General features: G+C 46.2%; 2 protein-coding genes and 1 long non-coding RNA gene across 5 annotated transcripts; 2 read left to right on the top strand and 1 right to left on the bottom strand.

Annotated features, from left to right (window-relative positions):
* Window positions 1–47,529: 47,529 nt before the first annotated feature.
* On the bottom strand, window positions 47,530–62,055 carry ZIC4 (Zic family member 4). Of its 2 annotated transcripts, XM_075031714.1 has the most exons (4): window positions 61,915–62,055; window positions 58,885–58,969; window positions 52,567–53,187; window positions 47,530–48,095 (listed from the first exon to the last, which is right to left on the bottom strand). In XM_075031714.1, exons 1-4 carry the CDS (start codon window positions 61,948–61,950, stop codon window positions 47,656–47,658), a joined length of 1,182 nt encoding a protein of 393 aa, XP_074887815.1. In that variant the 5' UTR covers window positions 61,951–62,055; the 3' UTR covers window positions 47,530–47,655. The 2 variants fall into 2 exon arrangements, with proteins under 2 accessions (XP_074887815.1, XP_074887813.1); XM_075031712.1 differs by lacking the exons at window positions 58,885–58,969; window positions 61,915–62,055 and having other exon boundaries at window positions 52,567–54,225.
* A 2,293-nt stretch (window positions 62,056–64,348) lies between these two features.
* On the top strand, window positions 64,349–70,493 carry ZIC1 (Zic family member 1). 2 transcript variants are annotated; one of them, XM_075031715.1, is made up of 3 exons: window positions 64,350–66,279; window positions 67,475–67,638; window positions 68,184–70,493. In XM_075031715.1, the coding sequence occupies exons 1-3, from the start codon at window positions 65,304–65,306 to the stop codon at window positions 68,379–68,381; spliced, it is 1,338 nt and encodes a 445-aa protein (XP_074887816.1). In that variant the 5' UTR covers window positions 64,350–65,303; the 3' UTR covers window positions 68,382–70,493. The 2 variants fall into 2 exon arrangements, with proteins under 2 accessions (XP_074887817.1, XP_074887816.1); XM_075031716.1 differs by lacking the exon at window positions 67,475–67,638 and having other exon boundaries at window positions 64,349–66,279.
* A 6,195-nt stretch (window positions 70,494–76,688) lies between these two features.
* Window positions 76,689–124,584, top strand: LOC142032730 (uncharacterized). The gene is made up of 3 exons (XR_012650968.1): window positions 76,689–76,965; window positions 111,177–111,250; window positions 123,631–124,584. It is a non-coding gene; the product is annotated as an uncharacterized LOC142032730 (long non-coding RNA).
* The last annotated feature ends 18,957 nt before the right edge of the window (window positions 124,585–143,541 follow it).

Here is a 143,541-nt window from a genome sequence, read left to right as displayed (position 1 = left end):
GTCTTAATATTTCAATGGCTTGAAGTTGTTCCACCAGGTCATGTTGAACTACTCTAATGCCACAATGGCAAAACTATTAGGTGCATAGATGTAAATAGGCAAATAGTTGTTATAACTATAAAAGCAAAAAGAAAATTACATCCTTCCTCTGCCAAGCAGATATGAAAAACAGTCTCAGCTACTACACTACTAGCCTTTTATGACAAAAACCTATTACCTAACAAGTGCCTCCTGCTGAGAGACAAAAACAGCAGTGTTCATATTTTAAAGATTTTAAAAAAAAAAAAAAGTTTTTTTTCAGCAATTCTTATGATTTGTATTCTTTTATATTTCTGTTACAGACTAGTCTTGGTTGAGAGGTGATATAAGTTGAAGTCGCTACAAGATTCAGTAGCAACCTTTGCTACCACCAAGCATAAGGTTTGGGGAACACAATGGGACCCACAGCACTGACTAATGGGGTCATCCGAGATTTCATCTCCCAAGTCGTCTCATTTGCCCTAACCTAGGCATATCATTTCAGTCTTGTTCAGGTATGTTGGTGCCAAGCCAAATGAACTAAAACTCATCAGTGCCAGCAACAAATAAAAGAGCGCTATATGCTATCTGTATACTAAAACTATAATGACATCTGCTTCCGTGCTAATCCTTCTAATACCTTCATACATTCATTAAGCAAAAGGGCACTATGAAGGAAACAGAACTGTCTACAGAAGTCAAGATTAGTCTCACTGAAGCTTCTTGAAGACAATGCTTGAACATGTTTTCACACAAACAATAAACAGTGATGATTTACAATTTCTTGGAAGAATTGAACAAATCCCTTCACAGGCAATGGAAGTGCTTTCCCTGGCCAGTCAGAGGAAATATTCAGAATAGGTTCTTCGTCCCAAAAGAAGGAGTATATTAAAGTCTAAAAAATTAAAATACTAATTGTCTTTCCCCATGCCTTTCCACAGCAAAAAAGTTATTCCAAACAAACATTAAGAACAATGATGTTTCTCACAGAACCCTTTTATAAGCAGGCATAGATCATCTCCTTGCTTTTGAATTTAATATTCAAGCAGAAAGAGGTCATCATTTGCATGAAATAATGCAATTGTCTGAAAATTAAAAAGTAGGCATTAAGTTAATATGTTCCATCTTAGAATATATTTGCATATGACTATGTCAGGTATTTTTATCAAAATAAAATCAGTCCCAAGACCACAAATGAAGATGTTGGTCATGACTGTCACAAAAAAGCCTCATCTTTAGGACTCAGCTCAGTGGGGGAACGAATGTGCTGATAGCTTAGAGAATGGTAGATTGCTGAGCTCTGTATTTGTGGTATGAGCTCATTCAACTGTACGTACAAAAGGTAAAAGTTTATGGTAGTTCCTGGGTGATTTTTATTTACTTGGAGGGGAGGAGACATTTCATCCACTAACTAAAGAGGTCTACAAAGTATTGTTATTATTCTCAGAAGCATGTACTTGAATGGATATTTTTATCTTTTCATTATTATTATTATAAATTAAGACCTTAGAGGAGAACTTTAATGGGCTATTTCTGTCTGCTTTACAGGAGGTGACAGTAAACCAAAGGTACGTAAAATAAAGATTGCAGAATGCAGTAATTTTGATTAAAGCTTTGATGAGTTGCTCAGCCGATGTGGGAAACCCAGACCATGAAGATCTGCCAGGCTTTATTAAAAATCCATACAAAACAGTTTGTATTAAGCTCTCGGTGTCTTAGACTCAAAACAAAAATGAGTTTAACAGTTTTCTTGTCCATTGTGAAACCAGTGTTAAAATAGAGAAAAATCTCCAATCCACAAAGGCAGCATGACAGAACTGAGCATATCTGGGTGTGCTGCATTCCTAGAGCACCTGGAGTACTTCAGAACTCTATTATGCAGAATTTATGGAAAAAGACTCCTTTTTAGAAAAATAAATATTTTTCTATTGACAAAGAACACCACAAATGCTTCTTTAAAGCAAAGGAAGTAATTTTATTGGGCATAAACTGGCTTTCCTGCAACCATAGTCTTAATTACTTTCCTGAATAACTGCGACTCCCTTCTGGGACTTCGTTTTAGTTTTCCCCTATACATTTTGAATGCTTTTCCAGCTCTGTACCACAAAAGCCACCCACACACTGACACCAAAACCATTTGCAAAAGAAAACAAAAGCCCCTGATCTCCATACAGGGAAGTCTTAAATAAAGACTTCTCTTTTCTTGGTCTGTCTTGTCCTCCTTTAAAATCTGTTCTCCATCTCCTTGAAAAGAAAGGGATCCCATACGTGCCTGCCTACAGAATGGGTACAGATCCATATTTATCCTTCTTCCCATACATACAGTTCACAAAGCTCTGCTCATGCAGTACTTCACACCTGAGAGGATAAACCAGTCATTGTCTACTAGCTCACTATTCAAGTTGACCTCAAACAGTATATTCTACCACCTGCATTATAAATGGGGTTGAAGTACCTGATCAAGATGAGGGGTTTTCATCAGGCAATGACTAAAACTATTTAAACTTGAAGCTACGGCAAAACGGTCTCAGAATTTAGCAGAGCCACAAGAATTAACACTATGTGAAGTCATAGAAAGCAATAACCCAGAGACTTTCTGTCATCAGTACTGCCAGCAGCAACCACAACAAAATGAGAAAGGATGTCCTTCAAAACTTAGGTCGGTGAAGTAGTAGGAGTAGTGGTACTTTTGGAGATATCACTTACAACTAATAGTATGGTGAGACTCTTAAGAGGATGCTTTCTTAGAGACAGAAATACATATTAAAGTATAATTTTAAACTACAGCTTTCATACCCCTATCACTTACTTCCCTTCCTGGATCCTAAACTAGGAAATCAATAAATGCTATTTATTCACCACGCCTCTTTCCTCATTCCCAAGCTGTCTCCTATATACAGTCCAACACCAACACAAAAGATATGGTTTTAGCTATAGCTGGGAAAGGAGGATTGACTGGCTCACCTCTTGAATTCTTCTCCAGTCCTATAGCTTTATGATCCGGTTCCTTAAGGGAAGAGAACACCTAGTTTTCTATCAAAGATAATGTTCCAGTAGAAAGCTAAGTCTCCAGACAGTAGCAGGTCAAAATCTTACTGCAGAGAATACTTCTGAAAAATGATAAGCTTGTTGTTGATACCCAGGGCCCAGATCCAAACAGGACATAAATCACCTAAAATGAGTCTTAAACAGAATGTAAACATCCACAAGTCAAGAGCTGTAAAAACCTCTGCAGATCTGCTATCAAGTGTTCCGGCTTGTACTTTTTTTCCATACCTTTAAGAAAAGTAATAAATTACTTGGAAAACCTCTGTCTGAACATGCACAGAACTTCCTTGTGTTTTCATCTAATGACAGGCAATTTGGCATCACTCCCATTCTTAAGTCCAGTGGAGATACTGAAACCAGTCATTCCTTCCCCAGCAAGGAGGGATGGCATTTGCAGAGCAGAAGTTAACAAGGCTTGAACTCTCCACAATGTTGGTGTGACTGCAACAGCTTGATTTCAACACACAGCTAGAGAAAGAGTCGATTTGTGGCTCCTAGGAGGTAACATCCTAGAAGACACTCAGACTGAAAGCCAGAAAGACCAGGTTCAAATCCTACCTGCCAAGGGGTGATGAGTTGGAAGCCTGGTTAAGATGCAAACAGTCTACCCACAAACCCCTCTGAACTGTGATATTCTCCATCCTTTTTGCTGAAGGTGTGCCACCAGTCAGAAAACAACATGAACAAATATAAGAAACTAAAAAAGAACCCAAAAGGGAGCCCCAGTCTAGCAGCAGTTAGGACACCCCCTAGGGAAGTGAATGTCCTTCAACATTAACACTTACTGGAGAAAATAAAGGAACACTCCTATTTGCAAGAAAGACAGAGCAGAGCTGGCCACCCCCAAGATGTGGCTAGTTGGCTTCTATTGACTAGTAAAGGACTATCCTGCACTGGAATCAGTTGGATTTTCATCACTGAAATATGAATGCTATTAAGTTTGTGACTGATGATAGGCTAATATTATTAAAGGCTGATTTTCTCTTCTTCATCATGTTCCCTTTACAGTGTAAGTGCACATATCCTATCTCATTTTAATGCAATAAAGAAGGTTTTGAAAAAGAAATGCATCAAAGGTGCCTGAAGTTAGGTTTCTAACTGAAATTTAGAAGCTTCAGAAGAAGCTTAGGGCTAAAGGGCATTTTGTACATGAAAATATCTTCCTCCTTTGGCCAGATAGTCAAAGTGGTGAGTTTGTCTGATGAACTGTCAGTGCACTCTCCTTGGAATACAGACAGCATGTGGTTGAAGAGTCCCTGTCTCTCTGTCTTCCACTGCCAAAGAGCAAGCAGATATCCAGAATCTACTGCTGAGACATGATATTTTCCTTTTAGAATGATTCACCAGGAATTGAGGGGGATCTTTAATCTTCACCAACACAGGCTTTATAACAAGTCCTTATCTTCCACAATGTTCTTGAAGTCACCAATACACAACAGCAAAGTCATAACGTGTTTCATAAGGAAATACTATTTCTGTAGGGGAAATTTCCTTTCTTTTTAATAGCCGCCTCTTGCACTTCCAGGCAAACGTACACAAGAAAGTTCTCTGTGAACCTGCAGGTATATCAGAATACTGATTTTAATACCCATAGGAAAGTTTCTACCTTTTATAACTTTTTTTTTTAATTACTGTGTATTTCAGCTGAAAACCAAAATAATGAGACTAAGAAGAGCCAATGTTTTATTCTCTTGGAGCTTTATTTCCCATTCCCATCTTCTTTCTGGTTTCCACTTTTCCCACCATGCCCTCTATCAGAAGACAGAAGAGGGAGTTCCTGGCTGCAGAGATCTGCGAGGGATGCAGGCTGATCGTGCAAAAGGGTAGTGGTGTGAGACAGTAAATTACAGACACTATGAGGCACCACAGTGACATTTTAGACTACAACATTTAGGGGTGAGGAAGGCTGTGCCAAAGCCATGCTAGCTTTTTGGTTTGTTTATGTTAAGAAAAGTAAGAAAAATAAAGCACTGTAAATTTATAATAAAAAATTCTGTTAAAAGCAGCTTCAGTAGAAGATGTATCAACACTGTAGAGTAGGGGAGACAGACATCATTCTCAGTCCAAGTCTTAACTCCCACCAGAAACGTGTATTGCATACTGAGGATCGGATACGGTCCCCCTATTTTACAGAAAAGTCTCTCTGCTGCATTGCATATATGTTTGCCCAACCTTGCTGTAGGACAGAGCCACAGGAACAGGGAGCTGAGGAGCAGTGCAAGAGACCAGGCCAGGCCCCAAGCAGGAGCTGGATGATTCCTCTCCAAACAGCCTCCAAACAGCAGAGGTCTGACTTGGTTTTTCAGATTTCCATCACGGAGGTTTCTACACATACCCTGGCAGGCTGTTCCCTGTTTCACCATCCCAGCAGCTAGAAATTGTTCCTAAATATCCAGCCTAATCTTTCCTTCCTGTAAATATCAGACAATTTTGAGCAATGGCTACACAGAAGTAAAGATTGGATGCCCTTTTTTTTGTTATAACCTCTCTGTCCCAAAACACTAATAAGGCCTCTCATTCTTCTCCTTTCAATATTAAAGAAAGAAAATTATTACAACCTTTCATTGTAGGTGACGCTTGCTAAATCCCTGGTTTTGCTTGCTGTCCTCCTCTGGATTCCCACCAGTTTGCTTCCCTCTCTCTTAGCATGGCCAACCAGGGCTGGATGCCACGCAGCAGTGACCTCCCCTTGCTTCCAAACACAGTGCCTGCGAGAAACATCAAACCCCACTGGGATGGCAGCTTCAGTTTTTGCAGCACAATTGCATTGGTTTTAGGTTTTCACCAAGACACCCTGAAATTTGCAGACCCTTTTCTGCAGTCCTGGTAACCAGGCAGACATTTCTATTGGGTGTATGCCTTGACTTCTTCTGAAGGGCAGCACTCTACACCTGTCCTCAAATTTAGATGTATTTATCTACAAATATAAATTGTGGATGGCTAGTGTCTCATTGTCTTCTAAGAGTTTCTGCTTGTTTCTCTGTCATGTCAGAAATAAAAAGAGTGGTTATAAAATTGCACATGTTCAACAATGCTCGATAACAAGGCACTGAGCATTGTAGAAATGAGCATATTTGATTTAATCAAAATAAGTGTTGTAGGAAAATCACGTAGGTTTAATTTTTGAAAAGCTATTAAGTTTCAAATTAAATGGAAGATTAAAATAAAAATGAGCTTTAGCTGTAAGTGGAGGCTAAATTTGGTCAATTTTTGTTGTTTATCTGTGCATAAAGTCCTTGCATTTACCATTTGACAAATCCTCTAATAAAATACTTGCTGCAATCAGGTGAAGTAGGTTATTAATGGTTCTAAAAAAGATATACAGGATTGCCTCATCCTGAGGCAATTAAGTCTGTGAAGTAAGTGTGTTTAATATCTCTGGGGGCCTGACTGGAATGAAACAGGTGATTTTTCTACAATTGCCATTGTTTCATTTGGAATTTCTTTAATTTTGTTTGTTTTTAACTGAAGAATGACTCCTCGCTTTATACTCCTTTTGTTAAGACTCCAGTTTGGGGACTTTCAAAGGCTGTGTGTGCCACACCAAAAGCAGAGCGGAAAATTTTAACCACCACTGAAAAGCAACGTGATGTTTCATGTCAAGCCCTACCATCCCACACGGGAGAGGACCGTCCGTATTTACTCTCAGTCTCCTGACTTGGGCTTTGCAGTGGTGCTGCCAGCTCCCACGTTAGATGGGGGCAGTCCAGACCTCCTTGCCTTGAGTCAGCTCCTCAACAAAGTGATTTGCTCACACCACCTGCTAGCTACCTCTGTGGCTCTTCATCTTCCACGCTCCCCCGAGGGGCTCAGGGGCTGACAGATGAAGGGACAGGGAGTCGAGTCACCACACAGCCTTCCTACTCAGCTCTCCAACACATCTTCATTTCAAAGAAATGCTGACTTAAATGCAGACCTCAGCCCTTGCTTACGGATCCCCAGCTTCAGGCACTTCAGTTCGGAAAACAAATGCTTTACCGCTGTATGTTTTCCGAGGGATCCATTGTGTATACATCAGGGTGCTGTTTCTCCCTTTGCTATAAAATCTTGTATTTTTCATTTCTCCTTTTTTCCTCTGCTGTGTTCTTTTTTCCCTGGATTTATTAGTGGGGATGGTTTGTGGAGGTATGGTTAATTACTAGAGCTTATGGCCTGCTGTGATTGAAAGCTGATCTCACCAGTTTGGGGTCTGCGTTATATTTATTCTGTATGTAATTAAATCTGAATACCATAACTATGCATAATGTTGGAAAATAATGAGAAACTTTTTTTTTCTAGTGAAAACACATCTGAAAGGTATTTTCTTCCTGCAGTACTGAATTTCTACAAAACACTCTGCACTTTACACACACACAAACAAGCAAACAGCCAAAAGGCCAAAAGAGGCGTTCCAGTCTATGATTTAGATGAAGAAGAAAATGTTTGTTTATCAGATCTATGTGATCCATTAAAAATAAAGAAGGAATTCAAGCAAACTGCGATAAAGGCTATCCATATATCTTGGGATATTCGTAACATCACAGACATACTAAAGGCATGCAGAGAAGTGCCAGCACAGCAGGGTGAACATGAACAGCACATCCTGGAAGCAGCAGCATCCAATTGAACACAGGAGATTTGGCTGGGGAGTCCCTCAAATAAAACAAGTTGTGGGAGGCCAGGCCACTGCTCTGACTATAGGGATCAAAAATTCTCCTGATTTCCCTACCTAAGGAGGGGGGACCAGACCAATATGGGAGAGGAGATCAGACACTGTTTACACTGAGGTAAATCAAGCAGAACACTGCACAGCTCACTGGACCATACCAGAATTAGGCCAGACATATCATATCTAGAGGGTCAATTTTTTTTCTCTGCTACATATAAATCTGAAGTTTGCCGAGGCCCTTGTTCACCAGTGTGACAATGATCTAAAGTAAAGGCCTCTAGAATATCCCTAGAACATCAGAAATCTTTGGTCTGGAAATTTATCTCATTGCCTCTATATAGCTGATGTTCAGAAAAAAAGAGTTTGGTATCTGATCTAATGTGTTGAATGATACAGTCAATAACACTCCAAAAAAAGTGTGTGCAAGCCAAAGCAAAAATAACTAGATCAAATCCACAGTCTTTCACTGCAGCAAAGCAAGCCATTCTTGGGGTACACCAAGCAAGACAAGGGTGAAACAGTAACCAGGAGATTACCTTTAAGGTTTAAGAAAAGTAACAATGTGGGGGAAAAAAAAAAAAAAAAAAAAAGACATCTTTTCCTAAAGAACACGGGCATGGCCCCTCTCCCTAAAAGTATTGAATGTAGGGCAAGTATAAGTCAAGTAAAAATTCACTGAACAGCCAATGTACATGGAATAAGGGAATTCCCAGTGAAATCCTTTTAGGAGGACCTTGGTGTCTAGAAAACACCTTTTGCTTTGTCCTCCACCCCAAACAGTAAGGAACAGACCTGCCAGTATGAGCTATGGAGAGCACCACAAATCATTCAAATGCCCAGGTATTACATTACTAACACCTTTGCTTTTTTTGGAAATTAAGCCACTGTACCCAGTGCCATGGCCACTAAAGAAATGCTCTTCAAGGAAGTGATCAGCAAACTCATGTTTCTGAGATAGCAGCAGACAGCCATTTTCCCTCCTTGCCTGGCAGCAGATGTGTAACCAAGTGTAAATACTTGAACAGTCAGTCTCAATCTGTAGATCAGAAAGCAAAGTGAACCAGCCCTTGCGGGACAAGATTAACTGTGCAGGTGTCAACAAGGCTGTTTGCACCAGCCATCACCAGCACTTTAATGGAACCAGATGTACCAGCTACTACTTTTTTCAACAGCCTCAGCTTCGCGTGGCACAGAAGCCAATGGCAGCTCAGGAAACAGAAGCATCCATACAAATGCACCTAGCCACAAGATTCTGCAAGAATCTCATTACAAGATTGGGATTTGCAATAGTTACTTTTAGCTACATCTGTGGTGTGTATGGACCCAAGACAATAATTATCAAAATGTTCTTTGCTGAACTCCTACAACTCATGACTATTTCCACTTCACAAATTGTCTAGAAGTGGATGACCCAGGAATTCTGCTCTTTCTTTTTGCCAGTGCTCTCCAGAGCTGTCGGTCCTTGACCACTAACTTCTGAATTATACTGATTTATGGTGCTTTATTAAAAGAGATTACCTGCTCTTTACCAAACTGGGTATCAGCCATGGAGTCAGGAGAAAAGCCTGGAAAGGACAAGCTGCTACTTGCAGCCTGTGGAACGCAGGAGCATGACCAAGCTCCAGCTTGCAGCCTATGCCATGATCCTCATCGTGACCGTATTATGGCAAGGTGGAAGCATGAGACCTTTCCCATCTCCTCTCCACTGGTTTCATCATGGCATGCATCAGCCATGTTTGCTCTCTGCAAATATAAATATATATCCATACACACACACACACACACACACACACATATATATATATAATCAGAGACCAGGACCCCAGGGAACGTCAAGTAGAGTATTTGCCCTATAGGTTGGACATATGCTACTGCTCCCTCACGAACTCCTGACTCAAAAGATATGAGAAGCACTAGGCATGATTACTGCTTCTGCTACAGTAGGTCTGAAGAGCTCTGTTTCAGGCCACCATCAGCCATCCCATCTATGTACCCAAGGCTTTTGCCCCAGCTACTTGCAGCACCTCAGGGTGACATTGCACTGCCCCAGAAGAGGGCTTTTGCTGCACAGTCTTTCTTTCTAATCAGCATTCTCTACAATTTGTAGATTGAACACAGAGAGGAAGTTTCCCCTTTATATATCTTCAGATTCCCGCAATTTATTTTTCAGTTATGAACATGTTCATATAATTGCATTAAATAGCTTATGATACGTGGTAGCAGAGAGGTTGAGGAATCCTATTCCCAGCTACACAAAGTACCATCCTGTATCATGTTTTAATCTGCCATTTTTTGCACAAGTAACAGCACACCAAATTTTCCTCTTTGTTGTCACATAAGAGTACTTATCCACCAAAAAAAAGGAACCCTTTCCTGTGGGTGTCTGTACAGGCAAAATCCAAATCGCAAGACTATTTCCTACACAGAAAGCTATAAGATTTCATAAAATCAACAAGAGAACAAATAAGTTCTTGGTATATGAAAGCAAAAATGTCAGTATCCATCCTCCATAATAATAGTAATTTCATAAATTGTAGGGTTTATATACAAGTTATACAGACAATTAACACATTTCTGAAAAATTTTAGCCAGAGAAAGAAAAAAAATTAAGAGAAAATCACAAATATGCTGAAAGTCCCTCAACACCACTGCTACCTTGCATGCAATAATTATGTTGTCATTTGTGCTCAGGAAGAACAAACAAGAAAAAGACACACATCTCTGACTCCTCCAAAGAAAATGTTTGTTCAAGAAACACCAAGTAGAAAACATTTCCACAAATCTTATTGTGCCCAAGAGAAGCTGTAAGCGGCACGGCAGACATTTACACTTGCCAGAACTCCATTCTGAACGACCTATTCAATACAAATTACTGTCTGGCATCGTAATTGCTGCACTGCTCATGTGCTTGTGTTTATCTTCTTAAAACATGTGCATGGCAAACTTTTCCAAATGAAATAATCACAGGTAAAGTTTGTTCTTTCTGTCACGTAGCTAGTGTCCTGGATACTTTCATGGAGCAAATCCCTAAATTCTATTGCATTTTGTTAAAAAAGCTGGGTGTAAGGTAAATGACAGATCTTGAAGCCTTGATATAATTAAACCTGAAAAGAAACAACATGCTGATGAGTCATGTTTGTGGTATTTATTTTATACAGCATTCCTCCCAGTCTAATTTTTGCTTCTGAATTAGGTATCCGTTAAAATACATGGGGTTGTTCATACCCATAGCTTATTTCAGCTTCCCTCAAACCCAAAAGGGCAATAATGCATTGATTTAGGAGATAGTAAGGTCTGTGACTGAGGCTGCTGCAACTTTTTATTATTTCTTTAAATGAAAAGTGAAAAGTTAATGCACAATTGTGCAACAAGCAGGAGGGGAAATGCTGTAGCAAAATCCATACCCACCAACCCGTGAAATACATGAAGCTTTCTTCACGTCCACTGTTTAAGCGGAACCCCCACAATGACTTCACTTAAGAGTCTGCATAAGAACAAATGGCACAGTATCTCAAACTTTAAAAGATACAATATGCTTGCAAATTATTTCCATAAGTATGTTAGTAAATGAAAAAAAAAAAAGCTTAAATCAAAGCAGAGGAAAGAGTGGGAGTTCTTCACCAAACAGCTTGTCTCCCAGTAGAAAGAATGTCTTCAGGTTCATATAAGCAAAAAATCATTTTAAACTCTAAAGCTGTACCCAGTGCTACCAGGTGGATATATCTGGAATGTTATCACTCATGGGAAACACTCGGATGACAACTAAATTCCAGGGAAGAGCACTGTAGAGCTGTGTTCTGCTTTCCATTAGAAATAGCTCACTCCATATTTCTCACCACTCCTTGCACACTTCCTCCAATACATTGAGAAATCAAGCTCCAAGATAACATACTTTTTTTCCTCAGCCCCCAGTTAAGAAAAAGCTGTTTGTTTTATTTCAGAGACATACAGGTGTAAAATCAGCTTAATTTTCAGCATTTGGACACGTGCTGAATCTTGTTCCTAGTGGTCTCTTGGGTAGAAGAATTAAAATTACAAGGCCTGGGCATTTCAAATTAAAATACACCGATAATCAGAGCTGTTAGCACCCACGCCAATTTCAAAAGTTAGATCCTTACTTGTTTTGGGAAAGCAGTCATTTCCACCATAAAAGGGTTTCTTAAGTTAGGAATGTCCCTGCACCTCAGGACATGGTCCAAAACAACCTCAGTGAATGCACACATTAGTTGGGGACCTCACATCTCCAACTCCTATTCCTCCTACCTTGCAAATTTCACCCTTTCCCTTGGCTTGTCCTTTATTGCTTAAAAGGATAAGGACATAATTAAACACTTAAAATACTCCCTCTGCTGCCAAAGCCTGCCTTAGTATCCTCAAAGCTGGTCCCACTTGCTGGGAGCAGTGTCAGAGGAACTGTACACAGTCTGAACCTCTTCCCCTTGAGCGTACTGATGCTACAAGATTGAGTTCTTTGACTTTATTTTTCTTTAGTGCCAAACCTGACATTTCTCTTACCTAAAATACATGGTATATAGCTAGAGATATTGAAGAATGACTCTTCTGCCTCAAGGCAGGATCCCCACACTCTCGTCATCCCTAGCAGAGGCTTGACTGGCTTCTCCGCCATGGAGACCCCAAAAGCTCCCTAGGTCAGTTGCAGCACACAGCGCTCCTTGCAGCTGGAGGCCTTGATCCACCTCTACCCCAACCCCCCTTTACTGCAATTTAAGCCCCCTCTCTCTTCTGCTGTCTATTATGGAGAAAGAAAGCATTCAGTCCTTTCCCTCACCAATAACTTTTTCTATATTCAGAGGTTCTTCTAAGCTTTGTCCTCCCCACACTAATCTTTTTTGTGCTATCTTTCCTCACAAATCATGCCCTAGAGCTGTGATTAAACTTGCTGATTTCTTGTACAATTTCCTAATGTTATTTATAGCCCAGGTCTGAACTACCTACCAGTAACCTTCTGGATCTCCTCTCACCCTGAACAAGAGCACTCAAAAGGAAAAAAATAGTGCTCTCTCATATATATAGCCATGGGCCAGACCTGCAGGTGATATAAATTGGCACAGGTCTGTACCTAATTAAAGGGGGGCGTAAAGTCAGGGGAGGTGGGGGGGGTTTGCTTTGTTGTTGCTTTAGGAACGATGTGGTAAAGAGAAAGACTAGGTCTTCCCTTTTATTTGCTTCTGTATGAGAAATTTAGGGGTCTGGGTTTGTTGGGGTGGGGTGGGGGGGCTATTTAGGAGATTTTTGTATTGTTGAATTAAAGAATCCCTGAGCGGCGCTCCTGGGTGTGTAGAGGGCAATTTAGTATTGTCTTCCTGCTCTGATGAGTTTCTTAAAATAAAACGACCGGCACCGTGTTACATCCCCCCTAGAAAAGGGGTTGCTTTCCCCCGCGGAGAAGGGCTTCTTTACCGAAAGTCCGAGGGTTGACGGGGGGCTGCCCCCGACCGGTCACTGCCGTGTAACGTTTAGGAGGCCGAGGGACGCTCCTGGGGGAAAAAAAAAAAAAAGTCGTTGCAATCGGTGCTGCGCTAGCACGCTCCAAAAAGCATCCGAACTAAAAAGTCAGATACCGCGGAGCTTGCCTAGCTGATGCTGCCTGGCCCCAAAAGCGGGGGGGCTGGGACCGGCGAGCGGTTTCGCCGCCCCTCCGGGGCCGCCCGGAGCGTCGCTGCGCGGCGGCGGAGGATCCGCGGCGGCGGAGGGTCCGCGGCGGCGGAGCCGGGGGCACCCCGCGGGCGGCGCGGGGAAAGACGGCGATGGGCGAGGATGAAATCCGAGGAACGGTGCGTCTCTCTCCTCGCTTCCAAAAAGTTGACATCAACTCAGTTGAAAAGTAGGTTAATTAGTAGCGTCTGACAGAGCTCCCCAGCAGCGACTTACTTCAGGTGCCGCACATTACTGCTACTCTGCGGAAAACGGCTTTGTTTTCACCTAGCTTTGTAGCCTCGAGTGTCTGAATATTGATTAACTCTGGGTATTTGATTTCTTTGAAATACACTCGCGTTACTCCAATAAACTGCCTCCTTTAATCGAGTTATTTTTTTAATGTAATTAAAATATTAACAGCACTTTGCTACTAGAAACGTGACCCTCGGCAATGAAGTCATTTCTCCCTTTCCCATCAGAGCTCGCCATGTCCTTTACCGAGGGGATGTGGTTGCGGGGGAGGACTGGACGCGGTCAGCAAACTCCCGCGCAGGGACTTACCCCGGGCAGGGTTTTTTTCTCATAGGAAAGAGTGAAATTTTTACATTCCTGAGAGGGTCTTGGCGAGCTCGGCCGCGCCGCAGCCCCAGATCTGGCCGTGCGAAGCCAGAAAACCTTCCCCCTTCCGAAGATGTCGGGGGAATCGCCCTGGACCGGCGCAGTCTCCGGCCTCCCCCCTTGGTCCCGCAGGCGGGTGTCGCGCTGGCGGGGCCCGACTCCTGTCGCGATAGACATAGAGTCAGGGTGGAGATGAGAGGTGCTGCCAGGGCGGCCGCCGCGCGGGGCGCTCCGCACTGCCCTTCCGCGGGCGCGCACGGCGGCCGGGCTGGGCAGGCCCCGCTCCCGGTCCCGATCCCGATCCCGGCCCGGCAGCCGGGCGAGCAACGCGACGCGAAGCGTCGTACCCAACGCCAACCCCGGGATGGGCTCAACTTTTCAAAGGCCTCTGGTACAGTTATCTTTTTTTTTTTCTTTATTAATTGAGTGAGGACACGCAGGGGAAGGCATGCAGGGGTAATGGTAATCGTGGGATTAAGCACGGCAGAAATAAAGACTCAATTGCTGCGGGTTCATTCCCGCAGCTCAGGCATCGCTGCGCGCAGCTACCCAGTAGCAAAGAGTCCTACGCAGCAAGTTTCTCTCCCTTCCTGTGGTTTCTCTGAAAGTCTGCCGAAAAGGCAGCCCTCTCCCCGCGAACCCCAGCAGCCAGAGAAAGCCTGCCTCTGCCCCTCGCCTGTACTTTAACCTGCCTTTTCCTCCCCCGAAGGGCTCTGCCAAAGTTTGCTGGTTTGCTCTCCCCTTGCGAGGACACCGCGCGGGGCGCAGCTCCTCTCGGCGGAGGAGGAAACCTGGCGGCGAGACCCCCCTGCACCAGCTGGGATTGCTATTTCGGGGCGAGCAGGCAGGGGCCAGGGCCGGCGGAAAGCCCCGCAGGAGGACAACCTTTGAAGCTCCGCGGGAGGGGGCGGAAGAGGGGTCGGGCCGCAGGGTCCACTGGTGGCCCAGGGGAGCCGGGGCGGGGGGGGAGCGCCTCTTTCAGCAAAGAGATGCGCAGCCCGTTCAGAGACCTCCTCCTCCTCCTCCTCCTCCGGGACTGGCATGTGGCGCAAAAGCCAGGAGCAGGCTCAGCTGTACCTGCCGCCTCTGCTTAGCTTAAGGCACCGCTCTGGTGTGGAGAGAAGGGCTCATCAGCTGCTCACTTCTGAAGCCCTGGGCCCCACCTTGATGCGGTTTTCTCTTCCCAGTGTTCCCTGTAAAGCCAAGGAAAATCAAACCCAGTTGTCTTGATCTGATCCAAAAGATGTACCAGACCAACTCCGATCTCAGCAGAAATGTCCTTGTTTCAATTTCCTCTTAAGTCTATTGCTTTTTCTTCTCAGGCAGGCAGCCGTGCAGCCACTGTTTTAATGTGCGGGGTGAATTGTAAGGTCATCAGGGCTTTCCTGTGCTCTAGGAAACTTTTTATTTCTTGTTTGCAAGGGGGTGAACGGGAGAGCCAATCCCTCTCCCATTAAAACATTTATAATTTAGACCCTGCCTGTTGACTTTACCTAGCTGTGACGGGGCGGGGTTACGGGAAAGTGCCTCTCCAAAAAAAAAAAAAAAAAAAAAAAAAGAAAGAGAAAAAAACCCTCAGAAAAACAAAAGTTAAAAAAAGCTCCAAGCCCTCCCCCCCCCCCAAAAAAAAAAAAAAAGTCCAAATACGCCTTCAAATGGCCAGGTTGGGAGGGCTGGGATCTGCTCTGCTGCGATTACAGGCTTCTCCGCGCTATTTATACCGTACTCTCCAAAGCTTGCGGGCTTCATGGATAAGAAGCAGAGCGTTCCTGGAATCGGTTCAGAACGTGTTCTGATGTACAGATAAACTTCTGGAAAGTATCTGATGACTGTGCCCGAGTGCGCTGACCCGCCTCCCTTCGATGGGAATAAAGCGATAGCGTTCGACTTAAAGAAAGCCGCAGAACTTAATTAATTCGATGCTTTAATGGTTATAGAATCTGCAAAACACTAGTATTAATTTAGACACTGGCATCTGGTTTCACTGAAATTCATGTCGAATGTGCAAACTACCCCAGCGGTCCCGGCTGCTCCCCGGGCGGGACGGGGGGAGCGGGCGAAGCGCCGGGGAAGGTGCCTCGCCCCGGGGCCGCCGCGCTCGGAAGTGCGAGGCGAGTCCACGGCGGGCTGAGCGCGGGTGGGAGCTGACCCCGGCGCACGGGCACACGCGGGGACACACGCACCCACACACACACACACCCCCCCCCGGCAGTCCCACGGTGGCCGGCCGGGCAGAGCCCGCCGGAGCAGTCGCGCCCGCCGCTCGACCCGGGGCAGAGCGGGGGGTCCCGCACGCCCACCCGCACCCGGGCCGGCGGGACCGGGGCCCGCGTGTCCCGTCGACGGGCTTTTAGCGGGGTGGACGCACACACGCCCGCGGGACCGTTTGTCCACGCTTCCGAAATCACGCAGCAGTGTGACTCGAGTCGGCTTTTTCCGATTGTGAAATCGTTGCTTTAAGACAAAGAGTCTCCTTAAATCACGAGAATGACAGACTTGAAAGAGAAAATTGATAATGTTAATAAATGGGGTTTACTGGGAAGATGACATTTAGAAAAGGGTGAGATGTCCCAAATTTAATTTTCGCTGGTGAAACAAGACAATTCTAAAAGGCCACAGATGAGACGATTTTTATTAAACATTTGTACTATTTTGGAAGCTAAGCCATAACTCATCTGCTCTAAAATTTAACGACTTCGATTCATCAGGAAAGTTCGCGCTTGGACTCTGCTTCAAAGACAGAACAACAACTCCAATGACAGGCTCTGATGATTTTCCCCCTCTGATTTGCAGTGGGTTGGTGTGTTCTTGTGCCCAGACCCAAGATTCATATTCAAATCCCGAAGTCATAAAATTTAGGCTTTCGCATTTGCCTTTTCCAAACCGAAACTTGACTAAACCAAAGTCCAGGATCAAAAGCGCGCAAGAGCTATCAATTTCCCAGGGGACTGCAAAAGCCACTTGCCGCATAGTTGCTCTGACAGTATTGCGGACAATTTGGGCAACATTGGGCAACACGTGTTGTCCCTGGGAACCGAGTTGTGTTGTTTCTCCTGAGGTTTCCCTGTCAGCTCCGGTTTAACAGAAGTTGTGCTCCAAGGAGGTTTCTCGGGAAAGGCGAGCAAGGCTCAATATCGGACACAGAGGATAAGCAGAGTTAGGGAGGAGGTGTGTTTGCCCGACTTGGGGCTTTGCTGCTGCTCCCTGCTTGACTTTGTTTCCCCCCCTTTTTTAACTCTATATTTTTCTCCAGTGAAATTAAACCAAGACAGACAAGTGCAGGACTAAAAGCGAGTTCAGGGTGGCGGTGCCGGGGCTTTCGCTGAGTAAGAAGTGCGGCATCGCTCCCTAAACGTGCCTCCTTTCCTCGGGAAGAGGTGGCAGGAGAAAGTGACGGGCTTTCACACGACAGTACCTGATTGCCCCAAGGGAGGAAAATACCTCGGTGACAGCCCCGAGCCCCCAGCCTGGCTGACACGGCCGGGGCAGCTCAGCCCTGGCACCTCACCCCGCCTGCTAGAAAAAGGGAATTTTCTTTCACTGGACGGGGTGTTCGCGGCCCCATCCCGAAGCACTCGCACCCACTGCCTGTGCGCGCAGGGGGGACCGAGCCGGAAGAAAACAGCCCGGCCTGTGTTTATTCTCCAGCCTTGAAATGAAAAGAAACCGGCTCGTTGCTTCTTGATCTTTTCATTTCCTTTCCCTGGCCTGGGAGGAATCCCCCTGCCCACCCCGCACGTTTTAAGCCATGTCTGCGGGACTCCGACTAACCCTAGGTCTGTTTTTTAAAACGTATTTAAGCTGCAGAATTTGCTGACACATAAATAAGCCATCAAGGCTCTCGGAAGCTCATGAATCTTTGACTGAAATATGTGTGGAGACTTACACACTTGTTCCACGTCGTGATACTTTAAAAACTTTCACAAAGACGACTCTGGACAAAAAGCACCTCTGTTTAACAAGATAATTCTTGCTTTCAGTTTTATTTCTATTTTCAACTTCCTATTCTTTTGTCCCGTGACATGGCGCTTTTTTCCCCCTCGGGGACTCCTTTCTCTTCTTTCTCCCCTCCTATTCTGAACTGTTTTACAGCCCCGCTTTGTTACTGTCAGGAAAAAATGTCTGGAGAGCCCTGTCTCCTAAAGAAGGAGCAGAAAAGGGAGGACTGGAGCTGCAATGTTGCCTATGCATGCAGAACATCCCAATCTGTTTTTGTGCATTGAGTTGGGGAGAGGGCAGCAGGGAGCGTGCACCCAGCCTCAGCCCGGACAAAGGGAGGCCGGACAGCTGCGCACCCGCCACAAAAGATTCACTCTTCTGTCAACTCTGTTTACTTAGTGTTGTTTCTGACCTCTGTGCTACACTTGTTGCTAATACATATGCTTATCAAACCATTTTAATTGGCTTTCTTCATAGCAGTAGTCCCAGCTCTTTTTTTTTTTTCCTACATGTGTTTCCAAACAACTTAATTGACTTCTCTAATATTCGTCTTCTCGGGCTCTAAACACCGGCTTTCTCCCCGCACGCCCCCCAGTCCCCGGCAAAAGGCCCCAGGGGCGGCTGCCCGGGCAGAGCTTCACCTTTCGGAAGGGGTGGCTGTGCCGGGAGCTGGGGGCGCGGGGGGAACCCGCACCCCGAGGGGACAACGGGTCGGCCCCGCGGATGGGGGCCGTGCGCGATGAAGCGGCTGCCGGTCGCCAGGCGAGCCGGCTCCCCCCGTCGTGTTTTCGGTGTGCTTTTGCTTCGCTTTGTGGCACTGGGCGGACGGGTGCCGGCCCGAGAAGACCCGACGCCACCCCCGGAGCTGCCCGTCCAGCAGGAGCGCAGCGCCCCGCCCGGGAGCGCCGGGCCGAGCGGCTGCGCGCGCCCCTCGGACGCCCTCCGCGGCCGCGGCTCCTGCGTGGGCACGGCCGGCCCGCCCGCCGTGCGGACAGCCGCGGGGGTCGGGGCCGCCCCGCTCCTCCGCCCCGCACCGAAAGCCCGCGTCCAGGGCAGCCCGGCCCCCCCCCCCCCGCGCCGGCGGGCAGGCGCTGAGAGCCGGGGGGCCGCCGGGCCGGGATGCGGGGGGTGGCAGAGAGCACCCAGCCTGCCCCCCGAAATCACCCAGCACCGCTCCCCGCAGCCTTTGCCATCTATACGAACCGCTTCGCTTGAGCCTCTCCCCCACCACCCCGCCCCGCGCCCCGTCTGGGTTTGGGGGTTTTTTTGGTTTGGGTTTGGTTTGGTTTTTTTTTTTTACAATTTCGTAATTAATTGTTGCACTCGTGTTCGTAATGGAAACAATCCTGCGAGGCCGGATGGTTGTTATGATTTGCTTTCTTTAGAGTTTCTCCCCCCTTCACGAGCATTGTTCGCGGTGACTGTCTGGGCTCAGATATGATGTTGGGACAGCGCCTCCCTTGAAATGGAAACAGAGGCCTGAATAAAGAAGGGTGGAAAAAAAGTACTTTGTAGTCTGCATCGTCCATCTTTAATTCAGAGACGCATCTATACTCCTGGGAGCGCCGCCTTTGATCTCTTTGATTTTTACACCAGATCTGTTATGGACTAAAATTCCTAGGTTTTCCATAGAAACATCTCCATTCCTTCGGGATATTGATGTTTTCTTCTTCCTAGGGGTTATGATATGGTAAATCAGATTCAGAAAAGCATGGACAATGCCAGCATTCATGGGTCGGGGGGCGGGGGTGGGGGGGCGGGAGCCTCTCTCTCTTCTCCCAATGAATCAAAATATTGTTTATTCTGTTGCTCTTTAAGCCCAGTCACTTCAGCTGCCTTTCAGTGCCTTCAACTCTGGAAGAGGGGCAGCAGCAGCAGCAGCAGCAGGTTGCGTTGCCATGGGGACCCTACTGTATGGCAGCAGCGCCAGCCCCAAAGACAATGCCTCGCAAAGGGGCTTGAAAAGTGAGGTTTCTCCCTTTGCCACGCAGCCACTTCCGATGGAGCAAGCATTCTCCTTTCGGGACCCTCGTCTTGTCACTAGAACAATGTCTATCTTCGCCTGCCAATTTTTTTTTTTTCCTCTATCCTGCCTTTGATCTATAAAAAATCAAAAGAACAAAGTCAGGGGAGAATAGGGGGCGCTTTTTTTTTGTTGTTGATGCACAGAACAGGCTTTTATAATTTGGGTCTACTTTTGTGCCTGAGGATTGCAGGGGCAGGGAAGGAGGGTAGTTTATTCGTGTGTTGGGCTCTCTCCAGCCCCGCTGACCCCGGGCACGGCGTGTGCCAAAGGCCCCCCTCCCTTGCCTCTCCTCCTCCTCCTCCCCAAAGCAGCCAGGAATAAGGATGGGTGCTGCCCAGCCCGGGTGTCCCCCGCTTCCCAGCCCCAGCCCTGAGACCTCTCCTGCAGGCTGGGGCCTTCCCACCTGCTGGGCCCAGGCCACCGCCAGGGTGGCATCGACCCTTGCCCAGGGCCGAGAGAGGATCACCCAAGCCTACTAACTAATGCCGATGTTAATAAGAGAGATGCGTGCAACAACAGTGCGCCCATCGCAGTATATTTTAATGCGTGATGCAAAATGATGCTGTTTTCCAAGTCACGGTTTCAGGTAAACGTTAGAGGAATGAACGCGAGACCAACACCCTTTTCTTAGAAATCAGACAAATCCCGACAGTGTGAGGCCCTGAGATGCTGAAATCTTGGCTTTACATGCCAGCAAAGAAAAGAAACTGGAGAGTCCATGCAAATATGCAAGTGCGCGTTTGACTTCTTTGTTTGTAAGTGGCAACAGGCATTGTCACGCATGTGTAGGACAGGCTATAAATAATCCTAGATGGAAAACCGGGTCTAGTTCTGGTTCTTTCCATGAGGACAAGTGGCTGGTTGGGTTCACATGTGACTCCATGCACATAACCCTCCTGGAATTAACCCTAATCACTCGAGCTCAGCTCAGTTCCTTGCTTCGCTTCGAACAGCGGGAAGTGTTGATTTCTCCAAAAGGATTGCATTACAGCTACTTCCTTTTCATTAAAATGCCAGCAAAGGAAACAACAGAAATGACTGGTCTGTGCTGTATCGGTTACACTGGCTTTGGTGCCCTGGCTAAAATGTATTCCCGCACGATTCAGTGATTAACTCCATCACAGGCTGGTTTCCTACTTTGAAGGAGTCAATTTTGGGGCAAGACAATACAGTAGGCTGGGGAGAGAGTGGAAATTAGAGGAAGGTTTATTAAAGAAACCCAGACATTCTCAGTGAGAGCTCGTTCTGTCTCTGGCTGTCTTTTCTTAGTTATTTTTGAAAGAAAATCACCAGTTTCAAAATGCCTAGTTAAAGTCAATTAATTTAGACAAGGGCATCTGACCTCCTGTCTGGGTTTGCACTGCTGGGGAATATTTGCCGTGGGCTGCAAATGGAGGCAGAGGCACCCCTCACTGGAGGGCTGTGAGCAGGGGCTGGGACTGGCGTCATGGGACTCAGGGCCCTCACTACTGCCTTTATGTCAGACAGACATGAAACAGGGGTGACACTCAGCCTTTTCCCAGCATGGGAGACTCGTGGGTGGGCACGAGGGAGTATTAGGGCATTGCATGTCCCAGCAGCATGCCATGGCAGTTTCAGGTCTAGCTGTAGATCACAGCTGGGATGCTCTGGGTACACCATCCAGTACCTGGAGACAGCCAAGTCTCCGTTGCTGCATCCGCCTTGCATCACCTCACCCTTACGAGTGTCTCCTAGCAATTGCCTATGACCTGCATGGGATTTCTGGGCCTTGGACCCATGCCAAGCCCACAAAAGCCCTCAGGTCAGTGCCCAGGAGCTGACACTTTACCATCTGGGATATCCCCATGCCTCAGGTTCTGTGCCCAGGGACAGCAGAGGTAAGTCTGTCATTAAAATTGTTACTGAGGCAGAGGGTTTGCATGGCACTGGGAGGACCTGGGGACCACAGCATCCACTTGCAGGCACTATCTGGCCATTGGAGAGAAGGGGAAGGGATGGGGGAGGGGTGTATTTCACCTGTCTGAAAGATAACCACTGGGAGAAGATGTAGCAGGCCTGGGGCCCAAGATCAATCCCCCTTCTCTCCTCCTCCTCCTGTTCCCCCTCCCCCCCCCGCCCTCGATTCCCCGGGGAACCGGCTTCCCACCCTATCTGGTCACATTCTCTTCCCAAGATTAATTGTTGGGTCAGGGCGGATTCACCATTGTGTCAGCCTGCAAGTGCCTTTCTCTTCTTTCTTGTTTTTTTGAGAGCCTTAGTCAAACTTCAGGCCCCCCTCTCTTCCCTCCTCCCCCATCTTTTAGGGCGGGGGGCTGCTACCCCGATCCGACCTTCTGGGCTGAGAGGCATCAGCCATGCCTTTTAACTGTACAATTATGCACACTCCCTAAATGTTGTTTTAATAACAGCGATTGAAAAAAAGCCGCAGCGGGTTGGTGTTTAGAAAAGCAGTGAGATGCCTGGAGCAGCTCGCTCTCCCCCTCACACACACCCCCACCCCACACCCCCCAGAAACACTCCGGACACCTTTGCGGGGGGGCACGGTGCAAACGCACCCAGCCCCTAGATGGGGTGACCCCCACCTCCAGAGGAACCCCCGGGTCCCCTCCGGGCAGCGGCGCCCCTGGGAGGCGCAGGCGGGAGGAGGGCGCGGGGCGGGCGGGGGGGGCAGGGACGTGGCTCGGTGCCCCGCGGGCAGCCCCGGCCGGGGAGCAGCGGCCCGGCCGCGGGGGCAGGAGCCGGCGCGGGGGGCCACGCACAGCCCCGTATCTCCGGGAGGCGGTATCTCCGCCCGCCCTTTAGCGCGGGGGACATCGGCCGGGGCCGGTCGGGCCGGAGGCATCGCCCGGCTCTCGGGTCGCCCCCCTCGCCCGTAGCCGGCAGAGCCGGGTGAGAAGCGGGCGCGGGGATGCCGGGCGGTTCATCCAGCCTCCCGCCGCCGCCCCTCAGCTACCGGCAAAGGCGCGGAGCGCGGAGGCGGCGGGGGCAGCGGCCGGCCCCCACGCGGGGCAGAGCCCGGCCCCCACGCGGGGCAGGAGCGGCCCCCTCGGGCGGCACGGTCCCGAGGGTCCCGCCGCCAGCTGGGGCGGGGGGAGCCCCTCGGTGCGCCCCGACGCCGGCGGCTCTGCCCGGGCTATCAGCAGCCACGCCGCTCTCGGGGCTCTGCCCCGCGGGAAACTCCCACCCGGTTCCGGCTCCCGTGTGAAACCACAGAGCCTGGCACTCATTTTCCTTCCAAAGCCGCCGTGTAAGAGGCGCTGCGAAGGAGACCCAGACACCTTCATATCTCAATTTTTCTTCTTTGGACAGGAAATGTGCGTGGAGGGGGGGGTCGAGATCGTAAATTTCATTGATTACTTGCAGATTGTACAGAGTATATTCAAGCTTTCGTGACAGCTTCTGGAGACATAACGACTGGACAATATTGCCCGAACAGTACAAACTCTCTTTAACTACTACAAAGAAATCAGCAGGTAATTATAGGCTCGATTGTACACATAATAGGCATCGGAAATCGGAGAATAACTGTAGGCAGCGATTCTGAACCAGAAGAGGAACTGTCGTGCTTCAAACTCTCATACAATAGCTGCTCATTGTGCCGGGTGTCTTATTCTAATTAGAGATACCTGCATAGCATAGCAAATATAGAAGCGAGACACATCCTTGATCTTCCTGCCAGTAAAACTCATACTTTAAAAATTAAAGATATAAAGGCAAAGCAAGCCACGTGGGTATTCCTGAAACAGGCGGTGATGCTGAGCTGTGCCTTCTGCCTCTGGAAAAGCGCTTTACTGGGCAGAATGAGCAGAATTTCTGACCGGGATGGGACTGCTGGCAAAAAAAAAACTTTTCGCAACGTGCCCAGAGAATTACCTTTTCCACAGAGAAAGCTAATAAATGAAAAAGAGCGCCCGGCCAAAATTAAGCTAAAACAACAATCACTTGGGGAACATACCATGCCCTTATTTCATATTGAGTTTATAATATTTAAAATTGTTTTTTCTTGACTGTAGAGGAAAAAAAGACAAGCTTGCTTTTCTATACGTAAAGGAATATAACTATGTATTTCTGACGCAGAGGTTGTTCCTTCTATAACAAATGGGTTTGTTTTGAAATCGTTACTGACACTCCCCGCGCAGAATCATCTGCCTCTCCTTTAACCGGTGATTCCTCCTTCCAACAGACTCTACGTCCCAGCAAAACCGCGGGAAAACCCTCCTAAAAACTCCCCTGGCGTCCCTGCCCATTTCCCTCGAGGGCTTCCTCCACTCCCGTGTCTTTCAGGTGAAGTTTTCCAACGAGTTCCTGCGCCACGAGCCGAGGCGGTGCCTGGCGTGTGCAGCTGTGCGCGGCTGCAGCCACGCACTGCGCGTCCCCGCGGTCTGACCCCTCTTCTCCAGGGCTGAAGCGAGCCCCAGCGGTTTCCACACAACTTCGCTTTGAATATCATCTGGCCTTCAAGTTCACTTCGGTTGTTTTGCCTCTAGGGGTACGTGCCATGTTATTCTAGGTCACTCGTGACCTATAAGCCTAAGCGAACATGTGTCCGCATCAAAAGGCAGCCACGCAGAAGCAAATGATCCAAGGTATCACTGCAGCCTATAGGGAAGGTTGTTTCCGCCGGGTCAGGTTTGGCTCTGTCAAAAAGCAGAGCAGAGCGGAGCCGAGGCGTGCCAAAGCCCGGGCTCCTCACCCTCGACAGCAAGGGAGAGCGGTGCCCGGGGACAGGCGCTCCTCCGGGCTCTGACCTTTGCAGGGAATTTGGCTTTAGCATCAAGCCCTGGTGAGCGCGGAGCCGCGGGGTATGCAGACCCGGGCACGCACCTCACGCGTGTCTGCGTGATTGGGAATAAACTCATCGGGGAGCAACCGGGCTCCAAATAAATTAGCTTTGGATTCCCTTCATTTACAAACATCTTATTTGGGAAGTCCGGTTGCTGTTTTTCCAGGCAGCATTTCCTACGTCGTTGTAAACGAGATAATATAACTGTTGGTTAAAAAATGGAAATGATTGGTAGAAATCAATTCTCTGCGCAACTGGCAACGAGTAACAGCTAAATATTTCACTGGGTGCGTTGCAGTCCCGCTCCTGTGACAACCGTTTTGTCTAAGCTACGTTGCTGGCTTCTGCCTATCTATTTGATTTTAATGCCAAGTTAGCGTTAGATCTAAAGCAGGATGTTCGTATAAATATGAATCAACTTTTTCAAAATGCTCCTGACTAAATCGTGCCGTGAAAATAAAACGCAGAGGGAGAGAAGGAGGGGAAGTTGTGTTTCCCAAAATTGAAAGACAGTAAAAGATTGGTCATCAAAAAAAAAAAGTTTCCAGATGAAGACAGTAAAGGTAAATCAAAGCAGAGCAACTGTTTGCAATATCACTTGTACTTTTCCTGTTGGGCTGCGCAGCATTTTACCGCGTGGAAGTACTAGCAAGATGTGCAGGTATCCGCTTACATTATAAACTGCAGTTGGTATAAATATTCTGCTCCAGAGAACAGCTTTATCACATGCCTCCAAATAATAAAGTAGCCCTTCAAACAAAAGCCACACATCAGGTGTCATTCTATTAATGAATGACGCTCTGCCTGATAACTAGGAAGGGTGACTCTTTCCTGCTCCGTCCCGTCCCGTCCCGTCCCGCCCCGTCCCGTCCCGTCCCGACCTGCCGCCGCCGCCGCGGAGCGGGGAGCCCCGGCCGCCGCCCTGCCCGCCCGGCAGCCCCCACCGAGTGCCGCCCTGCCTGCGGCTGGCTCCAGCCCGGCTCCAGGTCTCTTCCGAGCAGGCTTTGGGGGGATGCCTGGCACTCCGGACTTCAGCGATCAATTTCACATACAAAACGCTCCCGCCAAATGGCAACTTTTTTTTTTTTTTTTTTTTCCTCTTCCCCCTAAAGTTTCGCGGTGTTTGCCCAATTTCGGCAAGAGAGGTTTCTGGGACGAAGGATAGGTCAGATCAGGGTAATCTGCCCACCTCCACCCTTTCGCCTGTGTCACCTCTGAATTTCTCAGGTGTACGGTTTCACCTCACCCCGCACATGTCTCTGCCATCAGCAGCGGCCGGACGGTGCCTGAACTCAGGCTGTTCCACAGCCCGTCCCAGACCCAATCTGTTAGTGCAGCTCGACAAGCCACGCTGTGAACGGGGCAGAATAAGAATCTGTTGATCGCCCTGGCCACAAGTTCGCTTTTCTGACCTTATCTCCTAGTCCGGCCGGTTGTTGGATTTGGTCTGGTTTGGGCTTTTTTAAGCCGACTCTTATTCTACGTGTTAAATGGTCGGCTCTTTAACCAGCAACTAGCAATCATCAGACATTAATTTATACGGCTTTTACAAATACCTAAGCTATTTAAAATGCTGAACTGGGTTGTGTGTGGCAGGGAACATCTATCTATTGAATAGGCAGTGTCACACGGTAGCATGCTCTCTTGTCAAGGGTGATTGTGTTTTAGGCAAACATTTGAGCAAACATAAAGGCAAAGGTCAAGTACTGTTCAGTTGCAGTGTGTGCTAATTCACCTAGCTAACCAATGGGGCAAAAGTTGCATTTTCTGCGAGCACCGCAGACCAAACCTCTGCGAAGGGCATTATTAGCTGTGAGCCGGCTGTGATCGCTTCCAGACAGCTCCCGGGTGGAAGGGCTGGAGGCTCTGAGGGTGCCCGGGGTGCAGCTCCCGCACCATCACCTCCCTTTGCTAACAAGCGCCTTCCGATGAGCTGGTGGGGTTTGCACTGTTCTGCTCTTCCCACACACGCACACACCTTTTTTTTCTTTTTTTTTTCCCCCTTCTCCTCTCCTTGTTATTTCTTTCTTTCCCTGCATTTTCTGCCTCTCCCTCCCCATTCCCCGAACAAACGAAGCCGGGCTGCCCATCGCCGGCCGGCTTAGGGCGCTCAGCGCCCGGAGCACCAGCGCGGGGAGAAGGGCGGCATCAGCGGCTCCGGAGAAATTGGGCGAGCGGAGACCAGTGGCAGGAAAGTGCAGTTTGACTCCTCATTGAAAGTGCGTGGGGAGGAGGGGGGAGGAGGAACCGAGTTACTTTATTATCCTCATTCCTCCCCACGTCGTCGCAATAAACTAAAGCCATGTTTTGAATAGGAAAGGCTGGAATTTATCTCTGAGGGTGATCTGCCTGCAGAATTTTCCAAGCAAACCTTATTATTTCTCATAGGGAAATTCCTCCTGCCATCCAAAAAACTAGAGAAGAATCAAAGGACTGGGTGGTGGTTGTCACACTCGCAGCTTAGAAGTCTCTCTCTCTCTTTCAAGGGGAAAAGAAAAAAAAAAAAAAGGAAAAAAACCCCGGCGACCCATTCCTTCCTTCTCGGTTCAGCCTGGAGGGCTCGCACTTTGAATCAATAGTCATTTTGTTTGAACCAATGGCTGTGCTTCCATCCAGGCTGTACGTACAGTAGTTTTCATAATAAACCCGGGTTTCACAGTTGTGGTCTTAAAGGACTCAGGTTTGCGGGTTGCACGTGCGAAATGAATAAATAAATAAATAAATAAATACATGGCAGTGGGATTAAAAAAAAAAATCAACCGAAAAAAACTAACAAACCGCCAAATAGAAACTATTATTCTGAACCCAGGCGAAAGCTCGTGAAATTCTTACTTGTTGCCTTGTGCTGTAGAGGCAGTCGCCTCCCAGTCCCGCACCGTGGGGTCTGGCTGCTGCCTGCCTCTGCTGCTGGGAGAAGCGGGATGATTTTTTTTTTTTTTTTTTTTTTGACAAAATTCCAGGAAGAACATCAACAATGTTAGAGACGTGATTCTAAGCACAAAATTGGTTTATGGCTAAAATGACATTAAAATCACGGGGGCATATTTTCTATGCAGCGCAGACTTTAAACACAAGCATACACGCATAAGAAAACACGTTTTTTTAAAAAAAAAAAATAAACTTACCCCCGCCTGCCAAACCATCACAATTTGTGGGACTCTTCTTTAATGCTGCAGACAACTTGGTCCTTCAAGCCCTGCGTTAAACACGGTGGATACAGTGAAACAGGAATAAAATTAAAAAAAAAAAAAATGTTTTGTCATATATTTCTAAATAGTATAATCTCCTTCAAATGTCTCGGATTTCTTTACAACCCACTGGCTACGGTCCTATAAACACCACCTGGGCAGTTTCACAAGCTTTAAAGTTTTGTGTGAGTGTGTGTGTGTGTGCGCGTGTGTGTGTGTGCGTGTGTATGTGCGTGTGTGCAGTAAGTTGTTTAAAAGGCATCGTTACCATTCAGAGGTATAAAAGTATTGCCCTGATCTTTGGCGTGATGGGGTTTGTTTTTTGGATTTGGGAGGGTTTTTTTTACATGCACCTCTCATTTTACTTAACTTTTTAAAGATGGGAAAAGCTGGAAGCTTTAGTTTTCGAGAGACTTTTCTCGTTATTCATCTGTTTGGTCGCCTTAGCTGCACAAAAGCGTATCAGCTGCGTTATGAAAAATGGCCTAAGCCCAGAGAATGTCACAGTGGTCGACTTATTATTTTAGCCCTTCTTAAAAAAAAAAAAAAAAAAAGAAAACTCGGGGAAAGTTTGCTTTTGATGAATTCAATAAAAGCGGCACTGCAACGGAAGAGATTTTAAGCTAAAATCATACAGCATGGGGGCAAAAGCTTAAACCAGCCAGATGGCCAATGGTAGCCAGTCTGCCCGCTTCAAACCCATCCACTGAAGTTACAGTCCTCCAGGCTTTTAGCTTTTTTCATGTTTATCGTGCTTTGCTTCCGCCCCTTAAAAATATCTCAACAAACAAATAAACAAAAGTGAACTTTTACAATTCATGTGTCACGAACCGTTTTTCTTTCCGCCTCTGAACAGGGACAAGGCAGGATTTTTTGGTTTTGGTTTTAAAAAAGACACAGCATCTCAAAACCCCTGGGCAAGGTGTTACTTTTTAATTTACCAGCACCTCATCTCTTGTCCCCAGGGAGGGCTTCCCGGCCGTAACCAGAAAGGACAAGTCGAAAGGACTGCAGGGATTGCAACTGAAGGCTGTGCTGTGAATCAGGTCCTGTCCTTCCCCTGAGCAATAAACATATGTAAATAATAACAGCGATTAATAATAATAATAACAGCCATCATAAATACCCCAGACTAGGGACTCTGTGGGGCAGGGCGTTGAATTCTGTGTGGGTTTTGTTTGTTGTTAGAAAACATCCATAAACAGCCCCCAAACCACTAGTAAACTCTCTTCTCTCCTGGAGTAAAAACCTTTGCAATTCTTGTGATTTCAGTGGCACTCGGAGGCAGCCATTGGCTTCCAGAAAGTTGCCCTGGCTGTAAGCGGGGGCAGAGATCCGGCGCCTGAGCCTATACCCGAGCCTGTGTCCACCTGCTCCGATAGCAGGACGGAGCTTTGGATGCCGCTGGTCCGGGGGAAACGTCAATGCTGGCTCTGCAGAGAGGACACTAATTTGCAGGAGAAGAAGGGGCTAAACAAGCGCCCTGCCCACCCTGCCGGGGCTCCACTCGCCTCTTGCCCCTTATTTCACAGTTATTCCCACCCTGCAGAACAAGTGTCCGCGCCGCCCCGCGGGAGGGGGGCTAGAGCCAGCCCGCAAGTGCCTAACGCCGAGACAAATATCCCCCCCCCCCCCTTCATCTCTGCCCCCCGCGCCGCGGGACCGAGACCCGGCGGGCCGGATCCAGCCCCTCCTGCCCCGGGCCGGGCCGGGCCGCGCAGGTCGAGCACGGAGGGGCTGGGGCGGGCGCACCGCCACCCGCGCACCGCGGCTCCGGCGCGGCCAGAGCCGCCCCGATGCCCGAAGGCACCTGTGCCCCGGCAGCCGGGGAGCCCTCCCCGCCGCCGGTAGCCCCCCCCCCGCGCCTCCGCCGCAGGTAGCGCGGCGGCCGGTGCGCGGGTGCCCGCGGGAAGGCTGCACGTCCACCAGCAGGGAGGGAGCCGCCGTGCCCACTCGTGGGGGCTGCAGGTGCTGCCCGCGCACCGGGGGGGGGGGTGGAAGGTCCTGCCCGTGGTCCAGTCTCGGGGCGGGGGATGCTCCTGGGAGCCGAGGAGAGAAGGGGAGCCCCGTGAGGCGGCGGTTTCCCGAGGGCGGTGGGGATTTAAAATACAAAATCGGGCTCGATTTGTAACCGATTAAACGAAATGGAAGGACAATAACGCGCAACCCTGCTGAAAGCCGGCTACAGAGCAAGGGAAGGAGCGTGCGTTTGCGTGTCTTTACGAGTGCGCGAGTCGCGCACTGGGCGCAGTCACCTTCCAAAAGAGCGAATTTACTGTGCAGTCTCCGAACGCCCAGTGACCTCCGTGCCCGGGGCTAGTCGCCCGAGAGGCGCTGCCGGGATGACCACGGCACCAGCCACGCCAGTGGTCAGGAGCAGAAACCACTTCACAGTCGTTTCCCCCGCTGGTGCAGCAGCTTGCGCGAGGCGCTGAAATAAGAGTAAAAAGAAGCTGGCGGGGAAAACTACAGAAAAACCAGCTCCAGAGAAACCCCCACTCGTGTGTGTACGGGGCTGAGCAGCGCCGGCCACCGGGGTGGAAGCGGACACGAGTGTCCCGCTTGGTACCCCCTACCCTGCTGCAGACCTCGCTGCTGCCCAGCGCACGGGTCTAACCCGGGTTCCTGCCTGCACCCGGGGCTGCCCTTAAAGGGTCACCTCGACGTGGGCAGGAGGGACGTCTGGGGGAATCCTGGTTACCTTCTGGATGCCTTTTTCCCAAAACGCTTGAGAAATCCGTTAAATCAAAGGACCTCGCGAGGCTGGAAATCGCCCTTTGCATCCCCAAAGAGCACAGGCTGGGGAAACTTGAAGAGACTCCATCTCGATGGGAATGACAGCGCACCATCGAGGGGCGTTTAGAAAATTTGGAGGAGGCAGTTAAACGGGTCAAACAAAGAGGGTTTGGTTTTGATTTGGGGATATTTGGTCCCCAGAAAATAATATCGATTCTGAGCGGTTTTGCAGAAAGGGGGGTAAATCAGGCGGTGAAGGAGCGCGTCCCAGCCGTGTGCTCCCAGAAGCGGACCTGCGCCTGCTTACACGACTGACCCGGGCAAGAGCCCGGCAGGGCAGAGCCCCTCTGCGCCCTCGGAGCTGCCCCCTCGGCGCTGCCCCCCCTGCGTGGGGCAGGTCCCCCCGCCTCTCCCAGCGCCGGCTCCCCCCCGGCTCTGTAGCCTGTGCACAGTGCTTGAAGATCCCCCGGGGGGACGGGGTGCTGTGATCACTGCTGCCGTTAGCTTCACCCTCGGGGAACCCTCGAAGGGGCGACGCCGGGGAGGGGGGGTGTCACTGGGTGTCACCGCAGTTTGGGGTGGCGAGGGGGGTCCGGGCTGGTCCCGGGCAGGTGGCTGAGCGCTGCCGGCCGGGCTGGGAGTCCCCCTCACCCTGGCCACCGGCTGGGCGCTGCCGACATTTGGTTCGTTGTGCCCCGGCTCCGCCGGGATCCGGGCGCAGCGGGTCGGCTCTGCCACGGTCCGGGCACGGAGGGCCCGGAGCCATCCCGGGGTCGCGCCCCGAGACGCAGCCTCGACGCTGCCCTGTGCGAAATACCGGCATGTGGTCATGTTCGCGAGTGTGCAAGGTACTAGACGGACTGGTGTGTCCTCCCAGCTCCAGGCTGTGTTCGACCCGCCCCGGTATGTCACCCTTCCTCAGCCCTGCGGGGAAACTCGCTCTGGCTCTGAGCCCCCTCGCTCTGGACTTCACACCCTCCGAGGACCGATCCCGGAGCTCCCATCCAGCCCAAACTTCCCCGGAGTCAAGAGGAGCGAGCGGGTTTGGCTCTCGGAGTGCTTTCGCAAGTCAGGGCACAGCTGAGGAGCGGAGAATTGCGGAGATCTTTCCCTCCGCCTGGCCAAAGAGCCTGCTAAGGACGGGCTCGGGGGAAGAAGGCGTCCTCGGAAGTCCTCGCCGTTCTCGGAAGGTTGTGTCTTGCTTCAGTGTTTACTCCCCGTACCGCAAATGTCACCAGAAAGCAACTTTAGTGCTTTGCGGTTAATATTTTTTGCCCGAGGTCTATCACTAGCATTAATTGTCCCAATAAATTGAGATATAGTGTGCATAATGCAATGTAACAATATGGTTATATTCCACGTGTATGACTTAATTAAGCTATTTGCAGCCTGATGCTGCAAGTCAACGGGTGTGCAAGTGGATTAACAATGTACTGTTCTCGTATCCTCAGGATGGTGCATAATTACTTTACTGGCGGTACATATCAATTTTTGATGATTGCAGAACACATGCTCACTTTACCAACAAGCGCTTTAATAACTCTCCATTGTGTTTTAAAAAAGCGTTGTTTGGAAATATTTGGAAGCCTCTGCAAACAACGCTCGAGGTTCGTCGGGCGAGGTTCAGACCTGATCTATATTTGATGAAGTGCAAAGGCTGCGAGGCAGCGCCCATCCCCGCCTGCCCGCTCCCCGCTCCCGGGGCCGGCGCAGGGGAGCGGGGCCGGCCGGGCCGGGCGCGCCGGGCGTCGAGGCACACCGGCGGGCCTCCGGGCGGTCCCCGGGGAGGGAGGCGTGCGGAAGGCGGGGGCGGGCGGGGGGCACCGCGCCCCAACACATGCTCCTGACATTTGCGAGAGCGGAGTAATGCAATTAGGAAACTCGATTACAGGGCGGCGGCGAGGCTGGGGGAGCCCCGGGGCTTTGTTCCCGAGAAGATGGCGCCCGGGTCTGGCCGGCGGGATTTGGCGTGCGCCTCTCCAGGCAAAGGTGGAGGGGGACGAGCGCCGACCTTTCCGGGGGCAACTTAATTTCTGCAGCCTAATCGCGTTGGGGAGGAGGGTACCATCCATCAGAGCGCGCTCACCGCACGGCGCCGCGCGGGGACGGGCTGCCTGCCCGGCCGGGCATCGCCGCACCCGGCCCGGCGCTCTGGAGCGCCAAAGCCGCCCGGACAGAGAGAGCGAGGGGGAAAAACCAGTGTCATAAGGGTGCCGCTCCCCCTTGGCCCGCTCGGGAGCGGGTCGGGAGTCCGACCGGGAGGGCCTCGGCGCTCCGGGGCCCGCCGGGGTGCGTGGGTGCGCCGGGCCGGGGCTCCGGCGTAATCAAAGGCCCGTGGCTTGCTTGACCTGGGAGGGCACTGAGCAGCTCCCGACCGCAGGGGATGGCCGGGGAGCGGGCCTCCGGCCCCGGCCGGGCGGGCAGCAGCCTGCGGGCGCCGGGCGCGGCCTGTTCCGCGCGGCCTGCGCGGCCCCCGGCTCCCCGCTCCGCGCCCCGCTCCGCGCCCCGCTCCGCGCCCAGGCGTGGTGGCGCTGGTGCTTCGGAGCCTTCCTGGAAGAAGTCGATTTGTTCTTGCACCTGAAGCAGGTGATGTTTATGCAGAGACATCTGAATGACAGCAGGAGTGAAGGACAAATCTAATAAAGCCTAATAAACCGTGAGAGTCTAAATGTCATTAAACTTACAAAGATGAGACTCCAAATCACCAAAAAGGTAAATGTCTTCATTAGTCTGATCTCTGAAGACTGTCGAACATTTCATTAATTTATAATTTATGATTGTTTGACAAATATTGAAAAGTATGTAAATATGAGGGGGATAATGTCTTTTCTGCGGGAGATAAGGAAATGACCCAAACTGTACGTGCCTGCTAGATTACACACGAGGTTCCATCTATCTGTTATCAAACTGTGCTTTCCCTTTATACAACATATTGTGCAACTGACAAGTGAAATAGTGCAGATAAACCAATGGTTTAAAACGTAATAAAGACAACAGCCATTTGCATTTTTTACATTTTATTACAAAGGTAATTTACTATGACACATTTCTGAATGTAATTTATGAAAACATTTTAAAGCAATTATATAATGTATACAGCACTCGGAGACACAGAAAGTCAGATAAATAATAATCTTATGGATCTTCAGAGACTTTCTATAACGCTGAAAATATAGACTTTCTCAGGAACAGCAGTAAAACATAAAATCATAGAAATAAAATGCAGAATGATGTAATAAAGAGGAAATGGGTATACTTCGAACTGGAATTGCAACATTAGATATTCAGGGAAACAATCTCATCTATTCCAAAGAACTAGATCATCCCAGATTTTTTTTTTTTCCCTTCCTCTGCGTTGTGAAATAGGCTTCTTACAGGAAAGAGGATTTCTGAGGAAAACGCCTTGCGCCCCAGCCCTCTTTGGCGGACCAAGAAGCGGACCTTCCAGTGGGGATCCCGGGGGAGGCAAGGGGCAGCGTCAGTCTCTCCTCGCCTCCCCTCTGACAAAGGGGAATTACGAGTTTATTATCGCTCTTCATCTCGGGGGGAGAGGGGCAAGGAGGCGCTGCTTTGCGCGGAACTCGCTGCTCGGGGCCGGGGCCCGGGGGTGCGGGCAGGCCCGGGCAGCTGCCAGCCCTCCCGCCTGCCCTCTCCGCACCCCTCTCGGCAGGACCCGCTGAAGGTTTCCACGGTCTCCCCGCTTCTCAGCACGGCGCACACTGGCTCACGCCCCAGTGGAGCCCGCGGCGAGGTTGCCACCGTTTCGGTGGGCGAGGGGCAGGAGGCGGCCGGGTGCCCGGCGTGGGGTCCTGCGCCCCCTCCGCCCGCCGCTCCGCGGCTCTGCGCGCCTGGCGCAGGAGCGCTTCGCTGCCTGACGAGGAGGGCGGGGAGGCGCCCAGAAACCGAGAGGGGACAGCATCGCCTGGGAAATAAATGTTTCCAGGTGCCTCCGTAAGGTATTTGCACCAAGAGGGTCAGCAAACCCATGGCGTGCAACTGCCTGGCTTTTTTTTTTTTTTTTCCTTCCCCCTACCCCCCCCCCCCCCAAAGCCACCCAGTAGACAATAAGCCACGGAGCAGGGTTTTGTAAAAGCCCCGCATTCCCCAGAACGGGCTCTGTGTCTTTGTCTTTACATAAAACAGTGCCCTTTGGCCAAATGTGCCTGTAACGAGCTTGTAAAACAAACCAGAAATCTCAGCTCTTCCTCGAGTCTACAAGCAAGTCGCTTTATTCCCAAATCTTGCAAATATGTTAGGAGTGTTAGAAGTGGGACTAAAACCCCCCTAGCAGAGCTGGTTACCTGCTGTGAGCCTCACTGCCACAGACCCTTTCACCAGACATATTAAATCTCTTGCCCTAAGAAAACAGGCACTTGTCACAATTGAAACCCGACGTATCGGGGCAGCGGGATGTAACAGTTCAGGGAACTTTATATTTTCCCCGGAGGCCGTTCCGAGCGGAGGTCCCTAACGCACCTCCCCCGAGAGGCCTGAAGGCTCTGCCCTGCCTTCGACGTCTCTGAGGGCCACGGCCAGAGAGGTGCCCCTCGCCGGTGCCCCCTGCCCACCGCCAGCACCTCGCCTCTGGCCCGGCGCTCAGTTAGTTAGGGGGCCAAAGAGATTTCGACGAGATGGCAGGTGATTCCTCTCCCAGAACCCCGTTTTTTATGCCCACCCCCCCCGTCGGTTGTCCCGGCTGTCTCCCCCGACGGCAGGTCCAGGTGCCAGCCCCAAGGCCGGGGCTCTCGGCAGGGCGGGGGCGGCGGCAGCGCTGCCCGGCCCTGGGAACCGCCACCCCGGCCCCCCAGCAGCCGGGGACGGGTGCCGCCAGCTATCCCTCCCCACACCCCCACCCCCGCCCTTCGACAACACGCTGTCATTCTTTCCCAGCTCTGAAGTATGTGTTTTATTATAGATTATTTAATTTGATGAGCAACATTCCCACCGCCCTGAGCACAGTCTAAGTGGAAAAAGGTTTACTTGGCATTGCGAAGCGATTTCAATAATAATAATTAAAAAATAAAAAGAAGCCAACGACGCGCAGACAAGCAAAAAAGCTCTCCAAATATCGCCAGAGGGGCTGAGCCGGCTTCCACCGACCTGGGTCGCGAGGTTTTCCACCCAAAGGAGCCCTCATCTCTTTTTCGTAATGAAGCCAAGGAACAAGAGGTGTCCTGTCCTACCACCCCACATCTGCTGCCAGGGCAGGTCCTCCCCGTCCAGTCCTTACCCGGCTGTTTGCGAGCATCTTGGCCGACAACTGGCAATTGTTGAGAACTGGCAAAATGTCCCCTGTAATCTAAGTTCAATATATGTCAGGCGACGGAAAGACACCGACAACTCATTTTTAGGGCGTAAATGATTTCTTACGACACTCGCGGGTTTGTAACTTGCAACGAAAGGAGGAAAAAAGGCAGAAGCGGCCGGAGGCTGGGCTGGGAGAAGCCCACCGATCCCTTAGTCATAAAAGTGTACAATGGAAAGGCTTTATTGTCTCTCGTTAAGCAGTTCATAAGTGACCCCGTTTATTTCTGAATAGCCATGTTTTGATGACTTATAGTATATGCAAAAACAAACTTTCCCGCGGTGTTTTTTTTCTCCGTCATGCTTTTCTTTTCAAACAGCCAGATGATTTTAAAAAGAAAAACACCCAGAAATGATAAATCGCGTCGCATAGCTAATGGCTGGAGGGCGCGTTTACCAATTCATAATCATTTATTCTTGGTGATGTATGACCCTTACTCTTAAATCTCAAAAGCTTCTATTTGAAGGTGTAAATAGCTTTTTCCCCCCTTGCAGTAAACCTTACTGCATTAGCAGTGATTGATCTCCTGTACAATTCGTCCCAGAGTGCTATTTTAGAGGGGGAACACTGGCTTTTGGAGATTAACTGGGGAGTCTGTTACATATTAATGAACCTAGGAGATATACTAACGTTTTGGTAATTTAGTTATTTGTGTCTATAGCTTTCGCCGTTATTTTCTCTTAGACCCCCGCGGTTGTTATACATCGAATTAAAAAGTGGTCCTTCAGCATCATTTTTTCAGTGGCAACTAAACGCCATTTAATGTGAAAAACAAATGTTGACTTGTCTCTTGAAGGAAGTGTGTTTCTTGGCAAGACATCAAAGTGTTTTAAACTGTATTAGGAGGGTTTGTTAGTTTTCTTACCCGGAGCCTACGGTAATGTAAGGAAATAGCCTCCCGGCGGAGGCAGCCCGGCGGAGGGGGGAGCGGGCGCTGCGCAGCGCTGCACAGAGGTGCCCGCTCGAGAGGCGGTTCGAGCTGTAGCAGGAATGCACGGGCACCTCTTCGCTGGGATTACAGCCTTGATTAACGTGCTAATGAATAGGGATGCTAAAGAGTCGTCCGGAAACCCGTCTGCGAGAAGGAGGAGTGAGAAACTCCTAGGTTGGGCTTAGCCTGCAGAGAGACCAACCTAACTCAAATGCCATTAACCTACTGCTCCTTAGCAGACACTCGGGTAAAACACCTCGAAAATGTCTGAGACGGGGCCGAGGCGGAGGCAGGAGGTGGAATCCCCGCTGGGCTCCAGCCTCTGCCCCTGCAGCTGATGCGGGGCTGCGGAGCGGGCAGGGCAGCCCGGAGCAGCCGGGCCGGGCACGGCGCACTCGGCGGTGGGGCGGACGGTGTCCGGCTCCCCGGCGGAAAAATAGGGTCGGGGGGCCGGGGGGGCGGCGAGGGAAAGGAGCCCGGCAGTTCTTTGCAGCGGTTCCGCTCCCTATTAAGTTTGACGTCCTGCGCGGATTTATAAATTAGGCTTCATTATACTCGGAGGTCGTTAAAGTAGGCAGCTCGGCTAAGAATTAATGCGTGCAAACCCCCTCGCTACAGCTGGCTTCGCCCTGAGCTATGTGGCGGGCTCAGAAAGCAGGCGGAGGCTCCAGTCACTCCAGTGGGCAAGGAGAGACACCGGTCCCTCTGCCCTCCTCCACGCCATTTGGCGCCGGTACCTAAAAGGCTGAAGCTCAGCTGGCCACCAGCCTGGAGAGAGCAGGGAGCGGATCCCCAAGTCAAATGGATCTGCCCTTATTTTTGGAGGGAGCAAACATGCTTCTCCCCCCGCGCCCCGTCCCAAAGTTAAACGTTTGTTTAGGACAAACTCGAGAAGCAACAGTCTTTGCGAGAACCTTGTTTTCCCCTTCTCCTCGTGAATAACAAAGTGATCATAGGCTACTCGGCCAGTTGGCGAGGAGAGAACTTTTGTTTTCTGGGGCGATTTATGTTCTTTATAAATATGTGGTTTGGAAAATAAAAAGAGACTTGAAAACGTTGTTACAATGAAAAAGGACAAATTAGAAGACATTTTCTGTGATCAAAGGAGGAAGAGAAAGCGAGTAGGGGTATTCAAAAAGCTTGACTTATTCACACAACTCCTTTGGAGCCCAGGGGCAACAAGCGTGTCTTACATTGAAAAGGCGGCTCTATTCAGAGTGCAGGTGCGAAGTGGTGTGGCACATTCTGCCACATTATGTAAAGGTTGTTGGAGATTAGTGTTCAGACTTAATAACTAAAGCGCTTGATTTACATTGGAAAAAAGCCCCCTCATCCGTGAAAGCAAAATAATTTAACGCGTGATCATTTCGAGTGCTGCTGATATCCTAATACTTGCATTGTTCTCGGCCAAGTACTAGAGGAGCGCGGATTGATGCTTTTGGGAACCTATCATTTACAGCCACTGAACTCTGCTCAGAACTGGAGGTCTGGAGGGGAGATAAAAGAGGGGCACAAGAGAAAAGTTTCACATTAGGGGGAAAAAAAAAGGAGAGAGAGAGAGAGAACAATATAAATGTGACAGTTCCCCTCCTCCCCACAGACGACTCCGCGCCTCCTGCCCGGTGCCAGGGCGAAGCAGCGCCCAGGTCTGCGGAGCCGAAAATTGGGCTCAGGGCTCAGGCACTTCTCTACTCCGCCTTCCCCCGTCGGAGCAGAATTACTTACCTTACTAATTATTCATATTTATGTAAATGTCATTAGTTAATGTAACTTTCTATAAAAAGATAATCAGGCGAGAACGGAGCATAGGTATTACCTTAAGTGCATTGGCTCTGGTTGTTTCATTCATATGTTAATACACGTGATGCAGTAGTGCCAGGCGTGGGGAGGGGGGAGAGGAGGGGAGAGGAGGAAGGCAAGGGAAAGAAATTAAATAATAATAACAAAGCCCCACAAAGGCTTTAAGTTTGCATCGCGGGATCAAGGACCGCGATGCCTTCTGAGGCACGAACAAAGGGGGACCCGGCGCCGTCCCAGCCGCGGCGGCTGCTCGGGCATTCCGGCAACTTTGGGTGGCTTTTTTGTTTGTTTGCGTCCCCTCCTCTCCTGGAGGAGAATTTTATGCTTCAAACCGTTTCGATCTACCCAAACCCTCGTGCCGGGCTGAGATCCTCCGTTCCCGACCGACCCGAATGAAAGTATCTTTGTACGGGACACGCACCAATTAAAATTGCAATACCTTTTTTGCATCCCTCTTTAGTGTAAGCATTTTAGGGCCATTTCCATAAATTCTCCGCGAGAATAAAGGCTATAATGGGAACAAGGTGAGAAAGCTGTTAACCATTGTTTCAGCAAGAAAAGGTCGTAAGTCAGGCAATTGGTGTCTGACCTGTCAGGATAAGGTATAAAGGCTTTATTCATGCAGTCGCTCACGATTTTCTCAGCTCTCACAAAAGTGTTTTTATGATTCTGTTTTCTTACCTCGTTCCTTAATTAAAAAGCTGAATGATTAGAATAGCACCTGCATAATGTCTGGACGACGCCTGCATACTAATTCGCGAGTCTTTACATCTAGTAATTATAACATAAAATCAGAGATTGAATAAAACAGAAGGATTTTGCCCCTAAAGCCCTGCTAATCCCCTTTTAAAAGAGTCTGCTGAAATAATTCAGAACAGTTTCCGGAAGTTGGATTACCGACTCTTTTTTGACTATTTACAATGAAATGATATTTCACACTTAAAGGAGTCTCTGTATTTCTACAACAGGTTTTTAAAGGTGGCCTGTTTTCTAGACAATAACAATCCAGTGACTCCTTCTTTCTTTTCTTACCCGGTCCCCCCCCCCCCCGCCCCCCCCCTTCCTCCCAGCAAGGTCTTCATCTTTATCAAGTATATGCGAGGATTAATCTGTCCTCAGGTAGGGAGAACAAAACCTCCCCCCTTGAAACCTCCCTTTGACTCCCCACCCCGGGACTCCCAGCCTGGCCACCCCCGGCCCCGGCGGAACGAGGGCTGCGTGAGGGCAGCCCACCTCTGCCCAAGTTCAGATGCACCCTGTTTCCCAGGCGCTCGCAGGAGCAGGCAGTGGAGCAAGGAGCTCCCATTGCTTCACTATTGCCCCCACAGGGCAGAGGATAATTTAAGCCAGCAGTGACTAGTCAAAAGTTGGAGAATAAATTTTTCTCTTTTTTTTTTTTTCGTCTTCCCAAAACAGCTGGGGGGGGGGGGGGAAGAGGGGGGAGGAAGAGGAGGGGGGCCGGGATCCGCGCCTTTGTCTGGCTTTCAGGGTGGGCTGGAGCAGGTATCCTCAGGGGCAGCAGCGAGGCAGGGCGAGGGCAGGAGGGAGCCGCTGGCCGCGGGCAGCGCCGGCTCGGGGGGGGTCCCCGGCCCGGCGGGCGGCGCAGCCCCGCACGGCTCAGTCCGGCCCCCCCGGGGGGCTTCCCCAGTCCGCGCACACCAAGCACAGTGACCCGGAGACAGGTTTTGCAGCAGTAATGAGCCGATCCTCTGGGTAACACTGACTTGGGGGAAAAGAAAAAAAAAAAAAAATCAGCCGCTTTGTTGAGGGCGTCCTGTTTATTTTAGGAAAAAGGTTTCCTCGTAGCCCAGCGTGCTCCAGCCCGGCCATGGGGTCGATTGCGGCGGTTGAAGAAGAAGCAAACGAAGCTGATGCGGGGATTTCCGAGCGCGGGAGCTGGTGCCCGACGCCGCGGGGTCTCGTCGCCTAATCCAGGCGAGCTAGCGCGGTCCTCGCCTCGGAGCGGGGTAGCTCCAGATGCAGGAGAAGTTGAGACCAAATTCAGCCTCACGGGAAAGCTGCAGAGGTTTCTCTGAGCTGCTGCCATCATTGGAAACACCTTAATCTGTTGTGCTTTTTTTTTTTTTTTTTTTTACTGTTAAACAGTTGTTTTTGCGGTGACTTCTCTCGTCCCCCCTCCTTCTCCTCCCCTAGTGTAATCCTGCAAAAACTCTAAATCATCTACGAGAAAATGGAGTCAATGTGTCATTCAGCATTAAAAATCTGGGGGTTTTAACTAAAAGCTTTAATTGCTGTTCTGGCCCCTTTATAACCATGGGAACGCCGTGCTCTGTTGGGATCTCAGAAATGTTACATACCCCTTAAGCAGGCGCTCCCCTTGTTTGTTTACTCTAGCCTACTTTCATTCATATCCCAGGAATATTCTTTCACCACGCGACACACGAAAAGACAAAGGGTGTAAATAAACTAACATATGGCCCAGAGGTTTTAGAGAAGCTGGAGCAGCTTAGCAAGTCATGTGGGTGATACTGGGAATCCGACTTCTCTCCTTCCCCCACTCCCGCATAACCTCTGCTTCCCTGCGCTCTCCTTCTACCTTCTCACGATAAGTCACGCTCGTGTCGCGACCGGCTTTGGGGGACCAGCCGTTTTTTCCTTCGGACTGGAAAAATCAAGGCAGCGAAGGGATGGGCGCACGCCTGTGCGTTTGTGCCTCTACGTGCAGCTGGAAAACCCCCTTTGACATGACCAATGTGCGTGGGGATGTGTGTACACACGCACACCAGCCCTGGACGCGGTCCCTCCCGGGTAGGGGGGGTCCGGCCCCGGGAAGCGGAGCGCTGCGGGCCGGGCCGGGCCGGGCCGGCCCCGGGGAGCGGGCAGGCTGGCGGGGGCAGAGGGGAGGGCTGAGCAATCCGACGCACACAGAGACACTTGACAACGACCTTTTTTTTCAGTATTTCTTTTTTTTTTTCTTTTTTCCCAATTGTAATCCGTTTCAGGGTTTCTGTCCCAAAGAGCCTAAATGGTGGCTGAGCCCCCGCTCAGGCTGAGGAGGTGCGTTGTGTTTAACCGCACGCTGCACCTCCTTCCCCTCCGCTTCTCCCGATAAGGCGGCGGAAACGGGTCTCGGTTACTGATTCATATTTCTAATCTTCCTTTCCTGAACATACAATGTTCTTTTGTTAAATGAATGGTCTTTAATTAATGCACTTGCACAATGCGGGGGCTTGCATGGGGATCGATGATAGGAAGCAACAGGGGATGGTTCCCTCCAAAATGGTTTGTCAGCATTGAGAAAGAAAAGGCAATGTCTATAAAAGGACCACTAATAATGCCCACACGTCTCTCACCATGTTGTCTGAGGGGACATTCCTTCCCTTGTTGACAGTCAAGTGTAATAAGTACATGTCTTCGCTCAATCATTATAGACCATAGAATTGTATTCTTTAATTAGCATGTACTGTTAGCCCTCCTTTCCTTTATGGGCCATTTTTTTGTCTTTTACAGACCAGCAAAAATGTTTTCCTTCGGTTCTTTTTCTTGAATTCTTTTCTTTCCTTAATTATTTTCTGTCTTTTTCTCTCTCCCTTTCTGTAGTCAAATGTATTCTTTATTGACAATATTCCTACCAGCCAAAGCCAACTTTTTGTCATCTCTCTGTGTTAGGCAACTTCTTTCAAGTATTCCTTTTTTTTTTTTTTTTAAAGGAGTCAGGGCAGCGCGCATGCGCACGACGCCCGCCGGCTTTAGGACGGCTATGTGCCCAAGGCTGTTGCATCCCTCTAAATTGCAAAGCTGAGGTTTAAAAACTCATGAGAAGAAAAGTCTGAGTATGTTCGGGAGCTGCGAACCCCTGCAACGTATTAAAATCGGTTAGAGGAGTATGCAAGACGACGAAGGCTTACTTTCAGGTTACTTTAGCTGACGAATTTCCTCTCTTAGAAAGAAAGAAAATGCTCTAAATCCTCCTAGGAACCTTACCAAAAGTGTCACTGTGACAGGGACTCATTTTGGGGGGCGGGGGGGGGAATTCTTCAAACGAACAGTTTCATCCCTCACCCGCGCCGCCAAAACAAAAACCCCTCGGGGGCGAGGGGAGCGGCAGCTTTTCTCGGGGGGCTCCGGCTGGAAACTCTCGCCAGTACCCAGAGTATTAGTGACCCCAGAACCGCAAACTGCCCGTGCAGGAGTCAGGGTGCCACGGCGGAGGTAACCGGGGCGGGGGGAGACAAAGGGACAGGGCTCCACTTGGGTGACACCGGGCTCTGTTATCACACTCACACTCTGCACCTCGGTCAAGATTTAAAGTACAATTCATTTGAAGTCTCCGGTCTGAAAAATGTTATCTCAGAAATGAAGCCAAAGAAGTGTTTTGTTTTGTTCTTTTAATGCAAATGCCAACCTAAAACGATTAACATTAAAAAGAGGTTAAAGACCAACAAAAACCACGCATTAGTAGTTGATTGTACACCACATTAATAGTACACCGGCTCGGGGAATTTTTTTCCCCAACTAATACAAAAACCAACAGAAAGACAAGGTTGATTACACAGTGTTTTAGGAATGGCTCGGTATCATCAGTACAAACACATATTTTAAAAGTGCACATTTGTAAAAATAACCATAGAATTGAAACGCTTATAAATATTTATTGTAAAAAAATCCAAATATTAAAAATAAATAGTATGTTCAAACACACAACAGAACATTCCTTCATTACCAAACACGTGATGAAGGAAAATACGGAGTATAAGAAGTCTGGAAAGAGATACAGCGTATCAGCATTGCAAATGTTTTTTTGCGAGCTACATTTTCAGAGGCTTCTCCTCTGTACAGTTCACAAGGAATGTGGTAGATTTTCCCATAAATATGACAAGATCCAGAATTAATAATAACAATAACAATAATAATAATAACAGCACCCACTTCACTGCAGTTTGACTCGGTCTTTACTTAGGAAAAGTCCCATTAAATTAATGGGGTTGCTTAGAATGGCAGGATTGGGCTCAGATCATTCTGTAGCAACTAAAACAGAAGTACACTGATGAGTTACAACTTCAAGGGATTCGTGTTACGAACAGAGGGTTGCATGATCTCCAATGAGAAACTACTAAATAAACCTTGACCAGGGAATCATTTCAATATACACCGTGATGTTTATAAAATGAAGATACAAAAGGGATGCAGTTTGACTACCTTTACACTTATGGACAATAAAACATGAGAGCATATGGAAGCCATCGCTTTGAATGCGTCAACAACTTCGATACGTTGCAGTATATACATGCTTAATAGGTATTCGGACTGTTAAAATGATCAAAGCCTTTACTCTTATGTCTACGCTCTTGCTTTCACTCTACTGGAAAGAAAACGTTTGTTGGTCACATAGTGGTGTTAATGAAACCCAACATTTCTGCCTTCTCCCAAGAATCGCATTCTGTGCAGCATGTGTGTAGGAATAATTTATTAGATGGAAAAGTTCAGAGGATAAAATGCAAAAAAATGGACATCATTTCAACTTTCGAACAGTAAGGTCATACAGACATCTATGGTGATCTGTACACAGACAGAGTTTCACACAGCCACAGCCACATATATCCAGATGTATGTCTATACACAGGATTCGATAGTTTGGTATTTTCTGCACCCTCTGGACCCCTAAAGTTATCTTTAAAAGTTTGATTTTATCTCTTTAGAAACGGTTTAAAGCTAACGGGCAGGGTGAGTTTGACAGAGAGGAGAACAAATCGCTGACAAAGAACCTTTTACGTTTCATCAGCGTTGTTAGGACGACGAGCAGGAATTTCTCAGATAATAACTCCCACTTCAAAGATTTCTCAGCTCAATAGAAATTGGACCATCCTTTTTATTCAACCACAAGGGCTGGCACTAAAGACGACTCAACTGTTTGAATTTTTTTTCATCGTGTTTATTTTTCCCCTATTCACCAGGGTACTTGGATAAAATAAACAACAAGACAATTACTGGAACATGGACTTCTAACTTTCCCGGGCCCATGGCCCAGCGCCCATGGCCCCGGCCGTGCGGGTGTCAAGTTCCCCCGCACCGCGGAGCCTCCGCTCGCCGCCGCACAGCGCCGGCCGGCCGGGCCGGGGAGGCAAGGGGGGCACTGGCGGCTCCCCCCGGCCCTCGCCCCGCTTTTCTTGGGTCCTGGGGGGCTTCCATCGGCACACCTACTCCCTGGGGCCGCAGCAGCCCAGGGCGGCGGGGAGGGGGGGGTGTCTTTCGGTCCCCGTCCTCTCTTCCCCCACGACGGGGGGGGAATGGAGAGGGAAGAACTTCTCGGGCTTCGTGGCCGGGTTTCGCTGGGAGAAGCTGGTCAGAAATACAGGGGAGAGGGGAGGGGAGCTGGCCCGCAGCCGGGCTGGCAGCCCCTTGCTTTGGGGAGGAGGAGAGTGGGGCTACAACCCCCGAGCGGAGCTGGCCTCGGGGGGAGGGCGAAGGCCAGCAGACCCCAACTCCGGCGAAGTGCATTAGGTGGAGGAAGTATATCTCTAGCGGGGAGCAGATTGAGTGTATTAAGCTAGCATGAAACCAAAGGTCAGTGCAAATGTATCTTAATAGACTGTCTCAAATGGAGTGTGCCTCCTTTGAAGGCCGCTTGCTATTGCTCTCCTCATTACCATAGCGATCCTAACGTGGCATGCTGATGCACCATAAAACTCACACTTTCAACCCCAAAATCAGGCCCTTTGAACAACCCGAGCTTGATTAGACCTTTCTCCTTTTCTTTTCCCCCTTAAAAACCATTTCCTTGCCTTTAGAAACTCGCCCTCAAATCCCAAACGCATTCTCTGATCCCGGCAGAAAGCAGAAACAAAAGTGAGCTGAGGCGACGGTTCAAGCGGGCCTTTTCTTCCTGACAGTCTTATCCATTTTTATTATGGTCTGGAACAAGTGCCCTGTTCGCGTGGGTTTTGTTTACCGGAAATTAAATGAAAATGATTTAGTTCGCGTCAAACAAAAATATATACTTGTATACACAAGAAAAAGGGCCTGTTAGACGTAAATATTATGTCCTTAATGAAAAGACTGGACGGGCTCCAGACTTCGCCTTTCACTATTTAAGTATGACTTGCCTATTGCCATAGAAATCCTAACTTACCATGAAGATTCACCGTTGTGAAGAAATACTTCTTTGTGCGAGCTTGCTTTGATGTCTAAGGCATAAGATTCAGGCTTTCAGCTGCGTCTGTCTAGATTACCTTGAGAGCAACGGGGTAGACATCTGTAACAAGCAAATGAAAAATTAAAGGTGATTAGCCTGCACGTCCAAATACTTCTGTAAATAGAGAAATAAAGAAATAAACAGATCTCAGGACACGATGGAAACACCCTCCCTGCCCGCAGCTGCCTTCTGTACCTCTCGATTTCCAAGACACAGGTTTCAAAGGCTGCAGAGGGCCACAGTTTTCCCCTACTTTAGGCTCCTCTCTCGCACATTTCTCCCATTTAGGTAATGCCCTACGTGTATTCCCGGTAGCGACACGCTCTTGTCACTATTGGAGGTGTTTAAATGCACAAGTTGTCGAGTTTGGGCGAGTGAAGAAGGGCCCCCCGACTTGCTGCCTTGGGAGGAAAATAAAGCCGCATTAGCAGGGGAGGCGCAGGGCCGGGGGGGTGGGGGGGTGGGTTAGCCACTGACCAGCTATTCGTTTGCCCGTAGCTTTATATTTAGAGGTATACACATATACGTGCGTGCGTGCATACGTGTACAGCTGTAGACACACGCTAACCCCAGTCACCTGGGTGCAGAGGTGATGTAGCAGACACGAGAAGATGCGGTTACAGCAGCCTTCTGTCTGCTCTCAGCAAGCCACGGAAACCTCTTCCAGCAGCCCGTGCTATTTATTTGCCTATACTATCTGGTATTCTTAAACATCATTAAAGTAATTAAAACGGCACCATTCGGCAGTTTCAAGCTACCCCAGTGGAGGGGTTTGTTTATTTTTTTTTTTTTTCCCTTTCCTTCTTTCTCTGAACCAGAGGAGTGAACACTGTGGCTTTGCGTTGGGTCTAGTTTGAAGCTCCGGGGCGGGATGAAGATGCTAAAGCCGCGTTGCCGGGCCGGTACAAGCATTTATCATCGGGACTGTTCGCAGGGCGGACGCCGTGGAGCTGCGGCCCCCGGTCCCGGCGCTGCCGGGAGGGCTGCCCGGCCCCGGGCCCGGCCCCGGCCCTTGCCGTGACGTCACCGAGCGGGGTCTGCCCCCCCCCTCCGCCTCCCCCGGGAGCCTCAGCGCCCACGGTTCAACAGGAGCCACGCTCCGGGTGGGGACGGGCATGTTTGGGTATTAGAAGTCATTACCAGTGGGAGCTAAAATGGACAGTCAATCACCTCACCCCCCCTGGGCCTTTCTTTATTAGCGACTACTGGGAAGGGGAGGGGGGGAAATATATATATATATATGTATTTGCATACGGCAAGAGGGAAAAGTAAGGAGATTCTTTACAGACACGTCCATCGAACGGGTTAATTAATCAAAGAATTTAATGGATCCATTTTGTACAGTTCGGTAACAAATAATAGTTTATATATATATATTTCTTAAAAAACCGCACTCTCACAGCAAATCGTGGGCGAACAGAACACTGCAGCACACGGCACGGGTGACAAGAGAAAATCCGTACAGCCCAAATCTGTCTGAAACCACTTTGGTCCTCCGGGGAGGGGAAGAAGGGAAGGGGATGCAAATCAGCGGGCTTGTAAACAGCCCGGAGCGGGGCGGTCGGGGCGGGGGCGGTGTGTGGCCCGGAGCGGGGAGGCGGCAGCACCCCGGCCGAGGCGGGAGCGGCCCTCCCCAGGGCGAGGCGCCGGCGGCGCAGGCTGGGGCCCGCCACCGGCCCACCCGCGCACTCCGCCGCGCGTCGTCTCTGCCTCCGCCGAGCGCCTGGCTCGGCCTCTCCCGCTCGGCCTCCCCCGTGCCCCGGAGCGGCGCTGCCCGGCCCCGGCTGGGCGACCGCCGCTCCGCCGCTCCGCCGGCGCGCCCTTAGCAGCGGGGCCGGGGCTCGCCGGGGGGGCGCGGCGGCGGCGGCTGCGGCGGCGGCGGGGGGGCGGCGAGGGGCGCGGGGGGGCCGCGGAGCCCCGCGCCCTGACACACGTACCATTCGCTCAGGTTGGCGGCGGGCTGCGCGGGCGCGGAGGGCTCGGCGTGGGAACAGGAGGCGGGGGGCTCCCGGCCGGAGTCCGAGGAGGGGGACACCAAGGAGGGCGTGGAGGACTCGTAGCCGGAGCTGGGAGGAGGGGATTTGCAGTGCACTTTCATGTGTTTTCGCAGGGAGCTGGGGTGGGTGTAGGACTTGTCGCAGCCTCTCACTTTGCAGTTGTAGGGCTTGTCGCTGGTGTGGACGTGCGAGTGCTTCTTCCTGTCGCTGCTGTTGGCGAAGCGTCTGTCACAGCCCTCGAATTCACATTTGAACGGCTTCTCCCCTGCAGGAGGCAACGGGCGAGCACAGCCATTAGCGACGGCGGCCGCGGGGCAGGAGCCGCGCACCCCGGCACACCCCCCCTCTCCACCCCGCCCCTCAAGCCCGCACCGTCCCCGGGCCCCTCTCTCCGGCCCCGGCACGGCTCCTCTCCCCGGCGCAGCTCCCCTCCGGCCGCCGCCTGCCCCCCCCCCCCCCGCCCCCCCCGCCCTGCCCTTCGCCGCCCGCCCCGCCGAGCTCCCCCGGCGCCGCCGCCCCGTGCCCACCCGGCTGCGCAGCCGGCTCCGCAGCGGGAGCGCCCTGCCCGGCCAGCTTCTCCTCCCCCTTCCCCTGCCCTGTGTGTCGACGTGGGGGTTTGTGCAAAAGACAAAGCCCCGAGATAAGGAAAACTTAGAGGCCAAGTGCTCGTTCCGAGCAAAGAACGTGTGCCGTCCCCGCAGACTCGGATGTCCTGCAGAAAGAGCGGTCAGTGATTTATCCCTGGGAAGGTCCTTGCATTAAATACATTTCTCACACTCCCCCAGATGCACGTGGAAGTATTATTCATAACCCGGCTAGATCACATCTCTTCCACTCCATTCGTGCACGGGTTACAATCCCGTGGAAGATCCGCATCCCCCCTCCTTTCCCCGCTCCCCGGCGTGCTGGTACCGTGCGTTAAGGCACAACATCTTTTTCCAAAAGACGCCGATTGTGGGGGGCAAAAGGATAGAGATTCAGCAGGAGGATGACTAGGCCGGTGCACGGCACTGTCGCGAGGGTAGGATTCCCTTTTCATTTGAACCTACTCAGTCATGGAAGGAATTGCAATCGGGATTAATTTGTCTCGTAATATGATAAGTGACGTTAAGCATAATAGCAATACAATCGTGTTGCTGGAGTCGTGTGAAAGTTTAACCTCGGATCGTATGGACCGGGCATGGTACACGATACAGAGGACGTTTTCAAGGAAACATGCCACAGACAGCTTCGGGATGAAATGATGACTACGTTATTGTCGCTGATAATAGCGAACTGCAAAACCCTGCTCGCCAAGCAGCACCCGGGTCCTGCACCCACCGAGCATGAAAATAACCTCCTCACCCGTCAAAAGCCAAAAAGTATCTGGGCGCAGAGGACACCACAAAAATACACTGGCTGAACCTTAAACGTGAAGTGCAAACAAAGCCACTGTGTTCACCATCATGGCGTATGTGGTCGACAGGACTTGCAATATTTGTAAAAGCTTCCATGTTTTGGTTTGGTTTTGGTCGTCGTCGTCGTCCCCCCCCCCGAATATATTGGGGCTTTTTTTTCCCCTCTCAGTTCGTCACGATTAAATTTCGGAGGGACGCAGCCCACCTCGTGCTCGGCTGCGAGCAGAGGCACATAAAGGAAGGCATTCCAAATATTTCACATGAATGCACTTTATGCAAGGAGGGTGGGAAAAAGCTCATGGCTCCGCGTTTAAAGTATGTCCCTTCCGCACTGTAAGAATCAATGAGGAGCTCTCACATCCTGCGCCGCTAACATTTGCACAGAGGATGGGTAAATACCTGGCGTTAGAGAGAAGGGGGGAAGAGGTTAAAAATAAGGTCTCTTTGAAAACAACGCGGGCCCTGTAACCAAATACCGTCGACATACAGCGGTGCATATGCATAGACACACGCACACATATAATCTAATTACGGTTTCACGTAAGGAAACAATTTGACCTTCAGCATCCAAGTTGAGACAACAAATCAAGGATATTAGTGTAGTACAAGCAAGCAGTAAGTTAGGAGACCCCAGGGAAAGCCATCCTCATAAGCACTCTGCTTGTGCAAAGTGAGTTCCATTCAGGTAAAAGCGGGCTGCGGCGCATTCTGCGTCCCCGAGAGTTGAAAAATGTTCAACTTCGCTTAACCCCCTGAAAGAGCCGCTGAAAAGTCCCTCCGTACAGTCGGGTTGCAAGTGGGAAGAGGGCAGCATTTTCTCAGCTGCCCGGTTTGCATTCTCTGAACGCCTCAATAAAGAGGAGCCATCCGAGCCATTTGCAAGTATTCCTTTCGCGAGAGCAGGTTTTCTTACGTGGAAATCCCTACCCGGCAGGGAGAGGACATTTTACAGGTCCCGGCTGCCGCAGCCGGGGCACGGAGGTGCAGCCACGCAGAAAGTTCCCCGGGCGATGGAGGAGCGCAGGATCTGAACCGCCATTTTACCCCCACACTTGTAGCTGGGCAAAAGTGTTCAGTGAAATTCAGCTTGGAAATTGTGGCATAATCCCCCGTCTCCGGGAGTGGATTAAGGTATTTACAAACTTCTCCGGGTGGGTGGAGGGAGGCTGGGGGGGCTGAGGGGGGGGGGGGAGCCGGAGGTGGCGGCCCCCGGGCTGCGGGCGAGGCGCGGGGGCGGCGGGGGCCGCCCGGGAGGGAGAGGGGCTCCGTCCCACGCCTCGCACTATTGTTCCTGGCCCGCTGGGAAGGCGGCGAAGCGATCCCTTGCCCGTCCCGCTCGTCCCGCTGCTGCCGCCGCCTTCACGGCCTTATCCTCCAACCTGGAAAATTCGCACATCGCCAGAAATCCCTCTGCCTGCTCCCCAGCCTCGGAGAAATCAGAAGTCATTAATATTTGAGGAGGCAATAATTTTCCTGTTGAATCTAGAACTGTCTTCATGAATAATTCGTAGCGAGTTCTATTAGGGTTTCAGAAACATTGCGTTTTTGACAACTTCTGAGTGTTTAATAGAAACGGTGGAACCATAAAGGCCCTGCAGGAGTTTTCACAATACAGCAATTAATCACCGGGAAAGTTAAAGCGAAAAGTACAGGCGCGCAGAATGATGTTTAATAAACGCAACCCTCCGATCTCGGGTTTGCCCTGAACCTGCCTCTCCGATGTAGGTCAGTTTTCCCAAGAATTTAACCATTTTCTGCTTCAGAGACTTCAAACAGTGAGGCCGTTAAAGAGCAGTAAAAGTTTGTTTACTTAAGAAAAACACTGTCATTAAGGGATGAGCTCTCCCGGTTAATGGCTGTACCTGTGCTGATCTGCCAAGGAACTGGCTCGGAGACAAGTTATGTGACTCGGGGATACTCCGTTCTCCTCCAAAAAGGGGGCCGAGAAGGCAGCGGAGGAACACAACTTTGCTATCGCCCCCCCCTCCCCTGCACACAGACGAGCTATTCATAGAGCGATGGAAAAATAATTAGGTGACGAGTGACGGTCGCTGTAAAATCTCTGTGCTATGTTTAGACGATAGCGATACGAAATTAGTATATGTTCTGCATATTATATCACGTCGAGTTGTAGCATAAAAATGCAACTCCTGGAAGGTCAAGCCCTGCACCGAGCATGGGGGAAGGGGAGTTTTATGAACTGGAAGGCGAAAAAAATCGTTTGGCTGTAAGCAGATCTTACAATAGGATTATGTAGTTTCCCTCGCAGTACATAAGGCTGTACAGAAGGGAATGGGAGGTGGAAAACCCTACACTGGAACAGATTAAATTTTCCAAAAGGGGCTTATTTCTTATCTTCTTCTTCGGGAGGGGGGGGGGGGGAAGGGAAAAAAAAAAAAAAAGCGCCAGCGCTACAGACTACAAACACCGGCTGCTAAACTAATTAATACAACTTCACAAGCTGCTCCTGGAAGTGTGAAAACTTTCTACGTGCAATTTCATTAATTATAAATGCTTTCCTGGCCGGAAGAGTTCAAACGTAGTTTTGCAAGATAGTCCATGGAGTTACTTTATTTTCTGGTAACTAGAACTAACAGATGTTTCTGACACATGTCCCAATTTCGCTTAACAGATCTGCAAATGACATTTCAAAATGTACAGGCCGAAACAATACCGGGTTTTCTTCTCTCTTTTTTTTTTTTTTTCCCCTCCCGAGAATCAGAACTTGCAGCTCCCCATATCTGCGAGCGCAGAGAGTCGTTGGAAGGCAATGCTCATTAAAAATGTCAGTGTTATTCAGATCAAACATTTGAAACTCCCTCTGCCCAAAACAAAACTGTTGAACGAAAAGGTCGCAGCTGTGTTATTCTCACAATGTTCGAGCAGCAGCATCTCAGCGACATCAGTCAAAACTGACTAGACAAGTTGTAACTTCTATTGTTCACTTTTAATTTGTGAGCTTGCACAATGATTTCATTTTTTCCCCAACTACTTTAAATTGAAAAAAAAAATCCTCGCCTGTGTGAATAAGCAGAAATAGCAGCTATATTACTCGATATTTACACAGATCTACTCGCATAAACATTACAGCAGCCTCTCCGCACAACCAGAAAAAAATATGGACAAGAATTCTGAGATTTGTTCTCGCTCTCCCTTTCCCCCCCCCTTTTCTCCCCCCTCCTCCAAACGGTAAAGAAGCAAACAAATCTGAGAATTTATTTTCCAGAAGTACTTGGCGTGCATTCAATAACAACGCAAAGGATACATTAAAAACAAAATAAAGCAAAACAGTATGCTGAATAACACAGAGAGAGAGTAAAGAGAGCTTTACATACTGACCTGTATGAGTTCTTTTGTGTATTTTGAGATTCTCTGATCTGGCAAACACTTTGCCACAGCCTGGGAAAGGGCAGGGGAAAGGTTTTTCACCTGTGTGGACTCTGATGTGATTTACAAGTTTGTATTTGGCCTTGAAAGGTTTCCCTTCTCTCGGACACTCTTCCCAGAAACATATGTGATTGGACTGCTCGGGTCCTCCAACGTGCTCCACCGTGACATGAGTCACCAGCTCGTGCATCGTGCTGAAAGTTTTCGAGCATAATTTTTTGGGAGTCTGGTCCAACTCAATCCACTTACAGATGAGTTCCTGTTTGATGGGCTGCCTCATGTAACGAAAGAAGGCACCCGGGCCGTGGTGTGGAGCCAGATTCACGTTCAGATTCATGCCACCGTAGCTATGAAGCGAAGAAGCAGCAAAAGGATCTGTCCTGGAGGCTGGTACTTGAGTGAAATGTTCAGACCTGGCGTACATTTCTCCAGGTAACCCCAGTCTTATCTGTCCGTTTAGATGGCCACCTGGAGCTGCATGGGGAGGCTGCTCATGGAGTCCAGTGAACAGAGAGGGATTCCCAGCTTCTGAGTGGTGGTGGTGGTGGTGACCATGGTGTCCGGGGTAGCTACCTGTTGTTGAGACAAACAGTCCGTGGTGAGAACTTGCAGCGGGGTGCTGCTCGGTCAGCCCTGGCATGAGTGGGGCCGGCAGGTCTCTGCGTATGAAGAAGTCCCTACCTGCTGCCAGAGCCTGGGCTGGGTGAGAGACGGGGTAAGGGGCTGCTGGTGACTGCGCCGGGCCAAACGCTCCCGTTTGACTAGAGACCACCTCGGCTTGGCCTGCCATATGATGATGATGATGATGATGATGATGATGATGATGATGGCGGTGGTGGTGGTGGTGGAGCTGGTGGTGGGGATGAGGGGCAGGGCTGAGCTTAAGGGCCGCGGGGTGATGCTGAGAAGGAGGATGAGGAGGAGGATGGTGGCGGTGCCCCATGTGTTCTGGCCGGAGCGGGTGCGGCCCGAGGCGGGACTCGGCGGCGTGCTCCCCCGGCTGCGTGGGCGCCGTGGCGTGGGGGTGCCCGGCGAAGCCCGGGAAGCCTGTCATGCTCTGAGGGGGGTGGTGGTGGTGGTGGCGAGGAGCCCCCGCCAAGTCTACTAATCTCAGCGCCGCGTTCCGCCTGGAGAGAGCAGCAGGGTCCATCACTGGGATCCCCAGAGCATCCACGCTCATTAGCTTCTAACGCTAAAAAGTCACCTGACAGCGGGAGGAGAGAGACACGGCGGGGGTGGGGGGGCAAGGGGGGGGGAACCAACTTTTGTTTTTTCTTTCTCCCCCCCGAAAAGTTTCCCGGTCCCGCCGCCCCGGCGGCGGGGCGCACGGGCGGCGCTGCCAGCGGGTGGGCTCGGCGGGGCCGGCGGGGGCTCGCTTTTGGCGGCGGCGGGCCGGGGAGGTCCCCCCGCGCCGCCCGTCCTCCCGCGGGGCCGGCGGGGAGCCCCGCGCCGCGCGGCCGCGGGACGGGACGGGACGGGGCGCGGGCGGCCGCGCGCCGCCTCCGGGCCGCGGCGCCGGCCCCGCCGGCCAAACAATCGCCGCGCCTTCCCATTGGCTGCTGCCGGGGTGACGTCACCGATGACAGGTCCCGCCGCTGACTGAAAGGGTTATGGCCCGGTGCGGCGGGAGGGGGTGTGCGCGCGCGGGGGAGGGACTGCGCATGCGCGGCCGCCGGGCGTCCCCCTTTCCCCAGGCCCCCCCCCGCCCCGCCACACACACCTCCCCGCCCCGCGGAGCCCCTCGGCTCGGCCCGGGGGCACGGCGGAGCCCGCGGCCGCAGCCCGGCCCGGCGGCGGGAGACCCTGACCGGGGTCTTCCCCCCCGCGCCCCGCCGTCGGGCCGTCGCCGAGCTTCCGCCGCCGGGCTGCGGCCGCGGGGGAACAAAGCCAAGGCGGGCGGGGGGGGAGCTCGGGGCTGGGGGGGGAGCGCCCCGGCGGCCCGCCCCGGCCTTTGTCCGTGCCCGCTGCCCTGCCCCGAGGCGGGGGTCAGCCCGCGGGGCTCCCCCCCACCGCCCCGGGAGAGCCCCGGCAGCCCCGCCGGTGCCCGGGGCCCGACCGGAGCGGCGGGAGGCCGGGCGGCCCCGCACCCCCCCCCCGCGGAAGCGTTCCCGGGCCGGCCTGCGGGTCCCTGACACTTGTTGACAGCGCGGGGAGCGGGTCCTTCCCCGGCGAAACCGGCGGCTGGAGCTGCCCCGCCAACGTGCTTGCTAGGCGTGCGCGTTTGGCCTGGCGCTCGGGCCATTGTACCGCCGCCTGAGCCCTGACAAAGGATTCCTGGAAGCCTCCCCATCCCCTTCTCCTCCTTTGACAAGTTTTAGCAGTTGTCTGGTTATTGGCTGACGGAGCGATGCGAGAAATCGTGATGTTCAGACTGAATCTGAGTGTTTAACCCAGAAGAGGGAGTCTCTCTCCCTTTCCCTCTCTCACGCACGCTTACAGAGTCGCTCCACGCAAAATCCCCATCCTGGGCTTGAAGGAAAAGCACTGCAAAACATTCATAACTGACTCGGTTCTGATGCTTCTCACCTGAAGGAAATAACATGGTCTGCAGGGTTTGCGTCGCTAGTGGTGGAAGTGTAGGTTAGGGTTTCAGCTTTATACACTGAGGCCTTACAGGTTTACAAAAGCTTAGCGCTTCAGCACAGAAGGAAGCATCTACCTAAGTTTTTAAGAAGGGGGCTGTGAACTTAAAAAAAGCAAATGAAACGTGGGACAAGGTTCTTCTGCTTCAAGAAAGGAAAACACAGCTGTAAATATCTGCCCGCCGTATTACCACAGAACTCGGATTCTGACATAAAACCGACTCCACCAATAAACGCACAGTCTTACGAAATAAAGCAACAATTAATTCTCTATCCATCACGTCAAACTCTCAGCATTTTAATACATTGACTCGCTGTTAACCTGCCAGTGGATACTTTACCACACGCACACCAGGTAAAGCTCCCAGCGCGGGATTCTGCATCTCCATAAAATCTAACGGTATCAGTGATGAACAGGTTTTACGTTAAGTAGTAAACCAAGACACTGTTTGGCAATGTCAGCCCAGCTACTTTCATAACAGAAGCTACCAGCCAATGATCGGAAACTGTAAGATTAAAGTGTAGGACATGCATAACCACATAGGGGACGTTTCTGTCACAGCTTCACATACTCTGGACCGGCTGCAGTTACGTATTTTGGCTCTCTTGGCTTTCACCATATTTCCCCTCTAACACAAGGCTGATATTTAGGTAGCTAGCTATAGATACATTCTCGTGTACATCTTTCTGAGTGGAGATGATGAAAAGTGACAAATGATGCAATTAGCTCTCCATCCTTACATAACATGTTTACGCAGGCATTTTAAACCACACACCATCCTCACAATATCTCAACTATCAAGTCTAGTTGCTCTACGAAATGGATTTGACAGTCCTATTCATGACCATCTCAATAGGAGTGCACAGAAGAGACAAACGTTAGGAAGTATGAATCTGTTACTTACAAACGTACTGAGAGTGTGAATTCCAAATAAAGCTGCTTTCCTCATACCTCCTTAAAACACTGCATCTCTACATACTTGTTATCCATCAATTCTGACACTTCTCAGTCAAGGGAGAAAACATCTGGAACAGTTTATCAATTAAAAAAAATGTCATAACCGGTTTGCCCTAAGCTCATTTAAAATATTGTGATGGTTTCTCGTCAGACACTCATGGCTCTCAGCTCGCCCCTCACTCAGGGCTCTCTCTCACTCCCCTTTGCAGGCAGTGCGGGAGAACCTGGCCCTCGGTGTCCCTCACTGTTAGGTGAAGTTGGTGTGAGCCCCGGTTGCGTGCGTGGGGGGAGCGGGGCGGGGGGCGGGCGGGGGCCACCACATGACTGCGGGGAGGCGGAGAAACGGGGAAGAGGAGGGGAGCGGGGCCAGATCCGGCCGAGCTCCGCGCATCTCCCAGAACGTTGGGAAAGCTCGAACGCCCGGTCGCGCAGCCCTTTGGCCGCTGGAGCTCGCCCGGCTCCCACTCGAGGGGCGGCCGAGGTCTCCGGCGTCTTGGCAGCGGCCTGAGCCGTGTTTGACCAGATAAGCCGAGCTCTCGGCAAACTCTCGACTGTGCCAACAGCACCTTGCGCAGGGCCGGTTTTTTACATTATTATCACTTCCTTTCCAACCCACCTGGCTACGGTAAGGGCATCCCCTTCTAGACTGCCCTCGGGACTCATGAGCTGGATGAACCCGGCGCCCTTCCAGGGAGAAGGCAAGATTGCTCAAGCAGCGGAACAGAAACATCCTGGGCTGGAGCTGAAACTCAGACGTCAGGGCAGGTCCATAGGACAATATTTTGATAAGATCTACAGGGCAGATCTTGTCTTAAGGGCAGTGAAGTTCAGAGGGACCACGGTGCTCTCTTGAGTGCCAGATCAACACGAACAGACGGGCAGCTTGATCCCGAGTACAAATTTTCTAGTGGCTGCTGTGGTTCTACCACCCCGTCCGCAGCCCCCGACCCCAAAGCCCGTCCGTGCTGGAGGGCTGCTCCACAGAGGTGACATGGCGTAACAAGGACGAGTCACAAGCCCTTTTCCTCCTCGCTCCCCCCGTCCGAGCCTGCCCCCGACCCGGCTCTCCCAGGGAAGAGGCGAGCCGGCCGAGGCAGCGCCGGGAGAAGGCAGGAGCCCCGCACGTCGGGGCTGTGCCCTGGCCGGAGGGTAGAGCTGCCTCCCTGCTTTCCACCCCACCATGCGGGACCCAGAGCTCCGCCTGCCCACACCTCGGGGGTGCGGGGCCGAGCCGGGCAGCCCCAAGCCTCCGGCCCCTGCCTGCACCCCCGCCCCGAGCCGGGCGGCCGCCGGGGCCTACGGGATGGGAACTGCCCCGCACTCCCCTTGGCGGCGACCCCCGGGGCTGGGGACAGCCCCAGGTGCCCACCCACCGCAGATCCGCCACCCTTTGCCTTGAGTTTTGGTAGGAATCTACCTACGCGGCAAGGCGCGTGTCCGTATTTCCACCTTTGCCGAAGCCAGGGCTTGCTGTGAAGGTGAGATGCAAAACCCCAGGAACCCAAGTGTTGTGCTCTTGGACTTGGGACCAAATCCCGCTCGCCCTTAGAGTCGCGCTCAGCGCAAGGAACAGCTCCTGCTCTGGGAAGCATCGGGAAGAGCCAAACCTGAGCTTCACCCCCCCGCCGTGCTCTCCCATTCCTGCCTCCGCGGAAGCTTCCCCTCCCGACGAGCCAGCTAGAAACTTTCCAGCCGGTGCCCGAGCGCTGGGACGGGGCGGGATGCCCCGAACTCTCCAGACAGCAGGTTCTAGGGGCTACCTTTAGGCTTCAGCTCCCGGACGAGAGGAGGGAAACGGTTTCATCTGAAAATCCTAACATTTACTGCGAGAAAGGGGGAGAAAACCGAGGAATAGAGAGGACCCAGCAGCCACCCTGTGCCTTTCCTTATCCCCCAACCCCGCACTGGGCAGGGAGGGATGAGGAGGCAGCGGGTGACACAGGCAGGGACAGGCGGGGGACCTGAGCCCGAGTCCCTGCCTGCCCCGGCAGAAGGCACTGCTGTTTAGGAAGAGGAGGTTCAAGAAAGCCTTTCGGTAATCCCAGCATCTCCTCGGAGAGAAGAGGAGAGGGCACCGAGTGGCTCGGGAGCACAGTCTGCCTTTCCTTCTGTTCCCTCGCCCCATCCCCATTTACGGGGACTTCTTTATTTCAGGGTTCCCGGATAATGGGAACTCAGCTATCAGACGAGGAATGGCTTGCGTCTAGGTTTGCCTCTCACTTTTTGTGACCTAGAGCTACCCTAGGACAAGCAAATCATATGCTTATTTTAAATAGAATATTTCATTCAGTACCTCCAGATTAAGGTATTCCTGTCAGATAAGCTGTCAGTCACTAACTACTTAGACACCGCATTGTGGAAGCCTGGTATCCCTGGTAAAGATGATACATATCATGTAAACCCCATCAACAAGATCAAAGTCTTCTTCTTTAATAGGATCCAATACATGTCAAACCTCATTCCAATCAAATCGTCCGTAAATGAATTCAAGATGAATATGTCATAGAATAATGTGACAGTGCAATCACATGGGGTCAGGGGTTGTTGTTTCAATGAGAGAGTCGTCAAATATTAATTCTAGAACCTCCAAATGAATAGGCATTGAGCAGGATTAGGCAGCTGCTGGTGGGGAGTTGTGTCGCTGATTTGTGTTTATGCAAGTACGTTAAACACTAAGCTGAAAAAAATATTGTCTCCTTTGAACTGAAAAAAAGACATATTTTAACTTACTTGACTTTTCCAGGATGTTTCTGTAAAGCCGTTTTCTTTTCCTCATTACAAGGGGAGTCTTGTGCCTCATTTCCTGACTTTGTTCCTGTTTGGGGAGAGAGGTGGAAAGTTAAGAGCAAAACCATTTGTGTGTGATATGAAATGAGGAAGGGGCTATATGAGTCGGGCGTCATGAATTCAAACAGAAAAGAAACACCATACCAAACCAAAACACAAGAGTTAAGCAGAAAGGGTGGGGGGAGGAAAAGAAGCTTTCTCCGAGGGGAAACTGGAGGCTGTCTCCCCAGCAAAGCAGCACATGTTTTATGGAGTCATGAAGTTTCCATGGCTGATTTAGGGGGAAAAAAAATATGAAAGGACATCTTTTCAGTTCTCCTTTGATCTGACATTCACCTTCTGGCAGGCTATTGTAAGGCAGGTTTTTACCAACTCGACTATATTGTTTACAGATCCTATCCCTCCCGAAATTAAATTTTGGACTCTCTGCGAGCCTCCAGCGCAAGTTGTTGTCTCAGCAAGGATTAGTATAGTACCACCCGGGCACTTCTCCCTGCCTATAATTTTCAGCTTGCTCTTTGCACTCTGCAAGGCAGAGCACTGCCACTACTGCAGGCAGAACTTTGCACAGCTTTCTTTGAGCGGCAGCAATAACCCTGAGAGCGGATCTGGGGGCTGATGCAGTGTCCGAGTCTGAATTTTTGCAGATATCTTTGAAATTCTCAGGGTTTGGTTTTCGGTTTGGGTTTTTTGGTGGTGGTGGTGGGGTTTTTTTTCCCCTTTTTCTTCAATACAGAAAAGCACATTAGAATCTGGAATCAGTTACTTCAAAGGAGATTATTATTATTATTGTTATTGTTATTATTATTATTAGTGCTCTTGCTACTACTATTATAGGGACTCCAGGGCTGGTAAATAAAAATCTATACTAACACAAATAACTGATGGTATTAATTATGAAACTTCATCAGCGTATCATAGTCATACTCTATCACAAATAATTTGATGTCCTCAATCTTTTCACTGCTGTGATTAAAATTACTGCCGAAATAAAAAGAACTAGAGGAACCCCTTAGGAATTATATTTTCTAGTCAACTTCCATTCATCCTCACACTTTTATCAAGTCAGAGAAGCAAACACTGCCCCGCTAGCGAGAGGTCTGCAGGAGTTGTGCTTTATTGGTTAGGATGGGAGGCTGGAGGAGTGCTCAGTTCCCAAGCGTTCGCCAAAACTTGTTGAAACTGGACAAAAAAAAAAAAAAATCGCTGCATTTAATATTTCAAATGGTTACCAGATGACAAAAACCGAAGGCAAAACAGTTGTGGATTTCAGACTAAATATTGGCTAAAACTCTGGCTCGACCTCGCACGCCTTTCTCATCTGCGCAGTGCCACTGGCGGAGCAGGAGGGCGAGGATGCCCCTTCGCCCGAGCTCGTCGGATCTCGGCCCGGCCGAGCCCCGGGGCTCCGCCGCGGGGTACCAGCCCCCCCACCCCCGGTCCCACGCTGGGGCTGGAGGTGCGAGGGGCTGCAGCCCGCGCAGGCGGGACCCGCCCCCCCCCTCCCCAAATGGTCACTTCGACTCTCGGCCAAAGGTGCGCCGGCGGAGCGGGGCTGGGAGCAGCCGCCGCCCCCAGGGGAGCCCGGCGGCCCCGGGGGGGGAGTTTGCCGGCGCCCCCCCGGGATGCGTGAGCCGGGCCGAGCGTGCGACAGCGGGGCCGGCGTGTGCCCCGCCGCCCCCGCCTTGTCACGCAAAACCCCGTGCTTTCCGCGGCCGCGCAGCGCGAAGGGCAGCGCTCGCCGGGAAGGTCTCGGTGCGGACATAAAGTTCCTCGGCTCCGGGTGGAGCGAGCCCCCGAGCTCAGCCCGGCCGGGCTCCCCGGGGCTGAGGGACCGTGCGTGACAAAGGAGCAGCAGGGCGGGGGGGGCGCCGGGGGGTCTCGGCGAGGAGCCCGCGCCCGTCCCCGTCCCGCCCGGCGCCCTGCCGGTGCCCGGGGCTGGCACACGGAGCCGGGCTCGGGTCAGAGGTCACCCTCGGGGGCATCACCCTCGGCGGGCATTCGGGAGCATCTCCCCTTGCCCAACGGGCGCCGGGCCCGGGCCGGGGGTCTCAGCCCCTCGGCGGGCTCAGCGCGAAGTTGGCGGCGGCACCCAGCTCCTTTGGCAGCTTCCCCGGCCCTGCCCGCGGGGGGGGGTGGGGGTGGGGGCGGAGGGGGCCGGCCGGGCTCCCGGGCTCCATCCCTCCCGCACCCGCCTATAAAGAAGGGCGTGCGGTGCCGGAGCGCCGGCTCCCCCGGCGCGCCCCCGTGGCACCGGGCGCGGCGGTGGGCGAGGCGCTGGGCGGGGAGCGCGTCCCCCGGGACGCCTCCCCACGGGGCTCGCCATTGTCAGAGCTCCTCGCCCTCTGCCCGCCGCCCCGGGCCCCCGGCCCCGCCTGGGCGGCCGCAGGACCCAGCCGGCCCCGCCGCCTGGCCGGCCCCACCGAGCCCGGCCTTCTGTCGGGGCCGGGGGCGCCTCCGCCCCGCTCCGCGGACCCCCGCCACCCCGCGCTGCGTGGACCGCCGGGCCGGGCCCTCCCTCGCACTCGGGGGGGCGGGCGCGGCGTCCGGCGGCGGGTGCCAGAGCCCCCCTCGACGGCGCCCGGGCGCTTCGCCCTCCGCCCGCCCCCGCCCGCCGAGGTGCCCCCGGGGGCCCGGCCCCACGTGGGCGAGGAGCGGCCGAGGGGCTGCCCTCCCCCCCCGCACCGCGGGGCTCCAGCCCTTCTCCCCCGGGGTGGCCAAGCCTCCTCCCGCCGGGGCCCCCCGAGGGCAGGGAGCTCTCGTCCAGCCCTTGGGGCAGGCGGTGGGGGGGGGCAGCCGGCTGCCCGGGCTGCCCGGACACCCCCTGCTCCCAGGCACTTACCCTTGCGACCTGTTGAAGGTTTCCCCTCATTTCTGTACTGGCAAAAATAAAACTAGGGGTGGAGGGGTAAGGGAAAAGAAAGAAAGAATGAAAGAAGAAAACAATACCCCCCCCCCCCAAGAACCCACCACCTCTTTGGCGCTTCCATCGAGGCGGTCAACCTTCATTTCTTCTTTTCTTGCTTTCTGGAAGCAGTTAGGGAATGTATGATGAAGCAGAAATGAGCCGTCAGGATGATATTTTAATGGCTTATATGTCACGTTGGTGCATGTGGCTTTGAACTGGAGCAGCTTTCGTTTCCTGCAGAGAGCGCGCCGCAAATCCCACTTGATAACTTCTACAACCCACAACATTTTTTTTTTTTTTTTTACATTCACTCTTAGACTGTATATTTAGATACGCTTCCTAAAAATACCCTCTCGTCTGCCTTCTCGTATATTTTGCACCGACCTGGAATGATCACTGGGTTCCCCCTGCACTGGGAGGCAGGCTAGCACTGGACTACCTAACTTTCTGGATCTTCTAATGCCATCGCCTTGAAGACTTCACAATAACGCTGACAACTCTGTCCTCTGCTTAATTTTAGCACCAAATACAGAAAGTAATGTAACACCCGCCTAAAGACTACGTTCACACACAGGCGCGCTCCTAGAGCGGGTATACCTGTTGCTGTAAGCTATCGCAATTCATCCGAATGGATTTGGCAGAATAAATGCAAACGTGCAGATTGAGCCCAGCGTTATTGTGAAAAAAAATGTAAAGCCTCCCGAGATCCAAGGGAAATTACATAATACCTCTGCTTTGAAAGCGATCTCCATGCACCGAGCACAGGCAAACTGCATCTGCAGCTAAACTGCAGCGAAACCTTCCTTCGAGGCGTATCAAAGTTTATTTCTTGTTTGTTTGTTTGTTTGTTTTCTAGGCGCAATGGCCATTTTTATACCTCTCTAAATGAGGCAGTTCTCACCCGAGATGGGTTCGCGCAGCAGCGCTGCTGATGATTCCCCAGTACCTGCGCTGCGGATTGCTTACCAGCGCCTTTAATTAGAGAGGATGAGTTTAAAGTTTCTTTGTTTGGCACTAGGAATTGGAGGGGCTTGGACTGAGCTGCGAAGGAGGCAAGTGAAGGGCTGCACAAAGGCGAAATGGAAGGAGTCCGTCTCTTAGCGAGCTTTTGGTGTTTTCGTTACTAGAAAATAATTAGAGCTAATGAATATGCAGGCGGCTGAGTAAATAAATAATTTGCCAGTTTCATATATGTACACACACACATGGGCACATACATAAGTGTATATATACATACGCACAAAAAGACGTCTGTATTTTAAAGTTTCACGAGATTTTTTTTTTTTTTTTTTTTAGTGCCGAGGCATCGTTTAAAATATTGTACAAATGTTGCTTAGCTTAATTGATTAAGCCACAAAGGTTTTCTGCTTTTAAATACCATACTTATACCTTTCAACAATCATTTTAATATATAGTCAATGGCTCTTTGTAGCGAGAACAAAAAAGAACTATCCGCAGTTTTTCAATAGACTTTGAGCTGGGGAAAGACAGGTTAATCGAGGGTTGCATCTAGAAAACAACCAAGTGTTGTATGTTTGCACTGAATCCAAATGTCTGCATTTTTCTAACTAAATCAAAGGGAGTGTTATTTCTTTTTCTGCTCACTCATCTGAAGGTAAGTAAATTTTCTCTGGCGATCAAAAGCCTGGTCAGCAACAAAGACACCGCCTGCTTTTTCCACCGTCCTGGTGTGGCAAGTTGAGGAATTTCAATAACTGTGACAAGGGTGACTGATTTGTGAACTAGAAAAGGTTTGAATGTCAGAAAATTTACATTGCTCCCATCGAGGATTTTAAATAAATTTTTACAAAAAAAAAAAAAAAAGAGAGAGAGAGGGAGAAGAAGTATTAGGAAATTTCATGCAGCAGGAGGAGAAACAATGTAGGTTTGGGAAATTTACAGTTTTACCTGAATGAAAGAGACTCCGTAAAAAGAGAGAGCGAGAGAAAGGAAGAGCGAGAGAGAAAGGAGAAAGAAAACAACAAAAAAGAGGCGAAACAACAACAACAAAAGTAGAAAGTTAAGAGTTCTCACCCACCTGCGTTTTGATGGGTGCAGAAAACAAGATTTATTTCAGAAACCTGATGGAGGGATAGAGTCAGCTACCCAGAGAAATCACGCCTGATGTTTAAAAAGAAAATCAAATGCACCCAACACCTACTCTTGGAGAGCTTCAGTTTTAAACAAGCGGAAAACAACTTCAAAAGAAGCGAGTCCCTACAGGGCTTCTCTTTTCAAAGCCTAAAAAGTTGCTCAGTGATCTTAAAAATTCTGGATCACCAAGAAATCATCATTACCATCATTATCAGAGTGCTGGAGAGAGACGGACAGAGAGAGGGAGAGCGGGGGAGAAAATAACGCTAATAATAATCAAAGATTTTTTTTTTTCCTTAGCACACACACACACAAAAAAGATGCGCTGGAAATATTTTCGTGAAGAAAAAAAAAAAAAGGCTTTATATATTAAAAAAAAAAAAAAAAGTTGCTACTCCTGCAGCCCTGTTTGTCAGAAGGGATGTCAGGGCGCTCACAATACCTGCGATTGATGAGGCGGAGGGGCCAATCAGCGGCGGGAGGCGGCTGTGCGAGCCCCTCGTTGGCGGGGCCGGGGGGAGTTACGCGAGGAAGGGGGAGCCGGCGCCGACCAATGAGCTCTCACGTCCGCCCGCACGTCGCTCCGCCCCCGGCTCCCATTCATCAAGGGGGGGGACGGTGTCGTCTTTTCAATTCATTTATCTGCAGGAATGATTGCCGCTATCAGTCTCGCGTTCACCGCCCGGCTGAGGAGGTGAAAGTTTCTCCCCAGGAAGATAAACCGCAAAAGACAATATTGTGCATGATTTGCGCCTTTTTTTGCAAAGCGAAAAAAAAAAAAGCCCCCCCCCCAAAAAAAAATCGGGGAGAGTGTGGGGAAGCTCGAAGAGGAGAGAGAAACAATCTCTCGGCCACTTTGCAACATTCCTATAGCCAAAAAAATCACTGAAGGAAGTTTCTTTTTGTTTTGTTTTTTTGCTGCCCGTGTTGATCTCTCTCCGTTATTGTTATTTGCAGGCAGTTTATTTTTGAGCCCACCCAACCCCCCCCTCCCCACTTAAGCCTCCCTGAAAAGTCAAAGCAGAGAGACAGTGAATATTTTTGGGGCACATTTTTATTATTATTATTATCTGCAACTGCGAAGATCTCTTCCCCCCGTCCGCACCAGCCTCTTCCTTTTTTTTTTTTTTTTTTCCTCCCCTTCTCCTTCCTTCTCCCCCCCTTTTTTTTTTCCTTCCCCCCGCGCTGATGCCGAAGGGGGTGTTTTTGATGTGGTTGCTTTGGTGGTGATCGTCGCTGACTTTCCAGAGAGGGTGTTTTCGCCGCCGCCGCCGCCGCCGCTGCTGCCGCCGCTGCTTCTCTCCGCGTTGTGTGTGTGCGCGCGTGCTTTTTTTTGGGTTGCTGCATCGACGCTGGGAAGATGCTTCTGGATGCTGGACCGCAGTATCCCGCCATAGGAGTCACTACCTTCGGATCCTCCCGCCACCACTCCACGGCCGATGTCACGGACAGAGAAGTGGGGCTGGGGATCAACCCCTTCGCCGACGGCATGGGCGCCTTCAAGATCAACCCCAGCACCCACGAGCTGGCCTCGGCCGGCCAGACCGCCTTCACCTCGCAGGCGCCCGGCTACGCGGCGGCGGCCCTGGGCCACCACCACCACCCGACCCATGTCAGCTCCTACTCCAGCGCCGCCTTCAACTCCACCCGGGACTTTCTCTTCCGCAACCGCGGCTTCGGGGAGGCGGCGGCCGCCAGCGCCCAGCACAGCCTCTTCGCCTCCGCCGCCGGCAGCTTCGCCGGCCCCCACGGACACACCGACGCGGCGGGACACATACTTTTCCCGGGGCTGCACGAGCAAGCCACCAGCCACGCGTCGCCTAACGTGGTGAACGGGCAGATGCGCCTGGGCTTCTCCGGAGACATGTACGGCAGACCCGACCAGTACGGCCAGGTCACCAGCCCCCGCTCCGAGCACTACGCCTCCACCCAGCTGCACGGCTACGGCCACATGAACATGAACATGGCAGCGCACCACGGGGCAGGGGCCTTCTTTCGGTACATGCGGCAGCCCATCAAACAGGAACTCATCTGTAAGTGGATTGAGCCCGAGCAATTGTCAAACCCCAAAAAGTCCTGCAACAAAACTTTCAGCACGATGCACGAGCTGGTGACTCATGTCACGGTGGAGCACGTTGGAGGACCCGAGCAGTCCAATCACATATGTTTCTGGGAAGAGTGTCCGAGAGAAGGGAAACCTTTCAAGGCCAAATACAAACTTGTAAATCACATCAGAGTCCACACAGGTGAAAAACCTTTCCCCTGCCCTTTCCCGGGCTGTGGCAAAGTGTTTGCCAGATCAGAGAATCTCAAAATACACAAAAGAACTCATACAGGTACGGTAACCTTCTCTGTAGCTTTTCTATCTGCGAGTGGAAGCGCCGAGCGCCGGGGCCGGAGCGGGGTGCAGGGACGGGCCGGGGGGCCCGGGGCGCTGCTTGGCTGAGGGTCGGCTTGGGGGGGGGGACACCGGCGGAGGGGAGTGTGGTCCAGCGCCGCTGGCTTTTCCGGGAGAGGCAGGCTCGCAGCTCCGCTGCGAAACGAGCTCGGTCACAGCCACGCCAGCAGCAGCAACAAAAAGAAAATGATCCCTGCCGAGGCAGAGCAGGGGAAAGGCAGGGTTTGCTGCTGGGATTGCTAGGGCGGGGAGGGGGGGGGTGGGGGGGGCAGGAATCGCAGCAACCTGTCCTGTTTAAATTTATAGGTTTTAATTAATTGTTGTTCGGCAGTTTTGACTGTGGCACCGTGAGATATTGTGCTAAATATCGCAGGCAGCTCATCCGTCTCCCTTCTGCGATTCAGGGCTTGGTAAATATTTAATTCCGAGGAGCGATTCTAAATAAACCGAGCCCGGCGCGGTAGTGTGTTATTGTTGTGCGGAGGGCAGGCGCCGGGATCCCTGAGAACTTTTCCCCGTCGCGGGAGGTGGAAATGCAGCAGCCCCTGCCTGGGAGAGCTCTCTCCCCCCGCTCCCACCCCCGAGCGCCGAAAGCCAGCGCCGCTTTCCCGAGCGCTTTGGCAGAGGGTTTGCGGGGCTGCCCTCGCATTGTATTCCCCGGCCGGATAATTTTCAAGATTGCAAGAAAATACGGGGGAGGGGGCTGGGGTGGGTGGGAGCGTAAAATATCACGAGAATGAGCTCTAAAAACGGAAACTAGACACTGAGGATCGCGTGTAAATACCACCACGCCTGCTTTCTCGCTTGGAGCGTTGCGAGGAGGGAGAGGTGCCCGGGACTGGGGCTGCAAATGAAACTCGCCCCTCCAAAGGAAAAAAAAAAAAAAAAAAAAAAAGTTATTTAGCTGCCCCCCTTCCCCCCCGCGCAACGGCCGCTGAGCAGGGGTCGGAGGTGCGGAAAGGACAGAGAAGAAAAGCGAGGTTTTGGGATTTGAGCCTCGTTGAAGTTAGAAAGTTGCAAGTGTTTGAAATGGAGCCCTGGGCTTCCGTCCGGCGGTGCGATGGGGACAATGAGCGATCCAGCCGGCCCTGCTTAATCGGATCCGTTTTCCTCCCCCCTTCCCTCTGCAATAGGTGAAAAACCATTTAAGTGTGAATTCGAGGGCTGTGACAGGCGCTTTGCAAACAGCAGCGACCGCAAAAAGCACATGCATGTGCACACTTCCGACAAGCCCTATCTCTGCAAAATGTGTGACAAGTCCTACACGCACCCCAGCTCCCTCAGAAAGCACATGAAGGTAAATGGAGGGCGCCTGCTGCGCGGGGCTCGGACGCCGCCTCGGGCCTGGCCGGGGGAAGGGGGCTGCGGGGACGGCGGCCGGGAGCGCCCGGGCCGGGGGGCGGCGGCGCGGCGGCGCCTGCGGGCGGAGCGGGCCCGGGGCCGGCCGGCCGCGGGGCTCCGCGCTGCTGCGGCCCGGCCACGGCCCGGCCCCGGAGTCCGCCCCGGGCCCGCCGGGCCGGGCCGCGCCGCGGCCCCCCCCGCCCCCGCCCGGCCGCGCTCAGCCCCGGCCCCTCGGACAGGGCCTTTTGTCGGGGCGTTTTACCGGGGGAGGGGGGCGCGGGGAGGGGGGGGGCAGCGCGAGGAAGCAGCCGGTGGGCGCTGCCCGGCCTTCCCCGGCGGGCAGGGGCCGGGGCCGGGGCCGGCGGGGAGCCCCGCGGGGATGGCCGAGCCCGTGGCTCGGTGCTGGGTCCCGTTGCGTGGCGCATCCCCAGGCGAAGGCGCCCGCCGCCTGGGCCTCCGTCCTCCGCCGCTCTCAATTTCTGCCCGGGTTTTCTCTTGCAGGTCCACGAATCCTCCTCGCAGGGGTCCCAGCCTTCTCCCGCCGCCAGCTCAGGCTACGAGTCCTCCACCCCTCCAACCATCGTGTCTCCGTCCACAGAAAACCAGACCGCCAGCTCCTTATCCCCTTCCTCCTCCGCAGTCCACCACACGTCCAGCCACAGCACGCTTACATCAAATTTTAACGAATGGTACGTCTAAAACGCTAAAACAAAACGACAGAAAATCCCAAAACGAAACAAAACAAAAAAGCCCCAAGCGAGCAAACAAATACCCTATTTAAAGACTCCAAAAATAATGAACACTTTGAAATCTGAATTTAAATGAGCAAACAAAAATAAAATGCTGCCAGTAGACCCAGGACTGAGTAAAATGAAGACTTCATTTTTTTAAATTGCTTTTTTTTCCTTCCTTTCTTTTCCTTTTTTCCTTTTATTTCTCTCTTTTTTTCTTTTTCTTTCTTTCTTTTTTTTCTTTTCCCTTTTTTTTTTTTTTTTGGACTGTTCTGCTCTGCTCTGTTCCAAGGCTTGGTAGGCGAAGGGGTTAGTAGAATGCATAAGAAGACAAGGTTACCAGGGCAAATGCCAAGTGTGTAGGGCTTTACTGGAAACCACTGATTAGAGATCTCCAACTGCATGTCTGCTCGGGCAGCGGCCTTCCCCCCCCATCCCCCCTTGTAAATACAGAATTATTAGCTTCAAAAACAAAACAACAAAAAAATGTACTGTTTGATTTTGTAAATAGTTATATCGCAAGTTGAATAAGGGGATATGTGGATTTGTGGTCTTTGCATATATGTGGGGGGAGGGGCGGGCGGGCGGGAGCGGCGGCGGGGGGGCGGAGGTGGTGGGGGGGCAGAGGGAAGAGGTAGAAATTCAACTATTTGTACTGAATGGCAAGAATGTTCTAGTAAATGTGTACCAAAATGTGAATTACTTTGTATTATTACAGTCTAAACGTCGATCTAACAGAATATTATTGGTATTAATGTGCTTTTTTGTATAAAGTGCAACATTTCGTCCCAAAGTCCAGTCTAAGTAGTGCAGTAAAATGTTGTTACACGTCCTGTCAAGAAATTCGTATAGTGAAAGCCTGGATCTGCGTGTCAAACTGTTACATTTGTTTATGTAAAGTGATATTAAAAAAAAAAAAAGATATAAACTATATCTGTCCGTTGCTTTTGGCAAATACAAGAACATAATGTATATAAATCCTAATTTCCATATTTATCCGCATGTAAAGGTCCGGTTATACATGTTACAAGATATTCAATATTTATGGCTAGAAGAATTGGTATGTAAAATTTAGTTTACAGAACTGTTTGGTAACATTTCGTACCTTATTAAAGATTCTTAAATCCCATGAATTGTGGTAGGAATTCTTATTCGCTAAGTCAACCTGCTGCAACTCCAACTAGCTTTAGGATATTAGAATAAAACTGTCCCAGTTTTTCACTGCTTTCCATTATGTCATCACTAAAGCAGCGAAGGTGATATAAATGTGATAAATGAAAGGATCCCTGCTGGCATTACTATAGTGTGTAATTAGTATTTATATCAAAATTTATGAAACAAATTTTCGGCCGCAGTATAATTTAAATGACCTTTGCAGACATAGAATAACAACCATAAAAATAACAGAAATAGATTGCATATGCTACATAAATATTAATGTGGGGAATTGTTACACGAGAAGTGCTGCACTCCACTCCAACACTGCCCATGAATCTGCATAGACCGGGTCCCTAAATTAAATTAATTCGGATAACATATATTAGGAGATTTAAAACAGAGGAGATTTCGGTTGCTATTTTAATTTAAGGCATTTATGACCATAACTAATTCTCAGGCAGTGGATTCATGACTTTCCTTGGGCCTTTTACTCTAAGAAGTACAGCACTGTTTCTCGAAGGCCGTTGTTGTTGTTGTTGGGTGTATTTTTTTGTTTGGTTTTTTTTTCTTTTTCTTTTTCTTTTTTTTTTTCCCCTTCCTTCCTTTTTTTTTTTTTTTGCTGATATTCCTTAAAACGTGATGTTAATTTAAATCAATTACTTCTTATGTTATGTTATTATTATTACTATAATTTTGCCAGTGTTAATAGCTTTCTAAAAAAATAAATCTAGGGGATAAGAATTATTTTATGTAATTTGATTATCTTTCTATCTCTTTTATTTATTTCTCATTTACTTAAGAAATTCGTTCCATTGGCTGGCGTTGATACAGTAAATTTGTAAATGAGAAGACAATATAAAAAATCTAAATTACTTGTGCTTAATGACTGTAGCAGAACGCCTTTTCTCTAAATCAGATTGTCTTCCTTGCAGTTTAGTTTGATAGATTTGCAAGCTGTACTGCTTCCACTAACTTAGCTACGGTTGTTGGAACTGTTGGGCTTTGTTCCTGGTTGTAGCTTGCATGATCGCCCCATTAAGCAGACAACATATCAACAGACAACACAAATCATGAGGTTGGCTAAAGCTGCGAGGGCTTGTGATATGTCATAGAGTGAATTGCACAAACTGACCTTCCAGTAGACCAAGATGACACTTTAACAGCTTCTTTAAAGAAATATTATGTGTACAGCGAGTCAATAGCCATATTAACCGCTCGGGGGGGGAGGGGGTGCCGGGGGAAGCCGCTCTCTGCTCGTCTCCGTGCGGGCGCTCCGTGGCTCTGGCTGTAACCCACCCAGAGCACAGCCCGCCTGCCTCACAACAAAACCCCGCAAGTATTTGTCTTTGTCCCTAACATTTGGGGATCTCCCTCGGAGATTTTTCACCGCCCCAAAGCACCCCCCTCCCACTCCCCCCCGCCCCCCCCCAAAAGTTTGCCTTGCTCAGACGAAGCCCCACTCCTGCCAGCTCGGCATCGCCGTCTGCTCCCTGCAGCACCCGTGGGAAGGCTTCGCTTTAACTTTACTTTCTGCAAAATGTTATTATTATAAGGCTAATAGCAGTTAGCAGGGAAAAGAGCGCCACCTTGCAGGGTTTGCCGAGATAGAAAAAGTTGGAGCCCGGTGGGACCGAGGCAGAAAGTGTTGGTACTTGAGGAAATGTAACCCACCGGGCGACGGAGGCAGGGAAAAAAAATGTTTCATGCGCCGAAAATATTACTCTCTGAGAATCTTTCAGGTTAACTGTCCCGCCGACTTGACTAGGCAGCGCTTTTAACAAAAGAACCCGAGCGTAGCTAAAAAAAAAAAAAAAAAATAAAATCTCGTAGAGATAGTCTGAGCCATCCCACCGTAAAAGAAACCCGGAGAAACGTGGTGGGGGTGATATATTTTAAAGATGCGTATTGCAAGTTTCTTTGAACTCGTGTAAAGTCCCTAGTGGTCGCTTAACACAGATCTGTTACTTGTGTGTATTGGAGCACTTGGTTAATGAGTATTCTTTTAAACTTTTGGTCTGAGGTTTGTTTGAGCGTCCTACAGCAGAAAGAATGATTTTCGTGTTGTTGCTGCTGCTGCTGCTGCCGTTGGTTTTTTATCTGGCGGGAGGGGGTAACGGTGCAAACCTGGTTGATCGCCATCCCTATATGTTCTGAATTAGCGACGATCACTGGGGCTGGAATCGCTAATGCTGAATTCGCGTCCACACCATGCTTGTGCTGTTCGCTTGGCTCTGGAGAGGGGAGCAGTGCTTTGAAATCCCCGGCAGAGAGAGGGGTATTTTTGCAGGGGGTGAGGTTGTGAGGCGTCTCTCGGCTGTTTCTGCGCTCTTTCCGTCCCCAAAGCCAACTTTCCTCTAGCAAGGCGCCCGTTGCGGATTTACTCACGAAGGCTTGCGGGGAGAAACACGAACCCCAGCTCTCCAGCCTCGACGGGGGCCATGATTTTCTTTCTAATGTCTGGCTCTCGAGACGCTGTCGGGGTACTTCTCCCGCGTGGGTTCTTAGGTTTCCAAGTAGGCAGGGGCTGTCTGCGCGGGGTCGCGCCGACCCCACGGCAGGCCGTGCCGGCAGCCCCCGCGCCCCTCCGCGCTGCCTCCTTCGTGGAAGCCAAACCGCTGGGGCCCGACGGGCGCCGGCCGCAGGCTCCCGCGCCCGCGGAGGCTCCCGTCGCCGAGGGGGAGCGTTCGGAGGCCCCCACGGCAGCACGGCGGTGCTCGCGGGAGGGTGCAGGAGGCTGCTTGGGGTGGGTGGGGGCTGTGCGTCCCGTCCCCTCTCGGGTGCCGTGCCCGCGGGGCGCACACGGCAGCCCCCGGCCGCGCCTGGGCTGTTCGCACGCAGAAAGTTAAATGCAAAACAATAATCGGGCGCTTCCATTTCCCCCCGCGAAAGACTCGCCTTTCAGGTCGCTTTAATGGCTTGTGAATGATCGCTTGAATTTTTTCAAAGGCGAGGCCGGCATCCGTAAGACGAAGTTAGCGTCTTTAAAGCAGACACTGTTCGTAACGGGGACACACGCTCCGCGCTGGCCTCGACCGCTTATCGCCCTCGCTTTAGCCGTGAGGAAGTAGCAGTCCCCGGGCTGATGCGCCTAACACCGGCGCTTTTATTTACCGCTTTTCTGGCCACGCTGGTAAACGGCTCCGACTTGGTGAGTTTTTCCCACGTCCAGAGCGCTTGCCCCTTTCGGAGCAACTTCGAAGCGGAGCAAGCGGCCACCCCGGCGGCGGGCCGGTGCCGGCGGGCGCGCAGGGAGCCCCGGAGCGCGCCCGGGGTTGGCGGGAGCCCCTGCGCGGAGCCGGAGCCCCGCTGCAAAGCCCACTTCCAGCAGGCAGAACGGGGAAGGAGCTCCCCTCTGGGAAAGGCTGCCGACACAGGGCAGAGGATTTCAAGTGACCTGACGCTGGAGGAGCCGGTGCGCGCTTTACCGCTGGAGCTCCGGGGGAAAAGAATTCGGGAGCGGTAGCCCCACGAGGGAGGCTGCACCGTTTGCTGGGCGCGTTACGTACCGCCGTTACAAAAAGTGCACACTCACACACGCGCGCACCTCGCCCACGCTGGCACCACGCCTGTGTGCCCGCTCGCGGGTGTGCCCGCCCGTGCCCGCGGGTGGGAAGCGCCCGCCGCCCCGCGCGCACGTGCGCGCCCGGCACCTCGAAAGAAGGGACCGCTCCCCGCGGCGCAGCGCGGCGGTTCCGCGGGAGATCGGCACGTTTCCCTCCAAACGTGGCGATTCTCTCCCTAGCGGGGCTTTGCTGCCGGGTAGAGGCCGGCGAGTGCTGGGAGGCCCGGCTAGGGCCCGGCGCGGCCGCGCAGCCCGGCCCGCGGAGCCGCTCCGCCGCACCCGACCTCCGCGCCTGGCCGCGGGCAGCCACCGCAGGCGCGGGGGATCCCGTGGCGGGGACAGGCACTGCCTGTTTCGTGGGTATAATCCACAGGACGCCCGGTCATTGCTGCAGATGCACACAGTCTCACCGGGATCACCGTTCGCGTTCCTGGTCTTATCACAAATACATGCCCATCTATAAATATATATACATCTCTCTATCTATATTTGTACGTAAAGAAAGAGGGGTGTTTCTAGAAAGACACACGTTCGTGTGTTTACATGGAGGTATATTTTTGAAGGCTCACGCAACCTCTATTATTTAATGCAAATGTCTACGTACAATGGACCGCATTTTAACAAAATGGGTGTATTTTCCAAATTCACCCGGAGAGGTTAATAACTGAGATTCCTGTTTTGAACTAGGCGCAGGGCGGATATCTTCAACTTGCTGAACGTCCTAAGGTGGGTTCCGGTTCACGGCAAAGAGGCTGTGTTTTAGGGTGCATTGTTTATTAAAAATGGCCCAGGTTTTTATTTTGCATCAAATTATTTTTTTCGCTGCTGAACTCTATGGGTCAGATTTGGTTCATCTTCGATAACAAGAAACACGATCCTGTGAAGCGAAGGGGCTATTTTTATCATGCAGCTGGAAGCTGTCATCAATTCGTAACATTTATTTCGGCTTTAGAAAGATAGTATAAAATAGCATGAAGTTTCCAGATGACGCCCGTACTGCAGACAGGATTTTTCAAGTATAATAAATCAAATTAATTACCTTTTAGATATATACGATCATACTACCTCTCTATGAAACTGCTGTTAAAAAAATGCTCCGTGTGTGCATCTGTGATTGTGCATGTGTTTACACCTCGGGACCCAAACACAGAATTAGCTGTCTGGGGGCAGCCGGAGCGAGGCGGAGCACATGATCAGCGGTGCACACTCAAGCCCACGTCCACACATGCCCCTTCGCGAGACGTGGGCAAGGGCTTTGCTTAGCAAAAACCTGAAAGTTGCGTATTGGCACGGGTCAGGACTTCAAGATCCTTTCGGATCTTCCTCACTTCCAAAAATCCTGTCAAAAACACGGCCAAAGGCTGAAGAAAAAAATAAAAGAAGGGGAAAAAAACCCCAACCCACGTTAGCAAGCCCCCGCCCGCCTGGCCGGGACATGTGTTTTGTGTTTGATATTGCCTCTTTCGGGGGGAGGCCGGGGGGCAGCGGGTAGGTGCGGGGGTTCCTAGAAATCGCGGCGGTGCGCGGGGGCGGTGTGTGTGCGTGTGTGTGTGCGTGTGTATGTGCGTGTGTGTGTGTGTGTGTGTGTGTGCGCGCCCGCCGCGCGCCCCGGCGGCAGCCCCGGCGGCGCATGCGCGCCCGCGGCCCGGCTCCACGTGCTGTTGAATATTTATGACTCTCACCGCCGCCCCGCCGCCCGCGGAAGGTAACGGCGCCCGCCTCCGCGCCCGCGCAGGGGAGCGCCGCCGCCACGTGCTGCCCGCCGCACCCCAGCGCGGCGCGGCCCGGCCCGGCCCGGCCGGGGCTGCTCCCGCCGCTTCGTCCCCCTGCGCGCTTCGGTGCGCCCGGCAGGGCACTTTCCCCCCTTCCCTGCCCTCCCCCGGCATGTCGGGCAACGCCGACCTCCTTAATCGAACGGGCGCTTTGGCAAATCGCCGGCTCGCTCCACGCGGCCGTTCGCGGCGCCGGCGTCCGCCCGCCGAGCTGCTTGTCGTGGGCTCGTGTGGCAAAACGCAACGGGCGCAGTCGCCAGAAAAGTACAGTCTCGGGGGAAGGGAGAAAGGTTCTTGTAATGGATTCCTTTCTGCCTCGCTCCTCTTAGTAAAATCTCATTATACTGTATGGGCCATCATATTTTATTGCTGCTATATCGACATCGCATGATAGATCCGAGGAACAAACGCGGGGTCTTGGCATTTATTCCGTTTGCAGGCTGCAGGGTTTTTTTAAACAAATAGTAATAATTCCCAGCGCTCATTGTTCAGCGGCACAAAGTGATTTTAAAGCCTTTTGTACGGTGGCAAAATTACAGCCCACGTTATCAGAAACGTGCTTCTCAATCTCGCTAATGAGGTGGGTTTTTCTTTCCCTCCAGAGCCCGGTAGGGAGTGGGCAGGACGGGGGCAGGAGCCCCCGGAGCCCGCGCGGGGCTCCCGGCCACACCTGGGCGGCGCGGGTACGGCCGCGGCCGCGCAGACCGGCCCGGCAGCTCCGAAGTTCCCCGAAAGGCCCTGCCTTGTGGAGCGAGGCTGGCTGGAATTCGCCCAGCGACAATTCCCTCTCCGCAGCCTCCCTCTCTCCTCTCCTTCTCCCCCTCCGCCGCAGCCCGTCCCTCTCCATCGCCTCCCCTCGCCTCCTTGCCCGGCGCTACGGCCGAACGGGCGCCCGTCGGTGCATCCGCAGGCGCCGGGCAGGGGAAGCCCCTCCGAGCACCACCTTGAGCGGCCGTGCCCCCCTCCCCGCCTGGCTGAGGCTCCCTGCGCGCCCCGGCCGACTACAAGAGGCGGCGATCAAGCCCATGTCCGTCATGTCTCCTGCTCATTTCAGAGAGGGCAGATCCTGACCTCAGTTCCCCAAGTGGAAGCTGGTTTCGGGCTCGCACCGTGGGCACCCTTTACGCCAACCTTCACGCAGAGGTGTGCGAGCGCCTGTTCGCTGCCCCCTTCCATCCAGGCTTTTTGCCGCCTTCCCTCCCCCCCCCCCCGAGCCCAAGGGGAAGCTCCCCAGCGTTCGGAGGGGGAGCGGAGGGCTTTCGGGGGGACGGTGGCACCCGGGCACACACCTGAGATACCTGCCCCCGCCTTCGCATCATTTAACTCCCGAGAAAACTGTTGATCTCCCCTAAGCGTGAGGCTGAACCTTTGCATTTGGCTCGTGGTTGCGGCGCTTCCTCTCCCCCCCCCCCGCCCCCAGCCCTTTTTTTTCCTTTCCCGGGTTCGTCCCTGCGGTGCGTTCCCCGAGATGCCCAGGTGCCCCCGGCGGGGCTGGGGCAGGCACAGGGCGCGGGGTCCTGCGCCGGGACAGCACCGCGGAACGTCTGCTGCGGGGGCAGGGAGGGGGACCTGCCCTCGGTTTTTAGCCAGCGGGACCAGGACGGGCTCTGGTGTGATTCCTACTATTGTTGTTAGTATTATTATTATTATATTCAATTTAAAATTATCCCTTTAGAACTTGCAAAGCGCCTGTAAATTTACCTTAAACCTGATTTCTTTCCTAGCCAATGGTGTCAGGGGCCGGCTAGCCTGTCCCTCCGGAGCATTAACCCTTGTCGCTAGCTGGAGTGAGTGAGAAGCTGAGGTTTGGCCCTGAGGAGCTGTGTGTGTATATCTGGCACAGCTTTGCTCCCTTAACTCCTGGATCTTTGTTTTGGTGGCGACCAGGGAGAGCAGGGAGCGCTGTGCTCGCATTTCCCTCTGGCTTTTACGCGCACACACACACACACGCACACACACAAATCCCCCTTTCCAACTTTCTGCCTTTTGCGCTTCCCTTCCAGTTTTTTCACTTCTCAGACCTACTGGCAGCATTTGCCGAGATCTAGATCCCCGCCGTGGTAAGTGATGCTTTTCTCCATTGCAAAACTCGCTCAGCTCTCGGCTCGCTGTTCCAGGGATGGGTGTAGAAGTTGTATTTGTTTGGAACAGAACTGCCCAACCCCAGTGGTTTCACGTCAAGCAGCACAGAGTAAAACTATTGTCGTGTATTAACTCTGAATGGGAGCAAACAGACCAAATAATCATTGCTGGCTCAGACAGTAGCATGGCACTAATGTCATTCTTTTTAAGTTTGCAAAGCAACTTTTTTTTTTTTTTTTTTTTGGTTGGTTGTTATGGGGAGAGCGAGCCTGTGTTTTGGGTCTGATCTTTATATTTACATTACACACCAGACCATAACAAACTATACAGAGAATGCAGCTGCCATATGTGCTTTGTGAACATACAATTATGATCGGGGGGTTCATGCATTCAATCTAAGTGTTGCAGACACACTGATACCACTCCGCAAGGTTCGTGCAATACCTGAAAACTCACTCCATATTTGGGGGGAGGGGTTGGAGAGACGTTGCATTTTTAAAACCTCTATTTAAAAAAAAAAAAATCAGCCACAGTAAATGCCTCCTGGACATTTATTTTTAATGTACAGTCTGCAGCTCTGACTGGATCAAATTCACGATTATTCAGATGAGGTTGAATTTGAATAACTTGCTGGTTTCTCTCCCCCGCCCTCCCCCATCACCCTCCCCCTCCTTTTTTTTTTTGTTTGTTTTAAAAATTAAGAAAATGAAGAGAACCGCTGAGTCCGGCTGACCTTTGGCTGACATAATTTAGCAGGAGACCGTTCGCAAATGAGGACTGGATAAATTAGACACTCTAGTTCTCCGGGCAAAGCGACACTCAGCGCCCGGCTCCCACCGAAAGGAGCCGGGAGCAGCGGCTACCCCGCGGCCCGGGAGCCCCCGGGCTGGCGGCGGGAGGACGGTCCCGGCGGAGGGGCGCGGAGAGCCGCCGGGCACCGCCAACCTGGGGGCACGTCCCCTTTGCCGAAAGCCGCCGCTGCGAAACGCAGCCCGAGAACCGCACGCTAATGGTTCCCCGCTCCGCAGCCGCGCAGAGTCCGCGGGTGCGCAGGACCGCGCCGGGGCCGGCGGCTCCAGCCCCGCGCTGCCGCCGCGCCGCTCCGCGGGCTCTGCCCGGCGGCGGGGAGATGGGGACGCTCCGCGGCCTCCCCGCCGGCGCGGTTATCGACCTGCGGCGGGGCCGGCCTCCGCGGGCGGCAGCGGGGGCGCGGAGCCGGCCGCCGGCCCCGGGGACGCGGTGCCAGGGTGGCGGCAAGCACGGCCCCCCGGCCTGCCTTATTAGCTTGTCAGAGTTTATCTCGTTAAGTTGTGCAGGACGTTACTCACATGACAAGGCACGGGCAAACTCTGGAGAGGGCTTAATCCCCAGAAGTTGCTGTCAAAAAAAAAAAAAAAAAAAAAGAAAAAAGGACGGAAAAAAAGAGAAGGAAACCGCATTTCGTGTTTTAACCGATCATTTGTTGAGCATCTGCGGATACCGCTGCTCTATCACGCAGGCTTGCCAGGGGATTGCTGTTTTAGAGACAACGGAGCGTTTTCCAAGCGCAAGCTACCGTCCCTTCTTCCCTGCTGGAAGAGGTGAGAGCCGTTCCCTCCCCGCAGCCGGGCGGCAGGGGGAAGGGGCACGGCAAGGGGCCGATCCCGAGCTCCTTAGGCAAAACTTCCAGCTGAAGCAGGACCGAGTTCCCAACCGACAGCAATTTCCCCCCCCTCTAATGAGCCGCCTCTGCTAATAAATGATGCCCCTGCTCAGGTTCCTCAGCGGTCTGCAGCTGAGTCCGAGAGAATTTGATCCTTGATTTGAAGATGTGCTTTAATAAAACTGCTGTAACGTTGGCATTTTATTAGGAGGCTATTGTTTCCAAATTAATACTTAATCTATGAAAAAGTACCCTACCAAACTAGATTCACCTCCGTGCACTCCTTTCTTCATTTACATGCATTTTACAACTAAGATCCCAGCTCTACATTTCCCTGAATCATCAGACCATTAATTTGCTGGGGAGCTAGCTGTTTCACCCAGATGGATATAATTCTGAATAAACTCAGAAGAAATGCAAAAACATATGCTTTTCTGTCATTTTCTCTCCCCCCCTTTTTTTTTTCTTTCCTCCTTAGTCAGTTTGTGTTGAGCAACGCCTTCAGAAACTTCATTATCTAAAAGGCAGACCTAGAGGGCAGGGACTTTGGGAATAGTTCCCTTTTATTCTGAAACTTTCTAAACTTAGAGCAGGGTTGAACATGTCCTCAAATCTGCACCTTCCAGGAGGAAATGAATGATGTGCCAGACACTTCACTTCTAGTCAAAAAATATAAACCAAATGCTGTAAGGTTTGGAATTCTTTCTCAGGCCATTTTCTGTGCACATTTTACAGTCAGAATGTAAAATGGTCACCTCAGAAGTTGATAAAACCCTACGCAGATGTTACTGTATATCTCTTCCTCCATTTTATTTCAAGGAAATTTTACTAACAATTCATAGCAAAAAAATGGACAGCCATCCCGGCAGGATACCTTTGCAGGTTGCAGGCCAAGCAAGCTCAAACAGCTCACATGTTAGAAATAAACTTCGACTAGGTGTAATATTTCTGAAAGAAGAACATTTTTTTTCTGCTAATAGGTATTATTTTGCACTTCAAGTTTCACCTTTCTTTCACTTTCTTGAATGGTGAAAATTTACATGCAAGTCAGTGTGAAGCTTTGTAACAGAGGGTGGTTGCAGTGCAATTTTAGGTTTTAAGGTATTTTACATTAAAAAAAAAATCCTAAGAGAGAAAGTGTAGTTTCTGCTTGACATCTGAAAGAACTATCGTCCAGGAAATACCCTGAAAATATTTATCTGCTCGATAATGCGAGTGCTGAATAGGAATGTATTATTTCCACCAGCTCTGCAATACAAATCAAGATACATTGTAAAATATCACATGGTTGATAAATCAAGAATTTGTAAATGCAATGCCAGCATCACAGCTCTCAAGGTATTTTTTCCTATTTATAACAATACGTGTTTAATTACTCAAGTTTGGGTTTTCCTTGTCTTAACTTTAGCATAAACTATTATTGAAAGCTGCTGAACCCTTAGACTTTTGATTACTGGCATGTTTGGCTGAGGAAGTGGGGTTATAATACAAGCAGCTACATACCTAATGCAAGTGTCCACGTTTAAATCAAAATCATTATCTTTCACGCAGGTGAGTGAAGCAGGTTATTTGCTTACAGCAATTTTAGTGTCAGTCATATTTTTTTCATCCATTTAGATTTAGTTATTTATTTTTATTTACCATTACTGCTTGCAGCAGAACTTTCATTGAGATGCATATCCCTAATATGAGCATTTAGAATTGTCTGGCTAGTTTGTTTAAAATACTTGGGATATTTTTTAAAAACTAAAATAAAAATACTTTTTTAATGCTGGATTAGTTTTCTGCTGTGATGTTTGTAGGAGTTGTTTCATCTGTATGTTTGATCAATATGATGTGCTTCATGCTTCCATAAACATTTTTAATCATATAGCAAATTGTTGAATGTTCCTATAAGAAGCAATAGACAAAGGCTACCAGGAATTGTAACTACATTAAACTGGTGAAACACAAGGGCTGAAATAAGGGACTGAACCAAGAGATTGAAATCAATGGGAGACTCCTGTTGAGTTGGAACAGGCTTCAGGCACAGTATAAATGACTGTACAGGTACAGCACTTTTCATCTCTTTCCCGTGTTGCTTTGGTTTACAGCACATTATTTACAGGTAACATTCTTGAGCTAGCTTAAAATTTATTGATTCATGTCTGGCATAAAAAAGATCTGTGTTTGGATGTAAGTGCCGATAGGAAGGCTGGACTGGTATTGCAGAGCTGATGGAAATGATATGCAAGGTTCACCTTATGTGAGCAATGATTGCTTTTAGGATATTCTCTGAACTATTGTTCTTATAAGGGTGTATTTTTTGTATGAACACAGCAGCTATCTAGAAGATTAGGTCAGGTCCTTTCCAAGAAACCAGTTTTTTCAGCCACATCACTAAAAGTTGAAAATTTGACCAGATTACCAAATCTTACTCTTCTTTGCCAAGGAGTTACAGCAACGAGGGACCCCCACCTCCGCCCCCCCAACCTTAGCACTGTTCTAAAAATATCACTTAATAGTTAATTCCCTGCTAATATTGGAACTTGACAGTGAAAATGCTGTTTTCTGCTAGGAGAATTCAGATGCATTAAAGACTGCTACAGCAAATGCAGTGTTTCTGTTGGGATATGCTATAAATATGCTTTTAGTCTGTTCCCACTGAGCCATAAGTTTAGGATCAGATCCTGCTTAATATCATATTTCTCCTTCTCATGATACTTAGCAAAAAGCACAGACATTTAAAAAAACCCACCCCTTAAAAAATATGTGGACTTGCTTATCTAGAAAATCTCAGTATTGCTGGACTTTTTTCATTTTCTCCCCTCATTTGCAAAGGACTTACAGACTCCTTTACAAACTTAGCTTCATATTTAGATACTCTCTCCTTTTAAGTTCTATTGCGTACAAAAGAATAGCACGTCATTAAAAAATCCTAACAACATAAAATTGTGCAGTGTTGTCAGTAGTTACAGAGAAAAGGCCAAATTCTTCCTTTCTTAACCTGGCAAAATTCCCATTGACATCAGTGCTATGTACTTTACGAAGCTCGGACATATATTTTAAGACCCCACCAATTACAAGGAAGTTGTTTTACTCTTGCTGCGGTGTTTGTCTGCTGGCTGACAGTAGCAACCAGAAAGCTGCATGCTCCTAGTTTTTCTGGTCATAAATTAGGAAATGTTAAGATGAAATCCTAACTGTTTCAAAAAGCTGTAAACAACTCACTTCTGATATGAAAGCTATGCAAGACTGATCTGGCCGTCCTCTTCCAAGCAGGACTTTGGGTTAAACTGTAGGAAAAGTTCTGAAGCCTTTCAACTTTTCCCCAGCCAGAGGTGTCATCAGTTAAAATATTTTTACCTGTAGAAGTACGATGAAAGTGGTTTACAATCTGGATCTGTTTATACTCTGTAGGTCTAGTAAAGAAACAAAATTTCCCCTCTGACATGCCCAAATAAACAATGAGCCTATTTCAAGTTCCGCTCAATAAGTGTGTTAAATGCATAAAGTATTTTGAGTAAATGCCATGCAGCTGTTTGGTAGCTTGCAATTACTGTGGTATTGTGTCTGCCTGTGTTTTGTGTACTGCTATAAATCCTGCAAGTGGACACTGCTATTTCTGACACATCGGGTTGGATTTTCTATAAGTCTATAGGTTTCGTTCCAAGTAGATGAAAATAATGAAACATTATAAATATTAGATAGTCTTGCTCCAGTGTGTGGTGCTGTAAATCTCTGGAGATTTACAAAGAGACAGTGACAACATGAATGCAATTACACATGATACTATTTTATGAGCTAATTCTATAAAGCAGCATCTCAGCTCTGCACTGACAATAATTTTTCACGGCAACTTTCGGAATGTCCCATGGAACCTTTTAATAGATTAATTATTTGCTCATCCCAAAATAAATTCGCACGTGGCTAGAATTAAACAAAAGGCCCACCGCTGCTTCAGGAGGAGTTTTGCCTGAGAAGGAACTCAGGACAGAACCGGTTATTTCAGAGCTCAGATTAAAATGCTGAAATACAGTGATATCTGCCAGGAGGCTCTGCTCTGGCTGTGCACCGCAACCGTCCGTGCCCTGCAAAGCCTTTGTACTGCCCTCTGGTCTGTAGAGGTTCTAGGCTGGCGAAGGAGAAATATTTCTTCTCTGAACCTTAGTTCAACAGGTGACTTTGAAATGACCTATGAATTCTTCCACTTTTGTTGAGCTGAGATCAATAGCTAGTGTGGTTCTAGGAAAATACACCTAGGTATTTTCTCAAGGCATGCTAATTTAAAAAATAAGACCTGGAAAAACACTTGTAGTGTTAGAGGATTCAAAGAGTTCTCAGAAAAAAACAACTTTGGAATTGTTATAGCAGCTGTTATAATCTATTATGTAAATCATCTGGGAATTAAACCAAAATATTTTGTAAGATAGTTTTTTGTCAAATAATAAATATGCTATCATTTAGACTTAATGTTTTTCCAGAGGTGTTATTGTTATCTGATGAAAGTGAAACCTTAGAGTACTCCTTATTTTGACTGATGGGGATTTAATATTTATTTATAGCCGTGCCAATGATAACACCCATATATCTGTTCAAGAGAACATATGTTTCTCAAAATTGGGTGTTGGAAGTTATATTTGTCTTCTAGGTGTCACCTAGGTATTCTCACCAAATTTAATCGAGATACTAAAAGATAAAATATGTGAAAAAAACCCCAACCCCCCAACCCAAGAGCTATAAGTGTGTTTGGTTGGATTATTATTTACTTTAATGTTCATTTATATCACCATAAGCCTCTCTGCAGAAACTCAACTCTTCACTGCCTGGGTGTTGTAAACTGGCTTTCATAAAACCAAAAATCAGGCTCTTTAATTAATTTTTGCCCTTCTATACAGGGTATTGGTTGCTGCTGGTGCAACATGTCAGTTCATCAGCCTGTTGACTAAAGTACAGTATGATTTCACTAATGACTGGGATGCATGCTGCAGATTACCACATTTTGCAAATTAGTGAGTAATCAAACAAACACCGTAAAAATCAAGGATACTGCATAATGAAATATACTTTATTCATTTATTTTTACAACCATATATTAGTTTTAATTATTTGTGTTAATAATTCATTGAGTGCTAGCACATGGAGCTGTGGAATGTGTTTTTTAAAAAATTTATGTTTTAGTAACCAAAGCCCCCGTTGTAGCACTCGGATATTCAATCCTTTGTGAGAAGATGGGCGAGAGCTTCTTTCTTGAGTGGGGGACCTCGTTTCAGAGATAATCCCTAAGAAGGTCCTAGAGTCCTCAGGGCCAGCCTGATCCATCCTGGTGGAGATGTGTGGGAGGAGTGGCTGTCACCTTGGGAAGGTCACTGCAGCTGGGCTGGCTGCTCGCCTGTGTTGGCTTCCAAAGAGCCGATGAAGAGAGAGAAACTCATCCCAGGCAGGTTAGAGCAGGAGCCTGACTTGGGTGCTCTTGGCCACTCACCGGAGGAAATCTCTCTTTCCTGCTCTTTCACTCCCCTCCTTCCTCCTCCTTTCCCGGTCCACAGAGCAAGCGTAGAGCAGGAATAACACCAAACTGCATCTTCTACCCATCTTATTTCTGGTGTAATGTCTAGTAATGAATCAGGGAGTGAAAGCTTCTCTACTAGGCGGCCGTCGCCTGCAAGGAGGGCAGCGTTCGCTGCCTGATGTATCCCTGGGCTCCCCTCCGAGATGTCCACCTCTAGGCTGGGTTACTGCCTGCTGCCCAGCTGGGCAGAAATCATTCATTTCACGTCTGCCGGATGAACTTCCATCTCTCTTGAGCTCAGTTTGGACCTCTGACATGGGGGAGAACATGTCCACAGGGTCTTCATTTCTTGCCATTCCTTAAAAAAATGTACTGGTTTTTAGAAGTGTCAAGGTAAATATTGTGTGTATCTATAAAATCTATGTGCGATGGGCATGTTCTTTTTCCTTCTCACTGTAGGTTTACTTTTCTCTTCCATATGCTAGCTTGTCATCTGGCAGTTCCATAAACTTTCAGTTGTTAAAACCATTTCTCTTTTTTTCTTATATTTTAAGTTTGATCCATGAATGGCCTGTCAAGAGTTTTGTATTATTGTAAGCTGAAGTTTGGATAGTAGCAGCGACAGGCCACTAACCATAATTGTGTTGCTGTTACCACTGTAACAAATTTGTGTCATTTAGCTATTTTGAAGCTTGGGAAGTACATAAAGGCAAATGTAGTACTGATGAATATTTATTATACTGCTGTGGGATCTTAGGTTTAACCATGTTTACATCAATTCTGCAAAACTGTCCTTAAAATTTGGCAGAGTGGATTATATCTGAAAATGGGGGACAACAGTGAAAAATCTTGCTGGAAAAAATATTTGTGACTGTGGAGGATACTTATTTATACCATTTTAATAGTAACAGTGTTAGGGATAGTCTTCTTGCAAAGACTGGAGTAGGAGACAGACGTTTGGTCTGACCCTAAGTCAGTGCACCAGTGTTTGGCAAGATGCTAAGCACCATGTGAGATATACAGATTTTCCTCATTTGACAGTATTCAACTGCTTACAGGTTTATGCCCCAAATATCTGTGTTTCTTGGTGACCTTATTAGAAAAAAGAAAGTTTTAGCCCCCTCATAGTCTCATTGGGAGCAAGCCTGTTCCTGTGTCACACAGTCAGGGCAAATGAAGGCTCTGTCCTTCACTGCTTATGAGGCTGGTGGGGTATTATTAACCTACTTGAAACATGATTTTAATGTGTATAAAACATGTTAACAATTTCAATTTATTGGCAGGTCATTGAATTTTTTAATATTTTTTTTTTTCAGATAGAATTGAATGTAGGCAATAGAAAATCGATAGGCATGAGTCATAATGTTTCCCTCCTTTCCATCATGATTGTCTTTCTGAAATAGTCATAATCTAGAAACTAATTTTTTTTTTTTTACTCATGCTGATAATATAGTGTGCATTGGAAACTTGAGATAATGAATTGTATTTTAGATAATTATATTCTTCTCAGAGGTGTAGTAGCTAGAACTCATCACATATGGAGGACTGGTGTTAGAATGGATCTTGACTTTTTTATTTTCAGGTTAGTGAGAACTGCAGTTATCTAACAAACAGCGAGTCACTACTAATGGTTGAGTATGAACCATAAAGAAATTGTGAAGTGTTGCAATAAAAAGAGCACTCTCTTAATGTGCTAAGTCTGACTGTCCATCAGTGCAGCTGGGGACAAACTGGTCTGGTCAGACTTAACCCTTTGGCATCAATGCACTTATGTCAAGAATTACTAAACTTGAATCATTTTTGAGATTTAAGTGGGGGCTTAATAGAGCCCAGATCATCTCATGACTCCCGCAAACAAACAGCTGACTTTCACCCATTCAAACCTAGCTAATAGTTGTGTTTTTTTCCTTGGCCAGTGAGTGTGTGCAAATATGACTATTTCTAAAAAAGAAAACCTCAGTCATTTACATGAAAACATCTCTCAAGGTCATAAAGTATGTGTGCCAAAGACAAAAGGATATTAATTTGACCATAATTTGTGTGAGGGCTTTCAACAAGGCAGTGGAATGCATATTTTTAAGATTTTTTTTTCTCTAGTAATTTAATTTCTCAGGAAACGCTGCCATTAATATTTTATTTTGAGCACTGGGGCGCAAATGGTATTATCCATGTTTCTCTTTACTCCTGACAGTACACTCGACACCAAACACTTGTTCCAGTAGCATATCTGTCCCCTGGTAAACACAAAGTCTTTTCTCCCTGCCCCCTGCCTCCCCCCCCCCCCGCCCCGGTGTCCCTCACTTATAAAAAGCACCAATGTTTAGAAAGGCTGGAAAAATAACGAGATGGAGGGACATATGAAAAACTGTGATTTTTCCAAGTAAAATTAGAAACAGGGTCTCTTTAACATGGAAATTTGATTTCTCTACAATTTGAGGACTCATTTCTGCAACTGTCACATATGTAAAATTTCCAGTGAAGTCAAAGAGGCCTTTGAATACAAAGAAACAGCACAATCAAGCTCTGAATATATATATATCCCATATGCTTTTCTCTCTCTCCCAGTGATGTACATGTTATAGTAATTTCATCCAGATAAAACTGTCATCATTTTCATCTTTACAGTCCTTAAACAGTTTAAAAAATAAAATTAATAAAAACAATTTCTGAGAAGAACAACTCATCTTTGTGAGAGCATTTAATTAGCATCTCCATTTTTTATTTTAAACTGAAATGTGAAATATTGCATTGTCAGGACATCCTTGAATGATATCCTAGATGTATTGTTTGTTTGGAATGGCTTGAAATCACACAACTTTACTGAATTATAACCAGATAAATATATCTAAGCCTGAGGGCAGGAAGTCCTGGCAGCTGAGACATGGGGAACATGCAGTTTGTCCATACTAGATTCTTCTGTTCCCTTTTACTAATAAATCTATTCGAAAGCTTTGTTTTCACTCTCTGCATGATAAATAAAGTCTCTGTCTATGGTACCATATAAGTGCTTGGTACTGATGCTTGTAATTCCACCTATTCTCATGGAGAGATGAGACCTCTGTGAACCAAACCTCATCAGGTCAGGTTTTGTTTGGGTTGGTGCCTATTCCAAAGCAGGGAAAATATCGCATATCACAAGTATTATGGGATTGATGAATCACACCTCAGCTTCATAAGGTCATCTGCAACAGTTATTTGAGCTGCCAGACCACCCACCTCAATTTTTGATTTTCCAGAGTGTCTAGTTTTATTTTCTATTTACCCATTTTAAAATCTCCCCCCCCTTGCCCCCCAATCTGTCTTGTACAAATCAGTTGAGAGGAGACTGTAAAAACTCAGGGTAGCACCCTCCGCATGTTCATACAACTCTCTGTTCAGTTGAACCTTTGGTAAACAATTTTTCTTGCATGACAGAGCATGTGCTGTGTGGCAGACATTTTTATGAGGTAGCCTAGGACAGGGCTAATCACATCACCGTGTCTCAGGTTTTGACCTTATCACTGCTGTGCACTGAGCCTAAAAATTGGACACTGGCAACCACATCGCAGGAAAATAAATGGGAAATGACATTTTAGTTAAAAAGAATAAGTGGATTTTATTTTATTGAAACATAAGGCCGTATGACTTTTATTTATTGTTCTTGTATGAGTGTAATTAAATAGCTGCCATGTTGCCATGTCGAGCGATTAAAAAAAAATGGAGCGATTTCACTTGCCAGGACCCAATTCATGGTTCTGCAGCTGTTTTACATTCAGGCCTTTTAATGAAGCCAGTGGAAACTCTACCTGGAAAGCAATGAGAGAATAATGTTCTTAAGTGAAACATCGTTTATAACATCTGTAACAAAGCAGGCTAAATCATACCTCTGCCATTTAAAATCATAAATAGTATGCTAGCTTTTAAAAGCAGCATTTGTCCTTTTGAAATCTTTTGATGTCAGGCTGCTTTAAGAAAAGCCTAAGTAGACCTCCTCTGTATAGTGGTTTGATTAAGAAAAAAATCATTACAAAGTCTTCAATACACATATAATGAAAAGTAGTATATAAATGTGAGCCTGGTAATTTATCATTGGTATGAGAAACAGAAGAATTTGTTGATATGAGCATCATTGTTTCCAAAGGATGTAATAATATAAGCTATTCTTATTTGATTACCTGCATATATATTTTTTATATATACATATGTGCACACATGCGGATTGGTGACATAATCTTTAATAACCTGTGTTTAAGAACATAATTTTTCACCAATGCACTAAACCTCTTATTTCATAGCTATGTTGGCACCTTTTACAGCGACAGCCCGACTGTACAAACCAAGAGACAAACTCTGACAGTACTCGTAAGGATCTTTCTTAACACAAAGTAGAAATAGTTCCTGAAAATTCAGAAACAACAACATGTATTACTGCAAATTGGAAAATAACAGTTACTTGCAAAACGCCGGGCTGCAGAGAGGGATGTGGTTTGGAGGGCAAATTGGCCACAGCTTCCAGTGTAAAACCATTTAAACCCAACATAAGGCCAGGCAGCCAAATCTGATCCGCATGTGTGTGACCTGCAGTGCCCTGGGGAACCTGCAAACTACGGCTGGTGCTCAGGCAGCTCTTCCTGGGGCACTTACGGTGAGGTGTCGAGGCAGGACCTGGAAAAGAAAGAAACTCACGTTCAGGAGAAATGGCCGTACCATAGTGTGTTTCCTGATTAAACTTTCACTCTGGTGAAGAATTCTCAGCCCTTTCATCCCCTTGTGTTTTTTCCACACCACGCACCTCCGGCACGGAGCTCCCCACAGCCCTGGCAGCTGGTGCTCACCGTGCCTTTCCGCTGGGTCCCTGCTTCAGTCCTGGGCCAGGCTGGTCCCCTGGGTTGCCCAGGTGTCTTCTGCCCATCCCTGGTCCAGCAGCCGCCTGGAGCCCCACTGCTGAGAAGGGGCTCGTGAGGGGAGCTCCGGGTAAAGACGACGGCTGTTTCTGGTTGGGAGAAATGAGCAGACGAGGCTTCTCCCAGCACCTGCCAATCAATCAAATTGAGCACACAGACCAGTGGCCGGCCCTGGAAACCCTCGACCGTCATTTACACTAACACAGTTATCTTTCCCCGGTGTTGTTTGAGAGAAGCAGGTCCCAGATGTTACCTGCTTAATAATTATCCCGTTTCCCAAGGACAAAGCTCCCCGCAGCTCCTGCACCGAGGGCCGGGTGGACACCTACAGCGGCTCCTCGGAGCTGCGCTTTGCCACTGGCAGCTGACAGAGCACATTGAAATGGCTGTGTCTCGTGTCCCCACCACCAAGAAGGACAATTGTATTAAGGGTTGATTTTATTCTTTTTCCAGTTTTTTATTAGGTGAAAGAGAATAGGAGAGCCACAGTGCTCTAAACCAAGTATAAACACAATTTTGCTGCCCTTCCTTTTTGTTGTGTTGATGCCACCTGTCATAAAGCTGAGATGAATGATTTGGTCTGGATTTGTATCCCACGATGTGTGAAGATTTCAGGTGTTTGGGTCAGATTCTGCTATGTCTGCTCTGTGCACATATGATGCACAGGGCAGAGGATTGCTCATCAAGGTGATTAGTTGCAGTGATACAAGGATGCACATGCTAATATTTCCTCTTAGTTTCCAGTTTATTGTGTCTAATGTAACAAAGGGATTGATGACCTCTAGAGCCTCATTCTCATCTCACACAGTTGACATGGATATTAAACACACTGTAATTGACCTCTCCTGATTTATAACAGAGTAAGCGGACTCAGATCCATTCTGAATTGGACAAGCTTATCCACAACTTCCAGATGTTGACAATGCAATTGGTCCCTATGTGGAAAGAAAAGGAGGTGTTTCTTCAAGCACATATTCAATTTCCACGCTCCAATCCTTCTTTGTTTTAACTTTGCCCACATGCTGGTATGTCATGGTGATAATTGGACATTTTGTTTTTTGAGTCATGTGTAGAATCTGCACCCAACTCATTGACATATGGATGAATAAGATGCTGGAAAAAGAGGGTGAATACCTCCATTACAAGTGTTGTAAATAATTGGTCTTAAATAAAAATATAAGGAGAAAACAGAAAAACTGCCATTAAATGCACCTTTGCTGTCTGCAGTAGAACACAAGACGGATTTACAACATTAATTATTTCCACCAGCTTTGAGCCTGAAATATGAATATGTCAGGTATTTAAATACTAATTTACTTTAAAAAATCTCTACTTTATTAAAATATCATTATGCATATTGGAAAGTTAAGAGTCAGAGCTATATAGCTGCTGAGGTAAAATTCACATTTATTGTCCACTGAATGTGATGGAAATTGAATTTGTCAGGAAGCTGATTGATATCTGGAAGTGTTTTGTTTTCAGTGACTGGCACTGCCGAGTTACAACCATCTATCATCTAACAGGTAATTAGTCAGATTTCTCATCATGAGCCTTCAATCCTGCTGTTTTATTATTGAAATACCACAAACCAGTAGGCATCTGAATGCAGATAAAGTTCTCTGTCATGGTCTTAAGGACAAAGGCAATGTTTTGCAACTCAGCTGTAGTAAGTTTGAATAAAAGTCACTGACATGTGAGGCATGATGTTAATATATATGGGAAAAAGAGATCCTGGAAAACATCATCAGTGTCGACTTTTTTTCTGCAAAACAACATTTAATATTAAAATCTTTAGTCCTCCAATCTACATGTAGATAAATATCTCCCTGTACAGAAGGAGGTTGGCTGAGGCACAAGACTGTTTGAACCTTAGGAGGGTAAGGTGGAATCTCTCAGAAGCGCCATGTCCCTGTCCCTCCTTGTTGGTGGCAGATGTCAGCTCCTCCCATGCAGGAACCCCAGGTTCTTCCTGGTGGTTCCCAGAGAAGCCAGTTCTACTCCTGCATACATCCGTGGTAGCTCTCATTTGTCTCCAGAGAAGCCAAGGCACAACTGACCGTGCTTGGCCTCATTTGAAAGTTTGGGACTCAGGCCACAGCTGGCCCCAAGAGTCTGTGTTTAAACAAAAATAGCTTTGTTGGGAGGTTGTTGTAAACTCTTCACATATGGTTGGGTGCACATTTGAACCATTAGCATGCTTTAATAAAAAAGGATAAAATAAAGTATTTGATAACACAGTTGTTGCCTACATGACTGTGAGAAAACTGCTTTTTTTACACACTCTCCTCTTCTCCCCTCCTCTCTTTGAAGTGTTCGCTGTAGATGATATAACAGCAGTTGAACAACCACTACTAGGTAAAGATATAAAAGAGTAAAAATAAACTGTTACTAGAGCTTCAGAAACATAAGATGAACTGATTACACTACTGTATGTGTTGCACTCCGGATTCTGACTCTGTACTTAATGTCTACAAGGAAATTGAAAATGTGTTGCTGTTCACCTTTAAAATATTGCTTTTGTAACAGAATGCAACTGCATGAACTAATATTAGTAAAAGCTTATTTTATGTTCAGTTTTGGGTCTAATTGATCTAATCCAGCTGCACAACTCACTCATAGCACTGGGATGCCAGCAACCTTGGCGGATTCAGGAAGTCAAATCTAATTTTTTTTAAGCTTAAATCTAATGCAAGAAAAAAACGTCTTTTGGTGGAAGTTTGGGTTCATAATATCCTAGCCCTCCATACTGTCAAGACACAACAGCCTTTAGTTCTTCGTGAGTTGTAAATGTTGCTCTTTTCTAGAGAACTTCCACTGTTGAATATGTGAATTTTTATATACTTCTGTAATCCTAAGTTAGAAATGATAATTCACCATAACCGATAGAGTGTTCTTAATTTATGCAGCACACCAGAAAACAATTGCTAAGCAAGTTAGCTAATCATACTAAAAACTGTTCTGATCCAAAATGTCAGAACATTTCTTGAACAAATAAACTGTCCATTTGGTATCATGTGTTTAATGATTCAAAGAATTTGACAGTAGTAGGATTTAAATCACAGTGTACATTATCAGATAACATATATGTGACTATTATATTACGGTATTTAATTTGCAGTTGTTCCTTAAGATTATCTTGTGTTGCAGAGCCAAGTAATTTTGAATTACGAGTTTGATGCATATGCTTGAGCTGACATTGTCACATGTGAGCAAGAGGCTGAGACATGATTAATGGTGAAAGAGAGGAGTGTATATTAAAGAGACAGCTGAAATATGAAGGAAGGTAGCTCTTGTTCCATGGACTAAGTTTGTCATGGAGGAAGATCAAAACTTGGGAGTTCTGAATAACCCCAAACTTTTGGGGAGAGTGAAATGGAGTTTATTCTTTGTGGCTGAGACCCATCTTTCAAGTAAATGCTCCCTGCAGGGAGGATCAAATAACCCCTTGATGGAAAATGCAGATATAAACCCAACCATGAGTCACAGCTTTTCTTTACTCTCCTTCAGTGCAAGAGGTCTGTTTTATGTGAAATTTGGATAGCTTCTGTGCTTGGGCAAACTTACCCTGTGAAGCTGTTTGTAAACAAATCCCTTATTTCTTGTGCAGTTATTCTACAGTCCATGCCTTACATTCCATCCAGCAGCATGGACAAACTCCTGTCTTGAGACGATGCAGTGAAAAGAATGTATAGATAAAGATCAGGAGTCATACATGAAATCAGGGTAATTGACAAAAAACCCCAAACTGGCAGAACAGAAGGTGACTGTCAAAGCAGGGCGTAACATATTAGCAGTAATAAATAACCCAGAAATCTCACTTCATGGAAACAAACCAATGTAAACACTGAAGACAGCCAACGCTAAACACTAATCAGATATAATTGCATTTTCAAAATGATTTAATGGGTCGGAGAACCATTCTCTGGCACTGCCCTTCTAGACACCTGGGCAGAGGCAGTCAGCTCACCCTCAGGCCCCCAGGCTTTGCAAAATGCCAGTGAGGAACCAGGGGCCAGATCAGGGAAACAAGAAGGAAGAAAACCTCTTCTCAGGCACGGCAGGCCTTGGAGGCTCACATCCGACTCCAAAGGTGGCTTTCCTGTAGCTTCACCCCGGGTCCCCTTTCTTGCACAGAGCCAACATACTTCATGGTCCATCCAAGTGCTGTATCTGGAGAGCCTGGCTGCCCCAGGAACATGGCTGGGGCACTGGCAGGGGATGCTGGGCCACGGAGCAGTAGCAGAAGTTGGGATTTCTCTAGGTTATTACAGATTAACAGGGGTTTTGCAGGGACATTTCTAAGCCATCGGTCACAGGCTATGTCAGGGTTGCTGAATATTTATCTGCAAATGTGAGTTACAGTCACTGTCAATGCAGAGAGCTTGTCCCGTGGGATGAGACACTTGTGCCTCAACATGTACCTCTGCTACTTTCAAGCAGCTCGGACAAGTTGCTGATGTGATTGCTGACGCTGGCATTGCATGTTATAATTTAAACTAATTGATACTGTTTCTGGCTGTGCCTGTTCCTTCCATGAGCAGTTAGCAGTTTAAAGTTTAAGAAATCCAACCTATCAGCATTTCGATTCTTGCTTTACTTTTCTATCTCCCATCAAGTGTGCACCTAGCTGAGGGCAAGAGACCAGGGCTGGCCCCTAGTGAAATATCAAGATGTCTTATTCGTAAGCAATCACCTTCGGACAGTTGTTAGACGAACACAACATGGTCTCTCCTAAATGGCTGTTGACCACCATTTGCATCAACAGCAGCTCCCCCCGTTATTGTCTCGTCGGTCTCTAAATGGAGCAGCCTTCTGCAGTCCAAACCCCCTTCTCTTTCCTCTCACCTCCTCGGGGTCTGTGGTCTGTCTCCAGGCACTACCAGCACTCATTATTCACACAGTGCCGTCTTCTGCCTGGCACTTGAGAACCGAGAGGTGCGTGAGCCCCGCGGCTCAGAGGACTTTGGCCAGTCGCTGCTCAACGTCTAAGAGAGGAGCCCGGTGTTATTGGCACAGCACGGGCCACGGTGCAATGAAAAAAGGGGGCTACCCTGACTTTCTGCCCTCTCTTCACAGTCTGCTGCCAGAAGCCACCACCGCAGTGGCTTCACTACAAACCCCCATATAGGCATAATCTAACAGAACAGGCCTGTAACAGCCAATACCCTTAAATCCCCTTAATTTGGGGGTTTTGTGGCTTGGCTCTCACTGTGTGGATGAATAATACACAGCCTTATTTAGATGCAAGTACGGAATAAATGGCAGCGATCAAATGGGAGGTGACACATTACAGAGGTATGGGGGAACAAAAGTGACAGTGGTGGAGGGTCACAGGACAGGATTCTTCTCATCTCTGAGTTTTCTATTCATTTTGGTAGAGGCGAGATTGATTTTGCAATGAAGTTTCAAAGCACCAAGTCTTTAGCATGAGTGATTGGAACAGATTATTTTCCTTTTGACCTTAGTAGTTTAATTAAGCCACTAAAATCTAAAGTGAAAGGTAAAGTCAAGCCTACCACCAGTAGTAAGCAGGACCCGGCAAGTATCTAACATGTACTTTTCTCTCACCTTTCAATTACAATTTCAGGTCCCTGTTTAGAGTGCCAATGTGCAGGTTGTTGCTTCAGAAGATCCGGCAGACACCTGCTAGTGTCAGAGCGGGGCACGTCTCCCGGTGCTTTGCCGGGTGAAAGCCCCGTGTGTTCACCCTGCACCCATCGGAGGTGCGTAGGGGAGGCCAGCCAGCGTCACCTGCTGACACCGCGCTCCTTCCCCTCACGTGGAGAACAGAGTTTGCCCATCGTGAGGGGATGTGAGGGGACACGAGGGGCTGATTTTCTCTTCTGTGGCTGCGAGGAACCCCCGCTTGCACCCACACGCATCCTCCCACCTCCAGGCACCTGAACCAAATCCTGTAAAAAGGGCAAGGCTGCAAGGTGCTAAATACCTGGGGCTTAACTAATACCCTTGGAGATAATGATAACTGACGCATTCGCAGACGGAAATTCTTTAAAGTTCAGTGGTTGTAAAATGGATAATATATTAATGTTTCAGTATGTTTATTAAATACTTAACAATGTAATTTTTTAGAAGACTGTCCTAGCATTGCTATCTTTTTGCATGTGCTTAGTTACCATTTTAAACAACTACAAAACAGTGACATGTGGTACTGAAGATTTTCTAAGCATCCCAAAGCAATATATGTGTGTGATATATGACATCCTTCCATAAATCCTAAATTTACACAGTATGCTAATGCTTGATTCCATAATTTCTTTTAAAAATGATTATACCCTGCTGCTAAGAGCAAAGGCATACTAAAATCAGTTTTCTATGCTTTTCCAACAATGAAATGCAAGCCAGCACACCACATAACCAATACTTACCATATGTTAGAAGATAATCCAGTAGGCTTCAGACACTGACATGATTTGCTTAAATAAAAATCCCCTTTTTTAAGGCAGTAACAACAGCCTACCATTTGTATTATTCCTTTAGTGACCTACTATAGAAACACTAATATTAAATATAAATATTTTTATTGTAAATCAGTCTAGTCTATTTTCATTGCCTTTAATGTGGGATGACTCTAGCTTAGTTGCTAGGCTAGAGGAAAAAGAGCTGCAATTAAATCATTGGGTTGTTCGAAGAAATTCTCAAAAACAGAAAATATTCACCAGATCAAAAGAAGCCTAAAGAGCAGCTTCAAGATTTCTCTGGTATATTGGAGATGAGATGAAACAGTTCAATTTGGTATTAAAATAATTAAATGTAGTCTAGAAAAACAGCTATAAAATATTTTTGCAGAGCACTGATGTCTCTTAAGTACAGTTCATTGCTTTCCCATTCTGTACCAAATGAGATTTAATATTAAGCACATGCTTAAGTGTTTGCAAATTTGGGGTCTAAGGAAAGAAAATGTGAAATGCAATTTTTTATACTGAAAGGAATGAATGCATCTGACAGGTTAAGATTAAGGCTCTATGCACTAATGTGGCATCTTTCATTGTTACAGAATGATAAGAAAATAGAAAAATTGCATGTAGAAAGTAGAAGGTAGCAAATACATGAGTTCACTTCTTTTCAGATTCACCAGGGAAAACATACTTGATCTCAAGTACTGCTTATAGGTGGAAAATAAACATTTTTAAAGCTGAGATACTTTCAATTTTTCCCAAATCATTAGGACATCAGGACTGAACTCTTGGCCCCACTGAAGTCAGTGGTAGACGAATGAGTGGAAAATACAGGTCTAAAAGAAATTTATAGCTATTATCACTAGACCATTTCTCTCACATCATACTTTTAAATACTTATCATTTATCATATCACATAAATGTTATCATTTCAAGTCATGTCATTACATGATCCTTAGTAAAACATATTTGCACCTGTGAGGCAGTGCTTTATATTTTCCTTTAATGCAAAAATTATGTAATAAACCTCAGCACGCTGGATTTATTAACAGCCCAGTTTCTTCAGCTAGATGTGTCTGAATTTCTGGTGCACTGTTTTTCTGACCAGACTATTCCAGCTGGACTAGTGGCTAGTTTTATTGAGTGACGGACTGAGCACAACCAGTAGTTATGGGGATACAAGGAGTATTCCCAATGGGAGCATTTGGCAGTATGTAGAAATATTTGCAATAGGAGGATTTGGCACGTTTCCAGCATCTGCAAAAAATGTAGACTCCTCCTTTACTCCCAAAATATGCAAAGGGTTTACAGCTGAGAACAGAGAAATGTGGGAACTCCACAACTTGACACACTGATCCACTCCCAGATTGCCCACAACTGCCTACGTGCTTTGGAACACCCTCGGCAACCCCCAACATTTGGATTAAGTGTTCGTTAGCTCTTTTTCTAATTAATAGCAGAGTGGATTATTTTGCTCATTATGTAGTTAGCTGTTTATTGGGCCAGATCCTCAGCTGGTGTTAATCAGCATAACTATTGATCTTGATGGAACTACCCAAATTATATCAGTCACAGTTTTGGATATTTGACTTTATGTAGTTTTATAATAATATAATGGAAATTACAAATGGAAACCTATATTTAAATATTTATAGCTATATATTTAAATTCAGAGTTTTGATGAGTACAATAAGTTATGCACAGAAATTAATTTTGGACTAGATTTTGTAGGAACAAAATACAATCCATTCTTTCAGCTGCTGGGGTAATTTTGTGCAAACGTATTTAAAATTACTGGGAGGGTTCTATTGTGCCATAATCCCATTGAAATTAATAGCTATATTATACAACACTAACTAGCCAACCAATATTTTTTTTTGACATTTGGAAGATATCACAGGTTATCTCAACCTTCTGTTCAGTCAAAGCTCACACGTTCATTTTGTTATAATTTACTTTATTAAAGATACAGCAATCATATCCTTTTCCGTAGTATTGAAAATTAAACTGTATTAATTATTTATAACCTCAGGTTAAAAATGCACACCCTGGGAAAAAGGGCCAACAGAGGACACAGCAAATGATAGGAATGTCCAATGGTGGGATTATTACATTTGAGAAAATATAATGGTACAATAATCTCAGCAAAACTTATGACATGAAGACTTGGATGCCACTTTCAGAACATTCAAACATGTATTTTCTGTTGCAGTCAATCCCAAATCCTGCCCTGGTAGAAATGGGGACTATGCACACATTGCAAATGAATGAATGAAGCCACACATGGTAGTGTGCTAGAATTCAGGGAGGATTTTTAAGAGTACTTAGATTCCTAACTCCCTTACTAAATCAAAACTTCTCAGTATCTTTGAAAATTGACCATTTGCACTACATACTGAAGGACTCATGCAACTGCAGTGTAAACCTCCACTTAGTTACGCAAAGGCATATGTGCTTGTCAAACTTTGAAAGTGTTAGGAAATTCTGGCTTGAACAGTAATTTCCCATAATTGTCATATTGCTTTTTCCTGTTGTTCATTCTGTGAGTGTAGGAAGAGCCTTGGGATGGTTAAGGCCATCCATGAACCTGAGGAGAGGGAATAACCTCCATGTGCACTATGTGAAATAGGACTGTAGCGTGTCTCCTTGGGGCCATCTGAGGTAGCATAATTATATGCCAATGTGATAGTGTCACTTTCCAAAAAGGTGATTGATTTACAGCTTAATGAACCATAGTAAAATGAAAGCGTGTCCCTCATAGTTACCTGTATCATGCTATCACAGATGAGACTGATTAGTCACATAGACTGAGAGGCATATTACTAGTAAACTCATATCCCTGCATTTTAGTCACACAAGGATTTACCCTCCCAGCTGCTTTTAAGGAGAATTGCATGGCTAAAGCCTAGCCTGCTTTTGAAGATCTTTGTGTGGAACCAAGAATTAGGCTAGCAACGAGAGCATTGGCTCAGAAAGTTGTGAGAGGTGATCGGATAAATATTATGCCTTTCCCAATCCGTAAGCATGATGTAGTCGTCTAAGACAGAAGCTGTAAAATTGGTTTTAAAGTATGGTGTAAGCCAATGGTCAAGAATGTATAATTATATCAGTAAGATAAACTCAGATTGTAGGAGGTTTGAATAATCTTTCAATATGGTGTATATCGAATGTTTCGTATGCCACTTTCCCCTTATTTTCCTGTCTGTACAATGATATTTATACTTGTTTTACAAACAGGTTATCACTGAATTACCTAGTAGCAGCTATAAAATGCATTGTATAAATACATATTCCTCCTGGTGTTTGTGGGCTGTGATCCTGCAGTTCATTGCATGGTCAGCTTCTGGGAAAGTGGCTCCTGGAGAATTTCAGTGGGCCTCTCTATGTGCAAAAATGGTAGCTTTTGAGGCTTAGTATATACGTGGGAATAAATTGCGGTTCGTACAGGGGCAACTTCCAACCCAGACATATGGTACTTCAGGGTCAGTATGGAAACACCTTGCAATCACCTGTGTCATACGAGGCTTTTTTCCTGCTTCTTGATTCCTGACTATGCTATAGAAACTTTGAAATCCACTCACTTAGATCTTTTGTCATCAGTCCAAATGCAGAGTTCAGTTATGCTCATTTGAATTTCTGGGATGAAAGCTGTATCCACAGTGACTCTTGAAGAGCAACAGAATTACCTAGTAGCAGAAGAAACTCATCTCTGCAGAAGGCAGAAATTTCTTGAGAGTCAGCTCAAGGCTTTGTCTATGTGTACAATGTTTGTTGGAGTAGCTTTATCAGCAGACCTTCATCAGGTAGATTCACTGTATACCAGCAAAAATGTCCTTTTGTCAGCATAGCTTCTGCTAGTTCCCCAAGTGGAAAACTATGCTGACAAAAGGACATTTTTTGACAATAGGAACGCTTGCCCTTATAATACCACCAAAATTACAACTCCTGTCTGACAGAGATACAGCAACTAAAAAGTCAACTTTCCTGTGAGCTTCTACTGGAAGTAAGAGCATCTCAAAACTTATCTCCCCTTCCAAGAACAAGATGCATCTCTTACATAGTTTTTGTTGCCATAAACACTTAACACTGCATATTTGCCATTTTCAAACCAGAGGAAAGCAAAAGCCCTCAACCCCAAATCCTGCACTTCAGAGGGCTCTTTCCCTGTGGAGGAGGAGGGACCTGGAGCACAGGAGACAGCTGCCATGAATCATCCTCCAGCCTGCACCACTCAAAGCTCCTTGAATGGTGTAAGAAGGGTTGCAGCAAGATTTATACAGAGGACCTAGGATAATGCCACAGATGTAAAAAAAACCCAACTTTGCTCTTTGAGGTATCTGTGGTCAAAGTGATACAGATGTGTTCATATTTTAAACACACGGTCATTTAATTTCTTCAACTTATATTTTGTTAACTCATCAATGAAAAAGCATCTGACCCTTCTAGGCCAGGGCTGATATGCAACCCTGGAACAGGCTCATTTAACTTCCTTATAGAAGCAAACAGCTTGCTTTTTTTCCACCACAAACCTTGTGCTCTCACATTTCATAGCTTACCTGTCTTTATATTAAAGATCCATCTTCACTGTAAGTTCTGACACAGCTTTCTCATTAAGCACCATATAAGACTGTACAGCCATAGAAAGGTTCTTTGCTGTATTTCATACTACTGTCACATAAGAAACCAAACTGCTAAGTATGGTAGCCACACTTCAGTTGGCATGCTTTGAACATGTGATTGCCATCATTTCACATAAAGCCAGGCAATCAGCAGGAGTTCTAATCATTACTAGATAGTTTATTTTCACACTATTTTTCATATAGTACTTTATTTTGGAATTCATATCACTGAATGGGTTAGTAAAGATTAAATTAGACAACGTAATGATAATCAAGACATTGTGCTGACTGTAGAAGATGTAATTTGATTCTCTGAGAATTTGGTGAGGGGGAGGGAACAAGAACTAAAAGTTTAAAGTAACTCAGAGATTTGAGGAAAAGGAAAGGATGGAATTAACCAGTACAAGCAGAAGACTGCAAAAGCTGAGAAGGGATTAATTGAAAGAATGAAAGAAAGATTTGAAAACTAAACCTGAAAATAGCTAGTTTATTTTTTTTTCTAATTAAAAAAGCAAAGGTTACATCAGATAGTTTTAATTATATATGAAAACAGAAGCAGCCTAGGCTCATTAAAACTATAGGTAGAGGGTAAAAATGAAAGTAGTAAAAAGTAAAAGAAACCCCCGAACAGAATTAATAAAACAGAAGGGGAAAAAGCCCTAAAGGAGGAATTAATACACCCTGTTTCGGCATTAGCGCTTTCAAGGAAGCTCTAGCCGCCTGTCAGAGCCCCACTGGAATCAATGGGTTACTGTATGGGTGTGGATATCAACCAGTTCTGTGCAGTTTGCAGGCTCTTGGCTAAGATGTGAAGCTATCATCACCTTAACCACTGTGCTTGTATGTTATATCACATTTCCCCATCTGGATTCCGTTTTTTTGTCTCTTAAACTAGCAGCCTCCTTGGAGCAGGGGCTGTCTCTTCTGAATATTCAGCACTTAGCACAATGAAACCTTGAGCCTGACTGCAACTTAGAAGAGTCATAATAATTTCTAATGATATCAGGTGTAAAAATTGTCAAAGCAAAGCAGAATTCAATTGCAAATAATGCTGGACTGGTCCAATATAATTTGGGAGTTATTTTAATCATTCTGCTCCCATATTTACAGGTTCTGCAAATATCCGTAAGACTAATGTGAAATCCAAATGTTTCAAAAATGGTATTGGGGTGTTTGACAATACATATGAAAATTTTGATATAATTACTCACTATGTACAGATCAACTGATCTCCACCTCTTCAAAAAGATTTTAATCAGTCAGTTGTGGGGAGAGAAGATGTGTGAATTAGGTCTCTTCTCAGAAGAAGCTGACAGAGAATGTGCCCATTGTAAACCCTCTGTGTGCAGTCCATATCCTACATGTCAAACTCCTAGCACTGGTGCTTACAGTGCTAGCAGTGAATATGTTTCAAAAAGTCAGAACTGGCTTTCAATCATGTCACTTTTCCCAAGATCGCAAAAAGGGGTTAGTTTCAGGATCCTGAAGTTCTGGTGTGACCAAGGTAAGATCCACTTAAAGAATTTGGGAACAGGCATTTTTTGAGCCCTCTCAGCTGGTACAAAACACTTTTGAGAACACTGGCCTAAGTTTTCCATGAATGTTGACAGAATATGACGTACATCTGGATCATTATATGAATTTAGAGACCACTGTAGAAATTTTTTTTCTTACACCTTTTCATCCCTGGACAATGGCATTGCTCTTTGACATTGAACAATTCCTATCAATGTACGTCACAGAACTAAGGTCCTTTTGGAAACGAATGGAGATATTTAGTTAAGAACCATAATGGGTAAAAGAGCTAGCATCCTTGTGACTTCTAAATATGGAGCAGTGTGCTTACATGAGTCCTGAAATGCATATTAATTTCACATTTATGACTACATCTTTTTCACTTTGAAGTCAACAGGAAAAGGTCAACTGAATTAACAGGAAAAAAGGTAAATGTTATCTCAACGTTATCTGTTCTGCTTTTATGATTTTACTGAATCTGTAAATTTAAGTGCTGTTATACGAACCAGCAGTACCAAAGAAAAAGGCGATGGAAAGTCCATTCTGAACGGTTACAGCACCAATGTGCTTGGAGGCAAGCAGGGTAACCTGGCAATGAGCTGTGCCTAAGAGATACGATCGTAACTTTCTCTGCCCAGCAGCCTTGCTGTTTTGCCATACAGCTGTACTAATACTGCCATCTCCCTTCAGATCGCTACATCTGGAGGAAGGCACAAGATAGATCTGCTTTGATTTAATACATAAATATCAGTTTTTAAGGTGCTTCACATGGGTACAATACATAGTGACTCAATAATGTATAAATTATGAGATCATGATATTTCTGTCATTCAAGACGTGGTACACAGGTAATCCTAGAAAGCTGAAGATTGACAAAAAACATATGGGTAACTCTTAAAACTGTTAGTTATTAACAAGAGAAACATGGTAAGCCACTGGGGAGACCTGGCTGAATTTACATTTTTGCAGAATTGTTGAAGATGTGTGTCTGGATGCACTGAAGCAAAACCTTACATGTACAGCTAGTACATTCACACGTTGACTAAAATTTTCAAATGTCTAGGATTAAAATTTAGTCCTAAACTGATACTAAGTTTCCGAATTATGCATGGCTGTGTACCCAATACTCATAATTCTCTGCTGAAGTCAAAGCTTCCAGTTGGGCACTGCCTGTGAATAATCAAGTGATTTTATTTAGAAGCTTAAATTTGGATGTAATGGTCTTAATGCCGTAGGCATCCATGATAGTGGTTTTTTTATTTGCATGTTTTGCTGTTTGAAAAGTTAAGTATTCTAATTTATATTGTAATGAAAACTGTCTTTCACATTTAAAAACTTGTCTTATTTGGAGAGCTCAGTATAAGCAATAGGTCTAGAAAAGGTGACCTCAAAGCTCTGGCCAACCCCGGGTCTTCTCACAGGGAGCTGTAGTCATATATGAAATAATACAAGTGGCTATCTATAGGACACTCCGTACTTCAATTAGTTGAAGACGGTGTCTGGTTTGTCTAGTGGTGTAATAACAGGGGCAAAATCTTTATAAGTCTACAGCTTTAGACATTGACTTTGCAAGGGATTGTCACGATTAAGGCATAGGAGCTGTGGGCCACACAGGTCAAATCCTATCCCGTCACATATGGGAATCCAAAGTATCTCTCTTTATGTTTTGCTGGAGTTGGTTCAAATTCACTGTGGTCCACATATGAAGAGCAGAACTTGATAATAGCTGAGCTGTGACAGGAAACACAACCAGTTCTGCGAGTGCTAATAGGCATGAAGCAATAGGGCAGGCCAATGCATCCATGTCATCAGCTCTGTGTGAGCAGACTGGCCTCGAGTGAAAGTCCCCAGTCACTCACTGCCTGCACAGCCACAGAAATGTGATCATTTCTGAGGGATCTTTGCATGTGGGGGATGCTGGTGAATGAAGCTTTTTCTGTGCTGAAGTGCCATAAATTATTGAGACCAGGTTTGTAGAAAGAAGTATTATCGCTTTATTAGACTGAACTAGAGCATCAGTAAACATGGGGCTTTCAGTTCTTCTGTAGGAGCTGTAGAAGTCTTGTGTGCCAGGGGCTTGTCTGCCTTAATCAACTGCTGTGTTGGACAGACAAAAAGAGAATTTCTGTCCTTATTCTTCCTTGTTCTTATGCTTTAGCCATTATGCAAACCCACAGTGTTGCTGTAGGCATTGTAGAGCAGAAAGTGTGGGTTGCTGCTGCATGGATGGCAAGGGGAGCGACACAAATTACTTCTGTGGACATTTGTGTTTCTGGAGTCAAAGCTACCAGTCTCTGCCCAGAACAAGCTCTGTTTTCTCCTGGGTTTACATCGGTGCACAATGATTTGAAAGGGTGCAAAGCAGGCACGATGGTGGCTCCAAATGACACTGCTCAGTAGCAGAGCCAACCTGTGCGCTGCAGAGAGGAGCAGGGGGCGAGGTTTGTCCAAATGGTGGAGAAGCCCCGTCCCCCCAGCAGCCCATCACCCTCCCTCATCTGAGGTGTTGCAGCCAGGGTGAGTATCTTTTAGGGTCCAGAGGGCACTAATGTATTTTTTGTGTGCGAGAGCTGATCGGAATGTCTTATTTCTGAAATATCGGAATTCATTATGAGAAAGTAAAATCCCCCGTTTCTTCCAAAACCAAATAGACCCCATATACCTTTTTACATTGGAGACTGATGAAATTTTGTAAAATGAATTTCTCCATTTAATTGTCTAACTCTCCATATTAGGACACATCTTTTTGCCTATTATGCAAACATTCAGGTAGATTTATATTAGGTGCATTATAAAAAGTGGAGATAGGTAGTAAAGATTATATTGATGTGCATAAGATAGAAGACAACAACACATGGAGAAAAAAGATATATGACTGGCTGGAAGCATTGCAAGCTAACACTTTGCTAACTTGCCACATGTGTACATCACATAAGCAGCTGAAAATATTTAATAGTGAAGGCTCACACATCTACAGTGCTTTCAGTTTAGGGGGAAGTGTACGCAGCTGTTGCAGATTTAAGTACTGTTTTCTTTTCCTGCTGGTGACACTGAAGCAAAAGAGTACCTATACCTGAAATTACCTATAATATACCTATATTAAAGACAGGATATAATGAGGCATGACATTGAAGTTAAAATGAGGATGAGGAAAACCACTGCATTCTCTGAAAGTGCAGACATGGATTTTAAGTACAGATAACTCTCTCTCTCTGGGACTTTCTTTATTTAAGGACTTGCTTTGAGCAGTTTCCTAAAATGGGATACCTAGCACAAAATTGAATTTATGCTAACTATTATGAGGACACAGAAATTATATTTTGTGTACCAAAATTTTCAAGTGTGTTATCTCTGTGTTTTTTTTAAATAAGGATGGCTAGAGAATAAATATTGCTACTTATAATGCTCCCAGTGTCCTCAGAGCTTGCTTACTATAGTCTTTTCATTTCCCATACAATCAGAATCTAGTTTATTTATATAAAAGCATCCTCCATAAAAAGTAGTGTAAAATGCTTTGCAGAGAGAGATAAAGAAAAGAAGGAATGTTTTATGCAGATTGCCACAGTGACTCTCAAAGAGACAAAAATGAAAAACAATCTCTAAGGATAGAGTATCATGAACATAAGAAAATCAAAAATAAAGAAGAAACAGCAGCAGAATTATTTTTGAAACCTAGATCAAGTTTAGGGGCTGGAGAAGAAGGGAAAAGGGAAGGGAAAAGAATGGAAAGGAAATGAATTGTGTAACAACAAAAAAAGGGAAAGGGAATTGGAAAGTTTTCAGATGACATTTAAGAACAAAAATGTTTCCGGGAGAGGGAGATAAGGCAGCAGCACAAAAAAGGGAAGAACATCCATGCAGTGTAGGAAATCAAGAAGGAAAGAAGAGTGGCTTAGTTTATAGTCAATCAACCAAGGATTTGGAAAACCTGGGTACAGCTGTATGGGTGCTTTTTGTCTCTCTGAACTTTCTTACCTGTAAAATGGAAAACAGAAGGTTAGGTGATGAGGCATGAGGGTCTGGGTGCAAGAGAATTCTGAGAGAAAAGGTTTGAAGGGACTGTGGAGCAGTTGAATAGACGTCAATAAAAGTAGGATACGGCCACAGACCTGTTGATCTTTCCCCGTGAGATACAAGTGCTCAAGTGTTCTTTAAAGTTGGTCAGTAAATTATTTTGTAGCAAAACACAAGTAGTAGGAAGTGGCTGTGACCAAGCCAACAGAGGACAGAGGGGAGGACAAGCAGAGCTGGGATGTTTATAGTAGATATAGTGATAACAAAGATAGAATTAACAATAAGAAGCCCTGGAGGGAGAATAGGGAGCAATGAATTTTAATGAAGATGAAAACTTCCTTCCAGACAGAAACAAGGAAGCTGGATAGATAACTTTGGTTGTAACTGGAGGAAAAGCAAACCAGAAACACGGAGCCAAATGTAGCCTTGTATTATGCCTGCTTTTACCACCTTTCTCCACAATGCATATTCCAAAGAGAAAGAAAATCCTCCCACGGAGAAGCTTTGTGAGGGAGATGCCGCACAGGTTGGTCAGTGTTGACTGAACCCAGAAGGGTGAAACTGGGAGGGACATACCTGAGACAGGCAGAAGTTTTGTTCCTCCTGGCAGGAGGAGCAAATAATAAGGAACAAATGGGGAGCAATGATTTGCTCTTCTGCAATTCTCCCTTGAGGTTATTTTCTCCCCCTCTCCTGCTGGAGTGCTCAGAGGAGGGCAGTCCTGCCCCACCTGCCAGTGCTTGCACAGGACCCTGCCAGCCGCCTTGGGTGTACTGACGTGCGATGTATCTTTGGGGTATGCTAAATAGTCATGTAATCTGTAGCACATATTTAGCAAGTAAGATGAACCAAATGAAATGGTTTTCTGCTGCAAGGTCTTAAAATGTACTGAGGTGATACTGAAACTTTCAACAAGAGCAGCTAAAGCAGAAGAGCTAAAGCAGGGTGAAGGCTGTATGACCAAAGAAATAAACATCGCCAAGCATTCAGGGAAGAGCAATCTCTCTTAAGATCACTCCTTAAGCTATACTTGTGCTGTACCCATTCAGAATAGATTTTAGCCTGTCACCCAAATGCTACCTAGTACCATAAAATCTGCTATACTCAGATAACATAATTCACAAGCACATTGGATCTTTTATGAGGACTTTCCAAACTTGCTACTTTACACTTTGTGACCTTTTACACTGATCTTATTTCTCTTAAAACATTTCTTTCCTCTTCTTTTCTACTTTACATTTTATTTTACCTAAAAACTCGAGGTGGATCACATTTAATGGAGTCCATTAAATGTGGGGATGAGAAAGAGAAATGGGCAGTTATCTCTGTGCTACTGCTCCGTCCATACTCTTTGAATAAGTCCGCACAATGACACTTGAATGAAAGCCTAAGTAAATTCTGGTTGATAACTGCATGGAACAAATGTGGAACAAAGGAGCTATGTTCTACTCTTTTTATGTCAGAAGAATGAACTTGTTGCTGCTTGATCAATTCCTTGTCCTTCACTAGTACTTGAGTTCCTCCTTTTACTGAAAGAGCATGCAACGTTGCAGTTCAGGGTTGTGTTATATTTCCTGACCTTTGACACTTTTTTTGGCAGAGATTTAAAGGAGTTAATATGGGAAGCAGTTTTTGTCTTGCTTTGGCTTTTAAATAGCAGAGTCTTTATTCCTCATTCAGTGAGCCTCAATTATTTGTTTGTAAAAAATCATTTGGTAACAGGATTAATTCATCCTTCATGTAACTACACTGGAAGACAATAACGTTACACAAGAGATGAATTTGCCAAATATATAACTCTTGTAGGGACAAAAGGAATTCTTTCTAGAGCTGTGTGAAAGGTTTATGATACATGCCTGATTTAGTATATTGCTACAAATCTGAATGTTAGAGCCCACTTGCCTTTCTTCAAAAGTACTTAATGTGAAACCAGGCCCAGCTGTTAAACCATCAAGCCTAATTTTAAGAAAAAGTGATTTGATTATGCCTGTGCTGAGGGTGTATAAAGCTTTGCTTGCTCGTGGGAAGTACTTCTCTCAATATTTGCAATGCAACACAAAGTTGGGTAAATCCACCCAGCTGAATGCCGAGAGGAGTACTCCGTGGATGCCTGCGACAGGAGGCTGCCTGACTCTACGGATTCTTGAGGGCTAAGAGAAGTGGTGGTACTGATGGGGAGATGGATGCCAGGCAAAGCTGTGGGGCCTCTGTCCCTGTTCTGATATTATGCTCTTTGCCATAGTGTCTGACAAGACAGTCCATTAATATGTTAAATAATGTCAATCACAACTGTAGCATGCTGTTCTTTCTCTCCTCTTCCCCAGGAAAGGGGCATGCGTAAACAAATGTCTTGCTTTTGAACGAGTTTTTGTTCTATTTAACTGTATGCACCCATACACACTTACGATATTATGTACAGTGTAGTGGCTTCCTAAATTCAAGGCCTGTCTGTAGCCAGCATTTGCTGTGAATGTGGTATGTTAGGTTTGTGTGCTGAGGAGATAATGTCATGCACTGGAGAGAGCAATAACCTATGACTCAGGACCCAGGATTCCTAATCCTGGCTATGCTGTCAACCTGCTGCATGGACCTAAGCAAATCACTTGACCCAGATTCCCAAAGATAGTTAAGCACCTAAGATCTTCTTTAAATACTGACGTCCAGGACAGATTTATCTGGAGTGCTGGATGTAACTCATAAACAATCCTGTGATGAGGTTGCAGCTGGGTGACTGGGTAGCTTTCTCCCCTACTTTTAAAGCTGTATCTATGCTTCATCTACATCCACCATTTCAGCTCCATCCAAAGCCTTGGATAATGCATGTTGCAAAGGGCACCAACATTTCTGCCTTGCATATGGAAAAACATGGAAAAACTTGTCTATGGTTGGTGGCCTGGAAGCCCTGAAGTGGGAGTTTTATATTAGGTGTCCCACTGCCATGAGATCCTGGGGTCCAAGAGTGTGGCTGTATTCAGAGCATGTGTAAGACAGAGATTTAGGGAATGTGGAGGCAGAGAAGTGGGAATTACCTGGGACATTTGCTGGTTAGGGAATCAGCCTGGGATGGTGAAAATGCAGGCTCAAGTCCCTAATCCAAACCAGGTATACTAGGGATGATTTGGCCACAAATCCTAAGTAAGTGTCCAAACCAGTAAACTACCAGATACTCTGTAAAATGCCTTTCCCTTTTTTGGGGAATTGCAGGGGAGAAGTAAAATCAAGCATAGTGACCCAGGCACAGATGAGCATTTATGGCCGAGAGTCCAAGCAGGCATCAGGACAGAGTGAGTATACCTGAATCCCATCCATTAGCCTCCGCACTGCAGACTGGTGTGTGAAACTCCCCACCCAGCTCCTTCCTCACACTCCCCTGCTCTGAGGGACAAGGCTGGGTGCCTAATTTTCAGCAGGAGCAATAAAAAGTGTCAGTAAGGAGGAGAAAGGCACCATACAGTTAAATGCTGTAATGTCTTATATGTCTCTGAGGACCTACCTGTGTGTGTGTCCTTCTAGCTCCCAGCTGTTTGCTGTCTCGTAAAGGAAGGGGACACTCTCCACGGCAATGTTTGTGTGTGTGTAGGTGTCCCCAGACACAGCAGAGCACAGCCTTGGACCTTGCTGCCACGACGGCAGGGAACACTTCTAGCATGAGCTGAACCATTTGGATGGGAAGTTCCATGAGAGGCAGGGACACAAGGATGCCAGGATCCTTGGAAAACTGCAGTAAGAATTTACAGATGACGCACAAAATAACCGTTCATGTTCAGCTCTGGCCATGTTCTGCGTAAGTATGCCAGAATAGTTACTGACCTCAGTTTCTCGTGATATTCAAAGGCATGTAAGTATTCAGAACTCCTCAATGGGCTGGAGAAGCCTGGTACCTCGCAAGATGGAGTCCAGGTTAAAAAAAATAGATATTTTGTGAGTAGGTCTGGAAGTGAAACAGCTGACTGCCTCTTTCAGCACAGGTTTTTATACATGGTCGTAGGGTATCTGGGAATCCATGAATCCACACTGACATCTGCACACTTAGAATCATGATGCTGCAGGCCCAAAGTGTATATTTAGACTGCATCTACAAACCTTGCAGAAAAACATTAAATCAGCAAAATGAAAAAAACAAACAAAAATGAGACATAAAAATGAGCTGGCTACTCTAAAACACAGATACAGTAATTATTTCAGTCTTTTGCTTAGGGGTGTACCAACTGTTTACAATTTACTGTTTGGCAAGCTGGGTGTTCTCATTTCCCTCATGGTTCAGGAGTCAAAAACATATGCTACCTTTAGTAATGAACTCTTCTAAGATTTGAAACTATCCATATTCATGTCACAAGAAATGTTTACACAAGAGCAAAATGCTCCAACATCAAAATAAATCAGTAACATCTCAGAGTTTATATTTCCATATGCTTCTTTGGCATAATAAAGCAGGGGAAGGGCTGCTGTTGTAAAATGGAGTTTAATTAAAAACAAAAGAAAAAAAACTTTATCAGAAATCACGGCCATCCAAAAATCATGCAGACTAATGTGTGGTTTCAACATATTCTAAAGATTTATCATCTATCAATAGGAACAAGAAAATGCAATATAATCATATCCTCTACACACCTTGCATATTTTCCATCTTCTGTGCATAAATTATACATTCATTTTCATAATTATGGTAACATTCTAGTTTTCACATAAACTGCTATTACTCCTGGGTACCAGTAAGTTTACATCTACCAAGGCTACACGCTAATTACATTTTCTTTTTATAATGTTATCTATTTATCAAATTCAGTTTCTTAATGGAAATTAATAGACTAGGTCTCTGCAGTAAAAAAAATAATCAGAGGTAACATAGCAGTTTGGGTATTTTTTCAGCTTTTTTTTTATTCAAGCTTTAAGGGCTTTGAGTGCTTGATTGGTGATTATGGTGTATGAAACAGGTTATAAAACCAATGTCCAGGAGACGGTTGGGAAGGAGTTAATCATCTCCCTTTTGCTAGAGGAAGGGCCACAGCTGTCTGAACTGAGTGCAGGGATTTTCAGGGTAGCCAGCTGTGGGGATTTAATTGATTCACCCACCAGTCTATAAAGGGGGAGTACCACAGGCTAACTCTAAATCCTGTAGTGATTCAGGGAGGATGTAATTTGGGGTGGGTATTGTAGACATGAGACGACCTAAGCAGGAATGACTAGTTGAGTAAACACTTAATGTTCTTGTTTTCTTCTGAATGTTGAGTGAGGAAAGGTAGGGTTTTTTACATTTCTTTGAGAAAATGGGGTGCTCTTTCTATTTTTCTTATCCTTTATTTTTCTAACTTTTAAGGGAGCCTTGTGATGCTCTTGCCTGGATTAAAGGGAGATCAGTGAATGGAAGATGTGCCTCAGCCAAGTGCAGCAAGTGAAGATGAGTGGATGGGTGTGGGCAATAAGACAGTGTGTGGGATGCCAGAGGAAATCTCCTTGTCTATATATATATAGGAGGGTGAGCTTACAATCTTAAGGAGTCTTGGCTTTCAGATCTGCAACATACCTCCTTTTAGCTTACTAAAGCTAGCTTTGACTGCATTGCTTTGAGTGCTAATGTGTTTTTTTTTTTTCTCCCTCATCTTTGGTAGATTGCTTCCATCTGCCTGAAGGTTTTCCAGGTTTAAGCATGATAATTTACGTGAGGAAACAGGGTTTGGTCAAGGTAAGATGTTCTACATAAATGTAAGGTACTAACACTAAGCAGCACCTTGTTTTGAATATCACAGTGTGTTCAGTTGTTACATATTCTGTTTCTACTGTGCTTTAGAAATGGTCTGTATATTTCAGCCATTTACATTCACTTGTGTCTCCTCTGGCAGTAACTCTGCTATAGTTGAAATGTGAATCAGCTCTTTACTGTGCTCCAGAGAGAGGATTTCACAGGTTTCATTCAGCAATGTCCATTTAAATAGCATGTTGTGTCTGAGGAAGGATTGCTCATAGTTAAAACAATGCCATTCTTGTCTAGCACTTCATTCTAGCAGTTATACACTCATCATATAAGTAATAAGGGTCTCCGGGATGCTTTGCACAAGTCTAGGAAAGAGCCATAAGCTTCACCTGTGTGTCCTGCAAGACATTCAGAGGTTGCTGCAATGTGTCATATTTGAAAGGCTTCCAATTAGCACCTCCTTTAGCATTACAGGCATGCTCCCCAAAGTTATTGGAGTGAAGGCCTGGATGTGTTCGTCTTCCCACAGCAACATGCACACTCCAAGACTTTTCTAAGTACTGGTAGTTTGCCAAAAAGAAATATAGAAGTTGGCTATTATTGGTATTTTGGAACCTTTCACAAGGGATTTTCGTAGGAAGTCCTGCTTCTGCAGAGACGTGTTGACTCAGGATATTGTCATGATTGAAAGATTCTCAGTCCATTTTTTCCTTTAAAATTTGAAAAGCTTACTTATCTTTTGCCCTCATTAAAGCCAGCTATTGCCTATGAAATACCCTATGTGTTCAGAATGCTCAGTGAAGTGTTAATCATTGACACAGGAGATGTTCCAAGTGTTGTGAGTGCTGTATGCTAGCCAAAGTCTCATCATCCCATGAAATCTGTTCCAGATTCTCTGGCTATAATTTATTGCTGGATTATTTCTTATTAATCCCTGACAGGGTGCCCTGCTGATGTATGTGACAAGGAAAGAGATGGTACTTGTTCTCTTAAGTGGCGAACACAACGTTGAGAAGTGACATGGCTGTTGATGGCAACCTATATTTGTTTATTGGCCAAGATTTTCAAAAAGGTCACTGACAGCACCTTGTTACACTGCAGTCTCCTGGGTATGTTTGAGGACACAGGGTAAGCAGAGACTCAGAGCCTCCCTCACGGCCCTTCTTCTTCCCCTTAAGAGCCAAGGGATTGTTCGCCTAGATTCAGTGTGTTTCTGAATGATTCCAGGCATAATCCATTATGAAATTGAGAGACCACCAGTCAGCCTTAAACTGTGTAAAACCCCAATTGGATCTAACATACAGGAATGGTTTAGATAAGCAGTCTTGTACATGTGAGATTATCTCTAAACCGACTTATATTCTGAGTTTGCCTCCTGCTATTAAAATCTTAGTTGCCCTTGAATCATAACGCTGCCCAATAAAGCATCGCCCTCTTTCCTCTTGTGAGTATGCTTTTTCAAGAGATGACGTTGCCCAGAAGCATGAAGTTTGTCCTGAGTATTTTTGTTATAATGTTCAGATATCATTTCATAACAGCAACTGCAGTAGTTCAGGCAGAGGGCTTGTCTAGCGTTATTCTTTTTCCAACAGTGGCCAAAATTGGATATCAAGGGAAGATTATACAGTATGCACAAGGCAAATGTATAAAATCTGTCCACTGAGTATTCTTCTGGCCTCTAACTATTCTAGCTCAGGGACTTTAAGACCACAGTGGCTTGTCTATTTACTAACCCTCTCCAGATCTCTTTTCCAAGTACTTATTAAGCCTGCCCCTGAACCCAGTAGAGTTTTGCTTCTGCCACTTCTTTTGGCAAGGTTTTACATAATTCTGCTATGTATGAATGTTTGTTTTGAACTTGGATCAGCTAGCTTCCTTTGGCCCCTGTTTCTTCTATTGAAAGAGGCAGCGAGCAATCAATCTCTCTGTGTCTCAAGGTCACTCATGGTGCTGTGGACCTCCATCGTTTTTCTCTAAGCTGCCTCTTTTCCAGGATGAAAAGCCATCTGAGTAATTCCTTGTATGGAAACCATTCATCTTCATTGCCTTTCTCTGAATATTTTCCAGTTCTAAGACATTTTTCCAGGTGGAGGGCTTATAAGTAAACACAGTTTACAAAGCATAGGAGAAGCATGGGTTTGTGCAGAGAAAGAATAGATGTCTTCTATTTTTGTTTTCTGTTCCATTCTTAATTACTTGCAAAATTTGAATGACCTTTCTAACTGTTACCAAGCACATGTCTTGGTGTTACAATAGTGCCATGAAAATATCAGGCTTCATGTCAATGATAATGACTAGCTCAGCACCAACCATTTTATACGTGGAGCAAGGACTGTTTTCCCTAACATGCACTACTTTATCTTAATTGCATTACTTTACCTTAACCTGCAAATTAGTAATGCAGTACTCCCAATTATTGGTTACTTTTTTGTGAAGTATTATCCTTTGCCTCATTATTTACCTTTAATTTTCAGCACGTTTTACAAATTCAGTAGTTCCATAATTGTTTTAAAGTGTATATCAAGCCCAGTTTTCACACAGACAAAAAACCCCAAACTATCTTTCTGCAGTATACATTTAATCCTTTTTCCTAAGCTTTGAAGATAAATTTTTTTATAGAAATAATTCAGTGGAAAAGAGTAGTTGGTGCTCACGAGCTGGAAGAGGTTTTCCAGGTAAAAGTGGCAGCATTTAAGAAAAATAATGAGAGCAGGTTATGAAGAAGCATTAAGAGCAGCAGTGTGAGAAGAGCACAGCCAGTGGGAGACTTGCTATGAGGAAAGGAGGGCTGGCACAGGAAGGACTGGTAGAGTGCAACGCCTTGAATCAAAGATGAAATACTAGAATGCGATACAAAAGGTAAAGCGGAAGCTGTTGAAGGAACTTGAAGGGGAATTTGTATGCTAAGAAGTGGGGAAAGATGATGTTATAACTCTTGGTTTGATCAGGAAGGAAGCAGAATTAGGATAATTTTTCAGGTATTTCCCAAGTCTTCCAAAGCACAGACAAAAGTATAAAAATGGAGCACACTAAGATAGTGCCTCATTGTGTGGAGTCCCTAAACATTTCTGTGATGATATTGGTGCGGAAAGGTTTGATGCTTAGGTTCAGTTGTGGAAATCTGAAGAGACCTGCAAAACATCACCTGCTAGAAAAGACAGAGATTTTAGAAAGTCCATCCAATAAGCTGGACCCTCCTGGAGAGGGCAGAAAACATGACTGTTTTTGAGGGAGCTGTAGCAGCTGTCATCTATCTTTCTCGCACTGAGGGTAGATCAGAACTGGTCCTCATCTTCACCACTCACTAAAAAAGCCCCATGGAAGATGCTCTTTCCCCCTGTCTTTGCTTTCTTCTGGAGAGGTTTCACTGACTCCAATCATTTCTTTTGTGATTCTTGGCTCAAATCCTGTATATATGGAGCTTGTCTTAGCACTCATTCTCATTTGATGATTCTCACTTATGCTTTTAGTTAGAAAAGTTAAAGGGTATCTGAGATTCTCAGCTAGTGTACATTGATGTAGACCTGTAAGCATGTCATATTTATTGTATCTGCATCTTGGTTCCTCTATTAGAGGAAGTGGGAATGATGACACCACCTGTAAAATGCTTTGATGAAAAAAGCATGCAAGAAGTTAGTATTTTATTATTATGACAGGTTTTTCCAGCTGATAGTATCCATGAGCATTCCAGGATATTCCACTTTGCCTATTGAAAAGGGGCAGAGATTTGAGGTATAAGGAAGGAAGAAACAATTTATTTCTAAGTCTGGTCATTCCTCCTTAATAATGATATAGAAAGAACTGGACCTTTTGACAGAGTATAACTGGAGAAAAAACATATTTTCACCAGATGCATAGGACATAAGCCAAAGTATTGTTGAGATATTACTGAAAAGATAATTGGGGACAGTAAATGTGTATTCAAGGCTCTTGCTTTTTGTTTGAGGAATTTTCCTCCAAGAAGAGATTGAAGTATCTGTAAGGCCAACTAAGTATTTTTAAAAGGATTTCAAACTACTAAAACTGTATCTGAATTATCAGGTTTATACTACCAGATGCCTTAATCATATACCAGGTGGCTGGTGAGGTGTGAATATAAAGGAATATCATGTCCTCCATTCAGATTTTGATAAAACTTTGGAAGGAGAAATGTTTGTTAGGGAAGTCTTTTTTTTTTTTTTTTTTTTTTGAAAAGTACAGAAGCTTTTTTTGCAAAAAATATTGTGTTAGCACTCTCACTAAATAGATTGATTTTATCAGCTATACTGTACTCTAAAAATCAAAACACTTTATGCTGATTTCTCTTGTAATGTTACTTCTAGAAACAGCACAGAAAAATTACTAGAGCTTTACATTTAAAATAAAGCATCAACAGATAAAGTGCATGAATAATTGTGAATGTGGTAAAAAGGGAGTCAAGCTGAGGAACAGGAATATTTTATAAAATATTGAAAGCCTGCAACTCATACATGCTACATAAGCACAGTGTACATGGTTATGTTTCTGTACTGACTGGGCACCGCAGACCAAAGTGTTTATATCGTTGCCTGCCTTTAGAAAGCATATGTGGCATTAGGTCTTAACCTTATCACAGTTATTTTAATGATGTTGTTTTTAATGTTTAATTTAACTGTAAATCATGTTAGCTGAGTTTTGACTGCTATGTCAGAGAGCTTAAAAACTGAGCTGATGTTATTTCAAAAGCGAAGAATTCGTCTAGCCTGTGATGTTTAGTCAATATGATCCACTCAAGTGTGGAGCTGTCAGAAAGGACACCAGCGGATGGTGCTTAATCTGCTCAGTTTTGAAGGGAAGTAGGACTCTTAGTATGAAGTTAAATTTTTGATCTAACTCAGTTACAGTTAAATAGCCAATTTATGGATTTGTTAAGGGCATTAAGGGAGTCATAACAGCCTACAAAACACTGTGCTGTGCTATGGTACATTCTCTAGTCAGATATCCATGGAGTGTTTATTTTTGCTCTATGGGAAACTATATTTTTTTTCAGTTTAGTTCATTCACTCTGGTGTCTCATACAGAGCTGGGTAAATACTTCAGAAAACCACATTGGCAAATGTTGGTTCAGATGAATCTTGCACATCCATGTCAGCAATCATGAGGCTTTCTGTTTGCTTTCTTTTCCACAGGCATTCACACATCCAGTTTCTGTGTAGTCCTGTGGATGTAAAACCAGAATGACTCTGTAGTTTTTGGTTGGGCATTACTGGAGATACAAAGTCACCCTCTACCTTCCTGTTTCTGCTGATGTGCTCCTGACCATGTGTAAGAGATCACCCCCCTCCTGCCTCCCTAGACAATTAAAAAAAGAAAAAAAAAAATTCCTGGGAAGCCTGAAGAGTTTTATGGTCAAGGTGATGACCAGATTTTGAGCTGAATCTCTGGTAATGTTGTTTTCTCTCAGCACACTCTCCCTATGCACATCCACCCACTTTCAGCAGGAAGATTTTTTTGCCTTGTAGGTCATGAATATGCAAGTCCGTGCATCGGGCCATGAACTAAGACCATGCACAGAGTATTGGTGGCATTGCTCTTGCAGGAAAAAGGCTGTTTAGATTATGGCTTTTGGCTATGTGTTTTATGTTAGAAAGGTTCAGATTTGAAACAGCGTTTCCCTAACATGCTGTTTCAGACAATGCTCCAGGAGAAACTGAAGCTTAAACACCATGGTATCTTAGGGGAAAACAAGAAAAATTTATTCCCTGTCTTTTTTTAATAATTGTTTAAGAGGCCTTGCATTTAAGAATGAGTCAAGAAGTGTTAATGAGCCCAGACTTTTTTTTTTTTTGCAAAACCCACTCTGAACCTTTTGAAAACAGGTCTGAACTCTAAGCTGTGTCACAGCAAAGCTTCACATAGCAGATACAAATCATGTTTTGCATTGACTCTTAGTGTTTGCTGGAAAATTGGATCTGGAAACTGTTTTAACTGCCTTTGGGCAAACAGGACTTTCACTGGTGAAAACCATCTATTTACAGAGCATACAGAGACCTCTGTCTATAGGAAACTTGCTATCAAGGCCCATAATGTTGGTTAACCATTCAACCCACTATCTCTTGTTAGAGATAAAACTATACATGGATGGATTCAGTGGTGGCAGAGAGTGCGTAAACACATAGGACTCAAATTTGCAAATATAAAATTAAACCCAAGCACCCAAGTGTCTGAAAATTCTTGCTTTTACAACACTGACATAAAAAGATTTTTGCCTGAAAGTATTGGAAATCCAACTCAATGAAATATATTTGTTTTCATTTTGATTCATGAACATTATTGTAAGTTTTTAAAAATCAAACTTTGAAGTGCCAGAAAAAGTACTCTTTCAGGGCCCTGAAACTTTATTTTTCTTTTTTATCTTTTTATGTTACATGACATTGTCTAGGAAAAAAATTACATGTGATCTTAATCTCCAGGCATGCTTTTTCCAGAGAGAAACCAGTAGAACATTTACAGTCATTAACATACTTTCTATCTTCTCATTTTGTTAATGATATCTTTTTGAAGGCTGTGCAGTAATTACTGCCCACAGAGGTATGTACTCTGAAATAAATTAATGACCAATGGCCAATAATGATTATAGATGTAATCATCCATTGTGAAATATAGGCTAAAATAAATATTAGGAACAGGAAGCTAAAATAAACTGCACTGAAACTGTACTGTTAAAGAGTGCTAAAATTATTTTAGCAGTTGATCAGAAAAACATACAGTAAGTTCTTTTCTAATCATATGCTAATGTTAGTAATTTTTTATTTCCAAAATATTTCTTCAACAGGCTGATACACTAATGAGTATAAAACCTAACTTACACAAGCTATGTTTATTTTTGATGAAACCTACTTTAGAAATATTAGTTTGTTAAATGGTCTTATTTTACAGATGAATTTTCACATGAGGATTCAAACCATGTAAGCATGAGTTTTTGAGAATCTCAACCCCAAACTTCTTTTTGGGCAATTTCACTTTGTAAAACAAAATACAGCAGATGAAAAAAAACCCCTGCCCATATCTGTGCAACTTTGTACTGATATTTGCATACAGAACTAAAATGTTTAATGGTGGTTAGTCTCCAATAGACTAACTAATACTCTTGCCATTCAAACTAAACATAAAACATACATGGAAAGTTTTTTAAAAATTCATATTTAATAAAGCAAGAACTTATCTTTAGGGGAGCAATTAATTTTTAAAAATAGGGGATAAGGAATGTTCAGTAGTAATTTTTAAGAAACTGATTGAGAGTATGATTTTTTCAAACAATGTAGGAAAAGTCTTGTTGAAACACAGTAATTTGGTTGTTCCCCAATAGGAGATAGAAATCTTAAGTATCTTAAATATTTGACCCTTTGGCCTTACAAAGCACATTTTCACTTTAGCAAACCTGAATATGTACAGGGTAGTCTGGGTTAACATCTATACTGTTCTTGCCCATCTATAGACATCTTGCTTTAAGGAAATACAGCTTTTGAAAATAAGCTCACCCGGAAGAGTTTTGTACTACTTTGCACCATACAGCAATAGACAGTGTAAAAATAGCCCTTTCCTTAAATCTTCGGTGTTCTCATCTTTGAAACCATGAATTTTGGAGGCTTGCGTAAAAGAGAGCTCCCAATTGGATTTTGACTGGAGACACCTTCATGTTGCTTAAATTTACCCAAATGGGTGGATTTAGCTCTACTTGGGCTCTTGTTAAGATCCATTATTTCACAGTGGGTTAGATTCTGGTTTTTCTTTCCAAGTTAACACCAGTGTAAATAGAAAACATGCACTGCAAGTGAACAGTATGGGGGGGATCTATAAAATCCAAATGTGGGTATAAGCAGCCACAAGTCCATGATCTGAAGTGGTTATGTCATCCTACACCAGCAGAAAACTCAGCCCTCTATATTTGATTCCTAAATCTCACCTTACCTCAGATGTTCAAAGGTTCAGATGAATAAGATATGTCTCCGTAAAGTGTGTTTTAAATTAAAAGCTAGTGAAAAACATATCTCTCAACTTCTGGATGACAGTCTTGGAAAATGTGTTTCAACTGGCAGCTGCCCTCTTCCTATTTTACTTCACCCTCACCAAGAAACCAGTACCCAGCGACGTCAGAGGTGATATTCTCGACAAAAACAATAACCTCTCTTTGGTTCATCTTCCCCATTTTGTTCTGGGTGCTGAGAGGTGGCTTTGAAAGGGCAGCATGTATAAGGCAGAACTATTTCTTGAGGGTATGGGGAGGATGTTCTCTTGTTTGAAGGAAACCAAGACTTCCAACTGATTTTAATTTTATTTTTAATGTTCATGGGAACCAGTCTTACATGCCTGGCTGAATTGAGAGTTTGGATTTTTGGCAGGTTTCTATTTGAGCCCAGCTTGGCTGTTTTTCAAAATGTCCAGATTGCTCACATTAAATCTGAATAAGCACTACCCACCAGTTTAATCAGAGTCATCTGGTACACCTCTAATTAGTGTTAGTTAAAGTTGAAATTCATAATAACACAAAATGCTGCATTTTTGGGATGTATTTAGTAAACTCCTGAATGTAAAATTGTAGGAGGGGAAATATCTTTTGGAATATTATCCGAAAATTGGAACACGTGAGTTACGGTGACAATAACACAATGGTAATAAAATAAGGCTAAGTTCCTGAAAAATGTCATGAAAACTGGGCTTTATCCATTTAGGCATGCATACACATATACAATGTGTGTAGATACAAATGCATTTATGAACTTTAATTGTTGGTCCTGCTAATCTAATAATTGACTATAACTGTATGTAGTGCACAAATCAGTAAAATGTACACATCTGGGAGTATTTCAGCAATTATCAAATAAGCATGTGACAATTTTAGGTTAGATATAAATTGTTTCCTAGTCTTAACTCATTGCAGTAAATGATATGTAAACAAAGTGTTATAAAAGTATCTTTCTGTTTGAAATCAATGTAAGTTTTGCCCGAGTCAGAACCAGACCATTAGTATGCTACTGCAGATTATCAAAAAAAGAAGTTTGAAAATTACTATATTTGTGCAATTATTGGCTTTAAAGGGTCACCACCACCACCCCCCTCCAAATCTAAATTTTTTTGTATTACAGCCTATACTGATGTGATGCTTGTTTATCATGAATTCTTCCCTGAATCCCAGCCTTTGAAGATATTTTAACCTCTATTATGTTGAGACATAGACCAATTCAAACAGCAAGCCCTGCAGTTTGATCTCTTTATTAAAATGTTCCAGAAATTAAGAATGCTAGATTTATGATTTTGATTTTTCAGGTGTCACTTCTAAATCCTAGAGAACTGGTGAACCATACTTTTATATTTTGCAGACAAGCTACTGTTTTTACATGTATAATTTAACAATAGTGCAAAAACTATCTAAGTGTTTACTCAGATTTACATCTTACTTCAAGTGTTCTTGTTTCTCAATCATGCTTCAATTGTTACGCTGGACGTAGAAATATAATTTTTATATATATATTTTTTTTTTTTCTGGACACATTTCAGCTTCACTATTCAAGGATTGAATGGATCATGATTACAGAGGTTTTTTTCAAGGGCATCTGTTCTTAGCCACAGCTGAGGATGGGGCCCACTGAGCCGACTGGAAGGATCCACCTAGAATTTGTTGAATTAAGTCCTTGCACCTGGATATAATTGTCATGCTGCTGTGCTGGGGTTTTCTTAAGCTACTGGTAAAACAAATTAGCTCAATTTAAACTGGCATCCAGTAGGGAAGCAACAACTCACCTCATATAATGTTTTTCAAATAATTATTTTTCTATTGCCAGTTTTGCTTCATGAATATTTTCCTAAAGGCAGGATGAATTGTTGGAATTTTTTAAAGTTAGACAAGAAGAAACAAAAAGCATTCTATTTTGCATATCTGCTGAGTTACAACTAGTATTAGATCAGTATGTGATTATTGATTTTATGTGACTATCTTAGATATATATATATATAAAAATATATATTAAAAAGAAGGTAACAGCAGATAAAACAGATTAAAAAATGTGGTATAACAGCAACACCCTCCACCCTCCCCAAACCCCCAAACCAGTTTCAGTACGTATACTTCACGTACCTTTTGCCAGATTTAGCACTGTAATGGTATAACCACTTTTACATTTGGGAAAGATTCATTCAAGTTTGTTTTTTTTGTTGAACAGTAGACAAAGGTAGTCATTTATGTCTGACATGGGAATTTGTATAAATACCATGGGATCTCATTTCCTTATGTATCTTAGAACTGTTCGAACTTGGCAACAAAATTCACAAGCTTCCTGGAAGGTCCACAAAGGTTCACCGCCTTGGTTGGACTTGCAGTGGCAGGACTTTGCATGAATCCCTGGAATGTGTGCATCTGTGTTAGCTTCAGCTTTTTGTAATATTCTCCAAATGTAGACTCTGGGGGAAAACAATGAAAAATCATCTTTTCAGCTGAACATTTCAGGTTGACTTCTGAAATGGAAGAAATAGTACTTTCTACCAGTGCTTTAAATTTTACTGTTATATTTTATTAGTGACGTGCTAATTTCGAGAAGAGGAGGATATGTTCACTAGGCATGGATGGTAGTTTTTGATGTGTCTCTAGAATCACCCCAGTGCAGCTGCTTCAGCTGCTGACCAAAGATTCTTGTGACCTGGTCATGTCACTGTGGATACCAACTTAAATTGCTTTCTAAGACACTGCTCAGTTGGCTAAAAAATAACAACATGGACTGAAGCTACTTCTTGTTTATTGTACTTTAAAGAAAATTCAAGAATATAAAATATTTTGTGAAATCAAGAATATATTTTATTTTAATAAAGGGACTCCTGTTCATCCTGTTGGAGACTGTGGCAGAAATACAGATGTACATATTATCATAAACCATCCTCTAAGCCGCACTCTTTTAATATTGGGTAGACTCAAATGCAACAGGAATGTGAATTAGGAGAGCAGTGCTTTTTTGAAGGAGGCCAAAATATCCAGAGATCAAAAGTTAAATGTAGAAGCTGCTGTCAGTCCCTCAGCTGTGCAGTGAATTTCAAATTTTGGAGACTGTGTGCGTGCAGCAGCAGGGGCAAGCATGGATATTTCTGTGGCTCTCGATAACAGTTTAACTTGTGTAAGCGTTAGCTCAAGGTGAACCTCCGTGTATCACGAATTCTGTTACCTGAAGAATTGCGTATGTGGCACTGAGACTAGTGGGAAAGTGCTAAATGCATGTGGTCCTGAGTGAAGGCAGCTTTCAAACAGCAGCTGATTCCTGACTGGGGACAGTTTAAAGGTGTAGGGCAGTTGGTGGTTTTTAAATTACCTTTGTTATAAAGCAAATTTTGTTTTTAACTGCTGGGCCTGATTCTTGCTTACAGTACAGCCTGTTTTCTCCACTCCTGCAGCGTAACAGGCACTCCCCTGTGGTGTGGATTTGCCATCAGTGCCCCAGCCGGAGGCTCAGCATGGACCCGGGGTGCAGAAAATTCACACAGCAAAAGAGGCCAGCACATAAAATAACATTGACTGAATTATCATTATCTGTCTTCTGTGGAAGAGGAGGCCACGGGAGAGAGTTACTATACCCTAACTCATTGTACCAATGCACACCCAGAGCGAAGTTTTTCTTTCAACTGCGATAGTTCTGAATCAGTGCATACGAGAATGGGCAAGCAAGTTGCTTTCATATAATATTCTTTTTTATAAGCTCATTTTTCTTGAGCTTCAGGGGAAAGAAAAAAACCTTCAGTTTTCCCTCAAAGTTGTGTAACAACTGTGGCTGGTGTAAAGGTTGCCTTGCCTCCTCTCTGTGCTCCCTCTCCTGTCTGGGCTTCCACGGATGAGAAAGTAGGAAAAACCAGTGGCAAACTGAGCTTAAGATTTTTTCTTTTTTTTTTTTTTTTTTTTCTTCTCTCCCCTGCCCCCCCCCCCCCCCGCCCCCCTTATGTGATGATAATCCTAGGCCTGCACTTAGAGAGAAGCTTCCAGTGGGAAATTAAGCTAAACTGAAAAGCATAACAAAACCCAAATCATCTCGACTGCAAGAATTCCTCCAGTGTTTTATTCTTTAATGCTTATTAATAGAGACAATACTAAACCCAAAAGGAAGCTAGCAATATCCTGTTCTTTTTCTTTTTTGTTATAGCATGGATTTTTGTTTAGTAAACTCCATGTCAGATCTTCTAATTTAATTACTGAACTCACAATGTGAATAAACGTACAGACATGACTAATAGCATTCTCTTATAATTTCATTACAGGGTAATAGACATGTGGTTTTTAAAACTGATTTTTTTTCTTCTGTTACAGAGTGTTTATAATATAAATGAACTCTCACATCCTGCCTTCTTTTTCTCCTTACCCTCTTTTCATTTCTTTTTAGATTTGATTCATAGAAAAATGCGAGCGATGCGTGCCACTGATTTGGGTCATCTGCACGCAATTCAAAAGGAAAAGGTGATTTTTTTCATTGCCTGCCAAGTAAGTGGGAGAGGTGTAGGAAAAAGTGGATTTATGCATAAAACACAAAACTCCAGATGAAAGAACGGACCTCTTTTATCATTGTGGAGAGAATCCATCTGCAATAATTACCAGTCAGACTATCCGCACACTATGTTACTTCGTGACATCTGAGAACTGCTGCACTTCTTGAACCAATAGCCGCTATATAGCAACCAGCATCAATCCTGAATGAAAAAATTGGCCCAACCGCTGGTGAATGGCACTCAGTAGGTTTCCCATTGAACTGTGCTGCGAAACAATGATGCACATTGGTAAATCACCGTGTGCGCCTTTCAGTTCTTATGCATATCCCATACTGGACAGCTTCCATTCACTCTGGCACCCACTGCAAACAAATGTAACTATGCATCAGAGATGAAAGTGAAAATGCATATGTTAAATCCCAAATGGAAGCAGAAGAGTGTAATATATACATAGTTGCTTAGCAACAAACATGTTTTGGCCACAGGAACGGTGACATCAGTCAGGAGCGAGAGGCAAGCTGCTCTGCCCTCCTTGTCTCTCTCCCCAGAAGCTTCATAAAGGTCTTTCCTTATTTCTTTCAAAGCAGAAGAGAGAGGGCTATTGTAGACATTCGTTTATGCTATTAATGCAACAGACTGTAGGACAATTGGACTTTTCTTTGAGCAGGGAAACTTGTTTTCATTCTGGGTGTCTGCTGTAATGGCACATGCCCTCCCGTACAGCCAGGTGTTTTGATCCTCACTTTATGGCTCTCTGTGGAGTCCCTCTTAGCTGAAATGCTCAGATAGGACAAATGAAGTGCTAAGTCTGAAAATACAAACTGCTGGAATAAAAAAAAAAATTGTGGTGTCACTCACTCTGGTTTTGACCCTACTGCGCCTTTCACTTCAGCTCCTAGAAGCTTTTATTCTGCTGGCATTTCACATCCCTCTGGCTCTGTATTTTTTCAGGAAAACACACGATGTTTATTTTGGTAAATCACGCAGTATCTATGGCTAGTAGATAAGTATTTATTAATTCCTCCCATTTTAGATGGTCTGAATATCTCTTCTCTCCTTTTCCCCTTCTCTCCCCTTCCTGCATGCTCTGGCGTGCACGTTGTCATGCCCTCTGCAATGGGAGTCAAAGGAGAGAGCTGGCAAGTCCTGGTTCAAGTTACACACACCCCTCCATGCAAGTAGCTCCTGTTGACACAAATGTGAGCTCTGTGCGTAGCTGACACATAATGTGCCTCATGCTTTCAGCGGTCTGCTCGCTCCACTGGACCATAGCATCTTTCCCGTATAGAAATATTGCACATTTGGGTTCAAATCGATCTGCCACCCTGGATTGCTGCAGACACGTCCCTGAATACGTTATTTTTGAGTGTTTCCTTTTAATTTAAGGTAATGAATGTACTTTGGTGGATCCCCAGTGGGGGGAAAGAACATTTCAGGCATGCACTTCTCTTTGCAAAGAGGGCTTTCTTGACAGTGTGAGAGACGTGTAGGAATGCAAGATATATTGAAGAACTCAAATGAAATTAAAATCATGGATGAAAGCAGGGTTAAAGACCATTATGATAAAATAAGGCCTTTATTTCCATTCATGGAGCTATTATGTAGATAGTGTTTTACTTGCTTCTCATTTTCTGTGATGGAGACCTTTTTTCATGTACTAGCACATATCAAATTGACAAGGTATAACCAATAATATCTTGCACTTACTATCAGATTAATTTGGGGAAGAAAGTGTGTCATTCTGAAAATATGGAGGAACTTGAGACAAGGTGTGGTGGTGCCTTTGAGCAGACAAGGTAAATGAGGTCATCATGGAAGGGTGGTTCAAAACAGAAGGGAAGACACAAAGGTTGTATGATAAAAGGCTGGAAAACAGGAACAAGCATGATATTAATACTTTCTGAAGAATCTTTTCTTCTCTTGAAACATCAAGAAAATGAATCAGGAGCTGGAAAGATATAGCTGATGCCCTGAACAAGAGGTTGAGGTGGCTTCTTGTCTTCATTTTCTGTCTGTGACTTAAAGCAATTCTCCTAGCATGGCTTACAGCCTGAACGGGAGTTCTGTGTAGCCTGATCCTACAGACATCAAATTAACAAATGGATCTGAAGTTCATGGTTGGCTCCTCAGAAAGACAACAGGTGAAACTAGGATCCCATATGTGAATTTTGAGGAGTTGGCAGCTTGAACAATGAACTGAAATTTATTGGCTGGAGATCAACCCAAGAAATTCTCCTAATATGCTACTGTGCTTTTCCCCCTGTAAGGTCTTCTTTTTTAATTTGTGAAATGAATGACTATATCAGCTGAAAAGATAATTAAACTAGCAACCAAAATAGATGTTTTAAAGGCCTGTTAGATTGCTAGTATTTTAAATGTGAATAATCAAAATTTTTAATGGTAATTGCTCTCATTGAGTAAAACAAGATTTTACAATTCACATTAATTACTGAACTCTAATTTATTTCCTGACATATACATTTTAGTTGATATCTCTCTGACTTTACTCGTGAAACATAGGCTCAATGGTTTGCCAAGTGTTGGCTTTCTGAGAAGTGCAATTTATGATTTTGCTAATGGAATTATTGTCTTCTCTTATAGTTAACCACATAGATGGACAGGTAGTTTCCTTTTAAAAAAGATATACCTCAATGTTAAGCAAAGATTATGAATCTATCCATGCTTTTAATAGTTGTGTTGTGAAGCTCCATTCAGACGCAAAGTCTCTGTAAAAATATCTGGAAGGTTATTAATAACTTTGGCTTGTATTTTAGTCTGCCATGGGTTTCCCTGAAAGGTGGGATAGAAATAGGAGGAATGAGGTATTGGAAACCACATGAAGATTCACGTCATAATATTTGTGACAAGTTCACGTCCTGAGTAGTAAAGTTCGAGTTTGCAAGATCAATAATAAGAGAAAAGCTGGAATGGAAGCATGCAAGTTCTGAGTGTCAGTAAGTTCTGCTGTATGATCTCTGGTTTTCCGTCACTCCATCTTTTAGATGGATGACATCTCTGCTCCACCTCATTGCATTTGTTTTCATGTCTGCAGTAGACTCTGTAGGATCTGTACAGACTGTACTTTCATGTCACTTGGAGTCACTTTGCTATTCTTAGCAGCTGAACTGGTCCAGTAACGTGGTCAGATAACCTGGCTTTAAGTAAGACTTCTGAAACTGTTTTGCTATTCACACATGCCTCATCAAGACTCGTTAAATGTCTTATAGGAAAAATTATGAATCCCTCAGCTCATAAGCAAAGCTAAGGAAGCATAGTCTTGATGAAATCTGCTGTAAGATGGGTGTTTTCCCAGTTGGAAAACCATCCTTGGAGATCTGTTATCGATGAGACGTTCTTCAAACAGAAATCTGCACCAAGCAGGATCCTGTGCTGTGGTCTGGTCTCACTGATTAGTGTCTGTAGTGTCCTGGGTGCAAGAACCACCTGTGCTCATTACATCCACAACGAATGTGAGCCTGGGAAAGCTGTAGGTACGTTGGAGGGTGGAACTGGAAATCACATTGGAGAAATGATTGGAAAAATGTTATTCATTGGGGAGAGAAAGGTACTTACCGTATATAAGAGGAAAAGTTGGCTGCAGAAATGCAGAATGAAGAGCAAACCATTTGATTCTAAAAAGCATAATAGAGAAGTTATGGGGGGTTCAACCTGTACTTAAGCCTTCAACAAAAGGATGTTGTGAAAAAGAAAAATGTATTGCTGAGATTTTTTTTTAAATGAGCATAACCCGGAAGACAGGTGTATGTGTCCTTCTAGCTTGCTCAGCATGGGCAAGCTTTGGGTATTATTTTCCAAAAAGGACATGGAGCAAAGGAAAGAATCCCAAGCCAAGTAGTCAGAACAGCCGACAGGGAAATTGGAAGGACAGGGGCTGTGTACTGTGTATAAAAGGGAGCAGCACAACAGTCTTGAAACACGTTAAAAGTTGCTGCAGAGAGGAAAGAAATTAACAGTTTAACACTTTTTCTCTGAATTGGTAAGAAAATATAGATTTAAATTACTCCAAGAAAGATTTAGGTTAGCCATTATAAAGTCATAATTAAAGAACAGATCAGATTGCATTGGGAAAATGTGTGCATTTCCACTGTTGAAGGACTTAAAAAACTGGTTAAATAAATGTCTGTCAAAAATAGCATAGCTACAGCTGATTTTTGACTTCTTAAAATCTTTTTCAGTTCTGCTTTCTGTTATTTTCTCCAAATGGATTCTGCCGCTTGGATGTTTGTTGGTAAAGCCAGCAATCAGAATAATAATGTAGAAGCAGAGCCCTGTAAACACAGAGGATCTGGTACGGTTTCTAGTCATGTCATTTAGCCTCTAGTGGAAAGTGCCAAGATATGTGCTTTGGAAGACTCGTAGGGCACATAGCTGCATGTCAGCCTATTTCAATTAGTGTGTTGAAATGGCGGATTACACATCTCTATAAAAATTAAATTGGTCTCATCCCTGAAATTATAACAAGCCTGAGGATCCAATGGAAAAATCAAATCTTGAGCACCTCAGTTTCAGGGGCCGCTGAAATGCATCATACCACTGCCTCTGTGGCACCCAGCTCCTGTTGCTTGTCCCCTCTGGATGTCCCCTCTCCCACGGTGTGGGGGTCACAGAGACAGGGACGCACTGATGGAGAGCAGTCCCTAATTGATGGCTTTCTGCTTGGAGTGTGTTGGCTGTTGAGATGTCGGTGAGCCCCGGGAGCCTTAGTTCCGTAGTTTTCTGAAGATAGTCTTGCTTTCTTAAGTGCTTGTGTTCAGACTATTTAAATGTGGAGTTTAAATGGATTTTGAGTGTTTAATGATACAGCTGCCCCCTCTGCAATGTCTAGCCTGTAGTACACACCATCCATTCACAGTCATCACGTGCCCCAGCTAGGAGCTCAGGTGAGCTGATAGTTTGTAGTTTCCCTTGTGTGCTCTGCCAGTTCCCTCTGTCGAGCCCTCTCTTCTCCTTCAAATCCATCTGTGGCTCATGCCACCAGCCAACACATGTGTCTCCCCCACGCTCTGGGGAGATCTATCACGTTACAGGCCGAGACTGGAAAATTTCTCAGATTTCCTTGTTTCTGCTTCATGCCAGTTAGTGGGGGCTGCCAGTGTCTCTGAAGCTGTTGGTCACCGCTGTGGTCCCTTCTGCCTGTTGTGTGCCGTACGTGGGTAGCAGCCCTGGGCAGAGGCAGAGGGTCAGCCTGTTGTGTCTCCATCCCAGGGGCAGCCAAGCGGTGGTCTTCCCTGGTGGCCCCTCTGCGTGCTCTGCCCGCGCTGAGGTTGCAGCAGGAGGTGAGCGGGTCGTGAACAGGCTCTAAGAGCCACAGAACTATGTGCGGCTGTTCAAAGGGAGGCTGGTCTCGGACAGATCTTCCTACCCCGTGTTGGGTGGTGAGTAATCTTGAGGGGAAAGCAAATACGGAGCCGAGACCAGGCAGAGTTCAGGCAGCTTCCCTGGGGATGGAGGTTAGCCCTCTGTGTGTGGATCCATGCTCTGTACATGAATGCGGCGACATTTCTGTCTCTCCAACTTCTCCTCCAAAAACTGTGCTCCAGGATGTCTCACTCGTTGGATGTGGGTGGATCTGGCATTGCATTTCTTTTCTCGTGGACCGAGGCATAGAGTTCTTGGGAAATGGTCTCAGGAGATGTTATTTCCATAATTCTCATCCTCAGGGACTGGAGGGAGGGGGAGGGGAAGATTTGTGAGGCTAGCTGTTATAAAAAGCAAAAAATAAAAAAATTGCTTTCTCTGATGCTGCCTGCTTGAGCTCTGAAAGTACTGGTTTCTAGATGTCTATAAAAGTCAGTGGCATTACTATGCACTGGATTTGTTGCCTCAGCTTTTAATTCAATTCATGGTGTGACAGACATTGAAGGATGGGGGGACAACTCTAACAACTTCTACCAGCAGTCCTTAATCTGGGGCTGTGCCCTAGCACGCCAGCTCGTCCCCTCCCTCTGCCTGCCCTCCTCCCCATCTCTCACAGCCCCTGTGGACCATGCCAGCCACCAGAGAAAATGTAAACAAAGTATTTTTCCACGGTGCCAAAGTGACTGCAGCACATCAGGGAAGATGGCCACCTCTTGCTCGCACACCACAAAGCTCTTCAGGTGTGGTTTTAGGTGACAAGTGGGAATCACAAAAGTTGGGTGCGCAGATTAGCTGCTCTCCACTTATGCCCATGCTGCATTTTGATTGTCAGTCAAGAAATAAAAAGCAGACAGATATTTTAGGAGGTGCAAAGGCAGTAGCGGCAGCATGCCTGAGGTTCAGGGGGTTTTCTGGACTGCGCTGCTGCTGGAGTTCAGTTTTCAAGAGAGGAGAACTGGTGGGATGGCAACAGACTTAATTGCCCCCTGCCTGATATTTTTCTTTGCTTTGATTTGCTTCTTTTTCAGCAGGGGGGAACATTTGGCACTGGTGCTTCTGAAAGGAAAGGCTCGGAGGCCCATCTTCTGACCTGCATCAAAATAATTTGTATTTTAAAAAATTTCCTGATAAATGAAACTACTGCATTATTTAAGACAACATCAATGTGCATGAAACAAAATGAATTTTAAATGGAACAGTTTTGAAATGAAAATGTTTTTTTCAGATAAGGCCAGAATAAAATGCTTTGAAACTTTTCTGCTCTGTTTGGTTTAGAAAGTGCAGTGCTGCTGAAATAGACCTATTCCTTGAGGAGTTTTTTTATTTTGAAAAAGCAACTTTTTCTACCTGAAAAGCACTGCCCAGCTCCAGTTAGAAGCCTAGCAGCCCTGGTGTCTCATGGTGGGAATTTTCTGAGGTGCATAAAACACTTGGGTAGTTATGAAAACTTTACCCAGGACCAGATTTATCCTATTTACTGTCTTAAATATTGGTTGAACAACTCATATTAAATTGTATGTACTATAATTTTTTCCTGATCAATTCCATATTTATAGCATTAATCATTTCTCTGCAGTTAATTAAGAGAATTGATGGCTCTTAGGCTTCCTTAAGCTGATCCTTTAAATAAGTATATCAGGCAAGATCTCCATTACCCAAATCAGACACCACCACAATAGCTGTACAGAGGCCAAAGAGACAGGAGCACAGATCCAAAGAGTATTCACAGAGACCTGACAAACAAAAAAGTAATATTTCAAGCTTGTGTCTCAGAGGAATGGGGAAATAATAGCGATATAATCGAGGGAGTGTTTGTGGAGCCCTTATAGCTTAAAAACCTTTTGCCTCAGCCGCACTAATACTCTGAAACAAGGATGCTGATTATATGACCAATTGTTTAGCATGTGTTCCTAAACTGGTTTATAATTACCAAATTAATCTCTCTGAGGTATTAAAAGCCTATTTGCACAATCTTTGTAAAACTAAAAGGGAAGCGAAGCACTTTACCTGTGTTGATACAGAGCCCTGCAAATAGCAACTATTTGTTTTTGTAGCTGTTGTGGCTCTGGGAACAAGTAAATATAAACAGCAGGAAACACAAATACAGAGGCAGTGCAATTGGAGGCTGTCAGGAAGCAGTATGGTGGCTTCAGGAGCTGAATTCGGCTTGAAATAAGCTTTGTCTCAGTATGCGTAAGAGGCTTTGGCACTGTATCAGACCTCTGGGGAAGCCACTCAGCAGGGTGGGGATTACTATAGTTTGTGCTTCCCAATTCACAGCAAACTTGCTTCCCTGTCATACTCGTGCATTAACTCTCTCTGTCCCACCTCGGCGCTTTTTGTGGGGATTTGTTTGCTTTCTAGCTAACAGCCTGACATCTGCTAGTTGAGAGTGGAGGAGAAAAATCCCCAGCACACATGACTGAGTGACTGCAGAGCGCTTCCCCTCTATGGTGAGTGAGAGAGGCACAAAGATGGCTAATTTTGCCAGGCTGGATAATTCTCCTCCGCAATGGATGTGCTGTAGTTGCTTTGACAATACCATCTCAAATGCAAATGAATTATGCCTGCATATAATAGCCAGCAGTGCTGTGTAGACCTGCTGCTGGTATAAACTTCCTCCTAATGATTATTTTTCTCTCTCTGCGAACACATGGACTCCACTCTCTCTTTTGAGGTTTTGCAAGGGTTAATTTTCTCTTAGCTGTGGGAATATTTTGCGTTAGGAGAAACTCCATGGTTATTCCTAACACATGACTATCAAAGAGTCAGATTAGCCGAGGGGGAGGGGAAAGGCTCCTGAGTTTGCACTTCCTGTCTCTTAATAAAGCTGAGATTCCAGAAGTATTTAATATCATTGTGGTTTACATAGGAAATTGTCTGAACACTCCTAGTAAGTAACTGAATATATGGCTGCTATATTCAATACCATTTGTCCAAGATCGTTTTTCTTTCAGTTATGTTAGATATCTGGAAAATGTTGTAAAAGCAGGATCTCGTTACGGTGCACAGCTAAATGAGCAACTATAAAATACAGTTTAAAAAATTTAAATATCTAAAATGTATTGAGAAATGTGAGGTGCACCAGTACTAAAGAAACAACAGCAATTGTTTTATATGCACTGCTAAGGCAATAAAATGTGGATTCCTTATGTAGGTCCAAATGTAGCAGCTGGATTTGGCTTTATGAACCATGAAAAATAGTTCCCATCTGGAAGTTGATGTTGAATAAAGATGCAACAGTAAGGCTGCATCTTACATGTAACATTTATACACTTCCAACTCAATACAGCACTAGTACTGGAGAGGAAGGGGGGGTGTGTGGAAGATGGGAATATACAAATCAGAAGCCTCTGGCCAACATTTTTATGTGTGTTCTCTAATTTAGAAGCCTCAGGTTTTGGCTGCTTGGTTTTTTTTTTTTTTTTTTTGGTTTTTTTTTTTTTTTTTTTGTTTGTTTTTGTAGGATAACCCTACTAATAGTCAACATTGTACAAGTAAGAGAAGGCTTCTGAATGCCTTCCACCACACTCATTGCTTCAAAGACCATAGACTTCATATCTCTGTCAGATAAGTAAGAAAGTGATTATGTCACTAGTTTGTGATATTAACTCCCCAAAGCATCCCTACAGGCCCCCCCCCATCGAATTGGCATTTAAAAGTGCATTCACAGAGCCTGCAAATCAGGAAGTCTGTTTCAAAGTGGCTGCAAGCTGAAGCTGGCCCTTCGCTCTGCACCTGCACCCTGTCATAAGCAATGTTCGCAACATGCAAATCCCACATTTTCATATCCAAATCCCCCAGTCATAAGGTGCCTAGGAGATCCTACTTCCTCTCACACAAAAATATGAAGGTCCAGTGTAGAGAGCTTTTTTGAAAAATCTAACCCCAGACAAAAGTCTATTAATTCTTAAAAGATTTTGTTAAATTCATGATGCCCCAAGGATTTTTAAAACTCAAATTATACACAAGCATAGTCTATGCTAAAACCTTACACTGTAAATAAGGTTGTAAATTCTTATTAATAACATAAGGCAACAAAAAGCCAATAAAGGAATGAAGTTTGAACATTTTATTGGCTCTTTTTTCTTCCTTGAGCAAGAATTATTTCTAATGCAAGACGAAGTGTTAGAAGACGTGATGATCCCCTTTGGCTTTTGCCTAGAAGCTGTTGTGAGGTTTCTTTAACTGCGAGACTCTCATGGTGGCCCCAGTGCTGCAGTACATCTGGCTGAAAAGATTTCCTGTATTTTCCTAAAAGGGTGCTGTTATTGTTCCTGTTGCCCTGGCCATTTCCATGAGCCTTTAAAATGAACCCAGGTCCCCCACTGATGTTGCGAGGCAGACATTTTAAAGGTGGGGGGAAACTTTAAAGTCAAAGTGGGATGTTGCAGGTATTCATAGTCATCAGACCATGGGAATCTTGAAGCGCCCTTAATCGACATTTACCATGCATTTGAAATAACGATGCACCCTGATGCTTGCAAACTGTATTTCTTTAACATAGGAAATAAGAACCACATATGTTTAATATATTAACATGTGCAACACTCACTTGGTACATGTGGCCCACTGATGTGATCATAGGCTTTCCTCAAGTTAGCTCTTCAAATCAGAAAGCAGTATCACCCTTTCACCTCTTGATATCCTGAGATTCCACACCTACACTGCACTCTTCTGCTTATTCGGTAAGTCCCCTGCCGAGGAGGGCTCTGGAGGTTTGTCCCAGGAAGGTGTGTGGTTGTGTTTGTACTCGTGCGGGCACAAGGGAGGGCACAATCCCTTTGAGACAAATTGTGCCGCAGCCTAAAAAACTGCCACAGCCTTTTCAGAGAAGTTTCCAAAGCTGAGCTGAACGTGTTTGACTTTAACTTTCTATTTTCCGTGGAGGGATCTTGGAGTTTCTGGCAGATACTCCTCAGGCCAGGACCCAGGTGGCTCGTCTGAATTTGTGAGTGAGAGCAGGGAAGATGTTCTCCCTTGCTCCTTGGAAAATGAGGAAAAGGCACCGTGTTTGCAGCTCCTTGGTTAGAAGCATCCTTAATGGTAAGGTCTGATAGCATCATGAACAGGTTTCAAAGGGGAATCACACCTCCAAGTTTAATGTCTCAACAGTGGCCGAGCTTCTGAAGGCGTGGGGGGGTGTAGGCTGTGTTTGCGAGACCGAAGCAGGAGCACCAGCAACTTCTGCCTGAGGGTGGGCGGTTGGGGCCGGGTGGGCTGGCAGGCAGTGGAGGCAGAAGGCATCTTTGTGGTGGATTGGGGGCTGCAGAGAGGGAACAGGAAGGTCAGGAGGAGCCGGTGGGGTTTGATGAGGGGTCGATGAGGGGGGAGAGGCTCTTCCCATCCTGGCTGGGCCATCTACCCTCAGCCTGTCCCTTTCCCAACCTGACCAACCACCTCTCCTCTATCGTGGGGCTCTCCACGCTGCAGCCCTTGCACGTACGTACCCCTGCGCACCTTGGGCTGGGAGGATGCGGGCAACCAGACTGCGGGGCCGGGGGGGGGCATTTCTGCTCCTTCTGCCTGCCAGGCAGTGGGCTACAAGTTCTTGGCCCCCAGCAAGAGGAAGAGCAAAGGGTTTTATCCATAGGAATGGGCTTTTCAGAGTCCAGGAGCCAGTTCCTTTCACCCTTGGCCTAAGCAGAGCAGATGATCAGACATTACCTACTTTGTCTATGCCTTGAGCCGGCTCTGGACTCAGTACAAGACCGTAAACATTCATTAAGTCCCCTGTCCAGCCTCCATGAGAAAAAAAAAGCACCTGGAGTAAGACTATAATGCTGGCTATGGCATACAGAGAGGTGACTGCCTCTCTCCACTGTATATTTACATTTATTGTTCAAGTCAGTTTTGTAATTAAAATAGCATTTAAAAAATTAAATATCTAGGCTTCCAAGTCCCAGATCTCTTTTTATCCTCAAACTTGCAAGGAAAAGAGACATTTTTGCATGGAGGATATTTCTATTCCCAGTTGCAGAATCTCCGGCCTTTTCATTGTTTAATTCACGTGCATGCAAATGTAGGGATTGTGCAAGCCTTGGCAGGCGATGCTCTGGAAATTGTTCCCACTGCTGAACAATTTAAGCAGCTAGGTTTCATGGCAATCCCTTCCAAAACTGCTGAATCTAGGCCAGGATTTAGGACAGACCTGTGTGGTGCTATTAGAAAGCATAGGTTGTGTGCAGTTAGCCTGGGAGCTGGAGAGCAGAGAGCTACAGTCCTGCCTGTGTCCAGTGGCTTTAATAAAGAATCCCATTTATATTCATTACCGCAACCAAGTCCTGCCTCTAATCTATCGCAAGGGACACTACAGATATATTATTTCTTTGTAGTCTCAAAATTCTCAGATGGTTTTTAACCTTATTAAATCTAAACCCCTTAAATGTGCTTCTGAAGCAAAACTTTTAGCAATAAGCTTCCCAAAAAGTGCAAGATTTACAAAGCAGATTTATGGCTATATAGTGAGTTAAGTAACATTTCTCTCAGCATATCATTTGCCAAAATTAGAGGAAATTCCTTACTTCAACTGAACAGGGAGCATTAGGAACATCTACTGTGCTGGTAGATCAGGTCGTTGGTGTTCTAAGAATCAAGACAGCGAAGTGTTAATCTACCTAGATGATTTTCTAATGGTTGTTACATTTCAGGAAACAATAAAACTTTGTTTGAATTACAGAATGCTTCAAAGTCCTCAGGATTTCACATCTACTGTATGGGAATAAAATTGGTCATAACTTCCCAGAGACAGTATCTTCATTTTCTAATAGAACCAAACCCCCAATTCTTTTAAAAGGTTAAACCACAATCACACATACCATGGCCCCATGCAACTATGTGATTGTTTCTAAGTGTGCAGGTACCATCTAGTTATTTACAAGTAAAGGATCAGCCTGGGTGTTTCAGAGCCACTGTGGTACATGGTACAGTACACATGGCATTTTATTTCACATGAAAAAAGGCATACAGGTGCAGAAGGTATAGGTATTGATGAATCTAAAACTAAAAGAAGTCAGATCAGGATTCTTTTTTTGTCAGAAAATGATGTAAATAATCACTAGGTAAATAAGAAGACTCAAAATGACTAAAATGATATGCTATCAGTTTTTTGCTAAATTCGTAATAACTAAGCAAACTTTTTGGTTGCAGCAAAAGGAAATACTGTGTAGACTGGAGTTTGATTTCTGCATTTGGTATACAGTATGATAATGCAGATGTTTGTTCATTTTTCATCTACAGTTTGGGGCCACATGTTTTCAGTCGAGTTTTGGAGACTTATTTTCTGAGCTAAGTGTATTTTTTTGACTATTATTTTAGACAGGGCCAGCTGGAAACTAAGGAAGGGGGAACTGCCTAAAACCACCTCTGCACTTGGAGTACTTCATTTTACAGTATCAGTAAAAGCAAAATTCTATGAGAGAGTGTAGAATTAGAAACCAATCAATGGAGAAAGAAACATGGCCTTAGAAATACTAGTGTTAGCGTCTCAGAAGCAGTGATTCCTCTTTTTGTATTCTAGGCAAAAAGAGTTCTAGAGTGGAGCCTTCTCCCAGCACCTGGGCCTGGGATAGGACATGTATATTCAGGCAATTTGGCTGAATACACCAGCTGAAAAATGAGCAAATCTACACTGTGAAATTCTTTAGCCAGACACAACAGGAAAGCAAAATTGTCTGTCTGTAGGCAGACTGGTACAAAATATAGTTGAGGGATATATTTTTCCTAGACAGAGAAAGCAAAAGTTGGATGAGTGTTTTCTCCATCTGCCTGTTTTTGACAACAGTGTTCAAAGTGACCAGGAAACACTTCAAAATAACACACAAGTGTTCCTCTGCAGGTATTTCTACATGTTTTAAGTACATATTCTTAAATGGGTGCATACTGCTTTTGTCTCATGAAATGCATCACCTAACAATGCAACGCTATGGACAGCAAAGTTTTCCATCTCATCAGTGGTATCGTCCACATACCAGTGACTGGCAGTTCCAGGAAGAAAGGATTTCCATGAGTCACAGTGATTTATAATATGAATCCATTTAAAATACATTATATTTGTAACTTTTATATTAAATGGAAATTTATTAAATACAGTATGAACCAATGTTCAAATGGATTTATAATATGCATTTATATAAATACGAAGTGTTTACAAAAATCATTTACAGAAACTTTGCTGTTAGGTCTGTATTTTTTTGAGTCCCTTTTATGTATTTTTAAAGCACTAGGTGTTAAAGTATCCACTCTTTAAATTGTATTCTGGCCTATAAGCTTTTAACTTGGAAATAGATCCATCTGCAGTGAGGTCTGTATTACTTGAGAGAGAATCTTGTTCTAAATATGTATTGCCTTCAAAGCAATAGATATCATCCTTGAAGTCTGGGTTTGTTGATACCTTGTCAAATACTTTGAAGAAGGAAGTCTCAGGGTGCATTTGCAAACTTAGCACTTGGCAGAAAAAGGATTGTGAAGGCACAAAGTAATGTAGTATCAGGTTCTTGGTCTGGTTTCAGGTGATATCCCAAATGTGTGATGGGTAAAACTGCTTTATTAGACTTGCATAGCGATTAATCAGAGGAAAAACGAGGACACTGATTCATGTGTGACTTGCACAAAATCCATAGGCATATCCAGCTGCCTTCAAGCAGAACGGACCTCTGGGGGGAAAGGCAGGGTGTATGTCCCCACTGCTCATCCCCAGAGACAGCTTTAGGCTGGTCCTGACTCCCTGCTGTTGGGGTGTGTGCTCCCCAGGAGCGCCTGGTGACACCTCGGGCCAGAGAGCCCTGAAGGCGTAGGCTCCACTGTGAGGATTCCCTGCTGCAGGAGCCCTGCAGACACCAGTCCCTGCCTTCTTTCCTATGTGGAGACTTAGGAAAGGGTTGCAATATTTCTGAGGGAATTCTGCCAGATATTCATGTATCTACATTTTCTGCTCACTCAAGGGGAGCAGTGGTAACCAACGTACTAAAAGTCTTCAAATGCTGACAAATACAATTTAGCTTTGAAGGCTGCCAGCAATTCTGTGGTAGTAAATCCCATTTGCAATCAAAGGGTGAGTCATTAGCCTTGACATTTGAGAAATGGAGATTACTATGAATTTATGAAAAAGGTTCCCTAAAATGTTTCCTTAGCAACTGCTGCTGAGGAGCCTGGGGCATCTCTTAGGTCCCTAGGCTCAGGAGAGCTGGCAGCGGTGGAGCAGACAGTTTCCTATCCTCTTGCTGTACGTAGTGCTGAGGGTTTGCTATCCCTTTCCGCTCAAGTCTCGTCTAAGCGAGTTAAAATGGTGTTCTCTTCAATTCAGTTATCTTTACTGAGCTGGCTTAATGCAGCTGAAACGATAGCAATGTGCACAGCTTATTGCGCAACACAGGAGGTTGAACCGTAGCCTACACAGGGCTAGGGGCAGTTTGTCCAGTATCAAACACAACCCAACAGAAGTCACATGACAGCTTGTTATCACCATATTGAGATAAAATTTTATTTTAAAAGGGTTTTTGTTAAAACAAAAAGAATTGAAGAAAGCTACTAATTTTCCATTTGTCTTCTGTTTCTGCAATGCTCTAAGTCCTCTACTCAACCTTTTCCTTACAGGCATAAGGGTTAAACATTCCCTTTAATGTCAAAAAGATGAAGTGATGAAGACCTTCCACCTATAGGGAAGCCATAGAATATTTCTTGACCTGCAGTAAGATCACAACCATTGACAATATTATTATATTATTATAACTCAGCCTGTTAATTCAAGCTCAACACAGTTAATTTGGTTAAGTTGGAGAAAAATAATTTTCTCTTAGTTTAAACAGGATCCTTGGCTGGCTGCCACATCAACAAAGAAAAGTGAGACACCTCAATATGAGTGTGTGGGAAGGTGGGAAGGGAGGAGAGGGAAGGAGGGCACGTGGAGAGGCCCAGGCGCTCCTTGGAAAAGCAAAGGGGGTAGTGGTTGGAGGCAGCAGGCACTGGGGGTTACACAGAAGGAGGAATATCTTGAGTGTACTACAACAACTTCTGTGTCTTGCCTCAGTCAGGTAGGCTATAAACCCAGAGATAAATCCCAGGAGAAGCTGGATGATTGCAAAGCTGTGAAGGCATAATCTCATCTCATGACGTCTGCATAGATCAGAGCAGAAGGTTTCTTCTGGACCTAGGGAACAGGTCTTAGTGAAGAAATGTGCAGCCACCTGCCTAGCACATACTGTATGCTTTCTTTTTGTTGTACTAAACTCATTCCTTTATTAAATGAGATTCTACTTTTCTGCTTCCAGCAGTCAGTGTTCTATTCACATGATTTCCTATGGTGGTAATGTCATGATTTTCATGTATATGTGATTTTTTTTTTCTTCTAGATTTTCCAGATCTAAGTAAGACCATTGAAGTACCTAACAGCTTCTAAGGGAAAGCTATTACTGCTGGTGTAACCCACAATAAAAATAAGGGCACAAATCATACACACAATTCTTAGCAGTTCTACTGCAGAATATTTGCAGGGGAGTGGTTCCTTTTCTTGACATTTTTACAAATAATGGAGAGTATTAATTTTTTCAAATGAAAAGAAGCCCGCCTTTCTTTTCTCCTCTATGAAATGAGACACTCCCCATCTTTCTGTTGCTCCTATGCTGTATATCCACTGAGAAAGGACTGTCATCCTGCAAACTCTCATGTATTTTACAGGGTCAACATTGCTATTCATCTCATGCAACTGCAGCCAATCTTGGCTGCCAGGTGAAACACGATGTTGAAACAGAGAAGCAGCCTCGAAGAAATACAAGCTCTTAAACCATGAATGGCTTTGTGGATCAAAAATGCCATTTTGAATTACACCTGGAAATGAAGTGGAGAGTGGTGAAGTCTCTGGAGTGCGGGTGCAACCGCGGGAAGGAGGAGCGGTGCCGGAGCAGGCAGTCCCACCCTTGCCTGCCCAGTATTTTGCAGGTCTGCTCTGAGTGCATCGGTTATGATTGGGAGCAGCTGCAAGCTCAGCCCAGTGCAGCGCTCCCAATACGTTCCAGATGATGAATATGATGCAGACGTACTGGAAGAAAAATATATTTCTGGGGAGAAAAACAATTACTTCTCAAAGCAAGACAATGAAGCTGAACCGATGCTACATGGGCATAAAATAGAACAGAACTTTTGGGCAACAGCTTTAACTTCTAATAAATCACCCACCTGGAGATCCTTTTGCAGAATGAGTTTGGATGTATCAGACCCAAAATATTTTCAGAGTTACATAAAGTTGAAAAATTACGCATTTCACCCTTGATTTCTCCCCAAAGGGACAGATACTTTGTTCTGTCATAGCCTCCGAATTTCACATTAGGAGAAAGGTGCCTTTGCCACTCCAAACAAAAGGTGGCCTGTTTCACAGAAGTTATGCAAAAACGCTTAGAAACACCACTTGATACAGTGGGTTTCATTGGCTGAATCTTCAGAGGAGACTTGAAGGAAATTTGCAAAAACATGTCAAAAGTTAAGTGGTGAAAATCAGCTTAAATGCCTAATTTTAATTTTGTTTGTGCTCTTTGTTGTTTCATTGTGGGGAGAGGGGAGAAGCTGTCTTTTTCTCCCTGTCCTTTCATTTTGTTGGGGAGAAAATGGATGTTGGTGAAAAGAAGAGAGCTCTGGCAGGGACTGGGAAGAGGTTGTTTATTCTGTTTTGTTTTCTTTAGAAAGGGGCAACTCTTCTAAAACTGGTGATGATCCAGTTAAAGGGGAACTTGGGGGGGGGGGGAGAGAAAAGAAAACTAATAATCAGCCTCTAAATGACAAGTTTCCTCTTGAACAAAAGAGCAACAGGAGGCAGTGCAGGCGAGGGGGTGGGTGTGGGTCAGTGCCCAGGGGTAACGCCAAAACAATGGAATGTGTGTAGATTTTGCCACTCCAGAAGCTACTGCCCCAGTGCCTTCACTGGTGGGCTGGAAGGATCAAACCTGACCCAACGCTGGGCAATGTTTGATGCCACTTCTGGAGTCCTCCGGAGAGGAGGCGACGACTGACTGTGGGTAACGCAAGCAAGATGAGGAGGGCTGCGGGAGAAGCCGCCCCTGATTCTGGATGGCAGGTATGAATGAACAGCCTCAGCCGATTGGGCAGAGCCCCTGTCAGCAAGGGGGGTAAAGGTGTGGCTTAAAGCGACTTTAATTAAAGATGGAGACTGCTTGGTAATATCTACGCTTCTCTTGCATTTAGTTAACTGTCTGTCGGGAAATGCCACCTGTGCTGGATAAACTGAAGCGAGATGATTTTAAACTATTACGACTGTTCACACAGAAGTTTATTCTGGTTTAGACTAAATTGGTTTTAATTTAAATTCATGTAACTTCTGTGTAGACAAGGCCTATGGCTTGCCATTTTGCAGCAATGGTGAATTTGTAGCATATGTGCTCCAAATGGACTATCATGCAAATTCCCTTGGCATTTACTCCAAGTCCAGTTCCAGCTGTCGGTGGAGATGGAGGAGCAGAATGGACCGCTCACATGGGCTCCCATGTAATGCAGATTGGATCTATTGTCAGTCAGATGGACTGGTGGTGTGGGAGCAGTGTGAAGCCAGTTCTTTCACTACATGGTGTGTAAAGCAATGAGGCAGACAAAAGCTGGATTTAAATTAGGGAATATTTCTGCCAAATTTCATTCTCTGAAGCAGAGAAATAAAACATTTAATGCATCTGGCAATGTTTATTCTGTGCACAATGTTCTAGCTGATCATAAAAGAAAAGCTACGTGTGAACATTATCTAGAAACTTCATCATATTCTGAGGAGATGAGAAAGCGGGATTCTGCCATGGTCTGAGAAAGTATTTGACTGAGAAAGCGGATGCAGTTTGGCAAGAAAAGAAGACGACAAGAGAAAAAGAAAAAATAAGGTTCTTTTCCATTAGGTAGGAATTACCAGTTACAATCACAGCAAATTCTTATCTGCCACAAAAGCTCCATTTTGAAAATCCTCAGTGTCCTCCATGTCCTGCTCAATGGCCAGTGGCTTCCCACTTTGACTTTTTGCTGTGTATTTGAAGGAAAGCAAGATCTGAATGGTTGGAAAATACACATGCTGCTCATGCAGTAACTACATGTGCATGAAAATAGAAGAATTTTTTGCCTGTGCACAGTGGATATCTATGCTGATAAGTGGGCAGTAACTCTCATTACATGCATATTGCCTCCCTGAAGATTTGGCCCTGAATTCTACTGAAGTTCAATTCATATTTTCCATGACTTTTCCATGGTATCCTCTTGGAAGTTTGTGCTCGAATCATCCATTACCTTGACAGAAATAGAAGACAATGTTAAAAATAATCCAAAGGAATAATACTAGACCATTTTTAATTACAAATGATTGAAACAGCAAGTATCAACTAATGCGAATGAAAACAGAGTTGTGCAATCCAAGTAAGAAGAATGTCAAGAATAACAACTTTGTAACTAGATTTGGAAAAATAAACAATGCTTTCCTTTTTACATAATAAACGTGGTGTGGGTAGTGAAAAATAACATTTAAAAAATGCTGTAACATGTTTTTATTTCTACTGGTTCAAAACAGTATTTGCTTCTTGAAATTAAATGGAATCTGATTGAGGTTCTGTCCTTTCAGATCCTAGTCTGGTACAAGGTAATGCATTGACTACCCTATTGATATTGTAATTTTTCTAGTATACATAGAAATTCTTATATTGCAAGTCGCTGGGGCCCTTGATATTTCACAAATTGGGGATCATTAAGAATGTTTTCCATGTCAGAGCTATACTAATTGTGACTGTGTTGATGACATCCACCATTCTACTTAAATTGAAAATCGCTGCTTACTAAAGAAGTTGGACTCTGAGCTTAAGTCCTTGGTGACTGATTTGATTAGTCCATTTGAGTGAGAATAGGGCAACACAGGGGCTATGTTAATGGAACTTAAACAATAGGCCATCACTAATCAGAGACCTCAAGGTTGAAGTGAGGTTAATTGTTATGCGGGTGGTATTTGAAAAGAAGTGTTGACTGGTGTAATGCACTATGGGACTGTAGTATTTGAACATGCAGCCCTAAGGCCAGAGGTTTTGTTTAGTTTCCCAATGAAATTTAAAGCTACATTATGTACATCTCTAAACAACAGCCTATATGCTACTGCCTTTTGATACATCACAAGAGCAACTACTAATTGATAACAGAAATGAGCCCCCAGGCATGACATTCAGATCCAAATCTGGTACTGGATTTAAATCCCTTTCTAAAGTTGGTGAAGTGGGAATTGATTAAGTTTTGATTAAGCCCCTCATGAAATGCACATACAAGATTCAAAGGACTGCCCCCACCACTGAAAGTTTAGGAAATTCCAAATTCAGGGTTTCAGTTTAGTCCTAGAGTGCACATTTGGTGGAAACATATGAGCTGACAACTACAATGTCTTAATGCAAAAACATTTTGGTATAATTATGGAG

This window comes from Buteo buteo, chromosome 7 (assembly GCF_964188355.1).
Source record: "Buteo buteo chromosome 7, bButBut1.hap1.1, whole genome shotgun sequence".
NCBI lineage: Eukaryota > Metazoa > Chordata > Aves > Accipitriformes > Accipitridae > Buteo > Buteo buteo.
This window is presented reverse-complemented; position numbering and strand designations above follow the sequence as displayed.

Excerpts from the sequence above, each read along its gene's own strand:
- ZIC1 (XM_075031715.1), top strand. The coding sequence starts at position 65,304 with ATGCTTCTGGATGCTGGACCGCAGTATCCCGCCATAGGAGTCACTACC. Across the intron at positions 66,280-67,474 it reads ACACAAAAGAACTCATACAG|GTGAAAAACCATTTAAGTGT; the intron begins GTACGGTAACCT and ends CCTCTGCAATAG. Across the intron at positions 67,639-68,183 it reads CCCTCAGAAAGCACATGAAG|GTCCACGAATCCTCCTCGCA; the intron begins GTAAATGGAGGG and ends TTTCTCTTGCAG.
- ZIC4 (XM_075031712.1), bottom strand. The coding sequence starts at position 53,794 with ATGAGCGTGGATGCTCTGGGGATCCCAGTGATGGACCCTGCTGCTCTC. Across the intron at positions 48,096-52,566 it reads ACACAAAAGAACTCATACAG|GGGAGAAGCCGTTCAAATGT; the intron begins GTCAGTATGTAA and ends TGCCTCCTGCAG.